At 37.4% G+C, this 140,319-nt stretch overlaps 1 protein-coding gene across 2 annotated transcripts; it reads right to left on the reverse strand.

The window, feature by feature from the left end:
* Nucleotides 1–9,494: 9,494 nt before the first annotated feature.
* Nucleotides 9,495–67,470, reverse strand: GABRA2 (gamma-aminobutyric acid type A receptor subunit alpha2). Of its 2 annotated transcripts, none has more exons than XM_057431059.1 (10): nucleotides 67,425–67,470; nucleotides 66,284–66,371; nucleotides 63,692–63,807; nucleotides 41,394–41,461; nucleotides 30,310–30,530; nucleotides 27,881–27,963; nucleotides 24,967–25,110; nucleotides 24,016–24,168; nucleotides 14,373–14,575; nucleotides 9,495–10,618 (listed from the first exon to the last, which is right to left on the reverse strand). In XM_057431059.1, exons 2-10 carry the CDS (start codon nucleotides 66,352–66,354, stop codon nucleotides 10,310–10,312), a joined length of 1,368 nt encoding a protein of 455 aa, XP_057287042.1. In that variant the 5' UTR covers nucleotides 66,355–66,371; nucleotides 67,425–67,470; the 3' UTR covers nucleotides 9,495–10,309. The 2 variants fall into 2 exon arrangements, with proteins under 2 accessions (XP_057287042.1, XP_057287041.1); XM_057431058.1 differs by lacking the exon at nucleotides 67,425–67,470 and adding an exon at nucleotides 66,983–67,118.
* Between the last annotated feature and the right edge of the window lie 72,849 nt (nucleotides 67,471–140,319).

The following is a 140,319-nucleotide window of genomic DNA, read 5'->3' on the forward strand; positions in this document are numbered from 1 at the left end:
TGCATACTTGCATTTATGTATACCCACATAAGCCTCCCTGCCTTTGCTTTTTTGGTTGTTTGCTTGGGCTTGTTTGTTTTTGTTCTGGTTTTAGGTTGTTTGGTTGGGTTTTTTTCCCTCTTAAATCAAGACTGTTGTTAATATACCATGCAATTCATGAAGAACCAAATTCTGAACTTTTCAGATTAGCTAGGAGGAGGTAACGGAAAGCAAGATCAGTCATAGAATGCCTCAGGCTCAATTGTAAGGTTAAGTATGTCTTTGGGACTTCAATAATTTAAGTGCTTAATGTATCTATAGGCTCCTTTTAAAAGAGGTAGGTATTCATTTCTTTTGTAATAGATTGAAATACAAGTCAATCTATTTCTACAGATGAAGGGCTATCGTTGTGATTTCTAACTTACATTTTCTTTATGTAGCCTATGTTGGTAGTGGGATCTGAAGAAAATCTGGCTGCTATACTTGCAGATTTTGGATTTGAAAGTGAATAGGAGAACAACACATTGATTTGCAGCATGCATTATAGGGAATGCTATTGCTGGTATCAGGTTGACCCACAGTCCACTCCAGCAGGAAGTCTTGTTCTAGTATATTAATGCTGTCAGAATTCTTTATTTTTTAAATAGAAACATAGAACACCATGCACAGCCCACAGTAAAAGCAGTTAAACTCTACCTATAATGCAGCTTGAAGCATGGTTTGACTCTAAACTCCCATCACTGTCATTTCTGCAGACACTAACGGGTTTAGTGTCAGGTGGCTCTGATAGAAAGGAAGAACAGAAAAGGATTTTGAAGGAAAATGTGTTCCATCAGAAAGGTTTAACAGCAATATGCCAAGCCACAATTTAGGGGAATTTTCATTGTCAGTTCAGACTATCTCAAAATATTAACAATTGACTTGGAGGGGAGAGGAGTGCAACAGTTAAATAAGTTGCTCTGCAGTAAAACAGTAATTTTCATGAAACTCAGTCACGTTCTTTACATTTGCCACTCATGTCCAGTATTAGCAAAAAATGATGCCAGTCTTTGTAGAGAGGAAGAGACATTGAATTCCTTCCTCTTTAATAATTTATACTAGGGTGTCAAAAGAGCTGCGAAGAAATTGAAAGCAGAGTTGATTCTCAGTATTTAAAATTTTATGAATATTCATCTTTCACTTTTACTTGTCTCCAATCCACCACAAACACAAAGGACAACTGTTCAAAATGTTTCCCATGCTGGATCTAGTTAAATGCTTCTCTTTACCCCTATGGCAGGGGGGTTGGAACCAATTGATCTTAAGGTCCTTTCCCACCCTAACTATTCTGTGATTCTATGATTCTATTAGTTTTCAACTGTGCAAATATTACTCTGGACCCCTGTTTGTATCTGTACATAAAGCATACTGTTGAAATTCTCATTCATTACAATCTGATTTTTGGATTAAAAGTTTACTGAAAAAATATACTATATTACAGACCATTTATTGCATTGCTATTAATCCTTCAGCATTCCATAAGAGCATAAAAATACTCTGATACTGGTGAAATATTCAGAAAAAAAAATCTGAAGAAACACACTTTCTAATGGAATAATAGCTGTGTTTGGACAATTGCAAATATGAGAATATTTTGCCCCCAAGCACATTTTGTCTGCATACATTTTTGCATCCATGAGGGAAATGTATAAAGAGACAGGCAAAACAGATTGCTTCTTCACCAATAAATTCATCCTGAGTTTTATCTTGGCATTAGGATGTTGCTTTGCTTTATAATACAACATTCTCTCTGAAGGGGAAGAAATGAAAAGGAAGTCAAATTCATCCAGTGGCTCCAGGGGGTGTTATTTGCAGTTTCCTAATAAATCAGTACCTCTCTTAATAGCAAGTATCCTGAGCAGATACATAAGAAATGTACTGGTCATACAACTGAGATAGATAGGACCCTGTTGGTACACACTCAAAAGTTACTGATGTGCAGTTCTAATGAAGAGCTGGAAGCAATGACCAGGTAAAACCAGTACATACCTCTGAGTGTGTTTGCGCAACCACATCCAGTCTCTTGCCAGCAGCACCTGAGTATGAATCTCATGTTTCACAGGTCGGCCAAACACTCAGCACTGTTTCCAGGCAGGGCGGTTTGTTTGGAGCATTATCAAAGAAATGTCAAGCTATGAAGTGGTGAGAAGTATCAGGCCCACACATTGCCCAGTATATAGCCCAATGTGCAGCATATGTGCTGTTCATAGGCTTTTCCCTGAGATCAGTGTTTGTGACAATGTAGTGGGACTGGAGTTCACTGATAGTGTTGTACTTCAATGACAGTCTCTAACACAGTAAAACAGGCTCTTTAGGATTTCAGGATCAAGACTAGATGGATTGTGCAAGGTGTGCTACAAAGAAAAAAAAACACAAACAAACAAAACAGAAAACCGACACTTCTGAGCGATCACAAAGCGATCCAGAAAAAAGCAAGCCCATTAACAGAGAGGCAATGCCCTCACTTAGCCTGTACCAAACTGCAGATGGAGTGTATATATATATGAAATGGTTTTATGTCATGAGAGGGGTGACAGAAGAATAGGGGCCCAAAGAAGTTGTGCAATTTCCATTCTTGGTGATGGCTCAGCATTTGACTGGACAAGGTTTCACACAGCTTCATATAATGTGGCTGTGCTTTGAATGTGGGATTTGACAAGATGATCTGCAGGGATCCTTTCCAGTGTAAATTATTGCAATTCTGCTATATTTATCTATTCACAAAACAGACCTCTCTCATTCTGTCCTGGCATTCCCAGGTGTTCCTGGAGGGCATTACATAATCCCAGCCCAGATACAAGGAGCCCCAAATCTCTTCCAGTGAGCAATATTATGTCCATCTTCCATTAATAACATTTATGTGTTTATCATGAGAAGATGCAGCTATACAGGAAAAGCAAGGGCTATGCTTGAAATATTTATAGCGTTTTCACTGAAAGACCTGGAACTCGGAACACTCATTTTAAAACAAACAAACAAACTAACAAACAAAACCCCCAAACCCTGCATACTACTAACAGTATATAATTTATGAGTAAGGTTTGTAACCCCATCTGCTTCCTTTGATGAACTGAGCTGTCAAGTAGGAGGTTTCTTGTGTTCCCATTATCTACTGAACAGCGTATACCCTGCAGCAGTATATTTTAGAACCTTCTAGAAACATGAAATATTGCCATGTGTAATATGAATACATGAGGACATTTTCATTATATAAATAGAAAACCCTATTAAACTCTCACCAATATATTCTTTCCAATATGTTGCTTGCTTCCTTTGGGAAATTCTATCCTTAATAAAAAAGCACCTTTGCAGATGTTGTAATGGGTTGCTTAAAAACAAGCAAACAAAAACAAACACCCCCCACAAATCCTGAGAGAAAAGCCATGAGGGAAACTACACATTTATGTTGCAAAAGGATTAAAAACAAAAATACAGAATGTGCTATATTTAAATTAACTTTAATAAGAAGTACAAAAAGGTAATGTTAAGCAATATTTTGCATGTGGTTAATAAATATTCTTCAACAGCAAGCAGTGACACATTCAAACTTAAATTCAGTTATTTCTTTTACAGTTTAGAAAAGTAACAATTTTTTTCCAGTTAAAACAAGGTCACAAATTACAGCACATTATCATCCTCTTTAATTATTTATAATTATGAAACCTACTAAATAAGTGAACTGTCACCCAGAAGATTTTGTATGACATTGATGTTCAAGGTTAAGTGTACTTACATTTGTCATGCAGTTTCTTACTGTGCATATTTGATTGGTGTTTATTCTTTAAAGTTATTGGTTCCATTCTTCCCATTTGCTTATTTCTTGTTAATATACCAGAAGCATCTATTTTCAAACTCCTATATATTTTCACACCTAAGTGGCTCACTAAAGTAGATTTTTCATAGAATGCATAAATGCTCTCTGACTCCAGCCCAGCTGAGAATTTGCTAACAATGTTTGAATCAGACTCCACATTTACTTTTTTTTTAAATCAAGTATGTAATAAGATTTAGTGTAATCACTTCCATTAAAATTAAAGTGCCTTCAAATGTTTCCTAATAAAGTGACTATTTGGAGGGGAGAGGGTGAATGGGTGCTGTTTAAGAACGGATTTTTAACAGTTTATAGATACAGTGCATAAGTAGTCTAAGAGATGTAAAGTACTACATTGCATTCCGTGCCAATGCTAAGCTACAGTACCCTATAAACTGATAAATTCAGCCAAAATTAATATCTAATAAAAATATCAAAAGCAGTTGATCAAAGCAGTATCTTGTTCCATTCTGTATTTCCATCCATCCTCAACAACATAGATAGATGGATGAATTACTGGAAAACAAATATAACACTTCAACCTGTTGAAGCTCATCTTTTTTGAATGTCAGATGAATGAAAGAACTCAGTGCAATCATTAAAAAACTTGAATGCATAAAGACATTCTCCAGGCCACCTGATCAAGTGAAGTATTCAAAACATTATGTAAGGAATTAAAATTTGAAAGAAAAATATAGCTTTTGAAACACCCAACAATAAAAATATATTCATATATATTTATGTAGACACCAACACTAGAGGAAAAGTATACATTATCTTGCATATTTTAAAATATCCTTTAAATTTCTTTTTGCATTATCACCTACTCCTAACTCATGGCACTTTCTCAATATTCTCAAATGACATTAACATATACTAGGAATGAAACAGACATCAAGTCCTGTATTTCAGTATGGTGAGCTCTTTTAAGGTCTTATTTTTATACGTTAAAGAACTAAACCACCTCTATCCAAAGGAGAACCCTGGTGTAGTCTCAGGTGTACTCCCCTTCTGTGAAAAATCCTGACTGACTCCAGTGACATAGATAAATATCCTCAGGATGTTAATCACTGTTAGTTTAAATTCAGTGCAAATTTTGCCCTGATCTCAGTCCAGCTTGCAGTGTTTAGTATCTTCCAGTCAGATGTACTCACAAACTCCAAAACACAAGTTCAAGGATTCACCCAGAGAGATGTGAACCTAGAAAATTAAATGGGTTTAAAATGTTTTTAAAATTTTTATGTGATTAACACCTGCCATTCATTGAAACAAACTTTAAAGCCTTTAACTTCTACTACTAAAGGTCTAAAGTGATAAAGTCTCTCACTGATTCTCAGACAGCTGAATTCAGAACAGAATTAGAAGTTCTGATTGTTAGGGATTTTGGGTTATCTACAGAAATGAGGTGGAGGAGGTCTCCTAGACTAAAAAATTTAAGAGAAGGTAATGTCAAAGGAATATAACTTCAAGTTGTATTGCAAACTGACAACATTCTAGCAGAAGGTATGTTATCACTGTGAAGAGGTGGAAGGAATCCTAAAACTCTGATCTTGAAAGAACCACTCCTTTTACTGGAGGCTGAAGTGTGAGCTGACTTTCATATAAAATCACTTCACCACTTTAATGCTTCAAAGTCTTTAAGATAAAAACTTCATATGACATCAAATTATACCACACTCAGAGATTCTACTTAGATGTGTTTAGACATTTGTACATTTTTCATGCTCTGTGTTTTTTAGATTAGGCTATTTAACGTTCTGAGCTAATTTTAAAATGTCTTCATCTCCTTAAAACCCATCACATTGCTTTCTAAATTGCTTGCTTTTTTTTTTTTTTTAGCATTATATGTTTACCCATAATCGGACATAGACTGATGATAGCTTCATATCCATACTGAAATCATCTTCCATGAATATTTGTTAGGGATGGAAATGTTCAGAAGTATAGGCTTCCTTTGTTTTGTGAAAGGCCAAGGCAAAAACTTGTTCACCACTTAGCTTTCAGAATAGGAATGAGAGGTATGGAGGATAGATACTGACAACCTGTGCTTAAGTGAAAGTCACACCTTTTAAGAAAAAAATAGAATTAACAAAGTTCTATTTCATTAATGAAGCTTCTTTCCCCCCTTCACTCCAGGTGTCTCTTATGGCAGGAAGCACACAACACTGCATGGTTTTCAGAACACAGCCAGCAGAAGCCTCTCACTTTCAAAGGCACAGTTCATGTCCCTCAAGTTCAGCAGAATTATACAAGTAGTATTTACATCTTCTATGTTCTAAAAGTTACTTTCCCACAGCTCATGCTGATGAATGCTCAGAACTGAAGCTGACACAAAAATACATATTACCTCCCTCAATGGCTTCTTCCTCAACCAATTATCTCACAAGCCACTAAGAAATACATTTGCTTCTTTGCTTTCCTCCTTTCTTCCCCCATATGTCCCTACCTCTTCCCAGTTGCTTCTAGTTGCTTTCACACAGACAATTTATGGTCACCTCACTTCTGAAAAGTCTCATCATATCAGATGTTATCTATGATCACTGGGAAGGGAAGGGAATTCGGTAAGGCTCCTGTTTGGCATCTGGAGAAGCTCTTTCATGCTTCCTAATTTAGAATAATATTCAGTTTTATGAGTAGTCTCCCAACCTAAAGTTTGTACCTCAGAACATCCAGCATAATATTTTTTTTAAAGATGATCAACAATGCAGCAGTTACAAGTTGAATTAAGCAGATATGGAATGTGAAGGTAATTTCATTGGCTACAACATAATTGAGAATTTTGGAAGCCGCTCTTTTAAAAGCAAGGAGTTAAGAAGTCTTCAGCAGACAACCCTGGCTGATAAACCCTGCTGATCTGTATATTCTTCATGCTGATTTATAAATTATTGTTAAAGTAGTGACCATGTGCATCCAGCAGCGTGTGCCCCAGTACTACCTTGGAAACTTGTTTCATAATTGAAACCTCGTTTGTAATTATAGTAATTTCAATAGAAGTTTACCATAGTGTTATATCACTGTATTTTTTGTGTTCATTTATTAACTCACATAAAATATGAACACCCTGACCCCAGAATAATGGGAAAAATAAATTATATTAACATGTCAATCAAAAATTTCACTGGTAAAAAATTTTCACTGTGCAAGTCTTTTGATAGCAAAATTACTTGCATTTGCTCACTTACAGTCCCTCTCCTCACTTTTAAGTATTTAAGACCAGTAAGTTTTACTTAAATTAAATGAAACTTCTAGGTATTTGGCTCATAAATTTGTGACACCAGTTTTCAAATCCTAGACACAGATTCAATGCCACTAAATTGTAAGAAGGCTTAACTCTTGCATTCCAATGTTCCTTGCATGATGCTTGCATTCATTTAATCCTTTACATTCAAATTCACTTATCCAGTCTTTAGTTTTACAAATTTGCAACTTATGTGTAGTCATTTTATTCACTATAAATGTTTCAGTAGTGAAACAATAAAGCAGACTTCCTCCCACAGAAGGTGTTTGCTTTAACACAGACCAGCTGAACTAAATGTAAAAGTGAAGCTTTTGTGGAGCCTACACACTCAAAAGTCTTGCTAATGCCCACAATAACTGCATGTGTATATTTAAAATGTATTCTCATTCACTGACTGAATTTGTGTATTTAAAATGTATTCTCATTCACTGACTGAATTTGTACATTATACTTATTCTTCTGTATTAGTGCGCAATAAATGTATCTTTAGCATGTGATAAACACACCTGTTTTTTTGCCTTCCTGACTCCTAAGCATAACACAAGCATAGAAAACAATGGTCAGTGAGTGAAAACATCATTTTACCCAAAAAACAAAGCAGTAGCAGCAGAGCTGACTAACATGAGACAGCATCAGGCTTCTTATACAGACTGAAGATACACTTTTTGCATGCAGCTCTGAATTACACAGCTGTTCTTTTCCAGAGAAGTTGTCTTGTTGTAGAAGACTTGTACTGTCAAAAACCTTTGAGAGGTCCCGTTCTTGGATTAGGATGAAAAATCCTTCCTTATCAGCTAATCCAATATGCCTCTAAGCACACTCGTAGTGGGGAGAGTTCTGACTATACAGTGTCATGCATGGAGCAATACACAACATTGTTCAAATATTTTGAAGAGTTTGGAGTACCTGGGAGTGACCAAGGGTGAAACACAAACCTCTGTTTCTCATGCCCCAGTTCAGTGAGCCTCGGAGGGTCCCTACATCTTGCTGATGCAAACAGAAGGTAAGAACTCGCACTAGGTCATAGGAAGGAGACCTTTGCCACAGAAAACATAATCGAGCTACTCAAGTTCAAGAGCTGTTTAACATGGGCCTCCATTAAACTATACAGTCAGAGCCCTTTGCCAAAAACAGAGTTAAAAGTGAAGGGATTTTTCTACAGTTCTAATATTTACAATTGTTTGTACATATGTACATATTTATATATTTATTCATACCTGGACAATGTGACTTTAAAGGGATCATTTATAATTTACAAATGAAACATTTTAAAAATGTATAATTATACCATGAAATAAACCTTTGTTTATTGCTTGCCTTCCAGCCTTATGCTCATAATCTCACTATTGCACACATCTCCATGTTACATGGAAAATCTACATTTATATATAAATATATATGAAAATAAGGATATTTCAATTTTAATGTTCTGAGTAAAGTGCTCATTTTTTAACTACTGTTGATGAGAAAGGTTTAATCTGACAGTTTAATTAGAGGGACTTCAAGGGAAACACACCTAGTCCATGCTTCTCCATTTCATTTTAACTTACATTTTCCTGATGTCAACTCTGTCTTAACTATTAATTCTATTCATAATATGCATTTGTGACCTTGGCACCTATACTGTCACACAAAGTACAAAACAGAATCACATTAAAAGCAAAGAAAAAGCAAGAAAATAAATCAGCAAATGAGAGCAGTGTTTCTCTTTGTTGTTTTTAGCACATTTCCATGTCTTAAGATACTCTTTTATTTGATTTTAGAAATATTTGTACAATTTTGTTAAACTCTGAACATATCTATTTTATGCACTATACTCAAGTACTGTACAAAACTGCAATAAATGACACTATACGACTACATATGTCTCTACTAGAAGACATCATCATAAAGGTGTATCTTTTTTTAAAGGTCAACTAATAACTGCTAATGTATGTGTGAATCGAAGTATTTTTGATTGGCCAAGTATACTAAAATCTAAATACAGTACACAATTATTACTTATGCTATGATTTATCAGGCCTTTAAGGGCATAAAGAATCTTTGCAAAGGCTCAGATGAGAAACAATTTTACTGATCAGTATTAAATGTTCATATAAAATTGCAAGTGGCAGCTCCAATTTTGTTATATTTGTGTATATGAAATACAGTTTATACCTACTGAAAATGCATGACCTTTTATTAAAAAAATAACATTCAAATCTTAGCAAAACCATTTCTAGTATACAAAGTTATTGTAAAGTTATGTCAGCGAAATGCAAAGTTGCAATTTACAAAAGCAGCAGTAAATTTTATTATATGGACAATTTCCTGAACTTAAGTCATGATTCTTGTTTCCCTTCAAAAGAATGCTTTCTTGGACGAGTACAGGTAAATATTTTAATGGCAGGTTTTAGGTTAACATTAAGCAAGGAAAGAGTGTATACTTAACCCTGAAAGATTTCTGAGCACTTTTCTGAACCTCACAATAATCCAATTAAGAACAAAATCAAAAAACAAAACAAAAAAAATCCAACTTTGCTGAACCAGACAAACCTGGCTTAGTAACATCAAATAAATAAAACAGTGAAAAGAACAAGATTTTTCATTAGCAGAAGTTGGATGAAAGTGAAAATTTGATTAACACTAGCTTTTGCCTGAAATCATTTAGAAGGGTTTAATAAGAACTTCAAGCAGGACAGAAGAAAGAAACTTGTGGCTTTTGCCATATAGTAGTCTTTACTACCTCTTCAGCCTAACTAGCATCCACAATGTTTGTGAACAGTAGAACTGTATGAGCTCCATACTTTGTTATGTACATGGGTACCGCTATTGTATGAAACAATTACACCTTTTTAAAAAAATCATTTTTTTAAATGACAGCTTCTTTCATTAAAGTAGGATTACTTTATAGAAAAATATTTTAACTTTAAATTAAAAAAATACTGTTCTTAAATAATTATGTAGGATCATATCTTCATTTCGTTGTACGGAGAGAGTATAATTCTGTATATTTGAATCCTAGTTTAACAGAACTCTCCTGGGTATAACTTTTAAACAGCTGGCTATATTTGCCATGGGTGCTATCTGTTTACAGACCCATGAAATAACAGTGTGTCCCTCCTTTGGAGATACACTGATAAGACATCTATATACACTCTGTACATAATGGTTCACAGATTAGCAGTTATTAGTCGGACTGTACACAGCGAACAACCTATCTGATTAGAATGATTCTTTAAGTCCTCAGTGCAATTCAGATTTTAAGTTGATGGTGCAAAGCCAAGTAAGACAGGCTCTCTGTTTAAATATGTAGCCCAATACACTAAATTGAAAGTACCAAATAAGACTGGAAACACTATTCTAGACATTCTGTCAATTTTGCTAACACTGTTGAATGTTTTCTTTGCTTCCTGTGGCTTCGCTTCTGGTTTTGCCTTGTTGGGTTCTGCAGTTGTAGCACTCTTGGAGATAGTTGGTAGCACTGAGTCCTTGGTAATATTTGGAGCATAGTTGGCAACAGCCACTGCATAGGCATTGTTTTTCTTAATGACAGACGCTTTTTCTTTTTTCTATTGGAAGACAGCATGAAGTTAAATATTTAATGTGTATTTGCCAGAATAGACTTAATTAAACATCATTTCAAATGTAAAAGAAACAAACAAGTATGTTAAAATAAGTATTAGCAATACCATGCTGATAAATTCAAATATAAAGAAAGACACTTCCAGTCTACCAAAAAAGAAGGTATAGGTAACATGAGAATGCTGTAAGAGCATAGACTCTTGCGCTATCTAATGCCCTACTGAAGTTCTATGAGGAAGGATCTACTATCGCTATTGTAAGGATAACTGGAAAAGAGTTTTTTCTCTAGCTGCTTTGTGTCTGGCTCCTTACAATATAATTGCAAGATGTTTAAAATGTTCTCTGTTAAAAGAACTATGAGGAATGAATGGGTGGACTGGAAAAAAAAAAATAAAAATTACCTGGCATTGTAATAAAAGGAAAATTAGGCCATCTTTTCCACGTAAATCTAGCATCACTATTAACTGAACCTCTCATAATATACCACTAATATATAATGAAATTTCAGCAATGGTCTATATTTTTAAGAGATTCTGGAGAAATATGTGTGTGCTTACATGTATATATACATAGACACACACACTGATGTCAGAAAGAGATTGCAATTGAGAGAAAGAAGGACTCGAGCCTAGTAGTTGCAGAAACAGGCTGAGAGCTAGTCCAAGAACTATTTCTGTTCTTCAGAAATTATTGTTTAAAAAATGTGTAACAGTGATGAATATGGGGATTAGAACCTAAAAAGTAACAGAATATAAGAAAAGTAAAGTGGAATTACAAGAATTTAGTGAAGTTTAGCAAAGGGAAATTAAAGTCCTGCACCTCAGGAGGAATAACACCATGCTCCGGTAGAGGTTGGGACTAATGGACTGAAAAGCAACTATGCAGAAAAGGCCCAGGATGGACACCAAGTTGAACAGAAGTCAGAAATGTGCCCTGACTGCATTACAAAGGCCGAGGGAGGTGAGCATTCCCATCAACTCAGCCCTAATAAGATACATCCATAGTGATAGACCCAGTTCTGGGCTCCCTGGTTCAAGAGACATGCAGAGTAAGTCCAGCAAAGGATTACAAAGATCATTTAAGGCCCGAACCACCTGAAATATGAAAGGCTGAAAGCTGTGGTGACTGTTCAGCCTGGAGAACAGCAGGCTCAAGGGGGAGTTTTATCAATGTATATAAATATCTGGTGGGAGAGAGTAAAGAAGACCAGAAAAGACTCTTCTCAGTGATATCCAATAGAAGGGCAAGAGACAATGGGCACAAATTGAAATGCAGAATGTTCTACTTAAATATACAAAAATACTTGTTTTACCATGAGCGTGACAGCATTGGAACAGGTTGCCCAGAGAGATTGTGGAGTCTCCATCCTTGGAGATACTAAAATTCAGTCTGGATATGACCCTAAGCCCCTGTTCCTGCTTGGGGTAGGGTAATTAAATTCAGTGACATCCAGAGGTCCCTTCCAACCTCAGCAATTCTGTGTTTTTACAAGATTGTGTATGCTGTCAAACGGCTAAATTTCAGCCAAAGCCAATCCAATGGAGACACTACGTCTATAGATAGATACAGGGATGTAAAGTTAAAAGAGTATAGGCTTGAGTTTTTAAACATATGTATAGGTACACAGACTAGTTCTGCAACAAGAATGAATGTAATTGATTCACCATTTTACAGCAATCCCAAACTAAGGAATTTCGAATAACTGACAGGAAAGAATGGAAGAGAAGCTTATCAGGAAGCAAGGCTCTCCATATAGAATTTAGAAATAGGCAAATAAATATTAGATTCAGTCCATCTCTTTCACAAAATACAGAATTAAACAGATGAAGAAACTTCTGGCTATTGTATTGGTTTGGTTTAATTTTTTTATCTAATTAAAGTGGCACAGGAGATGGTGTCACATAAAATCTGGGATCAGGTGGGAATTCAGCGCTGTTCCTTATTGACTGGAGTGTGAAAAAGGGCTGATCAAATCTGTAGCTTGTCCCTTCACCTGCTTTCCTGTCAGACAAATTCCATGTTGACAGCACTTAGATGGGAATTTCCATATAACGTGAACACAGATGACTGTCACTGAGGAAACATATTTCACTCTATTTGGTGAGGAGTAACCTGGCTTTAGGTGCACAGATGCATTCGGCAAAAATAATTGCCAAATCTAATTACAAGAGGAACGCTTTAACTGATCTATAATTCCTTCCTTTCAGACACACTTAGTGTGTTTTTAAAAGGTATTTGTAAAACCATTAAAGAGACCTGTATAATAAAGATGAACCATATGTTTGTATGACAAACTATGAGCATGTTAAAAGTTTAGCTTTTTGTTAAGACAGTTTGAAGAAAATAGAGAACGGGGCATGTGAATTGTATGTAAATCCTCACATGGAATCGATAATTTTATTTTTCTTGGGGAAGAAATGCTATCTTGTAAATGTTAAACAGCTGCCACTCCTAAGATCAGGAGACAACACTGTTATATTAATTTGAAGGAACAGCCAAAGTATGATCAAAGATTTTATAAGGGATGCCTACACTATTACAATGCCAGGGTAATATGTCCATCTGAAAAGCTTGATTTGGGACATGCTGATAATCTTGTAGAGATTCTGTATCTACTTCTAGCATGAGGGAACAGACCCCAAAGCTATGGACAGCTCATGTCTTAATGGAAGCCACAGGAAATTATAAACAACATACTTTTTCTTCTAATTCTCTTGTACTATTAATTGAACATTTTGTTTCTTTACGCATTGTGCATTATGCATTCAAAGTGCTGAGAAACCACCAGTCAATTAAACATTGCTTTACATCTAATACTATCATGTAGGAAGCAAATAATATTCTACCTAATTTAAGGAGAATGATAGAAATCAGAGTATTCTTTATCATGAGAAATCCTTTTCCATTGGTAGAACCAGGCACTGAGATAGGAAAAATTACATAATATAGTCAGTCAGCCAAAACAAGGTTAGCTTTAACAGTCATTCTGTGTTATTAAAATTATGCACTGCAAAGCTTGTCACAAATTTAGGAATATCACCAGTTAATTTTGTTCATGAAATAAGAAATTCTATCAGGTGAAAATTTCTTCATGCTATCACACCTACACTACTATCAATACCAGAAAATTAAGGCATGACTGTTTTTCTGCGCACTCAGAGCAACAGTGCATCATAGGTGAAGAAGCATTGAGAATTTTGTAAAATTGCTATTTAAAATAGTTTAAAGATCAATGTCTATATATCATTAAGGATAAGATTCAGAATACTGAAAATGTTCAAAACCTCTGGATTTTGTTATTAATAGTTTTTTACATATATGGGCATTCTGTTCTTATCTTTAATTATCTGGAAAATTAATATATGTTATCTCTCTCTCTAATATTCTTCTTATTTCCAATTGAAATGGATTAAATAATGAAAAAGGGATTAACCAATAAATCTAGATTAAATTTTCTGAATAAACAGATAAACAGTTGTATTTAAGGAGTCAAGAAACAAGTCAGTTCCCAATGTAAAAAAAGCAATGTGCTTGATATATAAACCTGGAATACTGAGACCAAGTAACGTTAGCTACATCTGGGCAGATATATTTTTGTTCAGGACTGAAAATACACCTACATTCTTTTTATTTAAAACATCATATATTATTTGTTTTTATCTAGCCAATTTTATCAAAACTATGTATTACAGCTGCTTTAATGAAATTGAATGGAAATAGGGAAATTTCCTTAGGACTTACCTTATCATTCACTACACTTTTTCCATCCCAAGCCCATCCTCGCTTTGTGAAGTAATTTACAGTTGCAAATTCGATTAATGCAGAGAATACAAATGCATAACAAACAGCAATAAACCAATCCATAGCTGTTGCATATGCTACTTTGGGGAGTGAATTTCGAGCACTGATGCTCAGTGTTGTCATTGTCAACACAGTTGTGACTCCTGCAATGGGGAAAAAAAACCCACAACAGTAACAATTTTACTTGGATTTTTAAGGTTAACAAAAATACAAACCAAAAATTATTATGGTTTGTTTGTGAACACAGTGGAAAACTTTCTTATCTAGGTTGGTGACAGACTGCCAGAACCTTATTAAAAGCTGCATCTTGGATTTCCTTTGACACATTTTAGTTCAATTTTGTTGTCTGAACTTCCATTTTTTTAATCAGGTTAAGATTTTACTTATAGGAGATAGAAAATATATAGATAGCTATATATTTTTAGTTATCAGTACAGGTAAGGAAAAAATCAGCAATTCCTTAATGGAATTGTAATATTTGGCAGCATTAAGTAAAAATGATTGATATAGTAATGTTTTGTGGATGGCTTCACTGCAGAAACTGCAGGTTTGGCACCTTTTCTCACTAACCATTCAGTGACATAGTTGAAGATATAAACTATCGATAAAGTCTTCATTCAGGTAACATGGATTTTTTTTTTTTTTCTAGAACAGCATATAGTTTTGAAATGTTAGATTATTATTACTGTGTCACAAAACAAGACTTCATGACCCAGGAAGATTGTTTTTCACTATGGCTGTTATTAAGAGCACTTCACAGTATTTTGTACATGATGAAGACCCAGTAGGAAGCCAGGAATCAAACTAAAAAAAAAAAAAAAAAAATCAGAAAAAAGATAAATGAGAGGAAAGGAAGAACATTTTTTGAATCAAGTTTTAGCAAGCAGAAATGCACAGCCACAAACACAGTCTCCATTCCTTAAGTAAATCAGTTCTCCCACGTGAGACTGAATCACACTTAGACAAACTGAACTATTCCCTTTGTGGCAAGCCATTGAATACGTCTCCAGAATTAAAAGCAACACAAAGTGATATACTTAGCACAAATCAAAAACCTACACTCCATGATGACAGGCAAAGCAGATGCCATGGCAGAAATATTAATAACAGCACATCCCAGCTTCAACAACTATACACTCATAAAATTGTTGTAAAAGGGTTCCCAAGGGAAAGTAAAGTCACTCTTCCTAAGACAGATCCTTCACTGTCAGCAACCCGTCACCTGGGTTCTGCAGGATTGACCTAGCTCAGATTTTCTTTCTGCTACAAGAGAAGCATTTTTAAACTGCTGTGTGAGAGGGAAGAGAGGCAGCAGTTACGCCTACTCAGACCTCTTTAGGCTTTGCAATTTCCATCCCTCCTGTGAAGAATCTCCATCTCTGAGGGTGCTACACAGGATGACAGAGCAAAGCTAAGCGGTCTCAGCCTCAGCATTACTCTCCCTTGATAACACTTCCACAGGCCTGTGCAGAAGGGAAAAAAAGGCACAGAAACAACCTGCTGAGTCACACAGTAGCCCGACACTTTAGCAGACATGATTTTGTAATTGCCATTTTTCAACCTCCATAAATGAAAGTGATGGATTTAACTGGAATCAGCCATGACACTGTTAGCCTATACAACAAAAAGGAAGCAGCTATCATACTATATTGTGTGAAAACATGTAGACAATATATTTTGTAAAGAACTTATTCTCTCCTAACACTTACACAACATATGGATTAATTATTTTCAGCACTTCAGGGAAAGGCAGTCTATCTTAAATTTAAAATTATCGCATGCAAATTTTAACAGCAGCCCTGAGCTGCAAATAAATCATTTTAATTACACGGAAGTATCAGTAAAGTAATTGTTTCTCCGAGATAAGTTGACCTTATCCACATGTAAATATATGCAGTTGCTAACGTAATGTTCTGTTTAAGTCCTACCTTTTAGAATAAACTAATCTTCTGGAAGCCCCCTTGGCTTCTTCAGAAATTTAATTTAACTGCTGACCTTTTCTAGTCTCAATTAAACCATCATGAATTTACATCTTGTATCTTGGTATCAGTTGACAATTTCTCTAAAAAGTTTAGCAAACCACACCACTCTGGGACCCAAATGTCAATCAAACAGCCCACTGTCAGAGAATTGCCAGTGCACTTTATTTACTTGTTCATTCTATAAATTCAGACATGTTCAAGCTACCACAGTGATTTAACCTGTGGTAGCTTGAACATCAGAGTGGGAAAAAAACGGACAGAAAATTTCACTTGTGAAACGTGTCAGTACTGGAATCTCTAATATTTTTATACTTGCTATTTTTCTTCAATAAAAAAATGATAGATGATTTTGCACATTATAGTTAATTTTAAAAATCAGTATTATGAAGTCTTCTTTACAAAAATGGATGGAATGGAAGTAACCTCCCTCCTTGTCACTGCTAAATTTGATAGGGCTGAAAAATTATTAATCTGGAAGAATATGGTCAACTTTTAAAACAAAACACAATTATTTCACAAAGATTTAACTTAAACCCCATACACTGACCAGATCAAAAACATTCCTCTTTCCAATAATTTGTAACACTAGTGAACTAAAATTGATATAAAACCCACTGAGTAGATTGTCCCCATACAATGAGGTAGCCAAACAATTAGAGAAAAACAATCTTCTCTCCTAAATCATATAAGACTATGAAGAGCCTAAATAAGGTAACAGGCTATGTAAAGACTGCATGCTATCACCCTATGATGTAGAAAGGCCAGTTTATAGACATGTCAAGAACTATCATCTATAGCAGATATGGCACTTAGCACATGCCAGAAGGACATGGCCACATATCATCTTGTAAGAGACCATGAGGAGCCATCAATTTGTCTTTAAAGGATCCAAAACATAAACCATTGATGTATCACTTCTTCAAAGAGGACCAAGCATTTTATACTTGACAGTAGATAAACCCAACATCATATAATTTTTTTTTTCTTAGCAGTGCATGCTTATAAATGCTAAATATATTATACCACTACAGTTTTATCCATTCTGGAGCTATTTGATTGCCTAGGATTTTTTTATGGTGCCACTTTTGAAGTGGCATCTGTTCAGTGGAGGGAAGATACCCATCTCCAGGACTCCAAATTCAACACTTTCAACTGACACTAAACTTACATATGTGGAAAATACCAGCTCTGACATATTTTTGATTCCAGGACAGATTGATACCATCCAACACACGTTTTAAGTCAGACAGCCACCTTTGGGCAAAAAATTTCTGGCACTCAGCAGTCTAGGGCACTGCCACACAACAGCAGAAGAGGTAAACTGAAAACATAGAAATGGTTAACTAAAAACATTCAGTGGAAATTGAAGAAGTTATCACATAAATATTAAAGTTAAATCTTGTCATGATGAATAGTTATGCCCACATGTGTGCACAAAAAGTCAGGCTACTCTTTGACAGCAACAAGATCTTTTGGACCCTAATTTCACCTCTTGTGTATCAACTGATTTTTGTAATTTGAGCAGATTTTAGTTAACTGTACTGAAGGGGGCCTATAAGGATGCTGGGGAGGGACTCTTCATTAGGGACTACAGTGATAGGACAAGAGGTAATGGGTTAAAACATAAGCAGGGGAAGTTTAGATTAGATACAAGGAAGAAGTTCTTTACCGTGAGGGTGGTGAGGCACTGGAAGAGGTTGCCCAAGGAAGTCGTGAATGCTCCATCCCTGGTGGCATTCAAGACATGGTTTAGAGTGGTGTCCCTGCTCATGGCAGGGCAGTTGGAACTTGATCTTAAGGTGCTTTCCAACCCAAACCATTCTATGGTTCTATATTACGTCCTAGCCTTCTCGTGTTAGAATGTAGACGCAGCCCTTGAAAATGACATGGTCATTTGGGTGGCATGGTTTAGTGGGAGGTGTCCCTGCCCATGGCGGGGGGGGGCTGGAACTTGATGGTCTTGAGGTCCTTTCCATCCCTAACTATTCTATCATTCTATGATTCTGTAATGAAAGCCAAAGGCCTAAACAGTGAGTTACTAAAGAATATTTCAGTAACAAAAGTGGTACTTCAGCTTTGCAAATAATTTGTACAAAATGCCTAAAATGTGTTCCATTTCTTAGAATATCATGCTACTCCTCCCACAATTTTATCTTTTCACCAGAACACTTTGCAAAGATACACAGGGTGGTTGAAGAAGATTTCACAAAAGGATTGATAAATTGCTCTTTTTGTATGAGGAGACTAACCCAATTGCTCTATTATTTCATGCTTTCTTTTTTCTTAAAAGCAATTAGATTACCCAACCTGGTCCAAAACCTGAACAGATTTATAAATACAAATAACGTAGCAGAAAGAAAAAATTGTTGTACCTTTTTGAAAGATACAGATTGCTGCCCCATTTTATCACGCCAAGAGTAAACATTTGGAGGCCTAAACAAAAGCTTAAAAATTCTGGAAATAGATAGTGCAATTTTGAAGTATTATACCATAACTGTGGCTACACACCATACTGTTTGTTTTTTATTTATGTAACGTATTACTTGAGAATACAATACAAAGGAAGTTTACATTGATTTTGCTTAGACACTGGCAAATACGTCTGAATTGTCCTGGGTTAAGCTGTTATTTTTTTCTTCCTAGTAGCTGGTGCAGTGCTGTGTTTTGGCTTTAGTCTGAGAATAATGTTGATAACACACCGATGTTTTAGTTGTTGCTAAGTAATGCTTACCCTGATCCAGGACTTTTCAGTCGCTCATGCTCTGCCAGTGAGGAGGGACAGAGGATGCCAGCAGGAAGCAGAGACAGGACACCTGACCCAAACTAGCCAAAGGGGTATTCCATACCACAGCGCATCATGCTCAGTACATAAACTGGGGGGGGCGTTACGTGGAAGGGCAGATCGCTGCTTGGGTCAAGCTGGGTATCAGTTGGCGGGTGGTGAGCAATTGTATTGTGCATCACTTGTGTTTATTGTTTTCTTTTCCTTCTCTTTTAGCTTTATATTCTCTCCCCTTATTATTTCTCTTGTCATTATTAGTGGTAGTGGTATTAGTTTTGTATTATAGTTCAGTTACTGGACTGTTCTTATCTCAACCTGTGGGAATTACAGTTTGTCGATTATCCTCCCCGTCCTGCCTAGGGGGGGGAGAAGGGAGTGGGTGAGTGATTGGCTGTGTGGTTCTGAGTTACCAGCTGGGCTTGAACCAGGTCAACAACTAAAGCCAAACAGTAAGTGCTATTTATCCTAACTCCAGTAAAAGTTACATATCATTACACCACTACTGGAATATGAGCTATTGTCTTGACCACCACTGAGCTGAGATGACATATTTGTTTGCAGCCACCTCAGTCATTTAAGGTCTACAGTTTCCCAGGTATGCTTGCCCACTGCCTACCAGTAGTGTTATACCTACAGTTAGCAGAAACTCCCAATTAAGAAATTATAGACTGAAAGTTGTAAGTGCTGGGATAACTCTAAAGGCACAAATGATAATCAGCAACATGTGAAAGGAGAAGCAAATAAAGAGAGTTCAGATTTTTTTCAACATAATAGGAAAATATAATTTTTATATATAGAATTGTTCAAAATTAAAGGTCTACATTATTGAATTACCATGTAAAAATAACCAGAAATCAAATCTGCACTTTTCTTAGGTTTCCCTCTCTGTGCTTGTACATAGTCTGCCTATTTCAGGTCTAAATCATAGAATCATAGAATCATGGCTTTTTGCTTCAAAATGTACAGTAATTAATATAGGTTCAGAAAAGATAAACCAAGAACAAGCAAAATACAGGGACAGGAAAGCAGCATAATAATATGATCACAGAGAATACAGCCCTGACAAAAGAACATGGCTACATGAATTTAATATTCTGCATCTTGAACAACGTATTAAAAAATAATACAACTCCTAATTTTTGTTCTTGCCTGCTTTGGGTATCAAATGGTATATATATATCTAACTACATTTCTTTTAACAGTCTCATTCTCATTCTGTGTGAGAATTAAATCACATAGATAACTATAGCACTAAGAAAACTAATTTTTGACTTTTCTGTCACCTGCCTGTAGAGCTGCAATTCAAATATATGTGATGCTTCTAAATGTTATGACCATTAAAAATGGAGAATTCAATAAGCTGCACAAGGTTAGCTTTGCTAACATTGTTGACACTAAATGCATAACAATAAACACATTACTAAATGAAACAGATTGTAATCTTGCACTAAATGAAGGCATTATGAACCAAGCTCATTCCCTTTTGTTAAAAACACAATCAAATGCTTTTTGAATTTATCTGCTAGAGAAAACATATTCAAGACTTAATGATGATAAAACTTTCTTCTTCCATTAATTTAAAGCAAAGTTGAAACAATGTAACATTAGCCCATAATTCATTTGGGATAACTTAGGTCAACAATATTAAATAGATGCCATAAAGGAAAGGGATTAAGGAGCTCAATTATAAAAGAAGCTTCATTCTACCAAGCCCTTAATGTTACCATAGAACTTGAAACTTCATTGCCAGAGAATAGAAGGGGGAAAGAAAAGTAACTTCTTTCAAACATTAAATAATAAATGGTAAGTGCTGCTTTGAATATCTGGCAGTTATGTTTCTTTGAAAACAACAGTACTCCAGGAGTTAGTCCTTTCCAGGACTTGGTAGCTCTCAAGAAGATACTTGAAATAAATTTCTTATTTATTCTGACAAACACTTTATCAAAACTAATACTTTCTACTTAACAATATTTTAACATTTATACATTAATTATTGCTATACTATCATATCCGTATACCCAGGATGTTATTATGTTTATACGTTATGTAGAATATATTCTTGTTATATCTATATATTTATTATACAATGCAAAGATGGGTATCTAGTGACAACTCCTTATAAAAACTAAAAATTAAGTATGATCAATAAAAATGTAAAGTGAAATCTCCTACAAGTTTTATATTTTCTGCTAGAAGTAGCTTATTTTATTAACTTAGCTGTAATATGGGCTTCATGTATCACTGCTGGAGTATACGTGAAAGTACCACCCAAATGAGATCTTGAGTATACCTGCCCCACTCTAATTGCCAAGATTAGTTCAGTAAGGCAGAAAACTGTAAGAAGCAATAGATGAACTTTGCTATGAAACTGTATCTAAATTCACACTTTCAAAACACATTTAGGCAGGAGACCAGAAGGGTATCATAAATATAGAATCATAGAATAGTTAGGGTTGGAAAGGACCTTAAGATCATCCAGTTCCAACCCCCCTGCCATGGGCAGGGACACCTCACACTAAACCATCTCAGACAAGGCTTTGTCCAACCTGGCCTTGAACACTGCCAGGGATGGAGCATTCACAACTTCCCTGGGCAACCCATTCCACTGCCTCACCACCCTCACAGTAAAGAACTTCCTTATAGCTAACCTGGACTTTCCCTGTTTAAGTTTGAACCTGTTACCCCTTGTCCTATCACTACAGTCCCTAATGAAGAGTCCCTTTCCAGCATCCCTATAGGCCCCCTTCAGATACTGGAAGGCTGCTATAAGGTCTCCACGCAGCCTTCTCTTCTCCAGACTGAACAGCCCCAACTTTCTCAGCCTGTCCTCATACAGGAGGTGCTTGAGTCCCCTGGTCATCCTTGTGGTCCTCCTCTGGACTCGCTCCAACAGCTCCATGTCCTTCTTACGTTGAGGACAACAGAACTGCACTCAGTACTCCAAGTGAGATCTCATGAAAGTAGAGGGGAAGAATCACTTCCTTCAACCTGCTGGTCACGCTTCTTTTGATGCAGTGACAATTTCTTCCAGTAAGTATGAAGACTAGGAGATTTGCCTGGAGCTATGTGACTAGAGAAGCCACCAGCATCTTATGCTGACAATCTCATCTAAAATGTAAAAGAACATTACGAAATAGCTCCTCAGGGGACCTCCAACCCAATGCCAAAGTCTAAGCCCAAGGTGCAAACACTGCATACAGGGGCTATGCTCCATCAGACAGAGACTGGACATGTCTTGCTCTCCTGGGTTCAGGGTACCAGTCTAAGCTGGCCTGAATGGGATGGAAGCCTGACTGGTGCATGAGGGGCTTGTCTATGTGGCAGCAATAAAATGCTAGCAAAGAAATTGCTATTTTCTCAATATACCCATTGTGCTTAGTACACATACTTTAGATTTTATGTCACCGGGTGTTGTGATTCTGTTCTTGCAGCCATCTTACCCAGTTCCCTCAAGACATCCTGAAACAGGACACTGTTTATTATCCATATTATGCTAAACTCCCAGGAGAATAAAGCAGCAGTCTACCATGCAGGTATTACTTATTTCCAAAGAAAACACCATAAAATTAAAAAAAAAAAAAAAATCAGAAAGAAAGAAGTATGCAGAAAGGGACACAACTTTTCGTATAAACTGTCCTAATGCCTTGTTACTGATGACACAGTAACAGAAAGTGCATTTTAAGAAAATAAGATGTGAGACTTTTTATGGACAGACCAGTTACACTGCATTAAATGTACAGGAGGGAGTACAAGGGGTGAAGTCAGAGATATAGAAGGATTTGACAGTATATTTGTGAGGCTGGAAAATAAAAATGTGAATTTTGATAAGCAGAAATGGACACATTCACAGAAGATATTGTAGAAAGACAAAAAAACAAAAAATCGGCTGGATAACTGCCTGGGAAAACGTGGCAGAATTCTGGTCCCACTAAAACCACTGATCCATTTCATCTGCCTTCAGTAAGGCTCATATTAGAATCTGCAATTTTCACAATGCTTTGTGTGGTATTTGCTCTACAAGGAGAGACAGAAAGTGAGTTTGACCTATTTTTTGAAGAGCGCATAGTGTTTAATGATGACTAATCATATGATTTATGCAGCATTTCTGATGGCTGATTTCACACAGACATTGCTTTCCCTCTTTTGTTGTGCTAGTCTCTTTTTCTTTAAAAACAAACAAATTAACTTTAGGTTATGCAAATAAGAAAGACATTTGTTACTTTGCTTTAATAAAGAAGAAAGCAAAACCTTATTGTAAGAGAAACATTATTTTGCGCTGCTGATGCTGTTCACTGCCTTGCAGTACATTCCAATTTGAATTAGTGGAAAGGTTTTGCCCACACTCCCAGAATAGGGTTAATTTTAAACAACTGCAGCTTGCAAAGTTTAACACATTCAAATAATTCAACAAATTCAAATTTAATTTGCTTAATTTAAAAAATATATTTAGAAATGTGCTTATCTACCAAGTATGAAAATATTATTCATATAATATCAAGGTAAGAAAGACATTTCAGAAAATAATCTAAATTTACTTTTTGAATAGAAACATTGTTGTCTTTTTCTATTTTGTGAAAACTTTTTCCTCTCAAAAGAGTCACATATGGACAATTTTCTCCTAAGCACTAATTTCAAAAAAACTTCAGGATTCTCTGGAGATCTGTGAGCTGTAGCTGAAACCTATTTGGACTAGAAAGAGTATCACATTCTACAAGCACAGCAATTAGGATGAAAAAGGCCTTTACCAAGCATACTTCAGAAATGCTTCCTAACAGCTTCATCTGCTGCAAACAAAGCTAACACTGCCCAGTATACTCACCAAAAACTGTCCTGGCAGGTACAGATTCTCTGTTCAGCCAGAATGACACTTGAGAGAGAATCACAGTCATGATACAGGGCAGGTAAGTCTGAATGACAAAATAGCCAATTTTTCTCTTCAAGTGAAAATGAGCTGTCATTACTGTATATTCACCTAGGAGCCACAAGCAAACAAAATATAACGAAACAAAAGGTTATTATCTTAAGGAAGTCCATTTCTTTGGTAAAAAAAAAGTTTGGCATGTTTATGTGAACTAAATGTGCTAGGGGTAAATTGCACAGAACATATTCTGTAGTAGAAAGCATCCTGCAGAATATAAGAAAGTTTTTGAGCACAACCACATCTTATTCATATCCCATTGAGCTCCAAGGAAGATCACTGTTCAGGAATTTACAGGAACTCTGCATGCCCTAACAAGAGCTTTAGTCTTGCAGGCTTCTGCACATGAACAACATTCTGTGCTCATGCAAAGGCACCCTGAGAACTTAATCTCAGTCAAAAGGCAATCATGGGGGTCCATCACAGCCTGATGCATGTAGGAACAGTCTAGAATCTGGTAGAATGTTTAATGCCAAAAACATGATGGAAGGGGAAAATAGCTGAAACTTGTATGATTCACCATTTAGTAGACAAAAAGTGTTATTTATCACATGAAATTAAACAATTATCCTAGTCTTGAGTTAAAAACATTAGGATTCAAGGCTAAGCTCCAGATACAGCATTAAAAAAAGTTACTGGGGACAAGATCACATTTGCTATCACCAGTTTACTTATTAACTTGAAAGAGTCAGTAAAGTGCTGCTATGTGTTATTTGTACCATACATTAATAGACTTTGCCTAGTATCTCACATTTTGCAAGTGTTTTTCAGGAGCCTTCCAACACCACCAGCAATGCCTATGTTCTTCATAGACAAGTGAGTGCCTTTTTTGTCAAAATTACTTTTACTAACCTGTACTAGATTTAACTGTCTCTTTTCCAATTGTTTGACCTAAAAGATCATACTGATTCAATCTTGAGCCATCTGGTGCCACCTGCACTGAATCTGAAGCATTATAAGTCCAAATGTATGTCACTTCTGAAGTTGTGTATGCATCTGTGGGAAATAAAATAAAATATTTTGTCAGAAATTTAAACAGTTTCTATCAAAACATATAGAATTAGAAGACCTACATTCTTTTTTTTCTTAAAGAAAAAGAGTTGACACCATAAACCTACAATTATATGGGAAAAGTATGCTTTGACATTTAAAATAGCTTTACTGTAGGGTAAATACCTATTGGAGCATGGGAACAGGGCACTCCTTTGTGATCTTATCAACCACAATTTACTGCTGCTAAATTACAAACATATCTTCTACACTGTTAAAAGAACTTGTCAGAGATCAGGTATTATATGTATCCTGAAACTCGTGTAAACCGGATGAAAAAAGCATCATAATGCAAGATTTAGAATGTACAACATTTCTGAAAATTCATTCCTATATTGTTCTGACTTTCTGTTGTCCCCACTCTCCACTTTGGGATTGTATCATAAGCATTTTAATATTAACTGAAATTCATACGTAAACATGGGAAGTCAGGTTCAGTGATAATGCCATTAACAAACTTGTAATTGCTCTGTGCCTTGCCCTGTGTAGCCTCTTAAATTTTACCCTCTTAAATAGCATATTTTTGTGGGACACACTGACATTAAGCAGGCTGCTTACTCTCTCAGTACACGCATTTAGCCTAGGGTCTGTCAAAATAAACTAGAATGAAAGCAAATCAAAACTATATTTTAAATAGTTTATTTTAAACTAAATTTTAAATAAATGCCTCTCCCATAAGTAAAAAAGAAAATAATTGAGTATGTTTTGCTAGTTTTTCCAGTCTAACACCCTACTAACAAATGGAAAATAAAAGGAAAGTGGTAAACCACTGATGGATGAAACTTTGTGTTCAGTTTGATTGACTAAGTCAAGTACATTTTGAGTCCTATACCATAACTGTACTGCAGTGGGGAGAAAAAAAAAAAGAAAAGGAAAGAAAGAAAGAAGCAGCAACATTTCACTTCTGTTGGGCTGCAAACATTTTTGCTTGAGAAATACCTGAAGGCCCAGAAAGAAGCTTTTTCATGCAAGTAGCCATAGATTACATGACTAACAAAATCTAGCAGATGGGTAGCATGTAGAGATTTTTAACAATTCCCTCCTATCTTTCCATTTTCCCACAAGAAGACCTCTGCTTCAATGCAAATCAATAGTATTGCCAACTGCTGATTTGTCCCAATTCTCCCCACTGTTGGCTAGATTTTATGGTGAGGATAAAGAAAGGCTATTAAGCTATCTATTAAGCTACAGTTTCTCCAAAATGTTCTGTTTGGCTTTTCTCCTATGTATAAAAAATACCCAACCAAACAGACATACGTAAGAGGCTTGTGATCCTCCTAGCAATGTAAGAGTAGCAGCATAGGAAGAGCTGCAACAAATACACATCACTGGCAAACTTGTCTCAGCTAAACCAAAATCCTCATGATTCTTTCTTATTTTTATGATTATTCCTCATTCAAGTTCTATCCCAGAATAACAGCTGAAAAATGCACAGCAGTCTAGAAATGAGTTGTCGGTAAAGAAATAAAATGAGTGTGAAGCTATTCTAAATGGACAGAAATAAGAGTTCCCTGAATGTGCACAGGTGAGTATGAGGGAAATGAAAGACAGATTTTCTAAAATCACATTGCTTACAGCTTTAATTTTCCTTCTTGCCAGAAAACCAGAAATCATGGGCACATAACAAAGAACAAATTCGTAAGCAAAAAAGACCCAACCAAATAAGGCTACATATAAGTCCTTTTTCTTATCATACCTTATAAATCAAACATAGTTTGCTGTGCACATACATATAAATAAGAATTAGCAGCTGATTTCAGCTAACATCTCTAGTGTTAATTAAGCTGTATTATGTATTAGACATAAAATATTTAGGGGTGGGTAATGCTCCATGATACAAATATTATTAGTTTTCTCTCTAGTGTGGAAGCATCATCAGAAACACAGGCTTGGTTTAATTTGCTTCAAACTCCAAGGAAAAGTATGCCAGGGTTATGGGAGGGAGTGTGCATAGCTCCCTGACAATGTTCACCTGATTAATGCTGTCCTTAGTGGCAGCTTACCACCTGTTTTGTAACCTGTGGTGTAAAATGAGCCAGAATTTAAAGGTAATAACCAGTTTCCTCAAAAAAACATTCTCTTTCCTGGGCCCAGCAGAGAATGTAGACTGCAGGCAAAGAAAAAAAGAAAACCTTTCAGTGTACAAAATCCAGGACATAAAAATAATATGATTCTAGTTCATGAAGAAGAAGAAAGGCTGTAGTATAGGTAAGTGGAGTTAGGCTGCTGTTGAAGTAATACTACTGAGATCAAAGTTCACAGGTTTATAACATGCAGATGTGCTAAGAAGTGAAACATTTTAACACAAGAAGCCTTCATTGACAAAGAATGTAAAAACAAATCTCACTAATAATATAGAGAAAGTAAGTGTTTAAATAAATGAAAAAAAAAACAACCCATTATTTGAAGTCTTTAATCTGCTCTTCATTAATACTTCATGGGCTACATGTACCCAGGTCTGCATTCATCAGTATGGTTTCAACACTGTAATAAAATGCTGAACTAGGTGTATAGTGCTTATTGTTAACTGAAGTCAAGAAAGCTTTAAAATACATTAGAAGATACCACAAAAAGAGATTTTGATATATCAGGTTACAAACCTTTTAAAAAGAACCATTCTGTGTTTAAACCTCTCATGTAACAGCTTGCTGAAACAAAGTGATGGTGGGCAATGTTAGGTATTCACTAACCTAGGCTAAACTTATTATATACTTACAGCTGCCAAATTTCAGTGGGCATGAGTGAGCATCCATAGGGAAATCCTCCAAGTGCATTGGACATTCAGCTTGGACTGTAAGCCTAAAAGCGGTATGCATTTAAGTCAGTTAACAGTACAAGAAAATCACTTCAACAGAAATGAACAGAGTTCATGCTGTTTTAGGAGATGAAATTGAAATGTTACATTAAACTAATTAAAATTTAAATCAGCTCTTGCTTCTTCCCTTTTATGTGTTCCTTTGGAAGGCATTGACTTATCACATCAAAAGCTTGAAAGAACTGACCTCAAAACTATGAGCAAAGGCCATTTAAATGAAAATATAAGTTATGTAACCATGTAACTGCAGGTTGTTAAGAACAGTCATTTTCTTCTCATAATATTCTGAGGTACATGTGTGATTATATGGCTCTCAAAGGCTTATTACAAAAGCACATAAATACAGTTAATTTGCCAAAGGACTATGCTCCACAGTTTCCTGGGTCTTTTTTTTTTTCTGTTTGAATTGACGATGTGGAAGACATAGACAAAACCCCATTTGTGTTCTTTGAAAAGACTGACGATATTGCTCATTCTCTCTGTTACTTGCTATTATTATTTTTATGTACGTATAATCATGACAATATGTTAACAATTCATTCACTTTTGCTTCTTTTGTGAAAAAAAAATCCTACCAATATTCCAGTATCAAATATAGGGATTAAAAAAAAAAAAAATCAAAAGTTTGAAGAAGGATTTTGATGGACTTTTCTTTCTTGTTATTTTTAAAACAAACAAACAAACAAACAATACAAAACTCTATTTCTCCTTCCTATCTTTCAAGTCTTCTCTGGTTAGAGATTTTTTTTCTGGATGCCTTCATTCCTCTTCATCCAGCCTCAAAAGCCAGCTACATCCTCCTGTACTCCCAGTGGTTCACAGTCATTGTATTCCCCACCATATTTTCCCACCCTTCTCTCCCAAATATTACATATTACTATTCCCCCACTCCACAGAAAAGTGAAGTCAAGGGGCAGAGAGAGAGAGATGAGTCAGCAAACAGCGGAAGGTGAAAGAACTGCATGAGCCCCTGATATAAATCACACTAAGATTTTAAATATACAGATAAAAATGGCTGTTGAAAATCTAGACAACGAAAACAGTTTACACATTAATCTCATACCCTCAGAAGCAACATACTTAAAAGTCAGGAAAAAGCATAGTTAATTCTTTTGTTTTCTAAAAAAATCTTCATAATGCTTTCAAACAGTATTTCTTATTATTTATAGCATATGATTACAATGCCTTCTGGAGGAAGAGAATTTCAGTCAATTTATACAAATACAAGTACAAATATTGATTTGAGCCCAAGCAAAAGTACTATAAATGGGGGTCTCTATTTCCAGCAAACCTTTCTGAACCTCTCCAACCACCACATCGTTCAACATTATTACCAGTCTACCCATCAACACCCAATACTATAAGTGTGTTGTGTAGTAAATCAGGGTTAAGAGATGCTGGTATTGCTGCATGGAAAAAAAAGCACAGTACATGCTTGCTTTACAGCTCACATTTTATATTTTCCTTAGCCTGGGAATTTTAAGTCTATACTTGCAACAAATTCAATTTATTAAATATTTTCAAAAAAAAAAAAAAAGAAGAAACCAATCAGATGCTTCTGGAAGTTTGGATAAGAATTTTCCAGAAAACTCATATAGGTAACATTATTGCAGAAAGAATAATCAAAGAAGAAATCAGTCTTATGCAACTGCTGCTTATGCCTATGCAAGCATAATATTTATAATTTTTCATAAATTGTTTTATAAGCAAATATCATACATTTTACCATCTAAATGTTTATCTTAGCTGCTAATCACACACAGGATGCAAAAAATGAAACTCTAAGTAAAATATTGTAATTAGATATAAAGAAAGATTTATTACAGAGTAAAACATATTTTCCCTGCAGCTCTTGCTGGAAAGAATTTGAGGCCTTATTAACCCTTTCTTCTTCCTCTTTATTTTTTTATTGCCACTGATCTTAATAGTAAATTTGCTTAAGGACTCATGCGTTTGGTACAATGGGTGCAGTAGCAGGCAATTAACATATACTATTTTAATTGTTCTGAGATGGAGTTGGTAAACTTTGAGTATTCTTAACAGTTCTTACACACTGATTTCATCTGAAGGTCTCAAACCATTTTATGTAGGTGATCAGTATCTTTTAATACGTTACAGAGGCATGAAATCTGAGAAACATGTAGGAAAACTGATTCAACTGATAATCAGCCAACAGATTTGTAACAAAACTAGAAACAAAATGTGTTTTCCTAGCTTTCTATCTGCTGGGACAGAAATGAAACAAAGGAGAGTACTACTGCAACCAAGTTGTTATCTTGAAAAATTACATCAAAAAATAGCTTAGGTAGAGAATAGACAAAAAGACTTACCTCATGGTGTACAAGAGAGTCCCATCATCTTGGATTCGTAGAAGCTTGTTTGGCATTGTCATGTTATGAGCCACTGACTTCTTCCCATTGTGGAAAAATGTATCTGGAGTCCAGATTTTGCTGGCCATTAAGTTGTTTAATCGAAGAATGTTCATCGGGCCCTTAAACTTTAATCTCTCATCCTTCCATCTCTGACGGAAGAAAACATCTATTGTGTATTCCTGTAACGGAATAAAGATATGCTTGGTTTTGATCCTACAAAACATCAATCTGCTTTTTGAAGGCCAAAGTAGAAAAGCTCTGCTTGGAAAAATTCCTTTGGTAAAATTGTCAAGGGAGAACAACCATCAGACAAAATTGTATAATTCTGAGAATAACAAATAGGAAGTCAATTATTAAAGGTATAACATTCTTCTTCATGATTACTAGCTGTTGTTTGTATATTGCTCCATTCCTATCTTTAATTTATGTACCTGATGCAGACAGTATGTATGACAAGGGTAATTTAAAGAACACAGCTATTTTACATTAAGAGGTAAGAAAAAAATACACAGAAGAATATTGAACAGAAGAGTATTAAATAGTTCCTGCAGCAGATGCACCTGAAGGAGAATAACCCAGCATTTCAAGAGCACAGGAGAATGGCTGAGACTGGAAAGAAGGAAACAAGGCTACACATATAGGGCGCAATATATTGAAGCAGAGCAATATAAGGAAGATTTTTCCTAACAGGAAAGTAAGGCTCTGCAGTGGTATGGATTTTATTAATAGGAGTAGATAAGTAGGGAACAATTGCTGATGATTAACAGGTGACACCGTCCGCTGAACTTTACTCTGATGCCTTATATTGGGAAGGAAGCACAGTCTGGAGAAAAGGATGTAAGCATAAACAGACTGATGACCTAGACCAGATGCAGAGTATCCCATCTGCTGGATTTTGTAGCTTTTCTAAATATACAAGAAAAAAAAAAAGACACTGTTTAAACACTGATAATATAAATTCATCAACTAACTTCAAATTGGACCTGAAAATGCATTAGTGGTTTGCTACTGTCAGCACAGAATATGAATTGAAAATGGAAGAGTTTACAAACTTTATTGGAAGCAAACTGTATCTGCGTATTGGCAAATGCAACCTTGATGCAATTTCAGTTTTGTTGCACAGGTGCAAAATGGACCCACTGTTTCAAAATATTAGTATGTTACAGCAGTCTGTAGTATTGCAATCACACTGTAAATGCTACAGTTTACACAAACCATTTTTGAGTAAATTATCTTTGAATGAAAAAGTCCTGATAAAAGTCAAATAATACAAAATAATCAAGTGATTTCAAGGAACTTATCAGTGCCCATCACTTTCTGCTGGCTCCCTTGTGTGCTGATAAACAAGGCTTAAGTTCTTTCTCAGTAAATCATATGGCAGTATAAAAGGAGTGCTGCATAGACAGTGAGAGGCGACAGCCCTTTTCAGCTCCTTTGGTCTGTGAGCCAAGGAGCTGTGAGTTGCATTTTCCAGGTCAGGGCCAGGGGCTAAGATGAGCATACGGAATAAAGAAAAGAGAATCCTGATACCTGAAGGAGCATGGCAGGGAAGGAGAGAAAGCAGTTGTCATTAGGAACTGTGACAGGTGCTTCGGGACATCTTTCTGGAATGATGTAATGGGATACTTATAAACTAATCTGACAAAACTACAAGCACAATTTTTAGCCATTATCAAGTGGTCTCACATTACTACAATACAATTTTCAATTTTTATAATTAAAGTTATAGTTACTCAAACAAATAAAGCTAACACTACAATACACTGAAAACTATTTTGCTTGAATTTCTTTAATGCTAGTTACTATTACCTCTAATAATATTTTAGCAAATGTATCTGTGAAATACAAAGGTATGAATTCTAAAACATTAATTTCTTTGACATTATACTTGATCTTTTACTGTCTCTCATCACTGCCAGAGACACTGCCTCATGACAAATAGTTTGCCATTTTTCTACAATAGATCACATTCAAGTATTCTGTTTTATTTGCTGATTTATATGTTGGTTTATTTGCTAAATATCATGTGACTTAAAATCACATTTACAAATTCCAGGTTATCTATCAATTTAGTTGCAAACCATGGAAAGCCAAAAAATGCATAAAATCATGGAGGATTAGGAGTAGAAGGAACAGTGTGCTTGAAGCAGGGGGAATATATTAAATCTAGCTAGAAATACCAGGTAATTCAAGGAAAACAATTGTACTGAAACCCTCCTTGTTGTTTCTGTCTGGGGGGCTTTGCCAAAAAATCATTGCTATATATGATAAGATTGATGTTTGAGGTATAAAGAAGTGGAAAGACGAGCCTGAGGGAGTAAGACTTTGAAATGCCACTGAAATTCAATAGAAGTGAGTGGCAAGTCCTACCGGCTCCTTTGACAAATACCCCCATATATAAATGATTAGAATATAAATCTTAAGTTTTGGTAATGTTTCCATCAATAAAGAATTTCAAAGGTTCCACTTCTTCACTGTCTTCCGCCATATATAAAAAAGAATTAAAGGACATATAAAAGAGGGAAAAAGAAAGGCAAACATGAAATGCCACTAAATCAAAACAACATTTCAAAAAACCACATCTGATGCATGGCAACTGCTTAGGAAGTGGAATAAGCAGGAGAGAATCTGAACTACAGCCTTGAATGATCCCACTGATAAATCTCTGACTGATTCACAGGTAATTCTAATCTCTCCATCCAATCCATGTTGGAAATCTTTGTTTGCTGAATAACCCATTTAGAAGATGGAAGCACAGAATAAACCAAGGTTTGGTGTGAACAAACACCTTCTCGTCCTATTTACCATAATAGCAATAAAATCTCACATAGTTCTAAAATAACTTATCTTTCTATAAACCTCAGTACATTTTTCAAAGAAAGTACTGGGAACTCAATTTTGTATGAAGAGAAACCAAGGCACAGAGATGAAATTAACTTCTCCCAGTCCATTTATTGAGTGTTTATGAAAAGCAGAATACAATGTATGCCTTCTGCATCCCAGCACAATATTAATCAATCCCATGTCCCCTTCAGAACCAAATCTATTCTGCTTATGATCATCAATATCTTTATGATGATTAACATACAAAACAAATTAAAACACAGGCAACTATTAAAGTATTTTGAATAAAACTGATGTGATAAAAGGCCAGCATTTATCAAAAGATGATACATAAAGGTTTTATAACTGTTTCCTATTCCATACATGTACTACTTTGTGGTAAATGCTGTGTAATGTTTACTTTCCAAGAAATGCTAACATTGCATCAGAAACAAATCTGGACTCTAGAAAAAAAAACCTCAATTTAATACCTGATACTCATTTCATGCAATCTGCAGATATTTTCCTATATGAAAAAAAATCTGTGCGGTTACTGGAAATTACCCACCACTCACTCAGTATATAGTACAGTACCTCTACAAAATCACAAGAGCATACTTTCTGGGCTATAAAGGACTCCTGTGATCATTTCTAAACAAGTGAATGCTTCCTACTGATTTGTGCCTCAAAAGGTACTTTCACAGCTGGACTGGAACACAGTACACAATCTTTGAAGTATGTTTTGTAACAGCTTACATTCCACACCAGAGCACATCATGCCCTGTATATAAACTGGGGGGAGTTATCCAGAAGGGACCAATTGCGGCTCAGGTTGGGCTGGGTATCATCTGGTAGGTAGTGACAAATTGCATTGTGAATTGCTTGCGTTTTCTGAGCTTTCATTACTTCTCTTGTTGATTCATATTAGTATTAGTATTATCGGTATTTTTTTTATTATCACTATATGTTGCTTTATTTTAGTTATTGGACTGTTCTTATCTCAACCTGTGGAGTTTACATTCTTTTGATTCTCCTCCCCATACCACCCTGGGAAAAGGGGGGAAGGAGGTGGATGAGTGAACAGCTGCATGGTGCTGAGTTACCGGCTAGGTCTAAACCATGACATCAGTAAAAAAAAGATACTAGTATCTCTGGGAAAAGATTTCACTGACCCAAGTATAAGCAATCCCTCTCACTACATGGCCATTTTCTTTTTTTGCTAAGGCCAGATTTGTATGGGAAAAGTTCAAACAACAAAAAATGTACTCTCATCCTCTCAAAATGGTTGGCAGATTTTGGCAGGTTTTTCCATCTGGAGTAAAGATGAAAGTGTTCCAAACATCTCAAAAATTGCTAGTGTCCATTATCAAGCAGTACTGTTGTGGAGCAGACTGAACATTTTATTAAGCACCCTCTGGAACACAGCATTTTGTTAAGTAAATGGTTCTGGCTAACGTTCCTCATTCCCTACTTGTAAAGATTTTACTCAGTCAATTCTCTAAAGAAAGTCTGGCTTTTACTTTAACCACTATTAAACTGACACACGTATATAACAATGCAAGCAAATTTTAAGTCTTTTAAAATATGAAATTTTAAAAAGGCAAATACAAAAAAAAAAAAAGTAAAAAGGGTAAATGGCACACATATCTTTTTATTGATTCCTCCAAGACAGTCAGAAATACTGTGGTTTATACATTGACAAGATAAATGCATAAGATTCATGGACCTAAATCTCACATACAAATATAAGGGCTTCATATTAATATTTATTTTTACATTAGTATGATTCCTTAATTTTAGTTTTTAAAAAGATCATTCTTGGTATCATATCTACCTTAAGGCAATGAGTAACTTTTCTTTCAGTTTAGCTTAAAAACATGAATAATATTAATATACAAGTAGTACTGCTGAATATTAACATGGTTGGGTATGCAAGTATCAAAACTATTTCCAAGAAAACCAAGAATGAGTTTTATACAGGAGACTCAAAAAAATGCAGCTCTTCAATCCAAAATAATATGCCACGTATATGCATTCTTGTTATCATCTGGTATTTGTGGGTTTGATGAGTGCAAGTTTGTGACTGAACTTCTGCAAACTGATTTACTAAACTTCCTTACTAAGTATTTGGATTCTATCTTTTGAGTGAATGATGAAATTAGCTTTACAGTGTGAGGATCAAATAATTGGTTTCTTATCTTGGTCATTTCATTCTCTGTGGAATAGATTTATGCATGGTGTAAATGGCATACGCAAGGGCTAACACACTACAACAGTCTGCAAAACCCCATAATTCTTGAAGTACACTACTTGGCTTTACCTTGGCCTGTCTACCATATTGGACAAACAGTGTTTCTGATCTTTCCACCTCACTTCTCTCTTAAAAAAAAATTGTCTAACAACAGTAGAACTGAAAGAGTTCAGGATGCAATTCTCTTCTCCCCCAAAACCCCTCAATGTCACAAACACTGACTGCTCAGGCTCTGTAGAAGTACTTCATTAGCTGTGTATCTAACATCAGATCTCATTGCACAGATGTATAAACTGTGTCTATTTGCTCTTTACCAAAACTCACCTTCTGGTGTGTACAAAACGCAGAACATAGAATGAAATAGCAGACAGCCATAAATTCCTTTCAGACCTTAGGGAGGTGTGAATCTTATATACCAGTGAATAGAATTCTTGAAAATATTATGAATAAACTCTCTTAGAAGGAAGGTTGCGGTTTCAGACTGCACTCTTGGTTATTTTTCATCAAAGTCCTTAATAGCCCTGTTAAAAACCTGAACACCATACCATCACTGCATTTCAAACATGTATGCATTTTTAAATACATAAGTAATGTCTGCCAGATGTATACAACCTCTCATACTACAAGAATGTCTAGTATATTCCTAGGGAATTGTTGCATGATTTTCCTCTATGTGAAGAACTCATTTCAAGCCTTTTATTTCTGCTTCACCTGCCAGCTTCAGTCATTTTTGTCTAAGCATTTAATCTAAACATGAAGTATTTTAAAAAATCTGCAAAAAGATGTGTTTAACCACTTTGAATGATAGTATCTAGGGAAGAGAATGTCTTCCTATTTATGTTCATTTATGGAAAAGGTCCTTCTCTGAACAATTTTCTTTCTTTTTCTTTCCACAGACCTGATGCAGAATGAACTCTGAGTCTAAAATAAGCACTGAGGAGGGATAAGAGAGGAATACTAAAGACACAGATAGGAATTACTTAGAAAAGAGACTGCAGGATATCATTCACAGTGCTGTCACTGAAAATATAAACACTTCTCATTACCCTTTTTAATTCAGACTTGACGAACAACCCAGAAACACAATGGACGCCTGGTGCCAGGGACAGCTAATGTCAGCAAAGGGCTTGGATACAGCCCCTGACAAATCAATTTCCAATACTGACCCACTTGGCAGGATGCTGCACAGCGGAACAAGCCATCCCAACAGAATAAAAGGACAGAAATTCTGCAAGAGATCACACGAGATATCCTCATCAAAATTTCAGCCTCTGCATTTAACTTCCAAAGGCAATGACCTGAGACTAAAAGGGAACAGTGCAACCAATGTATTGACTTTTCAGAAACGTATGAATGATAGAAAGACAACCTATATGCTCTCCAACATCCAAGAAAGCCAAATGTATCTATAATTTCTTTTTGCCTGTTACACTTTAGTCTTCTGTTAAAATAAAAGCTACAGTAAGATTATTGCAATGCTTTTAATCTTTGTGGGGGAAAAAATTACCTTGGTGCATTCCCTTATTCTTCCTAACTTACCTATCATACAACCCCTTCAAAGCTCTTCTCCAGCTAAGGAATCATAGCTAATAATTAGACTTTGAAACAGTTAAAAAATAAGTTTTGTAGGAAAAAAAAATCTACAATGGAATGAAGGAATTTGGAAAAAGGACACACACAAAAAAAAAGAAATGCAGTTCCCAGTTCAGCAACTGTCTCTAAAGAGCCATCCTCAGTTTTAGTGAGAGATGCTGTAACAATCCTTTAGGTCATTTCTGTATTTGACCTACAGCCTTCATTAAAAATTTCTGTTGTAGCTATATTTGAAATATCAGAAACACTCATTGAAAGGTTAATTGAAAACTAAGAAGGCAGAAGTGCGTGTAGTGATGAACTAGCTGGGCATGGCTGTCTCTACAGAGAATGTTCATATTTCTTAACTCAAGAGTAAAAAAACAGAGGTTTACCATCAAGAAACTAGGAAAAAATTTTGCATACAAACATACAGGGAAAAACAAAGATGTAACCACAGTAACCAGAACTCCCCAAAGACAATGAAAAAGCTAAGGTTGAAAGTTGAAACTCAAAACTTTTAGAAAGGTTACTAGTTTTAATATTCAATCAAAACTGATTCAGGTCCTGTCACCTGTTGTAGGACTGCTACAGTCCTGCTGCAGCAGACTGCTCTGAGGCAAAATTTGGCAAAATCTTGCAAGGCTTCCTTCACAGTAGACCTCATATAGAGGCTTTTAATGCCTATGTTCAGTCCTGGATGATGCAATAACTATTGCTTGAGGAGTAAATATGTTACTTTTTTTTTTTCTATCAAGGACATCAGCACTTAAGTCTATTACATTTTAGAAGGAAATTTTAGAAGCCGTGTCAGAAGGCCCTGGTAAGAAAGCAAGCCTCAGGATAAGCTGTAAAGTATCTTGCTTGCAGTGCTAACATCAGAATTATCGGCATATGTAAATAGACATCATTCTACCAGATTTCAAATAATTAACTAAAAAAACCCAACAGGACAATAATTAGTTATAATGTTTAAATAAATTATTTTCAACTTGTTATCCTACAAATCATAACCCAACTAAAATTATTCTTCACCTCAGAATTTCCTATAATAAATATTTAAAGTTAATTACAAATTTTTTAATTAGCCTCTTTAATCAACATTTACTCTTCTAACTCTTTAGCAACTCAGATATGCTTAGTTTTTCAATTGTTCTGTTCAAATTTCAGTTTGTTTGTTTTTCTAAACAATGTAGCTCTTCTCTAAGGCTAACATCAAAATAAATTTTTATCACTGGTTGGATCTGGTTGGAAGCCTATGAGGCATAGCATCACAATACTGAATTTAAACATTTCAGAGAAATAACAACTCAAAAAGACGGAAAAGTAAAAGCAAAATCTGTTTAATCCCATGTTTTGGTTTGCCTTACTTGATTCTCATTAATTTGCAAAACAAAGTTGAAAATTCCTGTTGTGTACTGGCATTTCCTTTGACGGTAAATGTGGTGGTTGACATACAATAGCATTTTTATGACACAGCTAATACAGAAACACCAATATTTTAGACTGTGAACTAAATGAACAGCAGTTCATTTTAAGGACAGTTTGTTACAGAATTCTGTCCAAGACTCAATAGATTTGGTAGCTGACTCTTTTGAAGCGGAACAGAGAGTAACATCTTTTTAGCTTAGCCAAATATTAAACCCAAAATTAAATATTTGACTCTTAACACATTTGGAGAAAAAAACTCAACCTCAGCTTTTACCTCCTAAATTTATCAATGACAACTTCAGCCAGCCTAAAATCAAAGAAATCTCCCTGGATTTAATTATTTTTTTGGCAAAATTGGGATACTGGAAAAAATACAGGGAATATGAATAGAAACCTGCATTCTTGCAATCATACTGAGTCACAGACTGCACATGATACTATATTGTCATTAATGGGAATTACTGCACAGAAACCTCACTAATTGCTATGAATTCAACAACAAAGATTAGAATGACATTTTATCAACTTTGTGAATCAACACTGCCATGCGACAACTGTGTTGTCCACCTATCATTTTCAGTGTGCCACCTCCCTCTCCAATACTCTAAACACATATTAAACATCTCCCATGGTACTGAGCCCCTTCCCATTTTCAACACGCTTTTCCCCTAAGCACTGTTATTCTTCACAAGATGCTAACCGAGGGGAAAAAAAGCAAACTGGCAAAGAGATAACGCAAAGTGACACAGTCATCCATCTGCTGACTTGTTGATCTGAAAAATGACAGAGGAAAGAATCCTACTGGCAGCAATGACTATGAGAGTTTTGGGCAACAGAAGTATCCAGCCTAAAAACATGATGCGACTGAGGGCCTCTCCATTCATACCGTGAATGCAGAGAACCTCAAGGGCTGGGACCTGAAAAGATCCAAGATTCAGTTTAGGATCCTCTGGAGTATTTAGGAGATTTAGGAGGTCATGGGCAAGAGTCAAACTTATTCTTCCAAGCCTTTTATGAAGGAAGCTTATAAAATGAGACTATTCCAGAGCTTCCAACATTTACAGAAGAAACTACCAGTTAACCCTCTATATAGTAGCTTACATTATCAATTCAGTAATGTAATACTTAAATGAAAAAGTATTCATAGTAAAAACCCTAATGTCACCTTCATGTTTGAAGGTATATATAATAGTCTGGAAGCTATTATGTCCAAACTCACAAGTTGAAATTTTCTAATTGACTGCTCATACATTTCAAAATGATTTTTTAATTATCAACTGAACAAGCTAAATTAACCCTGAAACTTGGAAGTCAAATGGCTCTTACTTACCTATCTACTTATCTGTAAACAGACCTACCCATTACAGTAACAGCTGTCACTCTGTTTCGATTAACACCCCTGCACAGAGCTGCTAGATCTGTAGCACCAACCAACCTGATCCCTTACTGTGTGGTGGAATCTGTGCAAATGAACACCCAGAGTTCTCGACACATTTACACACTGATACCAAAAGTGTTTCAGGATCCAGGGATTATGCTTAGGGAACTTTTCATTAAATTCCCATTTAAGAATAGATGACCTGCTCAGCCTTGGTTAAGTCTCAGTACTTGTGCCTCAGTACCAGATCTTTAACACTGGGTTAATATCATCTCTCCATTCCATGGGAATACTGTAAGTGTGACCACTGTGAAGTCATGAGATACCAGACTAACAAGGTCAAGATGTTCATACCACCTTTGTATATAGCTGCGGATACTTGTTTTTTATACTTAGTAATAAAACAAGAATAATTTTGGAAACTTAACTTCATTATGAAACAAGACCATAAGAGAATCAGTAACATTTATAGTGACAAAAAGAAAATAAATGTCTATTTATCCTGTGAAATGACTTTTCATATGAGGCCTCCGTAATGTATTCATCAGAATCAAAACAAAGTTTGAAAACTGAAACTATCAAACACAAAACCCAAACACAAAACTCCAGGATATATTTTCCAAAGCTATGACTACCTGTTAATCAGTGGGAAAATAACTTCTAAAATATACACTGTACCATGAAATATTTAGTTATGTTTCAGCCTAACTGGTAACATCAAGATGTTTACTGGTTTGTATGATGTGTAACCTGAAAGTTACCGTATTTGTCCAATTTTAGAATTACTCAATTTTTAATACCTATATATACACATAAGTAGCATTTTATATGTCTCATATATAATCATGAACATTGAAAACACTTAAAAAAATAATTTCATGTAGGAAATAATTTCTTGCAGAAACGGCAAGAGCAGCTAAAGTAACTCTCAGATTGTCCTTCCCTTCTTTCATTTTAGAGATGTTACACCCATGAAGAGCTTTCTCTCCAGTGTGACACGTTCTCCTTAATCTGTGTACAATTTGCAGTGAGACTACAGAAGAACCCTAAGAGTTTTTTCTGTTTCCATGAAAAACTGTAATCCAAAGCAGTATTCTGACAGTTTCTGTCTTTATTTAATGTCACTAACTTCCTTTAAGTTGTGCAAACTATAAAGAATAACAGAAACATGCTGGCGACCCAGCTCCCAAGCCACATCTTTCTAGAAGTTCAGTTTAGACTGAATCCAGTCAGATCCCTCACTCTGATGGCAACATTAAATATGCTTCTACAGTGCATCTTCCGCTCTAGTTTCATCCAAGAGGAATCCAGTTCACCCATCTCAAGATTGATCCAGAATATAACTGACAGTGTAGTCAGTGGGGTCAACCAGAAGATTCACCAGAGCAAAATAAACAGCTAACACAAGGTACTTATCATGAAGACCAAATTCCATCTCTAGAACTACTGGGATTTGGCACTTCCTGACTTCAGTGAAATTATTCCCAACATGTGCCCAGTAAGTAAAAGTAGAATACAAGTTTACATGAAGTTAACAGTATATATCTTACATCATTTAACATATGTGAAAAAGATTCAGAAACTCACCATATCAGTATCTGAAACTGGTCCAAAACTGGTTACATAGATGTTAGTGAAGACTTCAGTAATACTATCTGATATAAAAAGAAAAAGAAGCAAATACGTTAAATTTATAGTACTTCTTTAAGCTGTCTATGCAAAATTATGGGACGTTTTAAACAATTTTCTGTCTTATTTACTTCTCCTAACCAGTATCCTCCCCAGTACTGAGGGTCTCTACCCCACTTCCACAGAGATTACCAGATATGAGTTTGTCCCACTGAGCAGTTTGCTTCAGTTAAAGGACCACACAACCATCAGCAACTGCACACATATTTCGCATTTCTCCAGAAAATATAACCACGCTGTTCTGGACTTAATACAGTAGTACAGTTCTAAACACCAAATGCCTTTGTTGCAGAGGTTCTCTCCGTTGTTGCAGATCATTTCCACTGTAGACTTTCCAGTTCAAGGCTGTTTTCTTCATCCTGAATAGCTTTTTCAAAGCTAAAGACATGAAAAGGCTTACAAAGCAATTATTAACTACACCAAATGTAACATTCAACAGCATCCTACTTTTTAATTAGGTATGTTTTTAAGTGGAGCATATTTTAACATGATAGTTCCTTCTCTTGATACACAGTGTTCCTGATACATTGCTATGGTACTGTAAATACTGTAAGAAAATGTTCTTCCTAATCATTGTAGTCAGACAGCCATGAAATCAGAATATTATATATTGTACTGCAAGGACAAATAATTGCTCAGTTTTCTATCTTCAGTTTTCAATTACGCTCAGAATGGAATGATATTCACTAAGAGGGATAGAACACACTCACAGGAAATTTCTTACAGCGGTTGCCACCTACTTTCTGCATTCAAGAGGAATTCTCTGCCTTCAAGCCAGTTGGTGGCTGGAAAATAAAAATTCGAATACAAGTAGCTGCAAGCTACAAGTTGACTTACCCCAGAATTTCCCATTCCTAAAAATACAGCTGCCTGTTATATGAGTGATCCTGCTGCTATATCATGATTTCCACATTTAATCATTATTTAATATTGATAGCTAATAATTTCTATATTCCTAAGAGCTACCTGTTCACAAATAGGTAGCACAGGCAGATTTTTCTTTTCGTTGTATCGAGGACAACAGTATAATCACTGCCCTCTATTGTGAGAAATCAAAAGTGCTCACCCATGGTAGCAGATGCTCTAACAGCCACCAGGCAAAAGCAAGGCTATTCCGTGAGCGGCTGCATGGACAGCAGTTAATTTTGAATGGGATGCAGCTGCACCTAAAGCAGAGATGGGGTAATAGAGTACTTTGAGAAACCTGGAGCATGTGGGAGGCACATTCCTGCACTCTCAACTTTAAGGAAACTTGAATTTCCTTCTCCATCCAAACACTAGATGTGCTTATTAGAATAAAGGACTTCATAAAGCCTTTCCTATTAAAAAAAAAATCTTTCCAGGATCATCTCTGCTTTTAAGCCAATAGCTAAAGACTGACTCTTATTATGTGTCACACAAAGTTCACAATTGCACTTCCCCTCCACGTCCAGGGAGATGTTCATTTGTGTGATAGAGACTTCAGTAATCCCATATGCAGCATCCATACACAAGCTGAGTTGATTTCTACTCCAAACATGTTACAAATTAATTTTAAGTCAGTGGACAACAAGAGGAGCTGAGTCTGCACTGTTCTTAGTATTCAACAAGGATAAGTATGGGTCTGGCTGAAATATCATACAGAAACCACAGGTGCAGTCCAGAAAACCAGTGACTGAAATTGCTTGTGGGAGACTTTCCAGAAATTATTCTCTCCAAATGGATACCTGGCACAGCTGACATGAAATGGAAAAGTGACAGGAGAGCTACTCTTCAGGGGGTAAAACAGGGCTGCAGGGACTGTGAAATTTGGCCTGTGCTATTAACGACAGGCTATTAACACAAAATCTTAATTACAATTCCATGAAAAACACTGTTGTTACAAAAATATGACTGACAGTCAAGTATCCCCACAGCAGGGAATGAAGGCTAATTTCAATTATACTGGTATAAATAACAATAATAATCTGATGGAACCCTACTGTAGCCAACAAAGTCACTTGGCAAACCTTAATCTGCACATGCACCCCTCAAATGGTTGGAAGCACGGTCCTCTTGTAACTTCACCCTACTGCTGTCAGTTGTTTGCACCTGACATGTTATTTGACACATGGGAATGACTGCAATTCACATATAGTAAACTACAGGACATGGAATCTTCAGGCTTGCCTTGTATTTTAAGTTTTAATTTCAAAATCATCCCATATTCTATCTTATTATTTCTACATGTTTCAGGATCCATCCTCCCATCAGAAATGAGCAGAGAAGACAGAGCTGAAAACAAACAAACTGAACACTATATATTACTGAATGATACTACAACAGTCTGTAGATTCCCCTTGGTAGTGTACATTAATCATTTCAAATCCTTGGAGTGAAGGATCACAACTTGGGTATTGGAGAGGATATGGATGGGAAGAAGAGGAGGCTTGCTATCCACAGATCCTCAACTGCAAGAGCTTCATTTAAGGATGATATAATTAAGATAAGCACTTCAATGTATATAAAAAGTCCTAGGGAAAATTCATCCCTGATAGCCTCAGGAATGGGAATGGATGCGAAGTAATCATGCACCTTTATTTACTTATTTATTTATTTATTTATTTGCCAAAACAGCCTTAAACCAGTGCAGCTCCAGGCAATGGTGACAGCAGTGAATTTCAATGAAACCAGTTGCTCTCCCCCAAGTTGATGATTCATCTTGACAGCTGCCACTCCACCAGGCTGCTTCTCCTCAGGCGAGAGCCACGCCATGGCACAGTGAAGGGAGCAGACAGAATGTCTTGCAAAAGGGTATGAAAGGATAAGAGAAGCTGAAAAGTTACAAGAAATTCTAAGACTGAAGAAAAAAGAAGGATAAGAAAAGAGAACAAAGGAAGGCAGTGAAAAAAAAAAAGAGAAAAGTACAACGGCTATGAACTGGCAGATTTTTATTTCTGCCTCCTATTTTCTCTCAAAATGCTGCATATTTTATAAACTTCTGTTCATACCCTACAAAAAAAGAAACTGGTCCTTAAAGACAAAAGAAGCTGAAGTATAATAAATTTTGAATTATTCCTGTTACCATCTGTTAGTGTTAGCAGCCTAAACCGTGTACACGTTTCTTCTTTGTTACTTAGTGTTACAATAAAAACTCTGAATTACAGATTTGAACCCAAGGTTTCAGAATCAGTGTCTACGAAAAGAAAAAAAAAAAATCCTCCTTTTTTAGAACAAATATTACAGTTACTGCTTTGAAAGAATACATGCTTGTCAAATAAAGTCTGCATTAAAACATACTGCTTTGCCCCTTTAGTAACTCACTGAAAACAATGCAGAGGCACAAAGAACAGTTTTAGATGGACTCTCTAATCAGAATTCACCCAGCAGGCACCACAGTTACAGTCTTTTTATAACTCACGTTCTGTCAAGAACAACACAAGTTATCACAACCCACTGGAGAATCAAACAGTTCTGGATAATCAGTATTTGTGGAAAAGCCAAAGGAATGTACTCAGCTAAAAAATGTTCAATGCAACATGTGTTCATGAACAATCTAGAGTCTGTTCTTTTGAGGAAAATTAAGGACAAGTTTTTTCCACTTGAATTATAAAAATCTTTTTCTTCAATTGACATGTAAACATGTATCCAAAAGGCCTGACTTTCAAAACAGCTTAAATCAATGAAAGCCTAGTGCTTTTGAAAAAGTCTAGTTTTTAAAGAACCCTCTGTTGGGATGAGTGGGGGCTGATTCATTTCTATTTGCAAGCTTTTAAGTTATTCTGAATCACTGCTTTTGAAGGTTAAACAAATACGAACAGGAAAGAGTAAGGATATAGTTTCTATTTCTCATGCTTCTTTTAGGGGAAAAAATCTTGAAGATGACATGTAGACGCAATCATCACATGAAATGCTCTGAAATTCAAGAAATACTATTATAACACCATTTCTAACTTGCCTTAGTCAAAAATGTTAAAAGAGAAGCCTTAGCTGACTTAGCTTAGGCCAATTTCTCAGAATACGGAAGCCAAAGATAAAATGATGAAAAAAATGTCAGGAAAATTAGGAATAAAGAGAGGAAGAAAAACACCCTATGAAAGTAGTAAAAGCAAAACCAATTAAGATCATGGTTCATGAGGTTCTCAAGCACTGATTTCTTTTGATTCCCTTTCCTTACATCAACTGTCGTATCACATTCTGTATATAGTACTTTATCCCATTCAATACTAAAAAAATCAAAAAGTAAGAAAAAGCAATAAATACACCAAATTTCAGAAGATTGATAGATCCTTATCTTAGCTGAAAAGTTTACTGTGTGCTTTAATGACATTTAAGAATTTACAAACATTAATTATAATAACCTCTCTCTGAAGATAAGAATTTTATTATTTTCATTTTTCTATATTTGAGAAGCTGAGCCAGAAGGGCTTAAGGAAGTGTAAGTAATATGGAATAGGGGTGTTTACCATATCTGACTACAGCTGTCCAACATTAAGTATCCACACTTGAAAATGTTCGCATCATTGACTAACCAAAAATTTGGAGTTCAGAATTTAGAATTGATATTAGCGCCTTTGCCCATTGCATTATACCAATGCTTTCGCTGGGATACCCATTTTGGTGGCCTGAAGTCCTGATGATACTCATTCCTCAGTAGAAGAACTGGCTCAGCTGATGTAGGCTGCCTGGCAGAGAATTTGAGATGGCTAAAGTCTATATCAATCACAGGTTAAGTAAGATGCAGGTGGTCAGAGAAGTTGGATGAAAAGGTTTCTCATCATCATTTACCAATTTGTCAAAATTGGAAATTTCCATAAAGGCAATTCTATTTGGATGAGTTCCTTTGAACTGCTGTCTGCCAGGCAGTTTTCAAAAGTCCTGCTTTCTTTCAAATGTCCCTTCTTGGGTACCTGCATCTCTAAAGCAGTTTCAGTGTCTGCAACGTGGGGTCTTGTCCTGGGCTCAACATGCAAGGTTGGGGACACCTGAGAGCTCTCCCTTTCCTGAAGAACTCTGAGGCAAGATTATCTTTCTTGAAATAAATTTTCCAAATATTTCTCAGATTCCAGAATGACCTGTGTTTTGCTCATTCCTTCTCTCTTCTGAACAAAATAATTGACAATCCTTTCTTCGCAGAGAGTAGTGACAAAAGATGAATGGCTTGTTCCAGGTGTGTTTAAAAGAAGAGAAATAAGGAATGTGATCATTGAGAGTTTTCAGAGTTGACCATTAGCAAGGTTCCAAATGTTCATTTGCAAGAAGCTAGCCGTATTATCCATTAATGTGTCAAAGTTACCTTCACAAGAAAACAGGCTAGCAAACTGGGTTGGACTTTTATTTCACTTGAATTTTCAGTCAATAAAAATACAAATGCAGGGTTTGGGCAGCTTAAAAAAAAAAAAAAGAAGAAAAAAGCCGTTCTGTTTGAGGCAATCCAAAACCACCAGAAGTATGTTTGGTGGGACAGAGCTTTTAAAGAATACATAGAGAGTTCAATTTCTTAAAAACATAATTTTAAATGTGAAGTAATTATTACCCAGGAGAACACTGCAAGCTGTAACTGAAGGGCTGCTACACCATGAAAAAAAAAGTTTAAAATAAACTACTGCTGTTTAATTATGTCAACAAAAAATGAAAAAGGTCAAGTCGCAGTGCTGTGGGAGCCTTAACTAAGGATTTCTGAGGTTTTGTGGGAATGCTGTCAAAAGCCTGATGTTACTTTAATTATTTTGCTATAAAAAATTATTTAATTGGAATTGACATTGTTCTGACGTTGTAATATGGTCTCCAAGGGCTTGCTTGGCAATATTGCTCAAAGGCTTTGAAATTGTCATTCATAATACAAGTCACAAATTGCACAGGTGAAACAGCCAGGGTCTTAATCCATCAAACACTGCTCCAACTGAACATGCTGTCCTTATCTGACAAGCTCCTTAGCATGTCTGTTGACAGCTCAAGACACTCTCTGGCTGCCAGGGAATGGGGGTCAGAGGAAGTCATGTAATGTGAAGCTGCAAGAACAGCAAAATCCATAGGAATGCAAATATTTCAAATTACTGTTCTGCCAGTTCTTCTTTATACTTGGTTTTGGTGTTTTATGTGACAGTTTTATCTGTCCAACAGCTTATCATCTTCCTTCATTATCCAGCCATATGTGCCTATACAATACACCTCCAATTTGTAAATTTAAGCCAGCTGTGAGAAAAAACAAATTAACTTCCCTCGACACCAGCACTTTACTTCCAGTAGCCTATCCTCAAACTATCAGCAAGACAATTTCTTAATATGAACCATAAGTAGACTTCTCTTTCAAATCTCCATCTTTAATGAAGCGTATGTAGAGTAAGCTTACCAGTAAGACCTAGTAATATCTGTAAGTGTTACTACAAAGATTTGCTCTCTTGATTCATTTTGGTGTAAATGTGACCTGAATCAGGCGCTGTACTTGACTTCTCATGGTGTTGACTGAAACAAGAATATATTCTGGAGAAAATATTCTGGAGGAAGATAGAGGAATTGAAAGCAAGTAGGCTAACAGACCCCAACTGATTTCCCTATCAATATCTTACATCTAATAACAGACATAACACCACATACTAAATAGCTCCGTGCAAAGACTAGAAGAGTCCTTCCCAAAGGCTTACACAGAAGTCACGAAGGTGGGCAACCCTGTAAAGCAATACCATACTCTTGAAATAAATACCATTATGTCATTTAGATTAACTAAATACCTGGTTCTGAGTATAAGCCCATTCTCGAATTGGAGTTCAGAAAAGTAGTATTTATTTTTCTAGAATTTAGCTGAACAGCTGGCCTGAAATATCAAGAAAATCTAAACTTGAGGAAGAATTTACTGTAATACAAAAATCCAGTTAAAAGTAGTTGTACCTTCAGAGTTTCTGACCATCAAAAAAACACACATTAACCTAGCTTAACTGTCAACATAGTTTTCTTCTGTAGCAAAAATATGACTTGCAAAAACATTGTCAGATACATTTTTAGCTGAGCTAACATCTTTGTAGATTTAGGTTACCCACAAAATGTGCACAGAATGAAATTTAGTCATACCTGCAACTCAGATAACATGATACATCTCCACAGTAGGGTGAATACTGAGATTTGTCATGTATTTAAGACACTGGTGCAACCTGAAAAGCACTATTTCCAGCTAGTGAACAGAAAATTAAAATGTTCTTTCTGTGCTGAGTGATACATCTACACGTTACTAAGATAATTTTCACATCCATATGACAGACTTAGGGTTTAATTCTCACTCAAAAGAGTACAGCTCACATACACAAACTCACATACACAAACACTATCTTTGCTACTTTTTCTTCACTACCAAGAAACTTCTAATTTACAAATCTTATTACTTCAGGTTACAAAACCAAACACATTCCCAAAGGGTCCTATAAATTAAGTGCCTTGGATACAAGTGACATTTGAGGTACAGTTTTAACTTTATTGTAGGCTTCCTCCACGAGTTTGAGAAAGTCACTCAAGGATAGGGCTACAGACTGATTTTGGTGCCCAATTATCTCTTTAAGCATATTGGACAAGCTCCAAAAAGTTATTCAGGCTCCAAGTTTCCACTTAAATCAATAAAAGTTAATCTGAATGATGCTGTTGTCCAGATCATAATGGCTCCGTTTTGCACGATATCTGAATCCCCCTTTACTTTCAAATTCCTAACACTATCAGTACCTAAAATTCCCTGGCTGCTTTTATTTCCACCTTAAGAGAAAAAATACCCTTTTACTGCCAAGCAGCCTAAAGAACTGGCTCTCAACCAAATCCCAATGAGTTCTTCAGACTATAAATAATTACAAATTTACTGTGCCAGAAAGACTTTGAGAGAGAAAGCAAGAAATCAAGCAAGAGACTGATTCCACAGCCTAGCAGTACTCATGGGATGTAGTAGGCATAAATTGAAGTCTCTGCTCCATAGCTAATAATTTACACAAAGCAGAACAACTCCTTTCAAAGACTGATGATGCATGCCCTTAGAAAATTCACCTTTGTGGTCAGGAAAGACCCTGACACAGAGTAACCTGAGTTCATATTTCTGCTTTAAATCAGAGCATGCACTTGACAATAGTTGCTCTCCCACAAGTTTCCATCATCCCAGGGTATCAGCTACACTCATGGCTCTTTTCAGGGAAGGAGGAATGGCATGAGCTGTAGAGAAAGCACACCACTGTGGACAGATGAAGTGGAGACTGGTTATGTTTTCTCACCCAAGCTTGGCTGTTTCACCTGTGTTGGTAAGAAAAAGCTTCAGCTGCATGTCTCTCTTCAGCATTTTTTAACTAGTTGACAGATTCGCACTCAGTTTACTGACCTTGTGAACTGCTTTTGCAGACATTAAGGCTATGCCCACACCATTTCTGAGGTGTGCCAAGCCACCTAGCTTTCCCCATGTTTTACAAAGGAGACCTGACTGTTTGAAGCAATTAATTGCACAATACCTGGGTTCCAGGAGATGTAGGCACTACCAAACCTAAGCCTTAAGTCTGTATGGGGCTGACTAGCCAGACTGTGAATGGCTCTGTATCCAGCAGTACAAAAAATAGGTCTCGCTCCATGTTCTGACAGATATGTAGATCTTTTATAAAAGGTAAAATATCTCCAGTGGAAGAAACCACTCTATCAAAATGATCAAAAGCCCTGTGTCTAGTTAACAGAGCTGGAAAAGTGGGAGACACAGTTTCAGATCCATACCAAGAAAAAAAAAAAAAAGAAAGTAATTAAAAAGCATTCAGCTCAAAAATAAACAACAAATGCAAGCTGGAGTTGCACAAAATGTTCAGTAGAAACATGAAAGTGAAAACATAGTTGAGTTTGGCTGGAAGTGATCCTGCTGAGATGGATTACTTAACAGGTCGAAGTAAAATGAACTTAGCTAACACAACGCATTTGGCAGCAAACCAAAACTGCATGGCATTCAAATGAAAAATAAAACATCAGCACTAAACCTTATCCCTCTAGACACTACAGCTTCCATCAAGATGCAAAGAGGTTGTATATAATAACCAGGCTGAGTAACAAATGGGACTCCTGTATTGTTTAGATCAACTGGATGAGCACAATAAAGCTAAAATGAACCAGACTGACCCAGCATAGTCTAAAGAATGTGACAGAGAAAGACAAACAGAATGAGCCCTCAAGTCTAGAAATGGAAGGGAGCAGTCTTTGATCAAGTGGAGCAGTAATTATTTGGACCAACCTGAATCAGTGCCATCACATAAGTAGGGATGGCAAAGTTATTCCCATGCAACTGTATTTCCATGTACTCTGCTTAGACGCTTGTGCTATTAGAAAGGAAATCATAGCATGCATAGTAAGGCAGTAATCACCTGCATAGTAAGGCAGAACAATTCCCAAAAATATTCCAGATTTAGAAACTTATATTCTTTTTTTTTTTTTTTTTTTTAATGTTTGAATTGTATGACCTTGGTACTTAGGAGTCATGCAAGACCATGTAAAATTCTGCTGCATTACTCTTCTACATTAATTTCCGGTTTAATCTGTGTTTTATTCCAAGTCACAGCATTTATAATTTATCCCATTTGATAAGCTCACTCTGCCAGCCCCTCCTGCACTCCAAAACACATGTTCCCATAACAGCAATATCATTTTTAAAAAGCAGCAGCTTCTAGTTTCTCTTTGCAGTGACGAAGTGGCCAAGTCTGAGCTGCTTAAGATAGGCCTTCATTGCACAGTGGCTCTTGACTAACTTGATTTTAGTTGCTACCTTATTTGCTTGTTTATCTCCTCTTACACAGGCCCAGGTTCTTTTTTAACCAAGATCACTGAGCCTAGCTTATCTTCAAGTTTGACTTCAGGAACCACTTTGGCTTAGGCTGGTAACATGTCAACTTGGAGGTGAAAGTACAGGCTATGAAAGGCAGCTCTTCTCCATTGCCTTCCTATATTCCAAACCTTAAAAAAAAAAGAAATTCTCATAAATCCCTGGAAGAACATCGGAAGTCAAAGTCGTTCTCACCAAGGACATGTGAAACAGCTGCAGAACTCACGTTGGAATGACCAAGGAACTGTAGCAATACATACATAATACATACAGGATTTCACCTTCTGGCTAAACACTACTTTTTCTAAGCTGAATCAGGCACTGCCGCAGTCCTTATTACCCTTGCTAATTATTTAATGAAGATTTGGGTAGCACACTAGAACCCACTGAGGTCAGTGAAAAGGGTTTCCCCTGGTGATGGCCAATGTCAGAGGAAGCCTTTGGAGAACACCTTCCTCTGTGGTCAGCCATGGCAAAAAGCGTTGTCCCCTTGGAACTGACAGAGACTGGGATGATGCCCTGGGAAGAACAGTCTTGCTTGTTCTGTGGCAAACATTCACTGTCACTAAAGGTCAGCATCTTTCCAAGGCTTGCTGCTATCAGCAAAATATGAAATTCGCATGTTCTTAAGTCCCAAACACTGATGGAGTTCCTCTAGAAATCAACAGATTTAGGAAAGCATTGAAAATTATAATCCTTTCAGACAGATTAATTTTACTGTACATGTATAGTGCCTGGTTACTACAGTCCAGGATTGTAGGGTCATTAAAAATGGAGCTACAGTTCTTTTATCTTTGCTAGCCTTGTACTTTGCATTCAAGCATGACAGGAACCGATGACAGAAAAAAGGTAGTGCCTTTATTTAATAGAGGCATGTATTAGTGGGCACTCAATACATTTTTTGCAGCAGAAGCCTCAAATATATTTTTAATAGGTAACACTTTATGAAATTCTATAATAGCATTCAGGAGATTGTGACAAACTGTTAAAAAAAGCTAGACAGCATTCTAGTCCTTCTATCAACCAGCCAGCATTTCTTATTTTAAGTCTAAGGTATAGGAAATTAATGTTTATCCAGACTGCCCTAATAGTCTCAAAAAAAGCTAGCATGGGTTTACCAAAATCAGCAGGAGGCTGTGTGTATCTTAACACCCCAAATACCCAGGGTGAATAAGAACAGTTAAGCATACTTTTTCTTTAAACTTCCCTGATGCCCACAGTTGCTGAAATGCAGGGAAAGAAGGAAGAGAGGTACAGGGTTTCAGGTATAGCACAAATCAGACTGGCTGCCAAGCTACCTGGGCTTTTTTTATTCTTAAGATCTTTTTGTTTGGCAGGACAACCCACGGGCTGGTCATGGATAATAAGCTTCTTACTAAACAGGAGCCCTGACAAAGCACAAGTTCATGGCTTGAACCAACAGAAAATCATATTAATACTCCAATCAAACAAGTACCCCCAAATGAGCAAAAAAATAGTAACATGGAGAGTAAGGGCTGGTCTTTTTTTAAATCCCATTTTAACATGTTCCAGAGTTGTCAGTTACTCTTCTGTCATCTAGTTAATAATAAAAAAACAAGGTCTTAGATTAAGGCTGTGTAATGTGCCTACAAGAAGTGCACTGTGACACTCAAAAAGTCCCACAGCTGAGTCACTTGAATGTCTCCAAGCTACTTTACAGATAGCAGTGTTTCCCAGAATCTCCTCTAAAACATATTCCCAGGATACTCCTAGGGCTTAGATTAAGCAGCCTCAAATTTGTCTTTTATGGTTGCCTGTGACAAGAGAATTCCCCTCTGGCTGTTCATGGGAGCATCCCTGGAATATTCAGAACCCATTAAGCTGCTGTATGTGGAAAAACTATACATTTGGGACAAGAATCTGCTTTTAATATTAAATTAACAGGTTTGTGGGTTGGGTTAACAAGTTAAAAATAAAGAACAGGTGTGTTTTTTTTCTTTGAAGCAATGCCAAATATGAGTTTAATTGGAACCCAGTTTCTTAAAGTGTGTATTCTTCTAAGCAGATACTAAGGCTTTGTGAAAAAGCAGACAGCATCTACCACAGAATATTATTTTAAAACAACTGGTTATTTTAAAAATAGCATATTATGCAGTAATAAAAAGATTATCTGTTCATTTTTCAATAGGCAACTAAATACAAAATGCCTGTTAAAAAAATAAAGAATTCTAACAGCTTTTAGCACCCAGCAGATGGAAGGGATTATTATGGATGTAACCATTCCCTTATCTCAAACAACAGGCATTTATACTTCTCCGTTCTCATATTTATTTATTTATTTTTCCAGGAGGAAAATATCTTCCCTTTTGTTCAGAAACTGCATGAAGTAATGCAGTACCAAGTTAACATTTAAAGATCTAGTAGAAAGAAGTTCACTGGTATTCAGTTAATACTATGGACACTGATAAGGACAGTGCATGAAGTGCTATGGCATGCCCTCAGTATGATAGAGGACGTTTATCAACACCCCATTGAATCTAAGGCTCAAACTCCTGGTTTTCCTCATTTATATATGCCATAATACAACTGCTTCTCAGCTTCCTCTCATCCAGAGGGACTTCATTCCTCATTCAGTGAGCCTATAAATTTTGAAAAACACATAAATTACTTCAAATAATGAGAATAAAAAGGCATCTACAGGAGCCTTTTGACAGTCAGAAGGAAGTATCTAAAACATTAGGCTGTTTCATTTAGAGCAGGAATCGCCCCTTCAACCCCCCTCTCAATTCTTAGACAAATGCACTCTCCTTGCCTCTCCATTCCCTTTCTGCTCTCTAGTGTCCCGCTAAAAGGCTCATATGCTTGAGGGAATAGAAAAGGATGGCTCTAATAACTCCCAGTCTCCTGATGGAAGTCATCTGAAGAACCTGTTATCTTATGACAACTGAAAATTAATACAAGAAAGAAAAAGCAGGGAATGTACCAGAAGACAACTGGATGCAACTTTTAAAATTAAAACAGAAGAAGGTGTTAAATGCAGATAGATAGGTAACTCCAGGAAACTACATTCACATGAAAAATCACAAATGCAAGCAGTCTATAAACACTCCAAGGAAAAAAAAATAGAAGTTTCAAAAAACGGCTTATATAGAAGTCATCTTTCCAGGTAGACTTCTGCATAAACCTCTCCACTCAAGTCAAATCTGTGTTAGAAATTATGTGACCTGTAAAACAGAGCACTGTACTGGGGCTTGGAGACATGGATCTGTTCCATTACCAATAGCAGATCATACCTCCCCATTACTTCACCCTCATGTACATTTTGTATTTACTCAGATACAAAATTTTAGTGTTGCTGCTGTGAGAAAAGCCATGATGTACATACGATGGACATGTAGTCCTACAGCACCGATCAGTTTTAAACTTATTCTTACTGAACTGTATGGTCAGAACAGAGTGAAGATCAGTGGTCTATGCACTGAATTTGGATTGCAATCAGGTCTAATAGTTACAACACTACAAGATTACAAGATAATTTATAGTTTGTAAAAACACAAATTAAGCAGATGGAATATGGGGAATCCATGTTTTTACCAACCAAATTACAGATTAGAATGCATGATCTCTATTGATTCAACAAAAAAAAAAATGCATGTGCAGGACCAAATATATAAGGGCATAAAAAAAATAAATGGAATTTGGTCAGATGCAACTAAATCCAACCTCACACTGCAGCTACACAACTCTAATAAAGTGTTTCATGTCCTCTGATGTGCACAATAATCCCAGGTAAGAGGGAAATTGACTTACACTGCTTTCACAGAGTTAACTACTCTAATTATTAAATAGCCCTCGCATATGGCAAGGAATTACAGAATGTAAATTGAGAGCCATGCGCTGCAAAGTAATCACACAAATGGTTCCCAAATAGCAACATGACTTCCAGAAGGTTGGCAGAATCATACTTTAGTGAAATACAGACAGTTTCAGAAAACTAGTGCTGACACACTCTGCATTATAATGCAAACTATTATTAGAATGACAGTAGTAAACAAAACTTTCTTTCACTTGTGATTGAGTGCTAGCCTGAAAAAAACAGCTATAAAAATGTGTTTAAAGATTAATCTTAGCATATTAAAGTGCTTTGATTCTTATCATTAGAATTTATTAGACTTTTGACAGTATTAATTCAAAATCTTCTGCTGATGCTTTAATTTAGCAGGTTGGTGAATTGTACAGCAACACAAAATGTTATCCACTATAGCTGCTTCTTGAGACAGATGACTCATTGTTGAAAAACATTAACATCAGAAATGTAAATACATATATATATCATAATGATAGAACTGTTTACATTATTCTACTATCAAGTTTCCAAAGGGTATTTGAAAAAACTCATTCAGCTGTCTTAATATGCCAGTTGTTTAAAAGTAGCCAATGTTCGGTATTGCCATTTTATCTCCCTCCTTCACTCTCCATCTCTTTCGGTCTGCCCTTTCCCCTGTTCCTTGCTCAGAGTGGTTTTTTTTTGCCTTGGCTTGTATTATCCTAATGCTAGTTTGTTGAAAACGGTGTTATGTTTTATTTCATGTCTGTTTCTTGGGAGTCTTTAGAAGCTACTGTTAGATACTAATAGTAGCCACTAATATAAGCTGCTAACATCAACAGTTAGTAGAGACCAAAATACTGTAAAAGGCAAAGCAGACACATTTTTAATGTACAGGCAATTACAATGTCCTTCTCCATTATCCTTGTTGATGAAATACCTCTCTCCACACACCACTAATTCTAAACATCAGATGCACTAGATTGTGCGTTGAAAAGGTTATTGTTAAGGAAGGTCACAAAATGGTGGTACTGCTATTCTTGCAGGAATATGTAGTCAGGAATACTGCCAGAAGCAACAGATCTTCTCAAACCACTCAACACCACCAGTAAAATTACACTGGCACAAAAGGAATGCCATACAATCTGTGGGTAGAGAAGGATCTTTGCTTTCTATAGCTGCATCTACATGTCACGGTATTTGGGGAAAGCTGTGCTTAGATGGAGTAAAATAAATTCATTACATTTTTGTTAAGTAAGAGTTGGGCATTTTCTAGAACGTATGAAATAGGTATTTAGAAAGGGAAAAGACATGAAAACAGAACAAAAATTAACACCTCCATCAGGACAATTCAGAAGGGTGGGGTTTAGAGGCTCCTGGGTGCATCCTGTGGAGGTGTTGAGCTCTAGGATACAGCACTGTTCAGCTTTTCAGTTCCCTGTACCCTGTCCAGCAATGACAAAGTAAACTGAGAATGATTCCATGAAGTACAGTGCCCCTCCTCTAAAATACTGTCTTTTCCTATATTTAACCCTTTTCAGAACTCCAGGTTATGATGACAGAGGGAAAAATGTGGCTAGAGTCACTTCGTTAGTCAAGTCCCCGGTTTTGCTGAATGTTAGAAAATCCAAGGTGAACACCATAAAAAAAAGCTTAAGGCTTCTGTGTTTTTCCAGATCTTTCAGATTTACCCTAACTTTTATTCGTGACAGTGGATTGCTTATGAACAATACATTCAGGAACTGTATAACATTGCACATTCTGCTGTCCGTAGGCAGTATAAACCTTTCATCTACACAGGTATATTTATTCATCTGTATCTTCCAGAACTGACATTCTATTTTTTTTTCACACTTGCCATTTAAAATGGAAAACTTCAGCTATTTTCAATGTCTTGCTGGTTGTAAGTCAAGAAATCTTATAATAAGTAAGTTTAAAAATCACCTTTGCAAGGTCCAAAGCAGAGACAACTCTGAAGGCAGATCAGGTTGCCCAAAATTCTGTCAAATTTTGAGTGCCTCCACAGAAGTTCCACCACTCAGTAGCCATTACATCTGCAACTGTGTTGAAAATCACCATCATTTGCCATAGTTATGACCCTGCCTACTACAGCTAAGGAGGTGGGAAAAAAACTAATATTTCTCCATTATTTTATCATTTTAGATTATGTCTCATAAATAAAAGATAGTATTGTTACATCATTTTCACTACAATCAGACCTTGAATGGCATAGAAGCCTGTTGTGCTATGCAAAATAGAATGCATAGTAAGAGGTGTGTCTTACAGCAGTTTTCATTTATGATGTGCTAAAATACAGGAAATAAATACATATTTGCCAGTAGAGGCTGCAAGAGCTCAGTTTTTAAAAAAACCCAAACCTTTCTGCACAAAGAAGCTGAAGGAGTTCTGCATGTCTACTAAATCACAAGGTTTTAGTTTCCATTAAAAATAAAATGTCAAGACTTGACAATGAATTGTCTTGAAAGTAAGTTATTCATTATTGGACAGGCCTTTGAGCAACCTGGTCTAGTGAAAGATGTCCCTGCTCTTGGCAGGGGGGGTGGAAACAGATGATCATTAAGATCCCTTACACCCTCACCATACTATGATTCTATGATTATTTGCTTAAATATCGGTTGCTGTCACATGAGCAGAAATAACATCACTAAACCAGTGATGCCTACTCATATCACAGTATGCTGTAACTACCATTTTCTTTAAATCAAAATACTCCTAAGGTCTATTTTTCCAACTCAGTGAAGGACAGTGTATTCCAAATATTGTCTAATATACCTAAACCTAAGAATTCAAACAGCATTAATGCTTTTATTATTGACGATTTAATAGTTTTTCACAGAATCAGAATAGTTAGGGTTGGAAAGCAAATTAAGATCATAAAGTTCCAACCCCCCTGCCATGGGCAGGGACACCTTGCACTAGACTGTATCACCCAAGGCTCTGTTCAACCTGGCCTTGAATCCTTGGATGGAGCATTTTCTTCACCAAAAGTTTCTTAACATATTTACGTGGTTGTACAATTGAGATCTCTATAGCTTCCTTCTTATGTTCTTTAGTTATGACTCTTTTTTTGGTATACATTATTAAAGAAATATTTGAAACGTAACTTTCTGTGTGCTTCTTCTAGAAAGGATATGTGAAACTGAGTACTCCATGACTACATCAAAGCAGTAAACATTACGGAATTTCCCTGATACTGTTTGCAAGTAGAATCATAGAATCTTGGAAGTTCAACTTTTAGTGTGAGACAGAATACTGTTAATTTTGCATTACAAAATATGTCTTCGTTGCTACAGAATGACCAACTTATTTGTTTCATTGTAAGCAAGATATACATTGATTTCTGTATTTTAAAATCACTTTTTGCTTGGTTAAAATCCACTACTAAAAACCCATTAAATCCATTAAAATCCCCCAAAGATATCCTGGATGAATTTTTTAATGCATTTAAACATTTCTGAAAATGTTTCAGAGTTAGATTATTTAAGTAATAATTATATTTCCAATTCAGGTGGCATTAGACATATTCTGCCATTTCACAAGGGTAATAAAAATTTTGGAACTATAATATTGTAGTCCTTTGGTACCTGGCTCTTAAAACTAGTCAGCCTGAGCGAGAAGCAGCTCTGTATTTTGGATAGCAAACTCATTGCAAGATTTATGTAACATGGTAAGAGGCCTTAGTGGGAAGCAGTCAACAGCAGAATATCTTGGGTGTCAGCAAGGACACTGCTTTTCAACCAGTTTCTAAATAATCCAGAATACATTCATCACTGAAAGATGGCAGTTTGTCTCAGCCCATCAAATCCGGCTGAAAAATGAAACAATCCCAACAGTCTGGTTTACAATGAGCTTCAATAAGCTTCACAGATATCTGCAGTATCTGCTTTCACGTCTTCCTTGTAGCTGAGATAAAAGTAAGCAAAACTTTAATTCAGCCATGGTGTCATCAGCAGTATTTCAAGCATTAGAAGCAAATGTTGATGATAAGACAGGAAGAGGAAAAAAAATAAAATAAAAATAAAAATATACTGAACAAACATGTTCAGCGAACTGGGAGATCTTTCCAGACAAGCTCCTTTATAGGCATATAAACTTTACAGTAAAGCTTATAGATTTTTGTTAACTATGGTGAAGCATAGCATTTTACCTCTTTGCACAACTGCAAGACTGCACAAGACTCTGGTATTTTCACTGCTGATTTATCCACAGACTTCCAATAAATAGATAGATACATACATACGTAAGTAAGTTTTGTTTAGCTCCTCAGCCACTATCCTATCCTACAGCATTTTTGCTGGTTTGTTCTTCAGTGTCACAACAGCTTCCGAGGGTTTTTTATCCTTCCACTTTCCTAATGATTCACTCCCCAGAATGCTTATAACTACTGAGTTAGTTCTGTTCTTGGATTTTAACACCATCTGCATGCCCTGGATAACTAATTAAATGAGATTTTCATATCCTCCTCTCTATTGCTGTCCATTTTTTACAAGGAATGCTTTTTGCCAATATACATTATCCACAACTCTTGACATAAATTAATCTGAGTTTCTCACTGACTCTTCTGAAAGCACTGTTACAGCCAGATTCCATGTGACCCTTCCAGGTATGCCCAAGAGTGAGCATACAGTAGTTTACTCCTTTGTATCCCAGCATAACTACATAGATAGTGGGCTTTCAGAAAGTGCAAGCGCTGCTCTGAATTGCTCTGCACTAGCGCTGGGAGAGAGAGATTACAATTTCCAAAAGATTAAACTAGAGCAAAGACGGGCTAAGGAAGCAACAAGAATTGAGCAGGGGACCTGCATTTTTTCCTTTAAAAACATTAATGAAAGCTTTCCTGTAGTGTTCTACAGCAAAAATAGTCGAAGGACCTTTTTCTAGGGTATTCTGAATGTGTATTAAGCATGATGAGGCTGACAAACACTGCTAAGTTTTGAATGACTAGCTAGGGGATTGCTGCAGTTACAAACTCTTTTACAGCTGATTAAAACTCTGAATCACAGAGACATATAAATATACTGTCCTAAATTTAACATATTCCCAATTACAAGCATGTGATCATGGCCTTGTTTCCTGGCAACTGAAGAGATACAACTCTTTGATAAACACATACACATACATATGTATATATAGCTCTCCTGATCTGGTGAGGTGGGGGAAAAGTTTTCTGTGAAATAAATTGCTTTTTTCTTTTATCTCATATTGGTAAATACATCGTACAACTTTTTATCCCAGAATCTAATGCTCTGTGCTACTACACCAATTTTATGCAACAATATATTCAGTGCTGCAAAGATAAATGATCATACCCTTAAGTACACACTGCTCATCATCTCTCTGATAGTAATAATCCTTCTCAGTTCTCATCAGTTTTACTGCTCAATTTATTTAGAAAACATCGTGGAAAAATCAGGTTTTGGCATTTTTGTAAGTGAAACACAATGGAGATTCTTGTTTAAAGCAATTAGAACATCTGAAAGTCATCTTGCAACAGAGATGGATCCTTCAAAATGGAAGCTGGTGAGACAGTGGTATTTACTTTTCATCTACCTACTGTTTGATCTTCCTTAATAACCCAAATTCACCTCTTTGGTTACAATAAGAATGCCATTCCAGAAGCTGGTGAGACTGACCACAGTTTGTGGAAAGATCCTCAAGTTGTATAAATTTGGATAGCTCTGGCCTTCAAGTGTTCCAGTCCTGTGCTTAGCATAAAATGATTACAGACTAAAAATTATCTTCCCTTGAATACTCTCATGCCTACCCACATCAACATAGCAGGTCAGGGTATTACCTAATTCATATGAGATGTCCCTGGATTTAGGGGACAATGCAATGCCTTATTTTCCCTGCCCGCACCTATTTGCAGGCTATTTCATCACTAGCGTGTTCAAGGATCCCAGCTCCTAGAACTACCAACAGCCAACAGCCAAAACCTGTTTTTGTGACAGAGCTGCACCATCAGTAAAAGTTAAAGCTGCCTTAACAGTCTATAGAAAATAGTATTCAGTTCTGAATTGTACTGATGTCTCAGAAGAGCATCAAGTTACATACTGTAAGTACTCACACCAAGTCTGCCAGTAAAACTAATTATAAATTCAAGAACAAATCCACAAAGAGACAATTACTTAGTTGAATTTATACAGAGTCTTTGAAGGAGCCTATACATTTCTGTTTGGTTGGTCAGTAACTACATACAACTCCAATGCGAAGCTAACACTTTTCATTATTAAAAACATTTCTGTTTTTAACAGAATGTTTTACTCCATCTAATGTTTAAAAGACCAATAGTTCTTTGCAATGAGCTGAATTTTTGCCGTAAGTCATCTCTAAAAATGTCTTTCATGACAAGTGAAAGTGGGCTGGTGAAAAACTCTTGCTTTCAAAAGACCTTAGAAGAACCCATCTCAGACCCTGGCCTATTTCTGCTGCAGCACTTTAGGTCGGGTGATCTCAGTCCTAGTGTTGTAGTCAGGATAATGCAAGCTGCTGTGCCAAAGTAAATGCTGTACTAGTTTCAGTTAAATTCTTTCAGATTCATATAAATGCAAGTGGAACAGAACTGAGAGTAAGCATATTAAATTAATGATGTGACATGTTCAAGATGCAGCAGTCTATACAACAACACTTTTAGAAACTATGAGGACTTACTATGCACACGTCAGACCATGGATTATCACAACTGGCTTCTATGAGCATTCTTTTGAACTACAAGAATTAGCCCATCCACCACTGAAGTATTCTTGCAGATTAAGATTAATGTATCATGAATCATCAAGGTTTAATGTGCATGACACAGTTTCATTTCACACATGTTCTGCATGGGTTGATTGCCATGTACACCAACATCAAACAGATGTTAATTTTTTAGTTTTTATGCTCCCAAAGTATATTTTAATTACCTAGGAGGCTTGGCAAAGAAAAAGAGGGAGGCATTTTGAAATAGATTTAATAGAAAATCTAAAATAAAAATCCATTATAAAAATAATTTTTGGAATTATTTTCAACAGCATATATTTTAATATGAAAAGTATATATGATATGAAAAAGAACTGCAGACTGCTCTTATTAAATGGCACGGTCCTTTTGGCAAACAAGAACAGAATTCTTCATTATTTTTCTAATAAAACCCAGGATTTTAAAAGCTCTGCCAATTAAACATGAGCTCTGTGATATAAAATGTTTCTGCAAGTCACCTGCAAGGCATTTGTATGCTCACACTATATCTAAATTTTAAAATTCAGGTAATTTGCAAATTAATTGAATCCCTGTGTAAAACACCACTATAGAAATTCTCACATCAAGTCTCCTTCTGTGGATCACCTAAATTAAAAAGTCCTTAAATATAAAATATTTCATGTTTTCCCTGTGCAGAGTCCAGAAATGGAAATAAAAAGATATCCTAGGTTAAGATTAATGCATATGAGAAAGTGGTTTCCAGCCAGCGCCAGCTCCCACTTTTTGCTGTGTCAGCTGTAAACCAAGATTCTCCAGAACCAGAACAGCAGCAGAGCCACAGGTCAGGATGGAAGATGGTTGGCTAAAACCTGTGAGTTTTAACTAATTCCTGATTTGATCAGAGTTGTTAGAGCAGGTCTCTAGCTTTGGGCCTGATCTTACTGAAATCAACAGGAATAGAAATGGCTCCCAGGGATTTTGCACTAAAATCAGTTTTAGCAAGTTAAACAGTCTCCAGGTTGAAAATGACAATTACCAAAACTGTTACAGATAATAACAGTGTTCTTTCTATTTGATACATGAACATTTACATTTGTTAGCATCACTAGCAGATAAACAATAATAGTAGATAAAATATTATCAAACCCAACATATTCTGCCCCTCCCCATACCACAGAGACCTTTTTGCACAGTAATTCTATGATTCTAATTCTTCCAACACCAAAAATTGCTTAAATTTCTTGCTTACACATCTATATGAGCCAGCATACAGCTTTGAAATGAAAATGTGAACTGACATTTTGAGAAATAACTGACAGTCATGGTACAAGAGTGCAGTGATCTCTACCCTCTAATATTCCCTTGTTTCTTTTGGTGTTTTGGTTTTTTTTCAAATGCCCAAATACATGCAAGGTACCCAGAAAGAAAATGTTATTTATCAGCAAAACCCTAATTCCAATGAAGTAAAAAATACAACATTTCCATTGAATTTACTGGAATAAGGAATTAATCTAAAATGTGGATTGTGCACACACCACACAAAACACTTGTGCAGATTTCTGAAAACATACGTTCATCGCATTGCAGGGAATCAAGCCTGCATTCCTTGTTCAACCAGAATTCCCTGACTGGAATAACAGCTTTAGATGTTATTTTTGTTCTCATTCTGTTTTACTATGTTAAATCACCAGATTTTTGTGTTCCTTTTCTCCTTAAGATAAATGTGTGAAAATGCTTCCTTTCCTCCTTTCTGTTCATAGATGCTATTTTCCTCAAACTTCACATGATTCAGCTGGGTGAATATAAAGTTATAAATAATTTTTTGAGATACATACCAGTTGTTTGGGGAAAAAAAAAAAAAAGCCCTGAAGGAATATCACTGCATAAAATCTGAACATTAAAGCTTTTTTTTTTTTAATCAATCTTTGTTTTTATTACCTCCTAATCCAGGTCTGAGACGATTATCATAACCATCCAGAAGTCTGTCTAGAATTCTTGTAAAGATGGTGATGTTATTCTTAGCTTCATCTTCCAGGGAGTCAGCCAGCACTGATCTAAATGGACATTTTACATTTTAGAAAGTGCTATGTAAGTTTTAATGTACACTCAACATGCAGTTTTTGCAGGCTGGCCCTCAATACTTAACTTTCTGCCCTCCAACAGGAATGGTGTAGTTACAAGTATACGAATATACAATTTGTACATAACAAGTTCAGAAACATAAAAGTAGATGATATACTACTTAAAATTTCCAGGAAGTCATTCTCCAGTAGCCTCTACATCTAGTCAACATTGCACTACCATGGGTGTTACTTCAAGCTCCACTAACACATTTGGTTGTGTAGGCACAAAAGTCTAAAAGAGCTTCCCAGGCCTCAGTGGCATGTCACTCCTGGACAGATAACCTGGGTTCCCACACACAAAACTGTCTCCTTCCAGCTCTATCCTAGCTGTCCTCACCTAAGCATACTCTATCTCTGGATAAATCCTGTGGATATGCTTCCACCCAATGGTCATGTAACGTACATGACTAGAAGAACATGAGGGAAAACTCCAGTAATCATGCTCAGGGAGTCCTCTGATGTCAGTGTTTGGTGGGTGGGAACAATGATGCTGACTAGCAAGCTGCAGGACAGCTGTGGGTTGATTTCATGTTACTAAAATGACATTTTGTTATAAAAGCAGTATCTGACGTTCCACTAGATGCAGACAGACCTTGTAAAAGTTGGATAGAAAAAAATTAAATGAAGCATCAGGAACAATCTATAGATCATCAACTGTTTGTAACTTCCCTGATGAAGAACGAGATGTTACAGCCTTCATGGGTCATATATCTATAGAAAACACTAGGGGCTGGAGCATGAATCTGCTGCCCTGCTGGCTGTGGTGCTGATCTGGAGACCCAGACCAAAGCTGTTGTCTGCTAGGGAAACACTCCCATGCAGAAAGATACACACAAGTAAATGTTACCGTGACAACAATTTTAAGCACCATGCATGTGAAATGCATGAGCTCATCAATCCTACCTGCTTAATTGTAGAATATTAATATCCAGAAGTAAAGCATCATGTGCTACACTCATCATCTAAACCTTTTCTAGCCATCTATATTTTTTAACCTGAACTACTGATCAAGGCATCCTGAATGCCATAAAACCAAGAATGTTTCCTTCCTTCTCCAAACCAAAAGTAGGCTTGGGTGGCATTTTCCCTAAAGCAAGCTATAAAAAGATGAAAGGCAGGGCTTTATGTTGGTCCCCAATTCAACAGCATGGAGGAAGTATTTAAATGTAAATCATTGCAGTCTGTGTTTTCTGTCACAGAACTGACCAAGATCTTATAACTTACGAAGCCCATTCCAAAATGTCATGTGCGATTTCACTGATGTGTGAGTTTTTTTCTTAAATTACCAGTGAGTCATTTTTTATTTTTTTTAATTATTTTCTGGACTGTCTCCATCATTTTTTAAGCTTCTTTTGAGTTAAAAGAACTGTTGTATCTCAGAGATACCACTAAAAAATCAGATCATACAATATCAAATTAGGGTCGAATCCTGCAAACTTTACTCAGGCATGAACTCCTTAATTACGCATGTAGTCTCTTTGACGTCAGTGAGATTACTCACTTGAGTAGGGTTTGCAGGATCTGGCCCACTGTGACTCAACTAATACTGCACCAGAGTTAAGCATGAAGTGAAATAGGAAACATAGTTTCAGGAAATGCTTTGTTAGCTAGGAAATACACAAAAATAAATGCAGATTTTTTAAAATCATAGGAAACTTGCATTATTTAACTTACAACACTCACCAGTGCAGGGCAAGACCTACCGCAGTCAGAACCAAAGCAAGTGAACCCAAGTTACAAACTACAACTAATCGCACATTTAGGGACTGTAAGCAACACCAAACTATTAGGTGATTAAAATTACTTTCTCTAATGTGGTCGCTTTAGAAATGGAGAACTTAACATAAGAAAAGCTGATTAACAAATGAGGCTATTGTTTTATTGTATGTGATTGTGAAGTTGTATGCTATCTCCACCTAGAGGTTTAAAGCTTAAGTATCATTTTGAATTCTGTTATGTTGATCAAGAAAAAAAAGCAAAACCAAAAAAAATGCCATGCCTGTAATAAAAACCATGCGAGCATTAATTTAGAGACTGTGATTTGCTATATTGACTAATCTATGTCTCCATCTTAACTCCTCTGTATGGTACACAATCACAGTGGTACAGTAACTTCATTAAATCTTTAAGATTCAATAAGGCATTTAAAGGAATTGTTTTTTAATGGTGAAATAAAACATCTATTCACAAACTGTTTAAGGACAAGCAATTAGGCTTATACGGTCCCTAGACTACCTTCTAACGCATTTAGTCCGGAAACTATGTAAGACTGCATTCAAAGAGCCAAGAAAGATTTTTTTATGACATTACTATACACCATACTTTCATAACCTCTCACACAGGCTTACCTTTAGCAGACTGTAACATACATGTTTGTATGGAACAAGAAAACTAAACATCCTCTCACCTTGTTGGTAGCCACACCAATAAAACGAGAAGAACCAACTGCATCTCGGAGAGCACCAGCTTCCTCTTCATCGCTGCTCCTGCAAAACCTAACCGTACAAGAAAAACACAAACCCACTCTCAGCTACAGTCAGTCTCCGCCACGCAGTGCTTTCAACTTAACCCGAGGAAAAATATGTCACTTCGGTGGAGAGAGGAAACCTACTGGGTTTCTGCAGCACTTCTCACTACTAGCAACTTATTGTATCTCCATCTTTCCCAACGATCTTGCTCTGTGCAAAGAGGCAACGTATGATCAAAAGTGGCATGTGAGCAGACGCATCAGATGCTTTCCTTTTCCGTAAGCCCCAAGACGAAAAGGAATCAAAAAAAAAAATTAAAAAAAATAAAAAAACAACAACAACAAAAAAAAAACAACAAAAAAACCCGCATGTACAAAAGGGCCGGGGTTTAACCATTCCTCGCCTCACAACGGCACTCCGCAGCCGGGGGGCGGCGGGGGGGAGTCACGCCATTCGCGGGGGCTTGGTGCGGAGATCGCGGTCGAGCCGCCCCCAGCCGCCGCCGCCGCCGGCCGCCCAGCACGTTTGACAGCTGCTCGGCAGTACACCGGCGGGGGGTAACAGCCCCGCAGGGCGACAAGTTGCGGTCGGCAGCAGAGCTCTCCTAGGGGCAGGGCGGGGACCCCCGGGGATCGTACCTGGAGCCGGCGTGCGGCCGGGGTAGGGAGGGGGGAACGGGGCGGAGGGTGCCAACAGCGAGCGGGGCAGGAGGCGGCGGGCGGCGGCGGAGCGCGGCCAGGACCGAGCGGATCCCGAAAGGCGGGCGCGCGCGTGCCGGTGCGCGGAGGCGGGCGGGGAACGGGGGGGGGGGGGGGGGGGGGGGGGGGTTGCGCGTACCGGCACGCGCGGGCGGCGGCTGCGCGGGCGCGGAGTTGCCCCAGGGGGCGCGGCGCGACGGCGGGGTGCGGGTGCGCCCCAGGGCGTGCGGGGCAGGGAAGATGCAAGTCACCCTGGCGAGCGGCGGCTCAGCCGCGGGCCTGCAGCCTGCCCGACAACTCCGCCTGTGCGCGAGCGATAAACCGGGGGATCCCCAGGACGACACACCACCTTCCCTGTGGCCCTTCCCGACCCTTTAAGCACCTCTTGTTAAGCGCGGGTGTGACAGGGCACAACCCCAACAACGGCCCCGCGCCCTTTCCGGTCTGCTGGGGGGGAACGAACAACTCGCAGACCGCGGCTCCCGCCCTCGTGGCCCTCGGAGGCTGCCTCATTAATATTCCCCGCTTGCCCACTGGCACAGTCTAATTGAAATGCGGAGAGAAGTCTGTCATTTAAAGTGAGCTCAGGATGTAGGCAGCCAAGAAAACAAGCCTCTCTTGTTCCGCTCAGATGGCACCACTTTCGGCTGTGTTGCCTTCTAAAGCGCGCTGCCCTGCTTTCTTACACGCAGCCCTTCTCTGGTAGGAACTGGACCCCTGCTAGGATTCATCCACATTGATTTTAGCTTTTCCAGCACAAGTAGATCAGGACAGGTTTGACAATTACAGATGAGGGGTTATATTTAGTGTACCCCCATTTCACACTGTTAACTTGGAAATAATTAAATAACACCTGCAATAACACAATAACATTGCAGCTTTTTATTATTTTTTTTTTTAAACGAATCCCCATCTATCTTTTTTCAATTTATGAACTGCTAAAAATACAGCTCAGTTACTCTCTTAGCATCACTGGCCTACCTGTTTACTGTGTTTTGACTGAAGCTGTTTTGCTGAAGTTTGCTTCTGAATCATTACCAGTTCCAAAATGAACCTGTGAAGTTGCATGTGCAGACATGGTGGGGGGAAAAAAAAAAAAAAAATAAAAAAATTACATAGAATTCTTCAGTTGAATGCAGAATCAACTCCAAAAAAATGGGGGATTCTTCTCCCCGCTCTTTCTCCTGTTCTTCCTTTGTTTCCTGTGGTGCTTGCACCTGGAGGTCCTGTCGTTTTTCTTCTCCTTTAGTGTAGTAACAGCTCCACAACAGAGCAATGAGAGACAATAGAAGGAAGAAAAGTGCTTGGGCTGTCAAGATAATTTGCTACTTCCAACTTTGAGATATTTCATAACTTACAGTAAGACTGGGAATAGAGAGAGACAGCAAGCTGGATTTTGGGGGTTTTAAATAACCAGTAAAATGACAGTCTAGACTGTGGGAAATGACAAAGACAAGGGCTCAAGTGCAAAAATCAAAATCAAAAGAACACACATTCAGCAGTCATCTAACCCTGACTGTGTTTGAGGTAGGAGGCTCTCATCTTTCCTGTCCACATGTGAAAATGCGCTCTGCTCACAGACCTCTGTTGTGTGATCTGTGGTCAACCTAAAGGCTTCTTTGGATTTGCCCCATGTATTAGGAATTAACAATTGACACTAAAGGCAGAATCAACCCTCAACAGTAAACTATTTGTCCTAAGAAAGGGTGACTTCACAAATATAAGTATGCAGAAAGAAAAAAATCATTTAAAGTGAAGAGCCTTTGTGATTTATTCTTATGTGAAATACATTGCATAATAGAAGCAGAATAACTTTTTCCACAGGCATTCATAGCATTCCTTCCCAAATGACACTTCAAGTAACCATAATACTGAAACTAGAATCTAATCTTTGTATGTGAGATGAATCAAAAAATAGAACAACATATTTGTTAAGGAAAGCAGTCACAGTGGCTCCTTGTTGCTGTGATAACATATTGTCATTCTTCAAAAGGCACATGGGGTAGATATGTATTTATAATGAGCTTGTGCTCAAAGCCTTCCCCCACAAAAATGTGCTGCTTTTGAGTCTCTAATCACAAATATTGCCTGTGATGTTCTTTGAGATTTACCATAGCTTCATGCCTTGAAGTCACACTTTAGATAAACCACATACCTTGAAACTATCAGAAACTTGAATATAACCCCTCATTCCCATTTCAGGCAAGTTGCACAGCCCTGTGAGGTATCTTGAATCACCGGGAAGCTGAGTGCAGGGACAGACTACTATGACAGGGTGTGAGAGATCAGAAGCAATATAATTACTGCCAGAGTGCAGGTTCTTTATGCTAGTCGCACAGACTTAAAGCCCATGCTGCCAACGAGCTGGAAGGCATTTGAGAAGAAAAGTGTATTGCTTGGGTTTTACTGTTTTGCTTCGTTTGTGAGCGTGCTTGCATGGCTCACAAACACTAGATGTGTTAGCTCTTATTGGTTAGAAACTTGAGCCCCCTCCAGTGCACAGTCAAAAGGGAACTCTCCCTTCCTTCTGTGTTATTATCTGTGGAGTGATATTGAATGATTTAAGTCATTATTGAATTAATTTCAGTTAGTTCTGAGTCATAGACAATGTCCAACATGTCACCGGGGTTTGTGATAGAGTCCGGGGATGCAAGTGCCCTGGTGGAAGTGGAGAGTCATGCCATTGACTTGAATAGGACTTGAAATAATCCATTGGAAGGCAGCAGTAACAAATTGTTACTTTCAAAGTACAAACAAAATATTTTACTTAAAAGGTTTTATTTCTTTTCTGCTGTATTTACTGAAATATATAAATAGAATGAAATCACTATTTTGATATTAAAAAATAGCTTTTAAAAAAAGGACCTAAAAATCCTATTATTCCACTTTGCCAAGGATCTCAAACTCTGCACATGCTAATAAATGACGTTTCACAATACTTCTGTGAGATTGGAATTACTACCTCTGTGAGGGCAAATTGAATAGCAGGGCAAGTATGTGACATTTTGTAAGCACTTCTTCCAGTTTAGAAGTAGTAGAATCACAGGAGAGGTGAACATAATCAGGTAGTGCTGAGCAGAGCTTAACACAGTATGCTGATCTGGGGTATGTTCTGCAGTATACCAGTTCCAGACAAAAATTTTGGCATATTGAGGTAATCATCATATAGTTTGTGCTGCTTTAGAATAATCCTTACCCTTATATCTAGGCCAGCAACACTCTTAGCTGTAAGGGTAAAAACAATTATCACTGGAGTTAAGTGAAGCGATGCATATATGTGAAAACTGAAGTGATATATCCAGTTTTTATATGTGATATAGCAGTGGATTTTTTTTTAAGTGCATTAAAAAAAAATTTCATCTCTAAAAAGGCACAAACTGCATCTCAATCAATATGATATTAATTATTGGAAAGACTATTTATCCTTTTAAAATTTCTATTGATATTAAGTAATTAACCATCCACATGCAAGTGTTTGAGATATGTAGCCAAGATACAATGTCTATGTAATTTTAAACATAGATGTCAATGTGATTTTAAACATGTACATTATTTTACTTAGGTGAATAATGACAAAATAAAAAGTCAAAGGGGGAAATTAGTTTTTGACTGAGTCAGTCCCTAGACTATTTCATCATGTAACTAACACAAATCCTAATCCGACCAAAAAGAAGGGAAGAGCTGGCTCCATTCAGGAGCAGCTCCACATTATTCCCCATGGAAAGGTAATGGAAATATGATTTCTGTAAGGAAAGAAGACTCAGATCTCCACAACACCTCTAGTCACTAACTTTCTGCAAGATTGCACCCCAAATTCCAGAGGGACTTGGAACTCAATGATCTTTAAGGTCTCTTCCAACCCAAACCATTCTGTGATTCTATGAAATCCCCCCGAGAGATTAAATTATTTTGAAATGCACTGTTCAACAGTAGGTGCTAGTATAATAAACAAGAAGGCAAGAACAATCTTACAGCCTTATGCAGTACCCACTGTTTAAGTGCCTGAGAACGTTTATCTTTAGGGTTTTCCATCTAAGTGTAACACTCATGGGTTGGGAAGATTTGCTGTGCTTGCTCAGAAGTTCTAATTATCATACAGACTTCCTAATGGAAGAGCAGAAGTAAATGGCTAGTGCCAGCTTTAATTCAACACTGTTTAATTGACTGTAAGTTACTTTCGAAAGTGCGCTGGGAAGTTCAGCAGAACAGGAAATTGAAATGAGCTTTCCCATCCTACATATTATACTTCTTCCAAATTTGAATCTTAAAAACCACATGAGGATTTTTCATTCTCCAAATACACCTACAGGAAGAATGAGCAGAGAATCTTTGCTAAATATCGTTAATGGAGAGACTTGCATCATCCTTTTAGAGTATCTCTTCCTTGACGGCACAAACATAGGGCAAGTGGTAAAGGGCAATGCAACATACACACCAACTGGGACGGGAAAGCTCAGATACATAGAAATGGTTCATAACTCATGGTTTTAGTAAGAGGAAGATCTAAGTTTTTAAAAGCAACAGTTTTCGTCAGCTGCAAATTCCTGTTTTCTTTTTACATCTGTGGGGAGCACACATATCACAGCAGGCTGAAAGTAGGTTTATAGCAAAGCAAGACTTTTGCTCTGGGTAGACAAGACAGAATTCAGAAAATGCAAATATATGTTAAGTAATTTCATATGTATCTTTACATTTTTGTTACTTGTCAAAATACAGTCTATTTTATCTTTCAGCTGTTCACTCAAATACTCCTTGGACTCAGGATATGTTTTTCATGTAAAGCATCACATATCTGTGATGTTTCATGTTCCAGTTGTCCAGCTTGGGGCAAGTAGGGCTTGTTTATTAGAGGGCTAGAAATATACAGCATTTCAAAAAAAAAATAAAGTTACAATACAGAACTACTGTGAGATTCATTTTGTTTGAATATATTTTGAAGTTCAAAAGCAAATCTTCTTCTATTGCTACAGTGAAATTGATGTTCAGAGAAAATTTTACAGATGTAGGGCCAGTTGTGATCAACCTTTCTTTCCAGAAATACATAGGAGAAACACTGGACTTCTGCCACCTTTTGTTGCCCACAAAATTGCCATATGCTGACTTTTGAATCTGGAAATACCAGGAATCACTTATCAGTGGCTGTCTTTGCTTCTGCAAAGGCCTCATCTCCCCTCTTCACTAACTAATATTGGCCATCCTAAATGAAGTTCAACACACATGAATCTATCAATGACCATGGATTTGCCTAAGCTTCAAGGCCTCTGATGACTTCTGAAGGTGTTCCTGCACATCTTTTCTCCCACCACGATGCAGCCTGTAGGCAGATGATGCAAGTAAGAAGTGATATTTTTCTGTCTAAACTATTTAATTAGTTAAATTCTGCTTCTGGAGATTCAATAGCATGAAAGATTAGTAAAAATAAGCAGAAAGCTCAAGTCATGGCAAACAAAGGGATTAACAAGGGATGAGTTTTCCAGACAAGCTGATTTAAAAGGTACTGTCGTTTGTGACACTGTCTTTTTGTCACTCTAGAATAAAAAGCACAATACAGACATCCAGGTTGCCTGAAAACTGCTGAAATTGACAGTTCTGGCAGTGACCAGTTTTGAGCAGAAAAAAAAAATGGGTTGTTTTTGTGGGTGGTGTTTTTTTGTTATTATTATTCCTGCTAACAGGACAATGAAAATTTGAAATTTTAAACATGGATGCTTTTCTGAAATCTTGATAATAGATGTCAGCCTTTGCCCTAATTTCAGCTGCTTAAAAGAATGGCCAAAATTAATTTCGGAGTCTGTTCAAAAACTGCTTCTACTCAGGAAAGCTTTTGCTGCTGATCCAAGATTACCTTATCTTGGGTGGCAAAAAATCTGTGTTTTAAAAATGATTCTGCCTCCCAGGACTTCAAAGAGTTTTCTCCTGTCTGTGACTAATGTTAGCTAAAACACATGCGAATGTGTTCTTCTGTCACTAACAACAAATAATCCAAAGACAGCTCTAACATGAAATGACTTGCCTAGATTCAACAAGAACAACAAAAAAAATCACATTGCTCTGTACTGAGTCAACACAAATGTACCTTCTTTGTCTGTGGAGTCTAGATAGTAAAATTTAGGACAAGTGTTGTGCGACGTTCCATGTTTGTTAGAAAAAAACATAAACCACATAATTGCTTATGAATGTAGCTGTAGCCTGTGACAGTTTGCTCATATTTTGGAAAAATATTGAGCTATTTATAAACATATCTGGGTTAAGTAATTGCATTATACTATTTTTATACATTGGAGAGAAGAATTTAGCTTTTCTGCACACTGCAGAAGACATATCATGCAGGATGATAATTGAATCATAGTAAAGACATTTGCATAAACAACCTGCTAGATTTCAGTACCTGCTCCATGTGTTGCTGTTTTATAAATTGCCCCTTGCTGCAGCAACAGATAGAGAGATCAGGAGACTCTCTAGCTGGGCAGATGAGTACCACCCCAGCTCCTGCTGGAGGAGGCTGAAGTACCCAAGGATGCACAAATACAAAACACACCTAGCAGACTCCTGAGCTGTCAGTATGAATCCTTTTCCCACATTTTCATGCTTCAGTGCAAGAGATCTTTACACGAGTGAACGTTCTTCATTTCATCTCTACTCACCTCCATACATGCAGATGCCAAGCACAGCCCAAGACCTGACAAAAATCATCCAGCCTTCTGCAGCTGTCAGTCCAGCCACATTATATTGCTTTGAGAATGCTCTGGGCTACAATAAATAAATAACCAGATAAATGGATAACACTTGGTGTAAACAGGCCTGATTTGCCTTCCTCTCCTTTCAAGCGATGAATCACCAGTGAAATAGAGGTGACTCACTAAGGGAATCGAAAGCACACTTTCCTATGTGAGTCTGCAGTGGCTGTCCATGCTCTGAAGGGGGAGGAAACTAGGCTGCATTTTAATATTGGCTCTCACAACACTGGATCAAAACTGTCTTAAGTGCAAAGGGATTTTTAAGGAAAAGCAAAGCTGCTCTCATACCTCACTAACAGTGGGAACCTGTAAATAACTGCACATGGCAGATAGTTTGTGTCAACACAGTATTGTACTAGTGAGCATCTGACTAACAACTGCGCAAAATGCGAGAGCAGCTGAGCAGTTGCTAGCAAATATTATGCTATCATCTACAAAGCAAGCATTGTGTTACCCAAAAGCTCTGGATAGAGCTGCTCCCATCTGCCACACAAGAAGAGGTGCCCAGGGCAAGAGTTTGTCAACATCACCAAGATTATTTGAGAACTTATTATGTCCTTTCTAACTGACACTGTGGTACCTGATTTTGTGCTTTGATCTCTTGCTGATGGTCCCTGTTGTCTAAGAACATGGATGAGTCCTCACAGCACTGTCTGGCTTCAGAGGCTTGAATATTCTGTAGTATTGCAAGTCCCTGGATTGTTTTTTTTTTTCACCTGGAAAGCACTGAGGGATGCTGTGAGGGGCACAGAGGCAGCTCCTTCCCCATCCTTCTTAGGGAATGCAGTGCCACATCTGATGAAGGAAGCTTTTAGCTAACCCCAAATTGCTGCTGTATTGAAATGCAGGTATGAGCACAGCCAGGAGTCACAAACACGCCTGTTAGCCAGGGCGGGATCCTCCCCAGTGCTGACTCTCACTGAAAACCTGAATCTGTTCTCACAAACACCAGAGGCAGAGGGGCATTAATCTGGGATGCAAGAGACTGGAGACACACACACAAAAAAAGTCCTTTTTTAAATCTAGCTTGCCAAGTCACATATCTCCAACTTGAACTCCACACTCTTCACAGAATTCCCACTTTTTTACTTCCCACGTACTACAGACAACAGTTCATTAGGAACCTCATATTGACATATCCTTGACTATTTGTGGGGATTTTGAATTATGTATTTGCCCAGCAGGATTACTTCCACAGAGAAGTATAGATGGCTGTTATGATTCCAAACCACAGTTCCTCTTCAAGGAAAAAATTGTAGCTGAATTGAGCCTTATTTAGGTTTTGAAATTTTAAAGGACTAACAAGGGGCTCTGTTTGCATAAGCACCTTTCTATTGCTCTGCCTAAAGACTACATTATAATAAGTAGTCAACTAAGAGATCACCCTACCAAAAAACATCGACAGCCTATGTGCAAAAATTGAATAAAATATGCAAAGTAGTCTTCATGCACTGTCTATGCAACATTAGAGATGTACCTGCAGCCCAATTTGGCAGACTTGTAGCTTTCACACATTTTCACTTGAGTATTTTGGATGGCAGAGAACAGCTTTCTTCCCTGGCTTTATGTTGCTTAATCAAGCCCTCACAAGTACATTAAGGAGATAGGGGATATTTAATGCATTTTTTCGGCAGCAGTCTATCTTTAATTCAGGTGTAAACACAGTGTTACCTCAAATTCATTCTTATCCTGTGTAAAACCCAAACAAACTAACAATCCCACTGTCATGGTTTAAAACCAGGCAGGTAACTCGTTCACTCACTCTCCCCCTTCTTTCCCTCCCCCTACTCCCAGAGGGGCAGAGAGGAGAATCGAAAAGAATGCAACTCCCACGGGTTGAGATAAGAACAGTTTAGCAACTAAGGTATAACACAAATCACTACTGCTACCACCAATAATAACAATGATAAAGGAAATAACAAGGGAAGAGAATACATCATCTCAGCACCAGCCAACTGATAACTTGCCCCCCCCCCCCCCCCAGCCCGACCAAGCACCGACCGATACCTCCTCCAACCCCACAGTCTCCCAGCCCTTCCGGCTAACTCCCAGTTACATCCTGGGCATGACATGCTGTGGTATGGAATACCTCTTTGGTCAGTTTGGGTCAGGTGTCCTGTCTCTGCTTCCTCCTGGTTTCCCCTCCTCCCTGGCAGAGCATGAGGCTCACAAAGTCCTTGGCCAAACCAAAACATCGCTATCAGCTCTGTTCCCGAGCTGAAAGTCAAAACACAGCACTGCACCAGCTACCAAGAAGGAGAAAAATGACTGCTACTGCTGAACCCAGGACACCCACAAAACAAACAAATAAAAAATATCCCAAACAAAATCAAATGGATTCAGCTATCCAAAGAGACCATAAACATCTTTTTTCTTCAAATATATCTCTCTTTCCCAACTGTCATACTTCTTTAAGGTGATTTTCTTCTCAGTTTGCTACATTTTCTACCAGCCTGTTCTATCTTAAGAAAAAAATTAGTCTTCAAGTTGCTCCTCTGTTACATCATAAATACTTTGGAAAAATGAGTATTACAAAGTTAAATATTATTCAACACTTTGAATTTATTTTTGTGTACATTATTTTAAATGGAAAATGAGTCTGTGGTGTTCGATCACTTAAAAGAAACAGAAAAAATATACTTGCACTGAAGAATTTTGTACTTCATTAATAGACCAACAGTGTTGAAAACATCTCAAAAGGTGTGAATAGTCCTGTAAAGCCATGTAACTCTCCTTAAAAGACACAAAATGGTTTTATTTGGCTGAAGATAAAAGAGTAAATGTAAATTGATCCTGGATACTATTCTAGCACATTATTTAAACAAACTCTGCTTGTTTGCAATTTTCATTAGTTTTTATATGCATTGTACTTCAACTCTCTCACAAATGCACTTTGTAAAATGTTAATCACATGCATCCAATTGCACATTGTGACTATGTCTCCCCAAATTCTTATGTATCACCGCACACCAGTCATCTGGCAATCCAAGCTGTAGTGTTAAAATCCCAGCCAATGCTCTTAACTTTCATAGGGCCCATAATTCTTTCCAAGACTTCACTTCAGAGTCTGATTTGAAGGTTATTCCTTTGGATATATTTCTCACAAGAATGGCAAGGACCAGCACATTATTCTACCCAAATACCTGTACCATACTTGAATGAAGTTATACTTGAATGACAGCATTCTTATGCTGCAGTTATTTGAGAGAAAAAAATGCGAAGAAGCTTTGAAGCAGCTCAGATTCTGTTAATGGTGTAGAATCTGGTGGTATGAAGAAAAAAAATTGCTCAATACAATTGGCACTTTTGAGATGGCAGGGTGGACACGTAGTAGGAGTAACTTCAGCTAACAATGGCTTTAGTGCTATTACTTCAGGCTTGTATGCAGATTACTATATACTGGCTGTATCAAGATGAGTCCACCTGAAAACTTTATGATGGCTATACAGTTTTTATAAAACATGTTGCAAAACCCCAGCATTTTCTCTGTGCTCCATAATCTCTCTCCTATACCTGTTATCAGATGGATCGTGTAGAGGAAATTCAGTACATCATCAATTTAAAAAAAAAAAAAAAGAAGTATTTTCTGCATGTATTGGTTTTGGAATAATCCTGAAGTATTATAAGATCATGGAAGAACTATTAGCATAGTATATTTATACAAGGACAGTGAATATTTAATCAGTACTTAATGGTGATATAATAATAGGTTTCCCCATAGAGAATGACAATATGATTTTCAACTTCCTGAATTAGCAATCTTGCAGAATACTGAAGACCATTATTTCACTTCACTCACATGCAGAAAGAAGAAATCTTTTCCTGTGCAAGTAAGGAAACCTCTAAAACAAATCAAAGATGTGGGCAGACAGTATAGAGAACTAATTAACTCAAGGCGAGCAACCCAGGAAAATTAATGTTGAATTGGGGGTAGTTCAAAGACTTCAGGGTTAACAGTTTAAAATGCAGCATATTATGGCCTTGAGTAGTTAAGACCTTGTGAATCACTATGTTCTTTTCAGAAGGCATGAAACATCAAAGGCAAGAGAAATAGGAATAAATTTGTGTGTACAAAGTGATAGGAAAGAGAAAAGAAGAGCTCTTGTATTTGTAGAAGGGCAAGATTCCTTAAGCTTCTCAAAGTCTACTCAGGAGATAGTGACCACTACTACTGCACTACAAACAGGCGCTTGGGTGCAGTGAGATCACTGAATAAACAATGCAGGAGTCCAGGCATGTGAGTTCCCCTTAGGAGGTGTGGCTGGTGGCTGCTCCACTATGTCAGGGTCTTCATTGTACAGTGTGTCCCACATCTGTAAGTATCTCCTTTTATAGTGTTGCTAAATTTGGTGTTCATTAATCAGAAACAGAGAAGAAAGGTGGTTCTGAATCAGTAATGTAAAGCGGCACCATAAAGTAAATGTGATCCTAGGACACACCAGGAATTTTTTTTCAGGAGAAATGAAGTTTGAGTATAGGATTCTTGTTTGACCCTGTCAGAAATATTATGGATCAGTTTTTAAACTGGTGTTTCAGAAGAAGAAATTGAAACTTGAAATGTGTGTTCAAAAGGGCCAGTGAAATTACAGGGCTACTTTTATTGCTGAAGAAAGTCGAGACTTTCTTCTTGTGCCTACTATAGCAAAGGCTGGAGAACGAAGGGCAAAGAGAGGAAGGAATCTCTGATGAGGTGTCTCTAGAAAACACCAAAATAAAAAAAGAGGTATTGCCCCTGAAGGACAAAAGGTGTGGGTGTCCACAGGTCCTTAATAGATATACTCAAGAAATTACAGGGTTTCTAGCAAAGTGGAACAGGAGACTGAGGGAGGGACAAACACAGTAGTTGGTAAGCAAAAGGGAACAAAGCAGCACTTTGAACAGCAATCCCTTTCTTGGGTGTTTGCTGGTTTAGGATATGTTTTATATTCTTTGTTTTAACTTTGAAATTATTGACTGGAGAGCCCTCTTTCATCATCGCCAGTGGTATGGTCTACTGAAAGAGAGCATTGACTGGGAAAGCTTTAGGCAAGGGCAGAGTAATGCATTTTACCTCTATACATCTTAAATGTTTCAGCACTATTGCTTGGTGGTAGAAGAAAAGTAAAAACTAATTAATGATAGTTGTAATGATATTACAACAAACATGGTACAAAAATGAGAAACACACTTTATCATAAGAGGCTAACGAATATCAGCCTGCCAACAGTGATAACTTCTATTGCACAGGTATTTAAATGCCACCTCTGTCGAGTTTTTGGACAGAGCTGTCTTTGCAGAAAATTGGTTTTTAGTAGAACAAATAATTTATGTTGATTCCATCTCAAACACACATGAGACCTGCCCTTTTCCAGGCAACCTCACTCTGTCAGCTGGTTATGATTAAGAAAAAGATATAGTATTAAGATATGTTGAGTGAGCATTTGGGTTATCCTAAGTATTTACCATGTCTGCTTCAGAGTTTTTAAATGTATAATGACTTTTACTTTTAAGATTTCTTAGTGGGTTGAGACAAACTCTGCCTTATTCCAAAGACATAGACAACAGACTACAGCTCATTTCCTTTTTTAATAAGCTTAGGATTTTCCCCACTTAGTGCTCAGTATGGATTCAGTGATATCACAGTTGTATATTTTCTAACAATATATATTCTGAATGCCTCAGAAGGGTAAAATTAGTGCTTACATAAAAAGAAGTAAGTGAGGTTTCTCAAATTTCATGAAAATGCATGCACGGTGAAGATCAAGTGTGGATATTTTCTGCCAAATGGGAGAATATTTTTATAAAACTGCCAAAGTATTTTTAAAACAATATTTTCAATAAAATAGCATCTTATTATAACTTTACTGTAGGATAAGAGTTACTGGTCCTACCACATCACTGTAATTTCTTTGAAACGCTACTCAAATATATTCTTTCTCCATCAGTTAGCTGTGATTTTTTTAGATATATATATACACTCTAAAAAACCATGATTGATTAGGGCTGATTTTGATTAAGCAGATATGCATAGCTCATTTCCATCCCAAAAGGGATCAAGAAAGTAAAAAATTAATGAAAAAGATTAGCAAAGTCATTTAAGAATTAATGTGATTAGAATCCATAGCCCTAGTACAATACCCAGACCTTTCAAGAGTAAATGGCAAATATATTCCAGCCACTGGCAAGCAAAGGATAGATAATAAATCTCAGAGAAATGAGAAAGGTTAATGGAAGATCATAATAAGGAAAGAAAATTATCTCACAAATTCAATTAGGAACTTTGATATCTAAGGCTAAAAGTAGAAACCAGAGGTTCAGACATACCTGAATGTAGAATTTTATGTCATCGAAACAAGAAAATGTGGAACACAAATGCTTTTTAGAAGAGACAAGTCAGTTTCACAAAGGTGGAAGATGGGCAGAAGTATTTACTCAATTGAAAAAGCTTCTTTACAAGCTAGACGAGATACTGGTTTTTTGCTATATTAAAGCTGGATTTCACATCTACAGATTTCCTGCAGTGCAATCATCTGAAAAATCGTTCTCAATGGTCAGGAATCCCCCCTCTCTTCCCTTCTTACAGGGGATGTATTCCCCAAAGAAGTCTACAGCCTTCTTTTCAACCTTGTTTAGTTACAGAGCACAGACCAGTTTGCAATGACTGGGCTGTTATTTATATGGGATGCAGTTAAAAGAGTAGCTTTCAATCACTGTCCACTCACTTCCAGCTCCTTATCCAGAATTATACACCAGAAATACAGAAAAGTTTGTGCAAAATATCATCCTTTGATTTTATCAAACACAATGCCCTTATATTAAAGAAGAAAATACAGTGACAAATGTAGCAGAGAGTTCATAACCCTTGAAGCTAGAATACTTTCTTCAGTAAAAAGCAATTAAGTATCAGGATAAAATAAAGGAGTTGCCTCTTCGAATTCAGGAATAGTCGTTCACAGACTCGGCCAGGAGAGGGACTGCTGAAGCCTGAGTCATGCTCTGCCCAGCAGAAGCTGCCTTAGTTATGCGGAAAAGGCACCTGCAGAGCAGTGCTGCTGCCCAGTAAAGAGTTTTGCTTTTCACCAAACTGCAGCAGGAAACCTGTCCACCTGGAGATTCAGTTAAGTGCCCGAGCTTTCAAAAGAAGCACACCCCCCAAAATGCTGCATTTCCCCCTAATGAACGAAGGTATTTGTTTAGATTTAAAATGACAAAGGCACTTCTCTAAGACCTAAATGAGTTAATTATACAGCAAGTATAATACAGTTAAATCTCAGCATTATACAGGTTGTTTGTAGGTAGGTTGACACCAGCACTCGGTCAGTGTCCAGCCTTCCTCTCCCTTGCTCTGTCTCCCTTACCTGCCAGACAAGCCTTCTGCCCTCTCTAGATAATTCTCTGTTTCATTTAACAAGTGCAGACTGGACCACTAGTTCTTCTGATGCCTATGAAAACACAATAATCATCTTTCTAACTCATACACTTTAATGTTTCAAATAAAAAGCTCTGATTTCCAAATTAAAGTTTGAAATACTTTTTGCTTTTTTAGAATCCTTCTGTCCCTCCTTTTATATAATGACCTAATGCAGTTTGTTTTCAATTTGTTATAAATCTGCAGACCTCCAGAAACCTCCCAGCAGAGATATATGGCAAATTTGAGCCTACTAATAAAAACTTTTTATGGTTCCATTTGTCAGACCCTCAGGGGAGGAATCCATAGACATTACAGATTAAAAACCACCATAGCATCCAAGCCTTATCTTGATTGCAACCAGTGAATGTGCCATGTACCATTTGTACCATTTGATTGTAAAGGTTTGCCTGGAAGCAGAAGGATATAATTCCCATTTAAACAGTGTTAAGCTGGTGAATTGGCTTACATATATTGAACAAAATTGCGTATAAGAGCTTTGCCTGTGGTGATTCATTTTAAAGGGATATACCTATTAGAAATTCTTCCTTCAGTCAGCTGAAGTCTCTTTATTTCTATCAGGAAAGGGAACATATATCAACAAACTAAAGAGCTCAATTTAACTCTATGCATGTTCTGGAGGGCCAGAGGAGTATTCTGGAGGGCAAACCCCCTCTCTGCATATGCAGTCGTCACCTCACATATGGCAAGCAGGAGGAAAATGGAACCTATCATGATCTGGCCTGTCCCTCATTACTCCTGCTGTTAGTGTGTGCAGAGTCACCAGCTCCTAGGCACACTGTGCTGAGACAGGCAGTTGAGGCTCCATCCAAACTGGGACTTAAGCAGAATCCAAACCGCATGTTTGACACTTTAACGCATAGGGCATGAGGAAGAGAGAGGTCTAACAAGGTCGAGGACATGGTAGTTACACACTTCTTCTCATGAGCTTACAACTACTTTAAAAAACCTCATCTCAACTATAAGACCCCATACTGTTATGTAGAAGCAAAAGGAATGACCAAACAGGGATGGAAATCACGAGAATATTCCTGAGGCTCAGAAGTCAGCCTGCAGAAACTTTATAGAGGTGATTTTCAGAAGCTATGTGATCTGGATGGAAAAAGAAAAAAAAAGCAAAAACCCACAAAACCACCACTGCCACCACCAAAAAAAAAAAAAAAAAAAAAAAAACCCAAAACAAACAAAAAAAAAACTAAAAAAAAAAACCAAAACACAACCAAAACCCCCCACTAAAGCAAAACAAAACCTCACCACAAACTAACCTTTCTGTTCTCTGTTATTCCTGAAGAAATTGCTTAAAACCAAAAATTATTACAAAAGTTAAGTTACTGTTTCTTTTTCTCCATATGCTTCAGAATTGTCTAATTTAAATAGAGTGGTGCATGGGTTTTGTGGATATTCAATGACAGTTGCCCCAGTTGTACATAAAGACTCAGAATCTATTCCATTTTGGGCAGAGGAGAAAGTGTGTAAGTAGCTAGCAAAGTAGAAACAGCAAAATCTTTAAATGCTTATTGAGCCTAACCTCCAAGCTTCTGCCTATAGGTGACAGACTGCATTCCCCACTGATGCAAATCCTTTTAATCAATTCATTACCTCAAATTAATATACACTATGAAATAAAGATGCCCATGACTATAAATCTATATCTGAATTTGCTGTGCAATACTATTGCAAGAAATACTGTTCTCTTCCCATTACCAAAGGTGTCTAATACCCAAGTCACACAAAACATATTTTTGGAGAAAAAGTTTAAAACTCAATGGGTTGTGCAACATGACACAGGAAAATGTTGCATGAAAATGCAAGCTGTGCTATGCAGGGGCAATTGCAAAGTACTAGTTTTTAAAACTAGTTCACTAGAGTACTTAAAAGAGCCATTAACCCAACCTCTCATTCCCATGTAGATGTTTCACGAAAACTTATTTTACAGTATAAAGCAAATCCCTCCCCAGCCATTTCAACAGACCTTATCCCTTGTTATTTTAATATATTAAGATGCTGTACTTTTGATTTTTTATAAAGTTTTAACATGCCTAATCAGGCTTAACTAGGGTGTTATATAATCAGTCTTTGAAGTAAGTGTTGGAAGAGACAAACTACACAATTGCTGTTTTCCTTTTTGCTCTGAATTCATATGTATAGTTCTGCTATAGGCCTCCAAATTTTATGTTGCATTTGTGATATGGAATTTTTAAGGCAGGGAATAAGAAAAAAGAACTTTTTAATAAGCATTCCAATCCAAATAAAGGCTTAAACAGACATCTAGAGCTTAAACAGCTCTTAAATTTCTTCAGGCCAGGGATACAAATATGTCAGATTTTATTTTAAACCAGCTACATTAGTAAAATGTGTTAATTTAGGTCCTTTCTCAAGACTTAAAGGTTACTTTAATAAGTAATATCTTATTTAAGAAGACATTTACTGAAGTTCAGTCATCATGGCCCAATAAGAATCTTTTCTGTCTTTGATTTTGAGAGAATTGGCAGTTGTTCCACCTCATGGATATCTTTTCCAGTGAACTCTTGTGGTATGGAATGCACATTTCAGACCAGGTATGTAATATTTACTTTCATCCCACAGACATCACTGACAAATACATCACTGCTTTTTTTGTGCAAAGATGACCCTGGTTATTCAGGTTAGAGAAATCAATTACATGTAATCCAATTTTAGCAATATGCTATGTTATAGAAACATAGTCTGGGTTATTTTGCCCACTGTTATTCAAGAGATTTAAAAGAACATTTCCAATAATCTAATTTTAACATTTTTGATGACACTTCACAATAGCTACACTTGAGTCTGGTACCAGGAAAGAGGCAGAAGGGGATCTCATTTGAATGGGCAGGAGTTTGTCTTTTTCAACAGTATCAGCTGCTTTATGAAATAGATCAATAGCTTGCTCACTGTCCTTGTCCTTGTCCTACTCAAAAAGGCACTACCTTTTTTGTAAAATATGATTTTAGCTTCACCACCAAAAAGAGATGGGAACATATGAGTGTTGAATTATTGACACTAGCTATTAGGGTTTTTTGCGTTGAAACTGCTTTACCTCAAAAAGAGAGAAAGAAACTTCTGATAAAGCATTGCATTTCAGTAGATCCCAGTGCTTAGAGGTGCTACTAGACACTGTATTTGTCAAAAAATTTTAAAAAAGTAAAGACCCTCTAGCTGATAACATTGCCTCTTCAAATATATTTTAGACAGCTCTGACAAAGGGATGCAGAAGTGGAAGTGTATGGCTGAAGTATTTTCCACCCTCAATGCTTTGCTTGGATACTCCAAAGGATAGCAAAGCTTTTCTTTTTTCCGTATGAGAATATTTTATTTTTTTAATTTTTATTTTTTTCCAAGAGCTTGGAAAGTAAAATTACTTCAATCCTTTGAGATTTTAATTTCAGCTCTTAAAAGAATCCAGAGATGCTACCTAAGATATTTTGAGCCTGTATCTTTGTTACCCTTAGTTGCTGTTAAAGCCTGTACCAAATACCCCCATTGTTTAATGCTCAGTTCTGGTGACCAGTTGGAGCTCCCTCTCATTAGGGGTATGTGCTCTGGCATCTTAAAGAAAGTAAACAAACAAATGACTTTTAAAGAAATACTGTCCTTTTATGCATCTATCAATCAGCTCCAATTACTATCCATTCTAAATTAACATCCTTTTAATATGGACAACTAATAAACATTTCTGACTTCTACATTCATCTCAAGTTTCTCATTTCCTGTTCACTATGGCATTAGAATTAGTATGGCTAGCATTTTAGTCTTCATGCTGACATGTAGTGGTTGAACATCACTGCACTAAACATCAGGGAGATAACGATCCCTACAAGTAATATCTCAACGGTGGCAGCAGGAGGAAGTAGGAATTTATTTCACATATTATTCACTGGAAAGAGCCATTTTTTTAAATGAACAGATAGAGAGTACATCAGAAAATTGTAGTTTCCCGAATTCAGGCTGTTGAAATAGCACTCGGGGACTGATTTGTGATAATCTAGTGATTCACTGCAAAGGGCTGAAGGAACAATATCCCCCCTGTTGACAATGATAAGAAAGAATGAGATTTCTTATTACTGCTGATGCCCCTGTTGAAACTACTACTCAAGTACTTTCTGCTATTGCTATTTTTTCTTCTGCTGTAATTAAAGTAACATCAGAGGACACTGCCTTCTGCTATGTCTCAATTAAACCGAAGTCAGCTTCTTCACACAGTCCTTTCCAGATTTACAAAAGGAGTAAGAGACAATGTACTTTAATATTTAACTTCAATATTGTTTCAAACTTTTTATCGCTTTCACTATTTAGTGGTGCTTTACTCTCAGAGAACTACACTTCCAAAGACTCATGATTTGACCCAGATTGTTTTTGTTTTCCTGGGGTCACATCCTCATTATTAATCTAAATGCAGTAAGGTTGCTGGATGAAAGCAAAGGTACCTAGTATGCAGGGGTGCCAGAACATGACCTGAGGGTTTATTCAGCAGTGACTCAGATAAAATGCCCTTTTCTTTCAGTAGTTGATTTGACTGAAGAAAAATAAGCATGGAAACACACTCTGTGCTCTTGACCCAAACTTCAACCAGATTCACAGACCTGGTAGTAAATGTAATTTGAATGCCAAGATCAAGAGTATTAACTAATTACTGAGCAACATTCTCTTTTTCTGCACACATAAATTGGGCTTGTCTGTGACTTGGGTCTTACCCAAGAACCTAGCCTTTTCGTGGATGGAGAAATAAAATCTCATGTCCGCAGGGGCAGGACCTACTCATATCAGTCATAAGATGTGGGGAAGGGAGTCCTCACTTGAGTCCTGCACACTGAACTAAGTACCTGACTCATCAGAGGGTGTACACAAGGTGGTAATTTCTTAAAAGGGCTAGGATTAAATTACAGCTGTGGGATATGTAGAGCAATTTTCCCTGGAGATTTTTCTCTAAATCACATAAGCTATATCTATATTGCTAAATAAAAGCCAGACAGATGTGTCCACATGACAAAGGACATTGACATAGCCTTAGAAAGTGAGATAGGGTGGTCCAAACCACAGCTAGCTGTTAAGTAATTCAGTCAGGAGACCAATATTTGATCTCAGTCTCTGCATATGTTTTTTAAGCAAAATAGAGGTATGATAAGACTGCTCTAGTACATCCACTGCACAGGACTGTAGCTAAAGTCACAGCCTTCAAATGACTGCCTTTCTGCAAGTTGCCTTTGCTGTGGCTGGCACAGGATTCTCTTTTTTTTTCCCAGAATACTGGGAGATCAATTGTCTTAGGGTACAGATCTAATGTTTGGGTCATACTGCTGGGAAATGTGCCAGTCACAGAGGAGCAGAGGAAGAAAACAGAAAAAGGGAAATGACAGCAGATGTCAGTAAATATAAAAGGCAGCAAAGCTATGCCCATCTAATGTCCAGTTCTACTGATACAGATGCTTCCTTAAAGCCTGTTAGTAGATTTGTACCTATGCATATGCATATATGTTTATATGCAATTAAGATGCATTTTCATACTGCAGCTAAGGAAAACTAACCCCTAGCTGCAGCGAAGTGGTCCCACCATTTTCCTCATGCTTATTCACTTTCAGTGAACCAGTCCCAAACAGCAAACTAACAAACACAAATGTACCCTAACTACTGTCGGCTCAGCTCCCTGAGCAAATCTGCTGCTGAACAAGACCCCAGTGTAATGAGCCTGTGCTGGAACCCAAAAAGAAAGCAGCTTAACTGGGAGGCAGGAAGAGGAGCAGGTCTGGGCTTTGTATCAGCCAGCAGCTGTTTGAAAGGCTTAGCTGTACTTCCAGCCACACTGTCAGCCAAGAAGATTTTTATTCAACAGAGTTCTGTTACACCTGACCATGTCTGCCATCATGATACAAGCAGGAACAGATATTCTATTTTTCTTTTTTTTCTTTTTCCCCTGTTGAGAGGGGTGCAATATGAATTCCTTAAGACCTGAAAATACACTTAATGAATTGACTCAGACACATGGATCAATCTGAAACTAGAGTGTTTTCTATTTCTCAGGATCTGATATGTATCCATGCTTACCTTGAGTCTCATAGTAAGATCCCAGCATATACCTGCTGTCCTCTTTCCAGTGAAGGATCAATAAGTACATAATCAACAAAAACCCCTGTAGTCTGAAACTTTTGCTTATCCTTTTAAAACACTGCTCTCTGGGCACATCAAGAGTAAATCACATCTATGAACTGAATCGCTCGGAAGGTCACAGCATTATTAATAGCTGATTCAATTTAGCTACTTCGAGGAGGAACAGTTTCTAAAGAAAGACTGGATTCCAACCACCTTTTTTGGATTTATGTTATTTTTATCCCCTAGCACTAATTGCACTCTGTGCATGGTTTGCCGCACAGCTATAATTCCTGTATCTCTTTAATACCAAAATAAATGGCTGCCAGGCAATGCTAATCCTTGCTACTGTCATGGTGAAGATTTTATTGTCACCCTTCATTGGATCTTTCCCTAAAAAGGCTTTTTAAGTTCATCTGGAAATTGGGTTGTTGCATCTCCCTAGTCATGCCTTCCCACTCTTACCACCTCCCACCACAGATGCTGCTAATGTTCTATTGAACATTAGCATACACTGCAGGGTATCCTCACTGCCAAGATGCATAAGGCACACTGAGCCACTCTGATTCGAGAAACCTGCCAGCACAAGGGATGTCCTCTACCACCATGCTTTTCTAACAGTAATATTTGTTCTAAGGAGGAAATTTGCAAAGTAAAAATAATACCTCAGTACCAAAAATCCCTTTCAAAATCAATGACAATGGAAAACATATTTCTCTGTACCTTTCTTCAAAAGCAAGAATAAGTAGAGTATGTTCTTCATCTAATTCTCTCTAGATAAAATATTTATATTCCTTCTCTATAACTGAACAACTTAGAGCAACATTTTGAAATAAAGCCCCAATGTTATGTTCTCTTTAAAAACACAATTTTTGTGTCACCAGAGGATATATGCTTTCTGCTTTGAGGCTTCTTTTGACTGAATGACTTCATTAGTCATAGCTTTACTTACATATGCAAATAATAAAATGCTTGCACAAAGGATTCAAGTTAACATTTACAAATATCTTAAGAAATGTACAGCTGTAATGATTTTTCTCCTTGCCAATTTACATTTAAAAATTACTATGGATGATCAGTGGAGATGATATGGAGATCAGTGGATATGAGGATTCCAAGAAAGAGAATTTACAGAGACAGAGCAGGGAGATTATATTAGTAGCCTTTTTTTTTTTTCTGGGGAAAGTGATAAAGTGATGGGAATGCTGGGGGGAATAAAGCAGTCTGAGTGCTCACAATGTATAAGACTTCAGGCCTGAAAGTGTTAAGTTTCTATTGATAAAGAGAGAAAGACAAGGCTCTTAGATGTGTTACAGGGAAGAAACACCAAGCATAAAAGGCAGCTAGGACCTTTGGTTCCAGCAAGTACTGAGGGTTGTCTTGCATATTTTATGATCAATTTCCCAAGATAAATAACACCACTCTGAAAATGTTTGATGCTTTCAGTTTTATTAAATTACAGCAAGTTACTTTCCCATCAATCAATTAAATAGGCAAGACTGGAACTTGACTATATATCCCTGAGTTGGTCTGCCATAAATCAAGCCCACAGTCGAATAAGTATTTAATGATGTGCTCACAAACTGTTGTGTAAAAAAGAGCATATCCACCAAGTTGTATTTTTTACTTTTATGGAGTTTATTTCTTATTAACCAATTGCTAGCCACAGTTAACTTTCCCTTCAGAACAATAAATAAGAGCCTCGTATCAGGACAGAATCTCACCTAGGGAGATCTTATGTTTCCACTGAACTCACTTCTGGCAACTTAAGAAAAGAACTCCATACCTTGCAGGATTCATTCATAATATGAGTGTGTGCACTGCTGTCTTTGTTTAGCTTATGTTTACTTTACTGGCCCAAGGAATGTATTTGTGAATGGAGTCCAAGACTGAGGAAACCTGTATATCAAAATACAGGCAGCAAACCTATTCTTACACCACAGCCAGGAAAAAAGAATAGTAAGCATTCATTTTATCTATTGCCATAAAAAAAGCCACAGGGTTGAACGCCTTCTGATGCACCCAAGAGCAAAAATGTCCATTTTCCAGAAGGGACTGTGTGTTCCAAGGGTACCATGGCATCCACTTTCTGTAGACTTAGTAAATACTTGGACTGTAGCCAGACCACCATGGTTCACAGTCTTTATTATTTATTCAAAAGCATCTGCCGCCTGGATTTTTTTGCTTACTTTTAGGAATTTGTAGCCTCATGGTCAATGCACTTCCTTATAATGCCAACAATTGAGTTTGCTAGACTTCTTAAGGCTATCAGGCTGTTGATGGAAGTATCTAAGGCTCCTAATGCAAGTCATTACTGCCCCAGAGGGAGATTTTCAGACTGAGTTTATACTTTGTAAGGACAAGGTTATTTGGGTTGCCAACCTTAAGATTCACAATAATAATTTCTCTCCCATTGATATACTAAGAAATACACTGTTAAGAGTCACTAACCCATCCTCTCTATTTGACCTTTTCAATATATTGTTCTTTTGAGAACAATCCAGGAAATCCAAGTTTCCAGTGGCTCAGTATTGCTGTGGCTTATTCATGAAGTACTTTAGAATCATAGAATCATATAATAGGATTGGAAAGGACCTTAAGGTCATCTAATTCCAACCCCCCCTGCTATGGGCAGGGACATCTTACACTAAACCATGCCACCCAAGGCTTTGTCCAACCTGGCCTTGAACACCACCAGGGATGGAGCACTCACAACCTCCCTGGGCAGCCCATTCCAGTGCCTCACCACTTTCTCTTTCTTTAAAGAGAAAGTCATCAAAAGTTGTTTTATCTTGTTTTTAAAGTACCTTCTGTTTTAAAAACATGCCTTTTCATGGCCAGGTAATTACACCATTAAGAAACCTGTATTCTTTTTCTTCCACTGTTCCAGCCTAGAATGGTGATCCTTCAGAGAATTCACTTTCTTAGAAATGGTCTTGAACAAGTTTGTCTTACCCCCGATGCCATTATATGTACAGAGGGCAGACCACCCTGCTATAGTGCCCTTCAACATCCATGGAATAAACTGTAAACTCAAAAATAATGTGACAATTTTAATTCAGGATGCTAAAATCTTTATCCATTGGCTTTCACCTCTGCTAATACATATGAAGATGTTTGGAACCCATAAAGGTTCCAAGCCTAATTTAGCCAGAGATCCCAGAGTTGCCACTAAACCTGTAGCTTAAAATTTTATTGAAGAACCGTGAATTGCATGCTCTTTCAATCCATCTCTTGCCTGCCACAAGAGAACCACATCCACACTCAAACAAGGTGAGCTGAGAGTAGTAGTTGCACATATAGGTCAATTTTAAAGCTTTTATGGAAGAATTACAGGTTAATTTGGGGGGTCTTGTGTGAATAATTAATGATGTGGGTCCGGAAGGAGAATGGTCAGATCAAGGCAAAGCATAAGACTTCTAAAAGGCACAAAGGATATGGATTTTTCCATCTTACACATCTGTAATTATAACTTACTTGGCGTAGCTTTCTTCATGTGCAGTAAATGAGACACCATGCTTACTTCCATCCAGGTCAATCCTTGCTGGCCTTGGTAACTTGCTGGCTTCCATCTGCTTTGCATTCTTCACTGCTGGGAGCCAGAGGATGACTGCTCTTGCTACAATACAGAGTACTCCTGAATGGAAAAAAAGGGAGGAAATACAGGTGAAAAACAGTGTTATGCAGCAGATGGAGTGCGGGGAAAACTGCTGAAATAACCTGATTATTTTGTGTGATTTTTTTGATGTGGAGAGGTTGTCCTTCTGTTTGATAATAATATTGAACCTTGGGCATTGGCTGCATAGTTATGTATTACTACTTGTACAGAAAAAAGTGGATTGTGATCCCTAGTGTACACCCATAATTTCAGTTTCTGCAGCTTCATATGGTCAATATTTTGTCAGATCTGGCACATGAATGTATTGATACATGAGTATAGGCTAGTTTGTATTCCTAGACAAGGTTCTTATTTGCACAATCCCAGGACAAGAGTTCTCCTACAAAATGTCCAAGATTTTAATTTCCCTTTTATATGTGTCCTTGCCAAGGACATATCAGAAGCCACGTAAGAGCATTCAACAATTTATTACAGCTCCAAGGCTTTGAACTAAGATAAGTCATAGATTTTAAATTTGAAAGTAATAAGTCCTTGTATTTGGCAAGTGTAATATGTTGGGTGTTCAGTGGAGTGGGAGAGGACTGCATATTTTTTTCTGCAATCGGAATGTGAGCTGTATATTGCTTCACTTAGAGCAAATGAACTTTTTTTTCCTGTTTAGCATCTTCATAATTTGTTCCAATTCAGCAAGGTACTCAAATTTAAGCCTAGGAGTAAGAACATGAAGTCAGTAGAACTGCTTGTGTCCTCCAGCTAAGGAGCATGCTCAGGCATAATGATGAATTCAGCCTTAATTAAGCCTTAATTAGTTTCTAATATTGCTAACCACTTCCTGACACAAGGAAGATTGAATGCACTTTGGCTGGAAAGTTTGAAACTCAGCAGGAGCCAGGGTTATCTTGGCCTACCTATGAATGTCTTAAGTAATTAGCCAGTTTAATGATGAAAGTTATTTATGTATTTATTTTGTATTTATTTATTAATAATAATTTATTATTATCTTGTTTTAAATAAGGAGGGGAACAAGACTCCTAAATTTGGAGTTACCCTGACATTGCTAATAGTACAAAATAAATTGTGAAGGAAAACAAAACAAGGAAAACCCCTTGTCCTTTGTTCAGCAGTAGCAGTCATTTTTTCTCCTTCTTAGTAGCTGGTGCAGTGCTGTGTTTTTGACTTTGAGCCTGGAAACAATGCTGATAACACTGACATTTTTAGTTGCTTCCCAGTAATGTTTACTCTGACCAAGGACTTTCTGAGACTCATGCTCTGCCAGGGAGGAGGGGAAGCCGAGAGGAAGCAGAGACAGGACACCTGACCCAAACTGACCAAAGAGATATTCCATACCACAGCACGTCATGCCCAGTATATAAACTGGGAACAGTTAACCGGAAGGGCTAGATCACTGCTCAGGTCGGGTTGGGTATCAGTCGGCGGGGGTGAGTGGTTGCATTCTCTTCCCTTGTTGTTTCCCTTATAATTATTATTATTGGTGGTGGCAGCAGTAGTGATTTGTGTTATACCTTAGTTACTGGCCTGTTCTTATCTCAACCCGTGGGAGTTACATTCTTTTGATTCTTCTCCTCAACCCTCCGGGAGCTGGGGGAGGAAAGGGAGGGAGTGAGCAAGTGGCTGTGTGCTTCTGAGTTGTCAGCTGGGCTTAAACCACGACACTCCTAAAAGAAATGCGATCACATCAGAAGAAAGAATGAAGCTTCCTTGTTGGTGAAGAGTTCATTTAAGTCATCACATTATGCCTCTCTACCTATTTTTCTTGCAGATTAAACTGAATCAGTAAATTCATTACTTAATGGAGAGAGTCACTACATTTGTTTAGTGGAAAATGTGACGGAGACAAGAGGATGGGTTAACTTGGTTTTATCATCAACTTTGTTAATTATGTTCAGACACTGTTGTAAATACACTACTGACACTAATAGGAAATCAGGAAATGGAGGACATGGAGCCCTCTGCCTGCACAATGCCAAGACAGAGAAATTCTATGTCTACACATGTAAAACTACACATGGAGAGAGGAGGCAGTCTCAATGAATGGAGCAGAAAAATGGAAGATAATGATTGCTAGTTTTAAGAACAACCTTCTAAGCAACTGGATGCCAAACTAATTAGAAGTTAATGAAATAGTTTTTTATTAAAACATACCTATTTTTGCATGCTGAAGTCATTGCTTACCAAAATCTTCATTGCCACCTCCTCATTTCTCATTCTTCAGGCTGTTAGGCAAATTGTAAGACCTCTGGCAGCTGCAAGCATGCATGATATTTCTTGATTCTCTTCCACTTTATTCCTCTGCTATTGGGTTGTGCATTTTCTTACTTTCAATATTCTCAAATACTTCCCCTAATAAGGAAAATGAGAGTCAGAAAACCACTGAAATAAAAAATTTATCGACAAAAATAAATGTAAGTGAATAAAGTAAGGTAAAAAGACAGTGCTACATAGACTTTAAATACAGAAGAAAGCAGCTGCCTGGTGAATTTGCTTTGCCAAAGCCATTTAGCTTGTGTCTAAGAAGAGAGGCAAATAAAAATAATTAATAGAAACAGATATCACTGGGGTTACTTAAGTAAGAAAAAACTAATGTGAATAAGTATTTGAGGACATATAACATTTAATAATGGATACTTAAAGGGAACTTTGTGTGTTCCAGGAACTGCACTTACAGCAATTAATCCTTAGGACACGCCAGGGAGACAACTTGGTAAGAAACAGTCTCCTGCTTGGTTTACAGAAGAGGTTACAAGTGTGGAAACAGGTTGTCATTGTAATATGTTAAACAGTAAATAGCATTTTGATAGGAACAGCAGGGCAAGAACTCCTGAGGTTCTAGATTTCTGTTCTGCAATCATATCATCAAAAGGGGCAGAACCAGAGTGAATGGGGGACAAGCACACACACTTATCTTGTGCGCATGCCTGGGCATTCTGTTGCCTAAGAGTATATCTCACACACTGAAGTTGTATGGAAAAATATCTAAAAAAATATTGGTGCAATTGTCAGGCTGGAAATCCATAGTTTTTCTCCATGATTTTCAACGTGATGACCAATGGAAATTTAGGTAGATTTCACAAAGTAAAAAAAAAAAAGGTAAATTATTTTCACAAATAAGAGAGAAGAATCTTTGTTTGCTTATGTTTTGAGGATGAGACAAGAGTTGGCATGAACTGCAAACATCTCATATTTCCCCCTGGGCTTTTAAGTATCAGTAGTTCGTTTGAGCAATACAGGAAAGAAAACAAAATAGAGAGAATGTGAAAAAGGGCAAAAGAGAATACAATCAGAAAGGGGAGAAAAAAGAATTTAGCTAGTAATTTAAAATTCCTATATCACATATATTCAAAATACTCTTTTTTCCCCCCAATGGACTCATATAAACAAGTCTTCATCTACCTTACGAAGGTTATTGCCTTCACACAATAATTTCCTTTCCTCCAATTTAAAAACATTTTATTGGGCTCCCCAATTATAGACAATTATTTTTATTACTATCATAGGGTAGGAGTAATGGACCAACATGCCATTATAAAAACAACAACAAAATCATTCCTCCTTCAGACAACTTACATATTCTTTTTTAATGGGATGTATAAAATGTTATAATGAGAATCATTTTGTATTGTCGTGATTTTTCTGATTGAATGGTGGTAAGTACAGAACCTTCAAAGACAACTTTTTTCTTCTAATTCTTACATCTAAAATAACTAGAATTTTAAGGCAAGCTTAGTAGAGACCTAATGTAGGTATAGTCATTTTTATTCAGTGACAATTAATAATATTTTTGTAAACATAAGTGTTCTAGGACAGGTAAAAAGGAAAAATCTGATTTTGATACAGCTGAGCATCCTGAATACTAAAAACTAAATTATCCTGTGATGAGTGTCAGTGGCATAAGCCTATGGACTTCAGCTTGCACGCTCATGTTAATTAAAATGAAGTTTTACTGTTCCTGCGCAGGAGTGATGGATTACAGTTTTTCTTGAGCAACATTCTTTATCAGATATGCTCAGACACTGCTTTTTGTACTCTGCCATTCCAGCTGATAATCCATTCCTGCAAGAAGGACAGAAAAAAGACCAACCATACCGTGAAGGCAAGAAGTGACTTTTGAAATCCAATTATGATTTGAAACATGGCCACTCATGACACTTTTCTTCTTCAAAAGAAAAGATTATTATGGTTCCTGTGAGACTATGGGCTACATGCAGTTTGAATCTAGTCTGTAGTTCTATGGCTACTTCCTCTAGTTTGCATTTCTATTATTTTATGCCACAAACCTTCTCACAGGAAGAAGCCAGTCATGATTTGCCCATATTAGCTCACAATTTACAATGCTACACATTACAGTGACAAGACCTTTCCCAGACAGATGGGGGAAAAAAAAAAAAAAAAAGGACTCAAAGACTCAGAATATCAGATTTTTTATTTTTATTACTTAGTCATATATGGTATCTGAGAAAGAAGCTAATGGTAATCTGGAAGCCATAAGCCCTCTGTTGCGCATGAGCAGTGAATCCTCCTCCTTATCTAGGAAGATGAAATTCTATTATAGCCTTAAAATAATTTCAGAAAGAGACAGAAAAAACTAGTTAAGGAACACCGTATCTGTGTGAGATAGCTTCAATTCTAATTAACTAGAGGCAAATCTGGGGGGAAGAAGAGAAGAAATCTAACCCTTAGTGGTAAGGAATGAGAAACCCTCCTGCTTACTACAAATGTCCAAGTAGCCACCCTTGTGAGCAAGTAACTTCACAGATATATTGAAGAAAACCAAGAAGTAAAGTCTGCCGAGAGCAAAGAGAGGAACTCATTCTAGGGAGACTATAGCTTTAATAAAGTTCAAAAAAAGGTCCTATAGAAAGAGCTGCTTAAAAAAACCCCAACCAACCAACCAAACCAAAATCACCAAACAAAATAACAAATGACTAAAAAGTCTTATGAGGAAGAATTGGGTACTCCCCCAGAGCCCATCTTACCTGTGAGGCTGAGGCAATGAAAGAGGGAACTTTAGCAGAATCCATCCTTAATAAAGGAACAAAGAGGGCCTATAAAAGGCAAAGATCCCAGAGCACGTGGTATTGAGAGCAGCTATGCTAGCTGCTGTGTCCCCACACTGGGTAATTTGGAGCAAGTAGGAAATCCTTGCAGTGCCAAGACTGATGAAGAACTGCATTTGTTTTGGCTTTTGTTTCAGGGTGTGTTTTTTGTGGGTTGTTTTTTTTTTGTTTCTGTTTTGTTTTGTTTTGTTTCATTTTTTTTGGTTTGGTTTTTTTGGAGGTTTAGGGGTTTTTTGTTTGCTTTCTTTAATTTTGGGGTTTTTGGGGGGGGGGAGTGGATTGTGTGTTTGGGTGTTTCTTTTGGGTTTTTTTCTGACTTTTACGTTTTAAAATGCATATTTCAAGAAACTTATCTCATTTTCAGCCTGAACTGAATGTGATGACAAACACCCTCAGATTGCTCATCTGAAATGCCCAGGGCTCATCACTAAGAAATTACCCTGAGAGCTTTCTTCCTTATGAAGCAAAACATCAAAATACAGTGAGGACACAGGGGAGAAAGCATGGCCAAGAGAAGAGTTCCTGGAAGTGAGTATCGCCAGGAATCACTGGGATTTGTGGTTCACATCAAAAATATCCTGAAGAAGTGTGCAAGATGAAAGACCTTCCTTCATCAAGCAGAAACTAAGGAGAACTTTAATGTCTCTCTTTTTATTTTGGGGGGGGGGGGGGGATGGTTCTTTTGATCCCAGCACTAATTCCTCTGGGTGAAGGAGCTAGATTTGTTGGGAAGTGTCAGAGCCATGAACCTTTGCAAATCTTTTTTTTCCAAACTTTTTGTACCTCCAAGACAAATAAAATTCCTAAATAACGTGCTTAGTGCTGGTGTTAGCAATAGAAGTTCTGATCCTTCACTCACGTAAAGCATAAGTAAAAATAAGCTCAGCCTGAGCAGGCTTGGGGGAGAGCTTATAGTGCTCCTGCATAAAACATTGGCCCAGAGCTTCACATTCACCACCATTAGTTTCTGCAGCACTTCAGCAACATGTAATTCCTTATCCTGCAGGTGAAAGATATCTTTGGTGTCATTGCTGCTCTGTAGGTGATAAATCTCCACTCAAGTATAATCCTGGGTCATGCCACATGACAGCTTCTTTAGTTATTTGGATCACTGTAAGGCAGCCTGGCAATTATACAGAAAGTGTGTTTCCATGGCAACACAGGGAAACTGCAGCATCTAAAAAAAAATTAAGACCGCAGAATTACTTAACATTTTATTCTCCAAAGACTTCAGTATTCTGAGTTTAAACTTTGAACAGAAAATCATAACAAATGGTGCCTATTTCATAAATAGTGCTTCCTATGCTTTTCATCAAAGCATTTTATATTTTCATTTTTGTGGAATTATTGAGCAGAGTTTAATGAGAAAAATGCTCCTCTATCCCCTGTCCAGATTTTTTTTTTTTTTGGCAACAAATACCACTTGATTATTACTCAAGTCAAATACAGTAATTACTTCAGCACGGTTAATGCATAAGTCCCCTCACACACCTCCCACACAAATGACTGCAGGCAGCTCTGACAGCTCCTACATCCTGGTAAAGCTCTGGAACAGTACAAAAGAATAGCTGAGATTTTACTTTTCATAGGACTGGAAGAGCCAAACAGCCTGAAGGATGAGAAGGGACACAAAAAGGTGAGACAGATACAACCATCTAATGCCCGACTCACGGGCTGCTACTCACTAACTCAAGAAAAAAAACTACTCTGGCTTCTAGCATAAATCACAAGATTCCTTCTGGCTTAGTGGCTTGTTCAAAACTGAGGTTTAGCTATTCAAAGATGGCTTTGTCACCCGGGTCATCCAGCTACACTGCTTGTTAATGTTATGTGTCGCATGATTTGTGCTTTTAAACCTTCTAGTCACATGATGGTGATCAGGAAAGCAATGGACACTGTATTGTCTTCCATATCAATCTGCTACTTCAGATAATCTTGTAAATCTGGGGTTTGTTATAATTTAGTGTAAAGCCATTCCTGACATATCATTGCTATAAATAGTGACAATACAATGAAGTAGATGTACAATATCAACGCAATTCAAACAGAAAACGAAATATCACTATATGCAAGAGCATTTTCTCTTGTGCTACTATTTGTAAATTATTTCATCTCATGAACATGGTAAAGACAAAAAATATTTAGTGGCCTAAGAATGTTTGTTCTATGCTTCTTCGAACAGAAATAATTATAAACATATATGAAGCAGTCAAAGTTTTGTGACAGCTTTCTCAAAGAGGGTAGGCAGAGAGCTCAGTCTGAGCCTTTTTTGACAAAAAAAAAAGGAACTATGTGACACAGATAAAAAATTTTAGAGAAGTCCATTAATGCAGAACTAATGCTGTATACCAAGGTAAATACTCTGGGTTCAATTATTTTCTAAATGATTCAACACTGCTAGCAGGCTACGTTAAAATCTGATCTTGAAATTCATCCTTTCCACCTATCCATCAGCATAGTCACTAGAAAAGCACACAATAGAAAAGCACTTCTGAAGATTAGAGTTTGAAAAACACAAGTCTTCCCGTTCAGTGTCTCTGTTCCACATTCCACACTAATTAACCTATATCTTTCAATAAAAACCAGATCTTGGTTCCTTAACAAGAAGTTTAATTATGTTACCTATATTGCATTTTGAAATAGATGATAGTCTTAAATTTTTGTAACATCACTAACCGATATGATTTGCAGAGATATGGTTAGGAACAGAAACTTTAAAAATATGAAAAGCATTTGCACTAATGAAAAATACAGAACTTAGCCATTGGGGCCCACCTAGTATTATCTATTGCCTTAATATGTACAATAAATATTGAATACAAGAATTCAAAATAGTCCAACAGTCTTGAGCAAAACTCTAGAGCTTGAGGCCAAAAATACAATGGGAAATAAAGTACATCAGTAAAAAGTCAGAAATAAAATCAGATGATTTTATTAAAAAAAAAAAAATCAGGAAATGCTGATTTTTATTCCAAACAGTAGTTGCAGTATACAAGAACCAGAATACCAGGCATATCAAAAAGCAGAAGCAGCAGGAGGAAGAGTGGTAGCACAAGGAGATACTTGATGTTGTCAGGGATTCTACTGACATGTCAACTGAAGCAAACTGAGAGCTGTGAAAAGAAAGTGGTAAACAAGAAGCAGCAGCTCAGTCATTAAGAAGCAACAGCTAGCTAATGGGAAAAGACATACAGCTATCAGGAAGCCAACTGATTGGAATAAAACTACCGCAAAAGAAAGTTGACCACCTGGCAGCAACAGCCAGTTGCATATATCAACAAACTTACTAGAATTATTAAGTGGAAAAACCAGCAAGAGGAGAAGCCTGAAACGAAAGCTGTAGGAAGGTCTTGACCATGCTGCAGATACTACATTCACTAATTTAATTTTGACTACAGCCTCACATGGTTGCAATGCAGCTTTCACAATGAAATGGAACTGATTTCCAGGTGCTGAAACACCTGCGTTCCTACTGGAGAAAATGAGGTATCGTCATAGGAACAGGATTACTTACCTCTTCTAGCTGCTTACCGATTTCTTATAAAAATGCTTAATTGAGTGATACTTCTTTTCATAGGACAGGATTCCTTTCACTCTATGGTAGTATTTCCCATCATGCCAAGCCCCAAATACAACTGTATGTCTAACTAAAGAGGAAGAGGAAGGAAATATGATGCAGTATCACTGGCATGGGATGTGAGAAACCAAGCAGGTTCAATTCCCTGCTCTGTCACATACTTCTAAAGTAAACTTTTATAGGCTACTTTAGGCAAGTCTGCTCTTTCCAACAGACCATGGCATGGCTTTCCACTGAGCTCTGCTAGTAACACACAAGCCTGCACTGGGATGCACACATGCTCCTGCAGTCACGTTGGAAGCCTTTCTATCTGTGAAATGAAAATAACGATCTTCCCTGCTCTATAAAGACATGATTTGTACAAAGATACAGATAGCAAAGACCTAATTAAATATTAGGTCTGAATATCCTCTTTACTCACAGTGTGCAAGCTGTCTAGTTAAAAATCTAGAGGACATAGGTCGAAAGAAACGTACAGCCACCTCTACAGAAAACATACGGCTGAATTCAGACTTGGTGTAAACATAAGTTTCACACAATTTCTTTTCCTCCTTTTCATTTCACACCTTTTCAATAGCTGCAAACTATCATCAAAGCCCATCACAGCCAAAGTCATTTCTGAAGCCAAGCTATGCATTTTTTAACACCATTTTATCCTTTTCCATATGTCACTCCTTCTATTTCTGTTTCTCCTCTTCACCTGTAAGCCAATTATATATCTGGTAATTTGCTCTCCAGTAAAGTCTGACTCATCTGTAACTGTGTAAGGACAGAATCCATGATGAAATCTTTAGGCAAGCCTGTTCAGAGGAAGAAAACTTCGTATTTTCCTAAAAGTATTTTTCCAAAGCATTCCTCTTCTAGGAAAAACCTCTCTAAATCCTGTGCAATTAACAGAATAAATAACACAGTCCCTAAGGCCAAACTTGCATATAAAGAAGCCTGTTTCTGTGCAGGTTTTCTTTCATGCAATATTCCCCTGTGAACTTTGCTCCTTTTCAAAGGCACTCATGAGAGGGGTATGTTATATTTTACCATGTCTACAGTAACTACAGAATTATCTCTCTCATTTTAACAGCCATCTTTCCACATTGGAGCCCTCATATTTTATTTTATTTTTTGTCTGTAAATCCAGTCTTTGACTCTAAATCAGTGTTCTCTCTGCCATTTACTTTGCCTGTTTGAAAATCATGAATATGCTATACCTTTGCCATATGTTAACTTTAGCTGCTGAATTATTAGTCCCTAAGACAGCTTATTAAACATCTCCCACCTTGTTTGACGTATTGTTATTTTTAATACATCTGGTAGTCTTTCAGCCCTTTTTCTGGAATAAGAGGTATTACTTTTGTTCAAGTAAATGTGAATTAATTTTTGTCAGCTGATTTCATAGGATGAGATAAAATTCTGAAATTAAATCCCAAGACATATGATGTGCAGCCAATGGTTTTCTGTTGAACAGAACAATTCAAAACATGCCTGATAAAAACCTTTCCGAAGAATCATGATACTTCCTGCTCAAAGTGGGTATATGTACGTTTAGAGACATTTTCCTCTACTATTTTATTATGCTTCTAGAAGCAGAAGTTAAATGCAGAAAAGTCACAGAGTGACTATCTCCCCTCCCCCTCTCCTCTCTACTCCCAAGTCACGAATCAGTGCAGCTAGATGTGGTTTTTCTCCCACTTTTAACAAAGTGACAAGGGGATGCTGCACCTTCTGGCTGCAGAGCCTCTTCACTCCCTTACTCTGGGATCCCAGTGCCACATGCAGACAGTGTCTGGTGTGCTCATTCCTACAGGGGGAAGCAAGAGATGCAAGTACTGAGGCAGAAAAAGAGGGAGAGATCGAAGTGAGCAGTTAATGCTCAGTCCACAGCTTCAGTGGCTGAGGGTCACTTAAGGGCTCCTCAGAAATAGCTCGATCCGTATGTTTGGTTAATGCGTTCCCTCAAAAACTGCATGCCATACATTCTCCAAAGCAGTGACTACCCCAGGTTCTGCCACTTCAAGTGTTTCCTCACTTGCTCCCTTGCCCTCCCCTGCAATAATTTCTCTATGAACTTACCTTCTTTCTAATTTGTATGTGCACATGACAGTGAAATTTCACAGGGAATCTCAATCTTTGCCATTTTTGATTCATAAATAATTCACTCCTTTTCATTTATTAATGAATTAACTTCTTGCTAAGGTTAAAGTTACATAAAAAAGAAAAAGGCAGAACTTTTCCAGTGCATGAGGGCCTCACATATGTCAATAAAGCAGCATGTTTTGGTGTCTTGCTGCCTAGAAGAGCCCACAAACCATGACAATGAATAACGGAATCCGCACATTTAGGGAAGTGCAGTGGGATCTGGCGTTTGTTTTGGATTTTGTATTTGCCTCTAATTTCTAAGCCCTGTAAGTCTGATTAGACTCTTTAGGGGAAAACAAAACCAAACCCCTCAACCATTGTCTACAATCATCCTCAGAGAAAATCTTTTTCACAGCTTCTGAAGATGTACCTCCCACCTTCACATCTGGGAATAGTTAGTTATTTTCTGAGAACCATGAAAGGAATCATTTGCATTTGAATACGGAATACCTTTTCTGATTGTTAACATCCTGGAATGGGGAACTCAGGATTTCAGGAGTCTAATTCAGGTATTACGAAAAGGCAAAGCAGACTGTATGTCCCAGTGCAACTTCTCCCATGTTGGAGCAGCACGACTGTACAGGTTTAGCTCACCGAAATGCAGGGAGGAATCTGAATTCTTCCCTGTACTATCTCATCATTATGCTGAGCTACCTCGCTTCCTACAGGCAGCATATTGCAAGGTGAGGGGAAACGTGGATAAGTGAAGATAATCTGTCCATACTACTTGGAGAGAAGTTTTTGAATATTGCATGTCCCTATGCACCTCTGCTAGATTATGATGGCTTCTGTTCTCCTTGCTCTCTTCTGCGACGACTGCATGTTAGGCTCCAAGTTCAGATTAGGCTCTCACTTTCACTAACATTATGTTCTCATTTCTATGTTCTCTTAGAAAATAGGTCTTTAGCTCACTCAAATATGTGACATGCACATTTCTAAAACAAAAAATAAGGTCAACCAAGGTCACCATTACTAATGGAACCTATTCTAAAATTATGTAGCCCAGATGTTTTTTTTTTCTATTTTCTTTTTTAAACAAATGTAGGGCAAGAATAAAGAGTACTTGAATTGACACATTAATATAGGAGGAAGACTATGTGAAGATGGAGTTAGAGTTATGATCAAAGCCTGCTACATAACAGCAGACTGCTGCAGCAATGTTCAGAGTAGAGTATGATTCAAGCTGTGTATCCACATTTTGATTTCTTCATTAGTTTGTTACTGAAGGCTTACATTGTATTTCTATATACAGACACACACATTAAGTTGTAAGGGAGACATCACAGTCACTGTTGGTAAGGAAACAACTTATTGGGTGCTAAAGTTCACATTTAAAATTAGAATTATAATAATATTTGAGGCAACTCATAATTGTCAATGAGTCTTTATTTGTATCTATGTAGATCAGGGAATCATTAACTGTGCCAAGATATTTGAAAGGAACTTAGTTATTCCAGTAGTGTTGAACTCAAGAAAGAATATAAGAAATAAATTGCTGTGCGAAAGTCAAGCACATAAAATTGCTATACCTTGTTTCCTACAACTTTTAGTAATTTTTGAGGAACCGTCCACCAAAAGCCAGCATTTTTTGTTAGTTTCCATTAAATTAGTATAGTGCAATAGAGTGCATTAGAATATAGTTTCATGAGCAGGTTGCCTTCCCATATTTGCTGTCCAGAAGCAAAACAACTGAAGTTCTCTTTCCTTATATTCTTGTTCATGTCATACTCACATGCAGCCTCCTTGTAGCCTTTTGCTGATGTCCCTCTAGTTTTGCACAGTCATTGCAACTGATTCAGCACCTTTATTTCATCTTGTATTTTCAGACAAGGCAAAAAAAGGAGCATGGAAATATCCACTGTCTGTATAGACCTAGCAGCAAAACCAAAAGGAAAAGTTAATACTTATGACTCTTCTGAGAGCCTAAAAAAAATAGCCAAGAAGGCACAGCCTTTGTGTACCACACATCACTTAGGGTAATGGCAGCATTTTCCTGCCAAGTACTGTTTGTTACCAAAATAAAGCACAAATACATAGTCGTTAAACAAATTTTATTGTTCCAATTCAAACCGAACAGTAGTGCTTTATCAGTTGTTACTGAAGCAACATTTTAATTTTTCTTCCATATACGAATTAAAAAGATTCCATAGTGATTACTTAAAATGTTAGTAGTTTATGTGGAAACATGAAATGTGAAAATATGAAGTGTTGGCAGTTGAAGTGATAAGTAGAACAAGTCAGAATTTTATGTTTTCCACATGTAAAACATTTCATTGCATATATCTAATTAAGGCATTGTAGCTGAAGAAACTATAATTCATTTCCCATCCTGTTTTCATGGTAAGGCCGGTAGACACTGGGAATGTACCATTTTTGCTTGAACCACTTCTGGGACTTGCATGCATGCTGTATAACGAGAATAAAACTTCATGTCAGATTTTGAAAATGACATTTATTTATGGCTTCACAATTCCAGGTCATTTACAGGGATCATTACTTCCTCTTATCCTGCCAATTCTTTCGATAGTTTGACATAGTCGACTAACAAGATTTCCAAAAGTATTAAAGCACAAGCTGTCTTAGTTTAAAATAGATGCCCATTTAAATATATTGATTAATTCCAAAAAGAAAAAAAAAAAATCCAAACCAAACCAAAAAAGTATTTTAGGAGGGTTTATATTATAGAACTCAAGTGTATGTTATTAAGTCAGGATCGTGAGCTTTTTTTTGTAAATAGATTCTCATATCCCTGGAATAATTATTAAATTCTATGAGCAAAAAGGGTTCTTCTAACTTAATAATCCTTATAATTTTAAGCTCAAATACCTTTTTTTTGTTTGTTTGTTTATTTGTTTGTATTTTGAAATAGTGAACTAGAAGAGATACTTGGGAACAAAATATTAAACTCTAATACCTGCAGGAAGATGGGTCTAAATCTCTTGGGCATTTTTCAGACAGCAGTGTGTCAAGAATTCTGTCATGAGTTTATTTCATCTGAATAGCAGGAAAATTCATACAAGTTAGTTTCATTTGCTTTGAATAGTTAATGGCAAGCTTAAAAAATTGATTTATTAGAGAGTTTTCCATCTTTAGGGACCAATTTTACCTCTTTACAGCAAGATGTGCAAAGCTGCTCTACTACAGGTATTAACCTCTCAGCATCTTCAGTCATGATAAATTTTCCTACTCTTTTCCTAATAAGAATAATTCAGATTTTGAGTACTTTAATTAGTACTTACTTTCTCAGTACTAATGACTCTTAATTCAAGTATAACTAAGAGCACTGAATTATCAGTACTAATAAACCCATATAGCTCCAACAGTGAAACTATCTGACATCATGTACTGTTCAATGCTGTGCATTTTATTATTTAATCTGCGTATGTCTACAAAAAAAGACTTATTTGCCTACAGATGATCAAGAAACAAATGATGGTTCAAGATCATTAAACATATACATCTTTTTTTAGTAATTAATAATAAGAAAGACATATAAAGGGAAAATATTTGTATATGAATGTAAATTCAGGTACTGGTTACATTTTCATAGAATCATAGAATCGTTAGGGTTGGAAAGGACCTTAAGATCATCTAGGTCCAACCACCTGCCGTGGGCAGGGACACCCTACGCTAAATCATATCACCCAAGGCCTCATCCAACCTGGCCTTGAACACAGCCAGGGATGGAGCATTCACAACTTCCCTGGGCAACCCATTCCAGTGCCTCACCACCCTAATAGGAAAGAATTTCCTCCTTATATCCAACCTAAACTTCCCTTGTTTAAGTTTTAACCCGTTACCCCTTGTCCTGTTACTACAGTCTCTAATGAAGAGTCCCTCCCCAGCATCCCTATAGGCCCCCTTCAGATACTGGAAGGCTGCTATGAGGTCTCCAGGCAGCCTTCTCTTCTCCAGGCTGAACAGCCCCAACTTCCTCAGCCTGTCTTCATAGGGGAGGTGCTCCAGTCCCCTGATCATCCTCATGGCCCTCCTCTGGACTTGTTCCAACAGTTCCATGTCCTTTTTATGTTGAGGACACCAGAACTGCACACAATACTCCAAGTGAGGTCTCACAAGAGCAGAGTAGAGGGGCAGGATCACCTCCTTCAACCTGCTGGTCACACTCCTTTTGATGCAGCCCAGGATATGGTTGGCTTTCTGGGCTGCAAGCACACACTGCCGGCCCATGTTCATTTTCTCATCAGCCAGCACCCCCAAGTCCTTCTCCACAGGGCTGCTCTGAATCTCTTCTCTGCCCAACCTGCAGTCGGATTGCTCCGACCCAGGTGTAGGACCTTGCACTTGGCATGGTTAAACCTCATGAGGTTGGCATCAGCCCACCTCACAAAGTGTGTCGAGGTCCCTCTGGATGGCATTCCTTCCCTCCAGTGTATCAACCAAACCACACAGCTTGGTGTCATCAGCAAACTTGCTGAGTGTGCACTCAATTCCACTGTCCATGTCAGCGACAAAGATGTTGAACAAGACCAGTCCCAACACCAATCCCTGAGGGACACCACTCATTTCTGGTCTCCATCTGGACATTGAGCCATTGACCACAACAATTTGTGTGCGGCCATCCAGCCAGTTCTTTATTCACCGAGTGGTCCATCCACCAAATTGATGTCGCTCCAGTTTAGAGACAAGGATGTCATGTGGGACAGTGTCGAACGCTTTGCACAAGTCCAGGTAGATGACATCAACTGCTCTACCCCTGTCCATCAGTTCTGTAGCCCCATCATAGAAGGCCACCAAATTGGTCATGCAGGATTTCCCCTTAGTGAAGCCATGCTGGCTGTCACCAAGTACCTTGTTGATTTTCATGTGCCTTTTGGTTACCAACTTTCTGCAAAGTCAGGCAGAAGTGAAGTACTGTTAATACCCTACGTTCTGTTACATTTACCACGTGAGCTTAGAAAATCTTAGTTATGTTCAGGGTGGTTCCTTGTTACAGGTGCCTCACATTCTAATGACTGGTATTTACTCCAGTCATGTTCTCAAGGGACTTCAAAGCACCAAACGCAATCCATTTCAAATGGAAGTACTTGGCTTTTTCAGAAATACCTTTAATGTTTATCAAACTGCATTCATCCCAGGATCCCAGGGCTTTATAAACACTACTGAACATAGTACAGTGCTTTGTCAGGGCACAGAGGTATGGACAAATGAACCAAATACATCAATATCTCACACGAGTTTTCTCTTGAAATGCCAAGAAGGGCTTTCTTCTGTTCTAGCCAGAGGACCAGAGTTTTGGTGACTGCTATAGTTAACTATTATTCTTAGCTATTGTAATTATAAAAGACCACTCTTCCATTTCTTCTGCACTGCCAGTTAGTAAAACAAGTTACCTCTCACTTGCATTTCTCTGAGCAGGTTTCAAAAGCAGAATCCAGAGCCACGTGTTTGGCACCCCCATGGGAAGAGGGCCATTTCCAGGCCTGTTGTGCTCAGGAGACACAGGCAGAAGGATGGGTGCTTGAACAGGCTGAGGAAAAGAGTTTCTTATTGACTCTCCAGTACTCAACAGAGGCATGGGATTTTGTGCTATTGGTGAGAAATTAAGCAACAGGAAGCCAAATGTTTAATCAAACAGCTAAAATGTATTCCAGCCCTATAGGTAGTCTTTGTTTATTCCTTACTTTGAACCCCTTTCCTGATCCTCCTGACAATTCCCTTCTCCTCTGCTGTTGAGCTCACTCTGTTCTCAGTACATCTCTCACAGTAACCGGTTGCTCTATTTGTGAAAGATAATTTCAGTTTATATTGGTACAGCTGGGAGAGATGATGCCCCAGACTGAAAGCTACAGAAGCATTTGCTGGGCATTGCATTGTGGAGGCATTTGTATGCATATAGTGTTTTCCTCTTTCAACCAACTCCAAGTCAGAAAAAAGGAATATTTCTGAAAAACAATAAAACAAAAAGAGAAAACAAACAAAAACCAAACAAAACAAACCACCCACCCCACCCCCAAAAACAAAAAACAAAAAAACAACAACCCCTAACTTATAAAATTCTATAAATTAATTTTAAGCCAAAGCCCTTTTGTGCCCCCAGAGTCTAGGCAGCAACACTAGCATCTACTGTAACTGGGTCTGCAGTGAGTAGTTCAAGGGATTGAGGGGGATTGACAGCTCACTCTGGGCTAAGTACCACTGAAGCCAAGTCTTTTTTTTTTTCCTACAACTGAAGTATTCCTATGGAAGCTCAAAAGAGCTACACAAACTTTTGTCTTCTCTCCACTTGAAAAATATTTATTTTATTATTTGTTTAGAGCCCTCCAGGGCACTTTTGTGCTTTCTAAGGAGATTTCAGTGGCATGCCATCACCAGCACAATGAGGCATATGTCATGCTCGTAACAGAGTTCCTTGCATTTCTATTCCATTTAGGTCATCTATAACACAGTAAAACCAAAAATTCATATATGGTATGAGACTTCAAAAACCCAGAAAGACTTTGTTTAGACACAAGAACAGTTCCCAAGATCTGACTTTCCAAATTAGTGGGAGCTTCTCTGTTCCAAAGTCTGGCTATATTTTCACACATTGCCTAACTGATTCATAAGATGATAGTCACTAAGTTGATGGAATAGCCCTGAATGATTTAAAAAGATTATACCAATTTACTTAGCTCAAACACTGGCAGCACTAAAATCATCAAAACTATTACATGCTTTGGAAAACAAAGTTGCTTAAGCCTAAATCAGATTGCATATTCTATGATAATATAGTATATTATGAGACAGTTGTCTCCCTTTTTCTCTTTACAATAAGCTCTAGGCTAAAAAGCTATTCTTCCACCATCCAATTTGTCCACACTATTTTGTCACAAAAATAATCTTTCTTTTAGCAGTACATGTTAACTTTAATGCAAAGCATCTTACTGAGAAGCAATGCACTAATGTCTGATGAATTTGGTACTCAACATATGTAGTACTTGGATGCACTATAAGACACCTCTACATTTTCTTATTTCAGTAGTGTAAATCATCAACATTCACAACATAATTTGAAAGCATTAATCACAGAATTATTTTTGTAGCTCTTCCATGAACTCTACTACAGTTTTACTATCACAGCAATACAAATCTGCCTTCTTAAACTTATGGGAACATATTCTTCATTGTATCACAAACTAGACTAACCTTAAAAGTCAGTGTTTTTGCATGATTTACTTCACCACAGCTGTGCTCCAACTACATTAGTGCTCAAAGTAGAGACAGCCAGCCAGCTGTGCAATTGCTCCATCAGCAGCACAAGTCTTTTAAACCCAACACATTAAAATGGCTGTTTAAAAACGTGTCAAACTATTCAGCGGTGAATAGAATACTGAACGAGAGCGGCTGTTTGCTGATTAATGATGGGTGAGAGATAATATCCTACCCATGAAAATAGATGAATTTTTTAGGACTTGCATTGTCGTACTGCTGCATCCTAATTCACAGCACGCAGCATTGCATTCAAAAAATCCCAAAACAACAGCAATAAAAATAAATACAACAAAAACATACCTAGGCTGAATTTCATAGGCCTTTGTCAGGCAAAAGCCATTGCTCAATTAAGGAGCACAGAATCTGGCACACAGACCTTGATAATTTGTCTCATACAGAACAGTGTATGGCTATCTAAAAAAAGAAAACTTGAAACTAACTAATTTTATTTTGTCTTCCCATCTTGTAAAAAAGGGGCAGTATGAATGTTTGTATCCCTTCTATAATTCCCACTTCTAATGTAACTGTAAATATTGTAAAGAGACATATAGAAGTCTAAGACTTTTTTGGAGTCCTGCTTACCATCTGTCTGCAATGATATCTTAAGGCAATGCATGATAGAGGCTAATTATGTGCTGCAAAAAAATGTATATTGTTTTTTACTCAGCTTCATATTCAATTGATTGAATGTTCTTTTGCTGTCAGCGTCTAGGAACTGTGAACATAAAAGAGAAAGAGACCCCATGAAACTATCTGGATTAATCTACCTCTCAGAAATACATACATACATACATACCACTTATCCTCCACTAGAATGACTCCACAGTCTGACTTTTTACTTTCAAGATACATACAGTGAACAAACTACACTTGCTAATTTGGTAAGCATTACATATTGCCTATTAAGCTTATTATTGCAAAAGTGGGCCATTACAGTAAATAGACAATTTACTTTACAACATCAGCAGTGCCATTCCATGATTCCTGTCATTAAACATAATTTCAGATTCTGATTTTAACATCTTTAAAGTCATAACTATAAATCTTCCTTAGGGAAAAACTCCTAATACTTCTAGACAAACCCAGAATTTTTTTGCTTGCTTTTATAGAAAAGAATGCCAAAAGAACAAGATTGTTTTCAATTAGAAAAACTTCCCAGAAAAATCCCTGATGAGACATTAAATAAGGCAAAAACTAACAGATTATGATCTTAAGCATAGCCTCATTTTAATATTAAATGGCCTTTTGATCAAAGCAGATTTGCTGGATCAAAACCCGTTCAACTCCAGGGAGGTGCTAACTTTTTTTCTCATCTAAAAAGATGAGTAAACCCTGAGTTACCAGAAAACGTTGAGCTGATTTCTGCATACTTTGTACTGAAACAAAATAAAGTCTGCAACAAATCACAGCTCTTGCAGGAGCAAGTTTCATAGTCTGACACCATTTATTAACTCAGACCAATACACATACCTAGAACTTTATCCTCATGATAGCCTCATCACTCAGACCGTTTCCAGCCTTTCGCTATCAAATCTATCTTCCCCCTAACAGTCTCTCTGAGCAATGCACGACAGCAGTCACTTCCAATGAAACTCATTGCTACTTAGCTTCTGATAACATATATGTATTCTATTTTGCTCCTAAGTTTTCCAGTGAATCTATTCAGCTTGTAGATGATGGCCATGACCAAAATGGTGGATTATACACATGGATGAGGAAAATATAAAAATCCAAGTATTTTGGTCAAAGTTTGGAAACACTGCTGTAGCTTTTCTAGGAAAAGTTCTGCACTTGTTCTTTAGCTATCCTTTGCAGGTCAGTCTCTCCTGAGAAAAGCACCTCTTTTGATACGAAAGTTTAGTCAAAAAGCACTTTTGCAGTGAGGATGCTCAAGTGTAATTTTCCATCAACCATAATACTAGCAAAACAAAACAGTTGAGGCTGAAATTCAAATTCCTATTAGTATGTACATTTTATAGTTTGTTCTTTTGCATTCTACTCTCTAAACCACTTTTACATGAAAGGCTGCATCTCAAGGATATAGATGATGCAGGGGAGCATAAAGTAAAGATGTCCTTACCTCATTAAAGGTTTGCTTCTGCAGCTGTTACGATGTATCAGGGAAGGAAATCTTACACACTAAATGAAGTACAATACTTCAGCACAAAAATGAGAAATGTTTGGTGAAGTCTTATCCTTCATTTCCCATGTTTAGTCAGGCTTTTGACGTTAGTTTAGCGTATTTTTACTCTGGATTCCTTTTTTTTGGTGCTTAATTACACCATCTAAAAATTGGCTGCATAATTTCATAGGTGAAATAACACCTTTAACAGACAAAAAAAAAAAAACTCAGAACTTCATTTTCATTGTTCACTGAAGTATGCCAATGAGAAAGGACAATATTCTGTTACAACAACAAGCCCGTTTTTTGTGTGCGCTTCTCTTAGCTGGAACAATGTCTCAATAAACAGTAATAGATGTGAAGTCATTCCGGTATAGCTTTCTTCCCCATGTCAAATGAGATATATAAATGCTCATGGAGTGTTTCCACACATTCTTCAAGCCATAGGAATTTTTACAGAACTAAAGAAGTTTATCCAAAGACTCTAACAAGAAGATTGACTGGTTTCTCTTATTTCATACTAGATCGGGGGAAAAAAAAACAAAACAAAACCACAAAACCACCATGATTCATATTCTCTACTCTTGCACTAAATCACAGCTTCTCCTGTATTTCCTTGTCTCTCAGGCAATAAACATTTCCTAATGCCTTCACCTATACACACTACAGCTATGTTAAAAACTGAGCCCTTAAGATCAAAGATGGTTCAGTACTAGTTTTTGTCTACAAAATGTTAAGAAATTAAATGAGTTTGTTTCAGGAAGTCACTTTTCATTGCTCTCTAAGAATATTAACAGGAGTATTTGAAAAAATGTCACAATTCTTTTCTTGAATTTTCTTACCACTAACAATTCTGGTTTAATTATCTGTGCCAAAGTCTCTTGCAATGGCATGGAAGGCAATGAAGACTGAAATAGGGGTAGAAAGAAACCAAGTAATAAAAATGTAAGTTACTAAACAGAATACAGAAAGAAAACTTCAATTTCACACTGTGTTCACAGAGCTTAAACAAAGAGGAAGCCACTACATTATCTATACCTAGGGTCTGGCCTTCAGATCACTGCTGATCTACAGTTTACTAAACAACAAAATGCACAAGTCTTTTTCTTTTTTTTTTTATTACTTTCACAGTAGAGTACAAATAAATCTAAAGCTTCACAGTGATGCATGTGTGTTCAAAGCTTGGGTAACCATTGTCACGGATCATCGTAATTTCCTGCAGACACATCTATATTGAGCCCTGTCACTTGAGTTATGCAGAAATTTTACACTTCTTAGATTAATACATAAATAGGTTTTTTTTTTTTCAGGCAAGAAAACAAAGATCAATGCCTAAGTGGGGAGAATTAAGTCAGCTACCCAGATGCTTGTGATGGTTGCTGTGATCCTGAACAGAGAAGGACCCTAAGCAGAGGTTTCTCAGTAATATTTAGCAACATGAATACAACCTTCCTAATTTACCCTGTCATCTGACCAAATTTTGAAGGTTTAGATAAATAAACTGTGTAGATTCCTCCAGACTCTCCTAGGCAGCGAGCTGACACTGGAAATTCAAGTGAAGCTGGAGATTCAGTTCTACTCACTGCTTTGTGTTATGTCACTGCAAATGTTAAAAACATGCTGAGTGCAGTGCACATTTTACCTGGGGATCTAAAAAAAAAAACAAAAACAAGCCAAAACAACAACAACAAACCACAACAAAACCAACAGAATTCATAAACCCATGGATTTTAAAGAAAAATAATTATAATAATCTAGGCCAGCAGAAATCAAATGTTTTTAGAAAATACTTCGCCTCCTTTTTAAGGTTTCAGAAAGTGAAGCAGTATCATACCTCCAGTGCTACTCTTTTGAAACACTGAATTATACTCATGTGAAGGACCCTGCCTCTTTGAAACTGGAGGTTTCTAACTTCAGCCTACACCTCCTCGATTTTGATGGAGATAAGACTGGAGAATTGAACACTTTTTGTCTTGGAGACCCATTGGTGAAGACTGGGATAATATTCTCAGGAATTTTATGTTTTTCTTTCTTTTTGGTCAGGTCACAGGCATTATTGAATTTTTGTCTGGGGGGAATATTTGTTTGTTTGGGGTTTGGGGTTTTTTGGTTTTGTTTGTTTGTTTCTTTATATTGCCCAAATGTATCGTTTTAACACCGTCATGGGTTTGTGGCTAAAGAAATGTAGGTTAGAATTGAAAACATATATATATATATATGTTTCCTGAGTCCCTTTAAAATGCCTAAATATATTCTGTCAAAACCTGTAAATTTGAAAACAATTTTAAGAGATAATGCCTCACTTCTCTCTTTGCTACAATTGGCAACTTACATACCACACCATACACAATGTAGCTATCAATCACCCTGCTTCATACACAATGTAGCTATCAATCACACTGCTTCAGAATAGTGTTGGCTATTGAAACTCTTGCTTCTGCATTATCATTTATAACCAATATTTAATAATAGCCATGTCTCTGACTGAAGCTCTTTTACTCCTCAGATATATCAGAGAATCTTTGGGTGTTTTTTAACCAAAGTAACCATCAGTACTTTATTATTTCTTTAAACAACGTCATCAGGCATCTATATGATCAACATTTACTATATATTCCATTGTCATTATCATTTGCTTTCCATTATTTATGCAATATAAATAACCAGATCTCCTTTAGGTAGAATGTATTGTTTCCCAGTCTAAATTCCCATTCCCTAACTCTTTTTAAGAGTTTAGGAATATTTCTGGGTGGTGTGCTTCACCACAAATGTGCTCATAGCTCTTTGGACTGGTCCCTACAAGGAGGCTGCATGCAACTTCATTACTTGGGTTTTGCCCATTTTTCCCAGAAGCAAACCAAAGAAAACCAAACAAACACAGAAAAATATCCCCAAAGCAGCAGTGTCACCTGGCATGATGCAAGAGTGGATTTTCCCAGCATCAGGCAATCAGATACCACTTTGGTGCTTCATTTCACCTCAGTACAAATGAAAGAAAGGATATCAACAGCAAAGACCACAGTACGCCTTTCACCTAAAACTTCCCATCAAAGCACAGCTCCTCCGAGAGTCTGCTGTTTTGCTAATCCATACAACACACATCAAGGCAGTAGGACTGTAGGAGATAAAGGAAAGGATGCATGCAGTTAATCCTTATAACAGAAAGGATATAAAAAACATTTTTCCTAGTTTGCTCTCAGACTTCTGGAGTGCTTAATGGCTCCTGTCTGGCAGACATACTAACTTTGAAATTATTGAGACAGATTGACATTAATGTATAAAAGCATAATATTCTACCACGGCAACTCTATCAGTATAAATAGCTGTAACAGAAGAAAAAAGACCTCGCATTAACTTCATGAGTGGATTATTTGGCTGTCTAAAATTGCTGTATTCAATCTTTGTACGTTACCTTCCTTATATTTTCCAGGGTAATGCAGCAGTGAAAACAAGTAATACCATGTAGAAAAACTACTCCATTTAAGACATGTAAGGAAATATTTCATTTTGTGGCATAAGTGTGGCAAAACCATAGCATGTAAGAGGGAGGCAAGCTATTTTGCTCTGCTCCCTGGCTCAAGTCACATCAGGTAACACTGGGTGCATGTACCACATGTCTGAGTTAATAGTTATGATACCCTAAGAGCTCCAGTACATCTGCGTCTTCCTATTGTTGCCTTTCCGTAACAGGCATTTGTTTTTGAAGGGATACTTGCATGGCATGTAGATCTATCAGTCTTAACATTAAGTATTGGCGTTTGGAAAGGGCAAAAAACATTCAAATAGAGATAGAAAACAACTTAGAGAACACTTTAAGAAAAAAGGGAAGTTAAAAAGTATGAGTGTTGTGAACAATGAAATCTAGTGGGTAAGTCAGCCTTCTCCACAGGTGATAAACAGTAATCAAGGAGTTAATAGTAAGTACAAAATGTGTTATTTTTTGAAAGTATCCAATCAGCTGACTTCAATATTGATATCAAAAGTGATTATTTTGTTAATACAATTCCTATTATTTTGATCCCAATTTTGCCTTTACATTCAGTTGTAAGAAACCTTCTGGTGAATTTCATGGCTATAACACTTGAAGAGCAGTTGCTCTTGCGACTATATTTTGATTGCTTTCTTAGTGACATGAAATATTTAAACTAAAGAAGGAAATTTATATGTAATCTCTTTCCTGCTAACAGAAGCACACACCCTCTAAATTGTGAGCCCAAGTGTACTCAGTCTGAAGGAATACAAATGATCCTGGAAGAAAGTTTCATAAATTTTGTATTGCTTTGAATCCTATACTTTTTTTAAACAAGGTATTTTTTACTAAACACAAGGATGTGCAAAAAGTGGTACTACGAGTCATACCAAGTATGGAACATTTGGTAGAAGTTGTGTTACAACCAGTCTAGAAATGGTTATAAATCTAAAAGCTATTTGGTCAAAACACAATACTACAAGCGTGTCTTCTCACAGGACACATCACTCTCATGAAGAGAGGAGCAAGTTAGAGAAATAACTTGTCAAAAAATAGACTCATACCTACACTTTAGAGGGGGAGCTGCCTGTGTAAAAGAATAAGATAGTAATCACAGAAACAGAAGTGATACTGACAGTATATTTTATGAACTATGTCATCTGGCTTTCTCATATTCATCCCTATGGCTAAAAAAAAAAGAAAAGAAAAAAAAAACCCTAAACCTGAACCATCAAATAATCTCACCTAGAACCTGATCTCACAAGTCTACCTGCAGATACTTTGACTCTAAAAAAACAAGCCTTCATATAACTGCATAAACCCCTGGCTACGTAAGTAGTAAAATATTGTATATACTAGTATAATAAGTCATAATTTATTGACAGGTTGTCCTCAATTATAAAAACTACTTCAGATTCACCTATGTTTTTAAAAACAGACAGCATCACAAATAAATAACTTTTAAAAAGTAAAATTAAACCAGAAGTAAAACCAGAATTTTTTACATTGAATGAAGGTCATCTGTAAATGAGGGATAAATTCACACCCGAATTTATTTATTTTTTTTAAGATCATGTAATTGAGAAAGAATAGATTAAAATGCAGAATAACTGAAATTTAATATTTCTGGTTAGGTTTCAAGAGTTTATCTTAAAGTAAATGTTTTTGCTCTCATTTTGTGCAAAGTTCTGGTCCAAGCAAAACTGAATGATGTTTGCCTGCTCCATGTTCTGGTCACTGCAGAGATGAAAAAAAAAAGAAGCCCCTTCACAGTGATAAATAGGTAAAATAGATCCCTAAGAAAAAGATGGTAGATAAGAATTGAGTTAACAATCAGAAGATGTTCGAAGAGCTTTTCTACTCTGAAGGTGAAAGTAATTATACCTTCACTGCATTAGCAACACTAAATATGCGTATTTATGACCTGTGCTCTCCTCTCTGCATTGACTTCAGATAAAATTCACAGGGCAAAGTTGTTCTCCTCTAGAACAGTCTGTCACACAACACTGATCATCTCATGGATTTATGGAACGTGAAATCACCAGTGTGTATGTGCGAGCTACTTAGAAACTGTAACGATGAATGAGGATCAAATGAAAAACAGGAACACACAGTATCAAATACTACTTCTCTGATCTAAGCTACCTCCAGTTAGTTTATAGGTAAAATTTCTAGTACTGTAGTTCACAAATATTCCACTGTTGTGAATATATGATGCTTATACCATAATTAAAATGCTACCTGACAGGCAAAGTGAAAAGGACCAAACAAACACAACACACACACTAACTAATTAGAAAAGCATCCACACACCACTAAAGACTTTCCAGGGCTGAGGAATCTATTTCACTGTGAGAAACCATTCCAATGGACAGTCATTTTTTAATAAGAATCTTCACTTATTTCAAGTTTTAGTAATTCTTCTTTCACAAGTCAGATACCAAACATCTGTCAAAGTTTGCTGTAACTGTTATAAATAGACTTTTCAGCTCTTAAATTTCTCTTTGATAAGTTAAATAGACTGAGATTCTTCAAGAACTCATTAAAGGCCTATTTTTTAATTATTCTCTCACTCTTTGTTTCTTTTCTGAACCTTCTCCAATATATTTTTTCTTTTTGTAAATTACGTACTTCAGAACTAAACATAGCATTCTTTCAGTAATATCAACACCAAATACAAAGGGAATATATATATTAGCAAAAAGAAATAGTGCCATCATCAAACACCATCGTTTGACATTGTTCCTCCAGCTCATGTATAGATTGTCAGTCGATGATGCACCATGAAATGAAAATTTGATATTCTTCCTATTTTTATTTTCCAAAACTTCTCCATAGATCTCAGCTCTCTCTCAGCACAACCTTTCTATGCTGTTGTGCTCCCCAATGCAGTTGCCAACCCTTCAAGTTGTCACTGACATCCCGTAGAGTACATTTTTTAAAACCACATGCTCTTCCCCTCCATGACCCTGTCATTCTTTCTCCCTGCTTTCCAGGAAAAGTTCTTTAGGGAGCAGGTAGCAGAGTTTAAGGAAAAAAAAAAAAGATGACAAAGCAATCTTAAAAATTAGATCTCTCTTATTGTAAAACAGCTGCTTGCTTTTGCTAATCTGAGTCAAATGGACCACCAAGTGAAATGCTTTATAGATTGACTCACTTGGACAAGGAGCTATGACAATTGGCGAGGCGGATATCAGTGGTGACACTGTGAACAGACTGTGAAAGGCAGACCATCAGAGCAATTTACTACCACTAGGCTGAGAATGCCAGCATGAAAGGAGATATCTCAGCAGCACCTTGCTCATTTCACCAGGTCAGAGGCAGCCTAAGGGTTCCCCAGTAAGAAGGACACATCATGCCTACACAAAGATGGTTGGTGCAGGAGAGTAAGCCAAGTCACCAGCAGCATGAATTTCCACATGAAGTATGCAAGTGTGAGGACAGCCAGCAAACAATCACCTGAGGCATCTACCAAAGCAGCCAAAAGGCCTGGAGATCTAGTTCCCCAGTGTTTTGATGGGATCACCATAGATAATTCAAAGGCTGCACTCATTCTGGCAGCCAGCATTTCTGATGCTGGGGCTCTGTGAGGTCAGACAGACATACAGACTAAGTTACTCACCATGAGCAGCAGCAACTATATTTTTGTAAAGTGTGTTCTTCAGCAGTTAACTTGGTACAATGGAGCAGTTATGGGTCTCCTGCTTTGAGGAACCACATGATTCTAATAAGCAGACACTACAAAGTACCAGAAATAAACCCTAGATTATTTTTTGAGAGAGATCGTTTTTCTTTCATGCATTGCTATTGACAGTAAACACAAAGACAATCTGCACAATATCTAGTATTGCTCTACCCCAATGGCCTGTGCAAGAATTAAAATGGCATTGATATTCTCCTTTTCCAGATGTAGAATGCAGTTTCTGAGTATCTTTTAAATTACATTTAAAAATATTCAAAAACTCTGCGAGAGAAAACCGCATTTGGCTGACATAATCATTGTATCATTTTTAGATTTTTTTTAAGCTAAAATGTTTCCCTTTAGCAATTCCATATTTTCTGATTTTAGCATTTTCACATTAATATTAAATTAAGAGCAAGAAATTCACATATAATGTTTATATAACATCTTTTAATTTAGTTTGGTGGCGCTTTAACCCTTAACTGGTGTTTGCAAGCAAAGATGGTACAGATCAAATATCTATTGATTACTTCTACACATTGGAGACAGAAGCTTTGGAGACACCCTAAAATTTAAGGAAAAATGTCATAAAACCTCCTGCAGACAGTATCCTTCTGTGTATGAAACAAAAGCTTCTCTGGAAAAGAAAAATTTCACATCAATTCAGGGAATTAAACACCAATAAATCACAGAGGTGTTTGCACAAAAAATGAAGCATACACTTTCACAGCTTTGGCATTCTGAGTCTTCTGACTCAGTTTCCCCATTTATTGATGTGAATATTCGGTACTGAAGGCCTCTCTAGTCCCATGGTTCCCTCCCAGTTTCCAGAGATCCCCTGCATAACAGCCATGGTCAGTAAAGCTACAGACCCTGGCACAACCTTACATGTGCTGCTTCTGCCTTCCAAGGATTTGCTCTGTCACAAAGAGGTTCCTTTATGTTGCTATGTGCCTGACTGTGTCACTTCCTGGCTGTGTCACTTGCTCCTGCACACTATGCTTTTCGCTTGTGGTCCTCTACCTTCAATGCAGCCCTTGAAAGGCATTTTCATGCTCTCTAACTGTCTAGCAATCATTGCTTTACAAGCATTATTAACTCTGTGTCAGCTCTTTTACTGCAATTCACTTTGAATTTCATTCTGGCAAAAGCCCCAGCACCTCACTCCTGCGCTCAGCAGTCCATGGCTGAGATTTGGTAATACAGAAGCCTCACTCGCCCTGTATCAGATTCAAATCATTCGTTGCTTATTCAGTCAGCAAGGTTACAACACCTCATTATCTCCATAAACAGAGATTAAAAACCGGCATTAACCAGATCAGCGGAGGCGATTGCAGAGGCGCAGGGCCACGAGCCGTGCTAAGGCGGTCTGACTCCGGCTGGTCCCTTCCGCCGCTTTATCAATAGATGGCAGCAAGGAGCTCTTTCTCTCCTGAGCGTCGGAGGAGGAAGATTACACCCCGGTAGAAACCCGAGACAAGCTTTCCAACAGAATTCAGATACTTCATGTTATCAGCCATGTTTTGTGGCTTCTTCAGGAATGGCTAGTATACTCTGCAGCAGTGCAGAACTACGGAGATGACCCTTTTGTAGTGTCCTGACAGGTTTGCAGTACATCAAAAACATGTCAATGATAGGAATTAAAATACATTTTCCACATGTGTTTGTTTGTATCCTAAATGGTATGGATTAAAAATCCTGAAATGAAGCATAACAATCAGTGAAAGCAATAGCTAAGTCAGGTTAGAATGTCATCTGCGCAGAAACAAAGGCTGCAGAGGTTGTGAGACTTTGGTAACCACTCCCTACGCAATTTGTCCAGTTTGTGTGTTTAGAAGCAAGATGAAATTTAGACTACATGAAATTTTGGATATGTATTAAAAATAATATTTCCCTAGCAAAGATGGGTCTTTTGGGAGTCTTAAAATTACTTCATGCTTCCTTCTTGTGCTCAATTTGACTCTTTTTCTGGACCAAGCTTCCAACCTCCTGTTTTGACAATTTCTCTACTCAGAATACTACTTTCTGTTCTCAAAATATCTTTTTACTACAAAATAAACTTTCTTCCCCTATACACACACCCCTTGTGCATCATTCTTTTTTTTATTTCTATTTTTCCTTTTCTTCATTTTACATGACCTTAGAGTGAAAAAATCTTCAAATAAAAACATCTCTTTCCAGTCCCACATGTTGTAAATTCACTGCATTGGACAGGTTATCACAACTAGGCAACAAACTGGCAACCTCTGAAGAATGCTCAAAAAGGGAATGAATATGCTTAAGTCTTTCTACTGCCACACAAAATGAGGCACTGCATTAGGATTGCCTGGGACACAGTTTTTACTATGATATTTAGCTATATCTGCTTGTATGTATAAATATTTAAGCTACAAAACTATTTAAGCAGACCATTAACGTTGCTTTTGCACACGGAGGATGTTTCAACATCATTTCCTGAGCAGATAATTATCCAGTAATAAAGGAAACTATACCTTCTTTGAAGCATTCAGACAAAAATGTCTAAGAACATTGAATTTCATTGTTCATTTTCTATATTAAAAGGATTCAGAACATCGACCACAAGAGCTTTCATTTCCTGAATCATGCTATACACTTTAAAAAAGTAATTTTGCAAAAAGAAGTTGGTATTTTGCTATTCTATTCAGTAGCAGACCTATATCTTCTGTTTTAGGACTGCCAAGTTCTGGAGCAACTAGCAGTTTCTTATACAGATGCTGACTAAAAGTTTAAATGCAGAATCCGCAGCATCATTTCTGAATGTCCAAAATCAGCCTTTACATCAGCAACAACATAGTGCCGTGAACCCAGGAGGTCACCTGTGTACCCTATAAATTTCTCTCAATCTTCCATATGTCTAAACAGAAATGGCTACGAGTGCAGTGGCAGTTAGAACTGCATTAAATTCTATCTTCTTATTAGTAGTGTCATACTATCCATGTTAATTGGTACAGTAAGTTGAACTGGAGGCAGACAGCTAGGTTTGTGGAGGGAAGGTTGGGAAATACATGTGCTGGACAGGCTAGGAGTGCTTCAGCACACCACGCAGCTCTCCCAGCAGATTTAGGAACTTTTTTCTACCCTCCCCCTGTCCTCTTCCCTCAGAAATCCTGTTGCTGAGAATACAGAGAGACATTCTATCTTTGGGAAAAACCTACCCTCAACACAGACTATGACATTTTCATCTGCCAGCTTTATGGCCTCTTTTGACCTTGCTGACAGCAATCTCTTGGAAATCCTTCAGGGATTTTAAGCAAAACCAGGTAGTTACATTGCCTTGTCTATAAATTTAAGCTAGATGACATTGCGCTTGTTTTACTTGCAGCCTCTTTGTAAAAGTCAAATATTTAGAGTTACCACAGAAGTCTTTCTTTGTTTTTACTATTGGCAGAACCAAAATCAACAAGTATTTTTGCAGGCATCTCAGAGCATGTTTAGCAAAGCTTCAGGTTGGAGAGCAGTTTCTGCCAAGCTAAAAAGAGGCAAAGCATATTCATGAGCTTAGGTGGAAAAGATTTCCCTGGAAGAGTGAAAAGCCAATATTTTTCCTTCAAAGTTCTGATAACAGAGATAGCCCAGGACCCAAGCAGAGGTATAAAACCCTCCTGCTTGTTGATTTATTCTCCTTTCTAAGGATCAGAGATCACTGCTGAAAGGTATGTCTGAGAAGGTACTGATTTTTGAAGCTCATTTATGGTGTGCGATTTTATTTCAACTTAGTAAAAACGTGCAGAGGAGGGAAGTGACACCTACACTTTCAGCCAGAGGGTGGCCATAAATCTATTTCTGCTGCACTGGAAACTGCATCCCCCTCTCCTGTCACGATTATTTGCACATCTACTACCTAGCTAAAGCACAGTCACATCCTTGCTGTGTGGCAGCACCAGTCATGGGACCGCAGCATGGGGGAGCAGGCAGAAGAGCTAGCTTCTGCATTCCTTCTTGCAGGTCACAGATGTCACAGGATACACATATGGTGCATGTTAAAGAGGCATGCTTTTCATGTGACATGGCTGGTCGCAGCAGAGAAAATGCTGCAGAGTGATGGAAAGCTGCCCTGGCAGAAAAGGACCTGGGGTGTTGGTCAACAACTGGCTGAATATCATCCAGCTTGTGCCCAGGTGGCCAAAGATGGACAAGACCATCTTGGATTGTATCAGAAATAGTGCCGCGAACAGCACTAGGGCAGCGATTGTCCCCTGTATGCAGCATTGCCAAGGCTGCACCTCAAATCCTGTGTCAGTTTTGGGCCCCTCACTAGAAGACAGATATTGAGGTGCTGGAGCATGTCCAAAGAAGAGCAATGAAACTAGTGAAGGTTCTAGAGACAAGTCTTGAGAGAACTGGGGTCGTTTAGCCTGAAGAAAAGGAGTCTGAGGGGAGAACTTGTTGCTCTCTACAACTACCTAAAGGAGGCTGTAGCAAGGTGGTGTCATTCTCTCTCAAGTAACAGGTCATAGAGCAAGAGGAAATGGCCTCTAGTTTTACCAGAGAAGGTTTAGATTGGATATTAGGAAAAGCTGCTTCACTGAAAAATGTTGTCAAGCATTGGAACAGGCAGCTCAGGGAAGTGATGGAGTCACCATCCCTGGAGGTATCTAAAAGATGCGGAGATACAGTGCTTAGGGACACCATTTTGTGATGGACGTGGCAATTCTGGGTTAACAGCTGGACTTGATCTAAAGGTCTTCCCCAGCCTAAATAATTTTATGATTCCATGAACTGAAAGCAGCTTCTGACTGACACGGCAGCATTTTGTCTCTGTGACCCATTTCCCAGATGCAAGGGTAGAGGATAATCCTGAGCAGCACCCAGACAATGGCAATAGGAGCATACTGTAAAGGGGAGTAATTTCTCTGTGAAGTGCATCTGGCACATGGGCCCTATCTCAGCTCATGCTAGCTTGACAAACAAATATTAGGAAAGTGATCTTTCATTTTTAACAGGCAATAGAAAGGAAATCAAAGTAACGGCAATGATGAACACAACGTTAAGTCTTTTCTGAAAGCCAATCCACTAAATAAAATAGAGCCTCTATGCTCCAGGAAAATATTTTCCAACATGGAAGGTATTTTCTACACAAGTTAAGACACCATTCTGCAAGCCAGTAACAAGCCCTGTTCTCGTGTACCACACAGTTAAAAATCATTACACAGATGAAAACTGTTTTGTCATAATTTAAAAGCGGGCATCAGTGAACTATTTTCATTAGCACTTAATCAAGGTAAATATTAAATTTCATTACTTAAAAGATTCCATTCATGCAGTGATCTTGAAGTAAAGGATTAATTAATATTTTAAATATTCATATTAACCAGATCTCATACCCACACAGACCAATCTCAATCAATTCCCCTGGTAATGCTTCTGCAAACTGCATCTGACTTAAGGTTATTTGAGAGCAGCATTACACCAGATTCCCACTGCTTCTTTTACCTTCTTTCTGCTGTTTGAACTCTCACAGTGATACACAGGACAATTTAAGGAGATACTGCCATAAGTGGAAGGGAAAGCCTTTCCCTGTGCAGTTCATACACAGCTTGTTCCCATCTCACCTCATTTCACCAACAGAAGAGAGAGCACTGTGCTCAGGAATCAGTTGGCTGTCACCTTGCATTGCCTCACATGTTTAAGATATTGTAGCCCTCCCTCACCAAGTTACTGTGGGTCATGTGGCTAGTGATGCTTCCTGGACTCTCTCCATTACTGTGCTAGCATCACTTTTCTGCAGAAAGCCTTTCAAAAGGCGTTCAGAAAGAAGAGATTTTATATCTAAATCTATTAATATTCTGTGGTCTTAGTTCCATTACACATTAACTTTTGAGTGTCCTATGTTTGATAAATGCTTTTTTTTTATTTATTTAATGTAGAACCATAAGGTTGTTTTACCATTGCCAGATTCTTCAATTCTTTAACCATGCATTTCAATGGAAAGCGGATAGTTTGGATTTTAAACTACGTTGTTTTTTTTTTTAAATTAAAAAAAAAAAAGTGGGGTTTTAGGCATTACAGCAAGTTGTGTAATATACATAGTTTCCTTTTTCATCAGTTTTTTTGCCTGGAGACAGCATGTGCAATTAACCTTGCAGAGTCATACATACAGGGCAGATATAGGAGGCTTTACAAGTCATCAAGTTTCACTTTATCTTCACTTCAGCTATTTTCACATAGCAATACCATCACATCTTGTTTATTCTGAGTTATGACTCCTTCTACAATTTCATAAATTTGTCTCTGCAAGGAAGCCAGAAAAAGATGCAATCAGTGGCAAGAGGCAGAAGTTGACTTCTCAGAAATATGATGGAGATGATAGAAGAGAATGGAATTAGCCCTGAAAAGAAAAAACCCAAAGAAACAAAAAAAAAAACCCAACAAACCAAACCAACCAACCAACCAAAAAAAAAAAAAAAACTGTGGAGAAGTGAAAATAAGTGTGTATCTGATAGATGTTGAAAAAAAATTAAAGAAACGTTATTAAAACATCCCTGATCTTGCAAAAGAATAAGCAGTGAAGCAGGATCAAAATGGAAATAATGATATTTTGAATCTATGGAGAAGGAACATTGTCTGTGCAACTTTCCATGAAGCAGCACAAAAAGGATATATTTACCAGTTCCAAACCACCACGTGACACTTCAAGAGAAAGTGTAAGGTGCTGGGTGAGACATAAAATGAGAATTTAGATGTCAAGACGGCAGTTTTATTTTGCAAAATACAATTCTATTGACCCTGTACAGAAATCCATGAGTGGCCCTGCTCACTACTGTAATACCTAAAATTTTCCATCCAGTTTAGTGCTATTAGCAAGACCTGCAGCATTGTTTTTTCTGAAGGCCTTCGGGTCTCTCCAAGATGCAATATTTCATTGCTAGCACTTGTATCCTTTAAAAAGAAGTGTGCACAGTCAATCATGTTACCATTTTCTCATTGTTTAGTGCTCAACCAAGGCAAGTCTAGTCATTATAAACAGATTTTCCCTAGAACTTTATTCATAATGCTAAGAAAGTCTTATCTCTTTGTTGTGATTTCTTTGCCCTACAATGAGGGTGGGTGTAAAACTGCATGATATGACTTCTACAAGGTTTTTCAAGGACCAAGAACACAACAATTACCTTTGTTCCTTGTGGCCCTACAGTAATTTCCACTGCATCATTTGGTTTACAGTAACCTTTTACATACAGAAAAAGCAAGGAAAGAAAAGAAAGAAAGAGAACCTTAGCAACTTCACTTTTCCCCCCCTCCTTGTCTGGAAACCATAGAAACCAAACTGAAAGTACAGCCAAGAAGTTCGTCATTTGGCTATCTCTGGCTGATCTCCATGGAAACATTTCACTTTTTGTTGAAAGGAAAAATCTTCAGATCAGACAAATGGCCACAGTCTGATGGGTTCTGACATCTTTGGGAAAAAATTAAAGAACAATGTCAATTGGTTTTGCTTTACATATTCCTACTCTATTTCCATTGTATGCCATTTTTGCCCATTTTATTTCATTATAATTACAGGTTTTCTTTCAGAGTTATGTTATCAAATAAGACATTAAATTTGCAAAAAAAAAAGTTATATCCTGCCTACAAACCAGGGCCTATTAACTCTGGTATTCGGTTTAGGTATCATTTGCTGTAAGTTATATAGGTCATCCAATACCTTTATTTACATGCTTTGCCTGGAAAATTGAATAGAGGTGTTGAATACAGCATAACAGCTAAGACTGAGAGATAAAAAAACATTCAACACCAGCAAGTCACACCTCTCAGAACTATTCTTTCAGGAACCCTGCAGACCCAGGAAGGTATTTCTGCCTGCTACGCACCCTCTTACCTTTAAGTTTTATTACAATTAAAATAAACACTGGATGAATGGGAAAAAAAAAAAATCTACAAACAAGACAACTAATATGAGAGGCTCTTCCATGGGACTTAAGGCTTCTATTGATCCTATGGAAGTCACCATCATCATGGCTTGACTTCTCAAACAAAGATTTGGGAAGGGCTTTACCCACACTTACTACAAGCGCGCTGATGACTAAAAAGGCCAGTGTGAGATAGGCAAATCCAGCTGCAAAAAGCACAGGGAAAGGTCTCCTTGGGTGGTATAGGCGGGGCACGAACCTTTCTACATTGTCTTTTCTCCTCCAGACTAATTCCGCATGAGTTCTCAAAGGAGACAATGGCCTTATGGAGCAACTAATGTCCTGAATAACCTGCGTGCAGGGTTGGGTCTGCGACTTCCAGTGCACCTTATCACCTCCCGTTTTGTCCATCACCTGTTGCTACAGGGCTTTGCAAGTGTGGGTAGACCCTTCAGGCCTGCACAGTGGATTTTTTAGGTGAGGCACAGAGTGCACAAAACTGGCCCTACCCTTTACACCTGAGGTTTATCTGCAAGGGCCTAGCGAGCTTGGACAGTGACAGCAAAGTCTTCAGGTCTTAGGTTTGATTAGAGTATCCTTCTCTTAGATGGATGGCCTTACAGAGCTAAACGAGCTCCATCTGCCCGGGTTTGAAGTTAGAGTTGTCCTTCTCCTAGGATGGTTGTCCGAAGGCTAGTGAGCCCATCCTGCCCATGGACACATTTTGTCTGACTCTTCAGTTGAGACCTGTCTGGCATGGGAGACCCTCCTGGAGGCATATGCCATCACCAGTATAGCTCCCAACCTCACAAGGGCAAGCAAGCTCTTTCCCCATGACAAGGGGGTGTGCGTGAAAGAGCCCATGGAAGTACTTGAGCACTTGAAGTACATGCCCATGAGAGGCCTTCTGACAGCGGGTGAAGTGCCTTGAGGCACTCCTACAGAGGCTCCAGAGCTCTGAGCACCATCAGAAAGGAAGACTTTGGAAGACTCCACCTTTATAACTACTTTTAGTAGTACATAGGTACCATCTACACTATAGGTACTACCTACACTGGTAAGGTGTGGCTAAGCAGTGCAGATACTCTCCTGAACTATGGATTCAGAAGTGAAAATTAAAAAGCTTTGCTACAAAATGGTCTGAGGTACTAAACCACAATTAAATTTATTCCTTAGACAGCTCCAAGTTGCTGCTGCAGCCATTCTACTCCCATAAATATTTATTTGCTTCTTTTGGAGGTAGTACACATAAAGTAGTTGAGAACAGGGTAATTTTTTCTAATATATACACAGAAGCTCCAGTCCCAGAAAACATTCAGGCATCAAAGGAAGGAAAAATACTGGTACCATCTTAGCTCATACAGAAAAATTAAAAATCCACAGCCACTCTAACATTGTTAAAGAACTATTCTGTTTATCATTATATACAGCAAAACAAACTACGATATATATGGGGTATGATTTGCAGTCTTAGAAAAACCTCTAGGTTTCTGACTGATAATACAATGAATATTGTTTCAAACATCAATATTATTGCAAGAAGTGTCATTAGCTAATGCTTAGTTGTGGCAGTTAATTATACTGCTCCTATCAGTGGCTTACCTGCAAAGAAATATGATGAATTCAATGGAAATATTACCAGTGATGAAGAGACATCATCTGATTTCAGCTGCAGACAAACTGTCACTGAACAAAAGAGTGAAAATGTGCTGATGCTTCCTGAAATTTGAAAGAATGTTGGAAAGATTGCAATGAATTATACAGACAGAAGTAAATAGAGCAGGAAACTCAAGGAAGTCATGAAAGAACATTCATAAGGAGAAAGTGATAGGCAAGATATGACTCTGCTGAAGGTTTTATCAAACAAAGTAAAATAATAGTCCAGAACCAAGAGGAAGAAAAAGGTCGCATTGCCTCAGTTGGAAGAAGTTACTTTACAAACATATAAATGAAGACTTGCATGAAAATGAAAGGCAGAGTTTGGTCCAGATTATTGAAATCTGTTTAAGAAGATTATTAAATTTATTAAGATTATTAAGAAGATTAAGAAGAACTATTCTAAATATTTTGACACCTTCTGGTTTCTCTGTACCTGTACATTTCTACACTTACCATTTGTGAGATAAGTTGAAAGATGTGCTTTGTAGTAAAATGCCTCTAATATCAGAACACAATAAAGCACAGCTGTGCAGAAGCAAATATACAGGACCTGGCAGTGTTAGGTTTATGGTTGGGCTCATAGAATTGCAGAATGGTTTGGGCTGAAGGAACCTTAAAAATCATCTAGTTCCAACCCCCTGCCACAGGTAGGGTTACCTTCCACTAGACCAGGTTGCTCAAAGTCCTGTCCAACCTGGCCTTGAACATCTCCAGGGATGGGGAAGATGACACAATTTCTTGGGGCAACCTGTTCCAGTGCCTCACCACCCTCACAGTAAAGAACTTTCTTACATCTAATCTAATCTACCCTGTTTCAGTTTTAAAGCCATTCCTCCTTGTCCTATCGTTACCTGCCCCTGTAAAAAGTCCCTCTCCAGCTTTCTTGTAGGCCCCCTTTAGGTACTGGAAGCTGTTCTAAGGTCTCCTCAGAGTCTTCTTTTCTCCAGGCTGAACAAGCCCAATTCACTCAGCCTGTCTTCATAGGAGAGGTACTCCAGTCCTCTGATCATCATGGCCCTTCTCTGGGCTTACTCTAACAGCTCCATGTCCTTCTTCTGTTAGGGGCCACAGAGCTGAATGCAGTGTTCCAGGTGGGGTCTGACAAGAGCAGGGGAGAAGAATCACCTCTGTCGACCTGCTGGTCACATGGATTTTAAGAGGTCTTTTACAACCTAAATGATTCTATGATAAAGGCAGGTAACAGTGGCATAGATTTTTGCTTTCACTGCACGTAAGTGCGTTATGCTATCAGTCCTTTACAATACATCATCTGTAACCATATGGAAAGGTAGGGTGTATGTTATTTTAACTCAACAGGCATAAGAGACTTACGATTTCCAGCTTGATTCTATTGAAGTTTGAGTTCAGTTGGTTGATTTTTTTTTTTCCAATTGTTTATGGGGTTTGTGTGGATTTCTTTTACCCAGGGTTTGAGGGGGTTTTGCCTTGGTTTTGGGGTTTTGGGTTGTTTGATTTGGTTTTGTAACTAATGCTTGAGAATTCAAAATAATCTCAACAAATTTGTGAAATTATTGTGTGTAGGGAAAAAAAAAAAATTTAGTATTTTGTATTTGTGCTTAGAAGGGATCAGGTGCCCAAACACAAGAAAAAGAAGCCTTTCAACTTAATAGTCCCCAACAATGTCAGTCTTGAAAAGCTGTCTTTGTGCCCTGAGGTACATATATATATATATATATATATATATGTCTTAAAGAAAAAAAAATTAAAAGGATATTTTGCAAGGCATCCAACATGTTCTTCTCGGTAATTGCAGATACTTAGTTTGGAGAAGAGAAAGCTAGCAGGAGACTGAGCAGTCTTCTAATATGCAAAAGCTTCTAGTAAGAAGAGATTAATCTGTTTCCCATGACCATAGCAGAAAGGTCAAGGAATGATGGACTTAAATTGCCTCTATGGAGATTTGGGCTAGAGATCAAGAGAGAAATATTTCCAGCACTAAACATTGTGATGGATCTTCTAATAGAAGTGGAGAAATCTCCCTCATCAACAGTTTTTGAGAGCATATCACAAACACCTGTCAGGAAATATTTATGCATAATTGGTCCTGCTTGGGGCAGAGGAATTGGCCAGATCAGAGTTTTCCTGCTTCACTCTTGAGGCCAGAACCACAGTTCCCTGCAGTAGCAACAGAGGCAGAGAGCAAACTCACTTTCCCTCTTTAACTTGGAAAACCAGAAAGGAACTCATCAGTTAGATGTAAAGCACTGGCCAAATTATTTCAGCTGCACCAGACTGAGCAGCCTCCCCATGTTCTTAACCTTGTTTCCTACAGTTTTCAGTTAGAGCCATAGAAATAGAGCATTTCAACTTTTTTAGCATATAAGAAAGCAATTACAGTTCAAAACTTAAATTCTAATCTAGAAACAAGACTGTCTGGAATCAGAAGAAAACTGATTTTGGTTAAACCAATTTAGAGAATCTTTAAGCATCCTACCTGGCCTAACAGTTAGAGAGTTTGGTTATTGGATATTGGTTTGGTTTTGGTTTTTGTGTGGTGGTGGTTGTTGTTGTTTGTTGGTTTTGTTTGTTTGTTTTAAACAAAACCCCACTCCAATGAAACTTTTTGTAGCAAGAATAAGGCATGTTGCAGCACCTGCCAGGCCTTTGCCCATTCCCATCGTCAGAACAGGAGCCTGCACAAGCTCCCAGGAGACTGTCAGTCCTTGGAGGCAGTAAATCTTTCTTCAGCAATAAAAAGTGAGGCATCAGTGATATGGGGCAACCATTAATTACTGTGCAATCCAGATAAAGCACCCTTTCAAATGCCAATTTTTGTATTTTATTTTTCTTCAAAAAATATGAATGTGCATCACTACAGGATAGTTTTAGATAAGTATTTCCTGGATTTCTATATTTAGCAATCACACTTCTATTGGTTTTGCCTCAATCTAAACTACTTCATGGCTACTAAGACCACCCTCACATTAACAGCTTCTGCTTTGCTTTCACACAAAAATATGAAAATTTCCCCTTGACTTCTCTTGGTGCAGCTTGTAATAGATCTGCATCTGGAAACACTATACCATATTCTTATACTACTTTTATAGCAGGAACTGCTAAGTACTTTGGCTCACTTACAAATTCCTCAATTCACCAAGATATAATTTTGCCGTGATTCATGCGTTTGCTAAATCTATGCAAGTTGTGGGCATGCTTATTAACATCACATTAAACCCTAGAACTAAAAAGATTAGCAAGCAGATTATTTTTTTTCTTGGACATTGACACTTAGCAGATAAATTACACTGTCAAAATGTTTAAAGAAAACAAAGCACAATTATGACAGATACGGTTTTATTTTACATACTGCTCTACTTTTACACAGAATCACAGAATAGTTAGGGCTGGAAAAGACCTTAAAATCATCTAGTTCCAACCCCCCTGCCATGGGCAGGGACATCTCACACTAGACCATGTCACCCAAGAAGACTTTTAAGACTTTAACAATTGTTGTATGTCAAAATGTAGCATCATTTCAAGATTTGTTTATCCATGGAACAGCACGAGACCAGCATAAATAACATTAAGTGCTCAATTCAGGAATTTATGGTGTTATTTCTTAATTTCAATAGAATTTCACACTCAGCATGTCATAAGCCTCTGTAGTGATGTATTGTAGCATAAACAGGACACTGTATGTCACCTTGCAATTGCTGTGGAGCTTATTGTATCTCTTTGAAGTACAACCACTGGGCCACAAATGAGCTCAGTGGCTTCAGTTCAAATTTTGCTCAGCTTCAGATTAAAATTACTGCCTTTTCTGCTGCATTTTTCTGCTGACCAAAATCTCTTCCCAACACAGGTATGCACCAGCTATGATCAAATGACCATTCAGCTACACTGAAAAATGGTGGCCTCTTATTTCTCATTGCTAGGCAGATTTTTTATTTTTGTTTTTGCACATCTTCAAATAGCTTTCACCCAGCAGATGGCTTTTTTATGCAGATTCTCTAAGGAGTGTTGGGGGGGGAAATAGGAATCTGTCAGCCAGGGTAGAAGGGGTGAACTAAATTGGTAACAGCACATGCCACTGACTTTAGCAAAACCTTGAAGTGTATTGAAGAGGCACAGGATTTATCCTATGGCTGTAGAATATTGTCACTGCGGCCTCTTAGGAATCAGTCCTGAAAACTTCCAGAAGAATTCTAGAGGGGCAGGAAAGTCTAGCAAGAAATAACAGCTTCGACATTCTTAATGGCCAATTTGGTAATGAAAATATCTTACCAGGCCAGCTGACAGTGACTGTCTTCTTAAATAGCTTTTTGGTTTTTTGGTTTTTTTTGTTTGTTTTTTTTCTTTTAACATCCTTTCTCAGCAGGATCAGTGCAAAGAACTGTGCTAGAGAAACTGTGCTCAGGGAAAACATTTTACGATAAGCATCATCCATCATTAGAAATGTTAGTATGATGACACAAGCAATCTGAGCTAAACAGTCTGTTGCATTTATCATCATTCATTTTATCACACGTATAAAACAGGTAAGAACAACACACTTATATCTAAAGCCAATAAGGAAATCTGCCTTATTAATAGTGCCTTGAGGTTATAATATATGTTATGTTACTCTTACCTTTTTTTACAAGTAAATCATATTACTTGCAATGTAATTAATGCAATCAGTGCTTCTAGTCATTAACCACTCATATTTAAGAGCTTTCTTGCAGCCATTGATTCTTTTGATTGTTATGCACTGGAATACTTTTCAGATAAGTGTATTTAAAAGCTTTCAGCAAAGAACAAAGGATCTGCAAAATACTTTTTGGCATTTTTTTGTCAGAAAACCGTGACATCAAGACCACACAGATTTTCAGTGTCTGGTATTAGGAACAGATCAAAACTCACTCCTAATAAGGCAAAATTATATCACATTCAGATTTTCAGTGTATGTTCAACACAAGAGAGACTTGCAGAGATTTTGGGGCTACCTTGAGCAGGAATACGATTTGCTTTAAAGTTATTCTGAGATAAAAGAGCTAGATCAGCACACCAAGCCAAAAATACTGAGACAAGTCTGGAGAGACACAGGAGCACATTTTCTGAGCTCCTGACCTGAGCCAGATACTATTGCTCACCAAAGGCCAAAGGCAGAGGGAAGCCATGGCCATGGTGGTCCATAAGCTCAGACACAGAACTTGGGGCACAGAATCTGGCAGAGGAAAAGCAGGAGGCACAGAGACTAGCATTAAGCAGTGGTTGTTAGTTAAGGGTGAGGGAGACACCACCACACATGAGCTACTGAAACAGCAAGCCTTAAAAAATCACACCACATATTTTCAGTCATATTCCTGTCAAAGCATCTTTGCTTTCACAAAGCCATTCATTCCTTTCAAAAGCTCACTGCTGGTAATACCAACAAGCCTAATGCTCAGAGTTGTATTACTCAACGCATGACCAGGATGAATTTCATCATTATAGACATGGAATAATTCAAATACACTACTTGACAGTCAAACTAAGAATTAGTAGGACTATAATGCCTTGATTACCTTTCATAACACTTCAAAAACACAAACCTACATAAAAGTCCCTACCTAGGTAGTCTGTAGTTATCTAACAGCTTCTGCATTAAGAGGGAGACAGCACTTCCCCTTGCACACTCACCCGGTTAAACATCTTTTTAAGCTAAAACTTATTAAGTAAATATCGAAAGCAAAGCAAAATACTGACCTGCATAGTCACTTGCCAGTCAGACTGAATCAGAAGACTCAATAGCTTCTGGGCAGCAAGTAAAGACAGAAGTTGTTAACAGATTAGCAGTGAAAAGTAATTTTATTTTGATCAAAGACAGATAAGGATGATTACCAATTTTCTGTTGGGGTTTCCCCCCTCCCCTAATAAATTTGCCCATCCCAAACACCAGCCTTGTTCATTATGGTAATGGTTGTAATGCTTTGCAACTGTGAACATGGCAGAAGATTTTCATGGCTTTTTTATTCTACAAATACTAATGTCAAAGAGGACACAAAAGACAATGAACAATTTCTCGCTTCATTTATCACAATTTTCTTGTTAGCTACAGGGCTCAGTTTAATTACAGCTGCAAGCATCAGGTCAGCTGTTGGGTCTTGCCTCTGATAAGTCTGTAACAGTTAGTGTCTTCCTTGATCCGATGCTATCATTGGCAAAAGCGCATGGCACTGAACTTGACATCATCATCCAACACCTACCCAAAGAAACCCAAGAAAGAGATTTATCGATGGGGTTTGTTTGTTTTAAACATAATGGCTGTAACCCAGAAGACTGACCTAATAGACTTTCTGAGGGAGTAGCTCATTAAGCTATTAATTAACAAATACACATCTCTCAGTCTCTGTGATTGTTGCAGTACTAGGCAATATGTATGAGCAAAATAGATAATTAGAGGTGTTTTCTAGATTATCTTTTTAAGGCAGTCTAAACATTATTGCTTGTGGAAGGGAGTGTGATACAGAACATGTCAAAACAAGAACTGCAACACCATTTAACCACTGTTTTTTTCTACTTTCAGTTATTTAGAGTTGAGTTAGAGCTTTTACTTTCCATAAGCAAATAACAGTAAAACTCTGAACCAATAATATATTAATTTCTCCTGTACTGGAAATAATCTTCGCTCCTGTCATGAATCGCTGCTAGTGCCATGCTTTAAACAGACGGGAATAGACAATAAGCAGTTTCCTACATTGGTGAATGCAAATGAAGCACACACAAGGACATGGTACAATGACTGTTTCAGGGCTATGGTGGCGCAGGTCTACTGTCAGAAGCCCTGTTTTGATCAGGTGTGGATGTAACTTGAAATCTAGTCATACCCATCAATTACAGGTAAAATTTGCAGCTATATATGACAAGAGAAACAATACTGAGGCTCATCACTGCATTACTGATCACACCTACTTTAAAAATCTAAAAGTTATAACCATGATTATGAAGTTATGATTAGGAATTATTATTATCCTTTATTATCACTTTAGATTGCCATTACTAGGAATGTAACTGATTTAGTTAAGTTTAAATTGACGCTATGGTGCAAATATATAAAGTAAAATTATGCTCAGTTTAGCACAGTTCAGGGGGAGAAAATAGGATTGGTATGCCTATATTTCTGGCCATACAAAAAGAGGTTTCTGAGCCAATATAATGTACCTGGGGGAAATAAACTTAGTGTGCATGCATTTCATACCTCTTATAATGATAGTATACACAAACATAGGAGCCTATATCTCTCTTAGGTGTTCAGGGCGCCTCCTGGCTTTCTTTAAGATACCTTGGTGGGTTGAGCCTGGCTGGAGACGAGGAGCCCACCAAAGCCACTCTATCACTCCTCTTGTCTGGTTGGACAGGGGACAGAAAATATAACAAAAGATTAACAGGTTAAGATAAGGACAGGGAGATCACTCACCAATTACCATCACAGGCAAAACAGACTCTACTGGGGAAAATTACTTTAATTTATTACCAATTAATTGAGAGTAGGGTAATAAGACAAATAAAAACAAATCTCAAAACACCTTCCCCCATCCCTCCCTTCTTCCTGGGCTTCACTTTGCGTCTGAATTCTCTACCTTCTCCTCATCAACGGCACAGGGGGATGGAGAATGGGTGTTGCAGTCAGTCCATTACATGCTGGTTTTGCTGCTCCATCTTCCTCAGGTGAAGAACTGCTCACACTCTTCTCCTGTTTCAGTGTGAGATCCCTCCCATGGGAGACAGTCTGCCTTACCCACAGTAATCACCGCAGGCTGCAGGGGCATCTCTGCTCTGGTGCCTGCAGAACCTCCTCCCCTCTTCCACTGATCTTGGTGTTTGCAGAGACTAAGAGCCACAAGTGGAGAACAAATCATAACTGAGCATGAAAACTCATGAAATCTGGTTTCTTGTATATGGAGAAGGAAGCAGCCCATGCTTATGTGATTTCTGATCTACCCCCCACTGTACTGACAGATCAGTAAGCCAAAAGCAGGTAAAAGTCTAGAGCTCAGAAGATACAGACTTTCTGTCAGAACACTTCTCACCAGTTTCCTTCAAAACTAGGAGCAATTTAATATCTTTGAGATCTCCAACCTTCTGTTATGTCCAGAAGAAAATGTTCAGTGGGTTGAAAATTTACACCACCTTTTAGGAAGGGAGAGGAGAGAGTTACTATTAAAAACATTGCGGAAATGCTCAGAGTTTGGGCTTCTGGGTTATGAGCTGAGACTACCTCCCACTTGGCAAAGAAGGTGAAGGTGATGTAAGTCATTTGCTGTTGGGGAATGCAGGTGAACCACAGTGATGACAAACAGAGCAGCCCCTACTGAGGGAAAGTAACCACAAGTAACAGAAAAGGCTCAAAATAGTTTCCAGGATTCTGTCCAAAACCGGAGTATTTCATGTCAGAGAACTGAAATGACCACAGGGAAGCTTAAGGAAAGTATAAAAAAAGAGAAGTTATTCCGATTTGAGGAATAGTCAGCAAGAATCCCAAACTAGCATTAAATATGCCTGAGAAATGATCTAGGGGGAGGAAAAGAACTCTGGAAAAGAGTTACTGCTAAGATTCACCTCAACATCTAGCAAGTTATTTATCTTCAGTGTAAAAAAAATGAGATTCCTAAGTAGTATCTTAAACTCTAGACTCCATTAGGTTCCTGTTCCCATGTGATATTTAAAAGTAAGGCTGGAATGGTTGCTTTTTGGAAGAGTATTGAAAGAGGTTGGAGATGAGAAGAAATAAGGACTAGAGGCTGAATTGTACTTAGCTCAGAGGGAAACCAAGGACAAGGCTTATTTATGCATCCTGCTGAATGAAGCATTTAAGATAGGGAAGCCTGGATAAAAGATTGAAGATACTGCTGTAAAAAGTATCCATTTTCTATTTTCTCTATTATTGTGTCACATGTCCTTAGGAGATTGAGACACCCAGTTTGTTTTATATAGGCTAGCAAGACTAATTACTTTAAGTCATTATTAACCTGAACCAAATACACTGTCCAAAAGATGAAATTGTATGTGCCCATTAATCCTCAAGAAAAGTGGCAGTCAATGATCCATGGTTTAGATTATTCAGAGATAGTGTACTTCTCACTAGTATAGTCACAGTATGTAGATGGTTTAGAATACTCTTAAATTATAAAATTTTGAATGCCTTTCCAAACTCACTTTCCCTTAGGAGAGGCCAGAAGCTCTAGTACTTGCAATTGGGTTGTGGAGCAGTGATATAAAAACTCCCACTTGCTAATGGTGTTCTGGTGCAAAATGGGTCCAGTCAGCACAGCATTAGCTCCCCTTTGTTTAGCTTGCTTTATGTGTCAGTTTCATTCCCAGTCAATCCATCTGTTCATCTATCCATCTGTCCACCCATCCATCCTTCCTTCCATCCATCATCTAATGTAGTTGTGAAATACAGACAGTAAAACTAGACTTGAATTTCAGAAAATTTTCATTTTTAATGGAAAAAATGTGTGATGATGTAACTATAAATGACGTTACTATAAATGCTAGGCTTGACTAGCTCATTACACAACATTGCTCCAAGTGTTCATTTTGCACATGTACACAATCGCAATAAATGCCACTCTGATGCCAAATTTCAAGAGACTAAGTTGTACAAATAAAAGAACAGGGTTTTGTGTCAGGTGGGATATGCAAAACTTAAAGCTCTGCCAGAATACTGTACGGAAAAGGAATTTCACCCTATGACTTCACATGCAGAGAGAAAAAGGCACTAGACATGATCTCAGCTGGAGTACAAGTTATTCACCTGTCCATTGACTGGTATGAAAGGGGAAGAAATGAATCAGTAAATTCATGTATTAAAGAAAAATAAAGTATGTTGAAGCTCTCTATGAAAATTATTGAATAAAATAAGGAATGTCAGTTTGTATTCTGAAACACACCAAAAGATACTGCTCCATTGCAAAGATAAAAGACGAAACAAGTATACCTGTTAGAACTTCATGTGTCACTTGAAAAGACCACTACATCTATGAGTGACAAAGAAACAAAGCTCTCCCCAGATGTTTACATTGACATCCTGTACTGCAGACATAATAGAAATATGAGGAGTCTTTATAATTTTGGCAGGTTACAAGTCAACAGTATTTTGAGCAACAAATTAAAACTATATCACAAATTCCTGTTTTCTGTCACCTGCAGAGAAAGCCTAAAGCAGTATGTCTTTTGAGGACTTCATTGATTGTTTCTGACATACTCTGACGAGAATCAATTGCAGGTCCTGTGCCTTCTTTCACAGCATTTTGTACAGTGGTTTTCAAAGACAGGTATTTCAGGGCTCCTCATTTGTTATCTTTCAGCACCTTTCTGTTCACAGTTGCTGTCATTTCTTGCACACCTGGGGAAGAAGTTATTGAGACAGAAGAAAGAGCCTGCAATGTCCCTGATAGGAGACTGGGAAACCAAAAGCAACCCAACCCAAACTCATGAGAACCCCAGCATGATAAGGACCTAAGGCAGATTTCATGCATGCAGGTTTTTCTCTGTGTTAACTGCATCAGTTATCTATTATAGTGTGCAAATTACTGCATATGCTGTGCTTTTGGATACCTCAGAAATTGCAGCTTCCATGTGCTTCCAGATAGTAGACATGCAACAAAAGCATACTGAAAGTCCCAGGAGTTGGTGTGGCCAGTATACACTGTGAGGCCTGGGATATCTCACTGCATGGCCCTATACTTGCAAAAGGGAAGCAGCTGCCCATGCCCAGGAACCATGTCAGAAAGGTTCTGATCCTGAAAAGCCTGATTTTTCCTCAGAAAAGGAGAAATCCTACACGCAATTACAACTCGAAGAAATTTCAGTGGGGCTCATGTAAGGAGATATTTCACTGAGGGGCAAGGATTTTTTCACTCTAGAAGTTGAAGGCAGGCAGAAAACATGCAGGAGCTGGCTTGAGCACAAAAAACCTCTACATTCTCCACTGAAGCAGTCTAGAAGTCAGACAAAATAAGCTACCAGAACAGGTCCCATGACCCATAAACACCACACATTTCAGTGACTGGAAGTACAGATGTCACTGCAAGAGCAGACAGGTGGGCCTCCACTACTCTGCTGTAAAAGAGAAACCTCTGGCATTTCAGTTGATATAATACCTCACTGACATCAACTTGGATTAAAATTTAATCACTTTACTGCCCATTGAAATATTACAACTAAGTGGTTTCACTGTCACCAATAAATGTGAGGACTTGCTATTTGGCAATAACAGTGTTTTGAACCAAAGACATTCAGTTCTGCTGACCAGGAGCATTCAGGATTTCTAACTAAAAGGCCATAAAACATAGGACTTGGAAATAACTGCAAAGATATTAAGCTTAACTCACGTTTTCCCTTTGATTTCAGTACACACCATGAGATATTGGGCTGTTTGAGGACAAAGAATACTCTAAACCTTGATATGACCTCTTTAGAAAGAAGAACATTTGCCAGCAATTTGTCTTTCAGATTTATGCTTGATCATCAGTAGGTTAAATGTTAGTCATTTCATTCCAAGTAGGTGAGTAGTATCACTCATTAATGCAGTAGGTGGGTGTGAAGTGAGTGCAGTGGAACAGGTTAATGGCATTGCTGACCTGAGAGAGATCAGAAACTGTCTCTGATACAAATGACAGGATTTCTGAGACATAATCCATTCACTCAAATTTTAAACATTAATGGTATTTTATTAGAAAGAAGCAGCTGAAATGAAACATTTAATGCTTCACACACTGGAAATATATACACAGATACAAGTATTCTTAAATGTTTACATGGTTCCTGAGTCATTACGGCGTTTCTTTTCCATTAGTCATCAAGAAGAAAATATTAAAAATACCACTGATGGGTATTTATATGGGTGGATTTACCCATCTGTCTACTAATCATAAGGAAACAGAGTTTCTCTGAGTCTCCGTAAGTGCATGACTATACAAATACATGTAAGTTTTTATGCATGTTTGTCAAGTATTTATGATTGTCAAAGACTCTTCAGTTAGAAGAAGAGATGTTCAAACAAGTAACAATGCCTTGAAATCTTTGTTGTAACCAAGTGGGTTACAGTGAGGTGGGTAGAGGTTCATATATGCAGTGGTTTCTATAGTTACAGTATCTCTTTCTGTCCCTTTAATGAGGAACAAATCACTTTGTTCTCTGTCCAAAGCATCCGTATCTCACTTGTTTGCCTCTTCGCCCACAACAAACAGTATTTCTTCCCCAGGGGAAGGCAGTAATCTACCAATATTCATGTTCCAGAGCAAAAGACTCCTTGACTAGCTAATCCCAAGCCCTAGGGAAAAGAAAGGACTTTCACAGAAGTGACAAGTTTAATACTGGGCAGGAATATGGCATGCCATGGCAGTGGATAACACTTCCCACCTCACCACAGCTATAAGAAACCCTAAAAGGCTGCAAAGAAGGTACATACTTTACATAAGCACCTGTCATTGAATTAAATATCAGAAATGTTATTTAAAAAGGACTCAAATTTGCAAGTATTTAAGGAAGTTTAACCATAACAAGTGCAAGGTTCTACACCTGGGTCGGAGCAATCCCAGGCACAGCTACAGGTTGGGCAGAGAAGAGATTCAGAGCAGTCCTGAAGAGAAGGACTTGGAGGTGCTGGTCGGTGAGAAAATGAACAT

This window comes from Pezoporus wallicus, unplaced genomic scaffold (genome assembly GCF_028554395.1).
Source record: "Pezoporus wallicus isolate ANWC-B61680 ecotype Strahan unplaced genomic scaffold, APGP_CSIRO_Pwel_v1 contig_7684, whole genome shotgun sequence".
Classification (NCBI taxonomy): Eukaryota; Metazoa; Chordata; class Aves; order Psittaciformes; family Psittacidae; genus Pezoporus; species Pezoporus wallicus.

What these genes read in the sequence shown, in the direction of transcription:
- GABRA2 (XM_057431059.1), bottom strand. Translation starts at nt 66,354, where the DNA reads ATGAAGAGGAAGCTGGTGCTCTCCGAGATGCAGTTGGTTCTTCTCGTT. An exon ending in CAGTTTCAGATACTGATATG is followed by an intron (nt 30,531 to 41,393) that starts GTGAGTTTCTGA and finishes ATTCCGTTACAG; the next exon opens with GAATACACAATAGATGTTTT. An exon ending in ACTCTCTTGTACACCATGAG is followed by an intron (nt 27,964 to 30,309) that starts GTAAGTCTTTTT and finishes TACCGCTTTTAG; the next exon opens with GCTTACAGTCCAAGCTGAAT.